Genomic DNA, 130,681 nt, shown 5'->3' with positions numbered 1-130,681 from the left:
CACGGCCAGCTCGTTCCCGGGAGGACGACCGGCCGCCTCGCCTCACAGAGGGGGACGAGGCGCGGCGCTCGGGGACCGCAGACGAGGAAAACGCCAGACGTATTGATCGGTGACACGGAAGGTCGCGTCTGAATTCCCGCGCGGGTGCTCCGGCGACAGTGCGGACGCACTTCCTCCTCGCTCAGGCGGGCTGGCGCCTGCGAGAGGGAAGGACGCGCCCGGTGCGGGACTCCTGGCCCGCGGGAGCCGGGGACAGACGGGCGCCCGGGGGACAGGGCGTGGCACATCGCAGGACCGGAGTCCGCGCCCACACGGCGCGCGCTGAAGGGGAAATAGCGCGGGTTTCCACTGTCCCCAAAGGATCTGCAGAGTCAGTGCTTTCCCACAGGCGTCCACTCATGAAAATCTGGAAGTTCTGAGATGTACATGGACACGTAATGACTTAGAATGTGGGAGACTTACTCGAAAGCCGCGGTTATTAAGATAGCCTGGCAGAAGAGGGAATCCAGAAATAGACCTATGCATCATGCATACTTGTCAATTGGTTTCAATAAATATGCCAAAGTGACTCAGTGGAGAAAGTGCAATATTTTGAAGAAAGGGTGTTAGACAACTGAATATCCATATGCAAAAATTAACTCAGAATCCGTGTTCGACCCACATATAAGACCTGAAACCCCAGTGCCCAGATCCTGGTCTCTAACGGCATTCTCCACTAGCAGGAACCGGGATTCCTTCAAGAATTGGTCGAACCCGTGTTTGGAGCAGGAAGGGTACAGGCTGCCCTGGGACATTTGTGTTCCCAGAGGCAAGAAACCTTGCAAAGATTAATGTCAGAACATAATAGAGACTTAGGAATTGGCCTACAGTGAGGAGATTCACTTGAGGTATCTGGCCAAATGCTTTGCTCTTAAGTGACCTCAGTTTAGTGGTATGTGTCTTTTAAGAATTCATTATATAAAGGTTTAAGATAATAACGAGCTGGTAATATTTACTCTTTGAGAAATTCTGTCTCAGGGACAACTTTGTGACTATTAAAAATAAACTGATTTAGGCAGTATTTTAAAATGAAAACTTCCTCGCCGGGCGCGGTGGCTCACGCCTGTAATCCTAGCACTCTGGGAGGCTGAGGCGGGTGGATTGCTCGAGGTCAGGAGTTCAAAACCAGCCTGAGCAAGAGCGAGACCCCGTCTCTACTATAAATAGAAAGAAATTAATTGGCCAACTAATATATATAGAAAAAATTAGCCTGGCATGGTGGCGCATGCCTGTAGTTTCAGCTACTCGGGAGGCTGAGGCAGGAGGATGGCTTGAGCCCAGGAGTTTGAGGTTGCTGTGAGCTAGGCTGCCGCCACGGCACTCACTCTAGCCTGGGCAACAAAGCGAGACTCTGTGTCAAAAAAATAAAATAAATAAATAAATAAAAAATAAAATATAATATAATAAAATATAATAAAATAAAATATACAAAATGAAAATAAAATAAAATATAAAAATATAAAATATAAAAAATAAAATATAAAATAAAATAAACTTCCTAATTTCTTGCATACTTTTAGAATATCTAAGAAAACTTTAAAATCACTTTAAAATCACTTTAAAAACTTTAAAATCATATTTATAGGATTTATTTACTATTTGGGCAAGTTTTATTAAGTTAGAGCAGTTGAAATAACAAGAAGTCAAATATGGTATATTTATAAGTGCAGTTTTAAAATGCTGTGAAAATATTTAATGACCTTAGTAAATTCAAATGCCCTTTGAAAGTAATTGTTAAAATTTTTGATGTACTTTGAAAAAGAAACATAAGATTTTTTTCCAGTGACCTTTGAAATCTAAGAGAGATTTGATATTATAACTTTAATTTATTGAATATTAATCATTTAAATAAAAAAACCTCCTGAATCATATTTTCTGTATGCTAAAACAAGCCCAAAATCCTATCAATGGTGGAAAACTAGGATACTTCCAGAACATGGAGCCTCAAGCCCTGACACTGCCTTTGAGATAAAGATATAAATAGCTATAAACCTCCTTGATCACAATGTGCTGGAAGTAAAAGGAAGGGCGGCTTGCAGCCCAGCCCCCGCCTGAAGGAAGCAGAGCTGAGCAGAGAAGGCCAAGTCAGAGTCAGGACCTTATAGGCAGGTGCAGACCTGGACTGGAGTCCAGGCTGCCTCCCCACCTTCAGGCAGTCAGGGTGAGGTCCATGGGCCCAGCATCATCCAGCCTCAGAACCCCGAACCTGGGATTGGAGCCCAAGAGGAAGAGCTGAAGAAATTAGCTACCAACTGTGCCCTCCAAGGCACTGTTGGTGGTGAGGACAAAGGCCTGGGTACAGTGGAGTTCCAGGTGAAATGAACTGTTACCGAAGCCATTGGTCTGGCTCTGCGTGAGTCTGGGCCTGGTCCTCCGACTGGGTCTGCAGCCTGTACGAGCCTCTGTCTGTGAATAACTTGCATAGGCTTTTGCAAGGTGTCAAGAAGGCTTGTGTGAGGGGCCCTGAGGTGTGGGGTGGGGCCACCCAGGACTCAGCTTTGTCACCATGCTCCCTCCCTGACTCCTCCTCTGGCAGGCAGAAGCTGACAGAAGGGTATTCGTGGGGCGGAGGGCCACACGCAGCTGAGCTTTGTGCCACATAACGAAACTTGAACAAGGGGGAACTTGGGGAGGGGAATGTGCCTTCCAGTTGGTGCAAGCGGGCATTGCTTTGGGCCCGGAGGGCTTCTGGGGATCATGAACGCTTTGATATTGGTGGAACTTTTTTTTTTTTTTTTTTTGAGACAGAGTCTTGCTTTGTTGTCCAGGCTAGAGTGAGTGCCGTGGCGGCAGCCTAGCTCACAGCAACCTCAAACTCCTGGGCTCAAGCGATCCTTCTGCCTCAGCCTCCCGAGTAGCTGGGACTACAGGCATGCGCCACCATGCCCGGCTAATTTTTTATATATATATCAGTTGGCCAATTAATTTCTTTCTATTTATAGTAGAGACGGGGTCTCGCTCTTGCTCAGGCTGGTTTTGAACTCCTGACCTTGAGCAATCCGCCCGCCTCCGCCTCCCAGAGAGCTAGGATTACAGGCGTGAGCCACCGCGCCGGGCCTGGTGGAACTTTTTGACCTGCAGATTTATTTTTTACAATTGCGAATTTGCATACTTTTAGAGACAGATCCATCGGCTGGTTATCAACACTGTCAAACTAGTATGTGGCAGGAGGGGACAGTAAGGGGCTCTCTCACACCCCCAAGGGGCAGACAGACGTCAAGGAGGGGTTTCAGAAGAGAAGCCAGGTGTCTTACTGTGGGTCACGGCAAGAGCCAGTGAAACTTGAGTCCTTCCTATTCACAGTCACATTTGTACCCGCAGTTCCATGAGGCTCAGGGAAGCTTGAATTACAATAATAATTCACACCAGAGTCATGCTTCTACTGTAGGAAGTAATTTCGCCTCACTAACTCTTTAATTCGCAGGATCTTTTGTTGTTTTCATTTTACAGATGGGAAAACAGGAGGCTCAAAGAGGGCAATTGAACAACTTTCATCTATTTAGCACGCAGCCATTAAATATTTTGGGGGCACTTCTTATGTTCCAGTCACTATTCTAAGTCGGCCCCGTCCAAGAGAACTTTCTGCAGTAGTGGAAATGTTCGACATGGGAACAGGCCAATATGGTAGCCACCAGCCACATATGGTTATTGGCTCTTGAAATACAGCTGAAGTGGCTGAGGAAATCAACTTTTACTCTATTTAACTAATTGGAATTCTAATAGCCACACGTATCTAATGGCTACCCTTTTAGATAGCTCAGTTCTAGGCATTGGGATACAACCTCTGGTCTCATGAAAATTACACTCTAGTGCAAGACAGAAACTAAATAAATGGCATAGTATGTAAGGAAATAGAAATTCAGGTCATGACGAGTGTTATATAGAAAATAACGCAGGTCACAGGGGTTGAGGCCTCCCCTAGCCGAGGTTTTGAATGCTCAAATAGCTGTGCACGCCAATACAGCAAAGCCAAATCCTATGTCCTCCTCACCACTAATCATCTAAAACTTCCTCTTCCTTTAAATAGCCCAGCCCCACTTCCTCTCTGAAGCTGTGACTACTCCCCCCTTGAGGGCTGCTTTCTTCTCTGAGCTCCTCATGCACTTGCTGTCAGTGCCGCAGCACTCAAATTCCCTTATTCATTCACTCAGGTTTCTTTTTTCTTTTTTTATTGTGCCAGTCACTATGTTAAGAAATGCTTAATGTTTAGTCTTTAAGAAAATTGTAAACTTCTTAAGGTTAAGGCCCATGCCTCCTTTTCCCTTACCAAGCACATAACGGATATACTCTTTAGATTGATGATACTTCTGAAAGCCGTCTTCTGCCGATTTCCAAAAACAAGGGAAGGAACACATCATTCTCCTAGTTTCTTTTGTTTAATTTTTCAGTTTTTTATTGATGCTGTGCAGTACAGGACCTGGATTCCAACTTCGGCTGAAGGTGTTAGGTTGATTTACCATCCCCCCTCCACCATAGAGGGCAAAACTAAACCAAAGAACCCCAGAGTAGAATATGGAACAGAAAGATGGAATGCAGAAAAAGAGTTATATTCCAAAAAAGTTGAGGCAAAATCAGATTCAAAGTAATGAACAAGAACTTATCTTTCAGGGCTCTGCCTAAACATGAAGAACAAAACTCCTTCTGAGTAACAGTCTTGTAGCAGCGATGAGTCACCTGAAAAGGGATATGGACAATAAAAGAGGCTATTTATACCATTTTAATGCATCACAGCATTATAAAAATGATTAGAAAAAAGGAATTGTTTATACTGGCTAAAATTTAGATGTGGGGCATGTTATTATAAAAACGTTTCAAGCTTTGTGTAATAACTATCTCATAACAACAAAAATTTTTATTTAAGTAAACTGTAGCACTCATAGAAATGAACAGCTAAACGTGATATAAAGAACTCTGTACAGCATACATAAGGTATATTGAAGGAGAACAACTCATGTGATGTAATCAAAACCACTTTATTTTTGTCTCCCTCTCCCCAGTTAAAAATTGATCAGTGGAGGAAGTGCCTCCCCTGTCCTTAAAGCAAGCTCAGGCCGCCCCTGATTTTTCTGGCCACCTCAGGGGAATAAAAGCCTAAGGATAATTAAGTTGCAAATACAGCCTTAATTAGGTAGTTAAATCTCCCCTCAGGGCAGCTAGGACCAACTTGGGGTGGAAAGGGGTATGGGGGACTTTGAAGGTGAAATCCCAACTCTCCATCCTTTATCAGGATACTAGTCAGGGATCAAAAAGTTCTAAAACATTCTTGACCACCTACTTTGAAAAAATGCACGTTGCTCTGGAAATTCATGTTTACATCTGATATCTGTTGTCTTGGGGTCTCGGCCATAACCCCCAACTTAACATCTTCCTGCATAGGTGATAACAAGCCAGTATCAGAAAGGCACAACAGCAGAGCGGTAGAAAATGTGAGCTCTGGAGTCAGGCTGCCAGGGTGGGAATCCCAAATCCTCCTTTCACTAGTTGTATGATCTTAAGACAAGTTAATTCCTCAAAACTCAGTTCCTTCAATGGGCATACAACAGTTCCCTCTTAATGTGTTATTGTAAGTACTAATGGATGTAAACCATTTAAAAATGTTCCAGGAACTGAATTTTTAATATAATTTAACCTGGATTAATTTAATTTTAAATAGCGTTCTGTGGCTAGTGGCTACCATGTTAGGTGTCATAGCTTGTATATTATATGCTCTTTTGCCAGGAATGCCTTCTTTCTGCCTTCTCCATTTGTGAAGCTCCCACAAATGAATGAATGGATGAATGAATGAGTGAACATATTACTGTAAGCCTGGTATAAAGCTGACATGGATCAAAGATAATTAATGCTAAAAAGTATAATGCATTTAATTTCACTGTTTCTTGTCGTCAAATATCTTTGTACAATGTTCGTTTGGTGATATGAATGTTCTTGTTTTTAGTGATTTGGGGTTGGAAAGGACTTACTGGTTTCTTTTCAAATCACACTCTTCACTGATCCTACTCTCAAGTTGAAAAGCTAAATTCACATCTGTTATATGAGGGAATACGGCTTTTTATAAACCAGCTCTTCTGAAAGCAGCAAAAGGAAAGCCAAAGTGATGGAAACTTACTCTGCACACACAGCGCACAACTGCCCTTTCAGACATCGGCTTTGGCGCAGCACGAAAGCCTTGGCTGCAACAACAGTGCAGTGTGTGAGGTTTATGAAAGAGCCAACGTGTGCTGCTTTTGGAAGAAACCTTTCACATGGGCCTGCTCTGCTCCCAGCACAACAGGTCACGTGGGCTACAATTAGAGCATACCAAAGCCAGCTTTTACTATTTTCCTTCCACAAAAGTGGTTTGAATGTTTGTTGGAGTATTTTTCTACCTTTATTTTTGCCCGCTGCCCTATTCCCCTCTGTAACCAGTGATCTTTGAATACAGATTTGTTACCTTAAATCTACAGCACTCTACTGATTCTTAAAAGTGAGAGATTTGTGTGAAGAGGAATCTGGCTTTTGCACCTGAACTAAAACATCAATAAATGCTAGGGAAATCTCCCTTATATAGTTAAGATCCCTTTCATTGTGAACCTGGGTCAAATCAGGAATAAAGGGCTGGGGTAGAGCACTTGTCCTGACAAAGGAATGAAGCTGGAGGAGGCCAAAGACTCACAAGCAGGCAAAGCTGGGAAAAGCCACGCCCAGCCCCCCCTTCGCAGGTGGCAAGACACAGTCCTAGAGAAGAAAGGAACTTGCCCAAAGTCACAGGATGATTCAGGAGCAATCCTGGAGGGAGAACCCAGGGTCCCTGACTCTTGCAAAGGGAAGGTCTCCTGGGCCAGTGTTTCCTACCTCAGGACCCCTACGGCGGGGCAGGAGGAACGCATTTCCCACCTTGGGTCAGGAGGAGACCCCTCCAAACTTAACATTCCACTGATAAAAGGTTTTTTCAGTCTTTTCATGATTGATAAAGCTAAGACCAGAGAGAAGATTTATTCTACAGGTCCATGGAGGATGCCAAGAAATATGAGGCACAAGCTTGTCTCCAGAAGTGACGACGATGATGAACATGATGATGTCTTCTGAGAGGCGGGAGGCAATGCAGACTCGATTTCTCCTAAAATGACTGTATGGGTCCCAGCATCTGGAACCAGCGAGGACAACCGAGGTGCCAGTGTACCGACACGAGCACTTCACGTGCACAGAGAAGACGCCTGTGGCACGACGCTTACACAGGGCTGCCCCTCAGCCTAGAATGCCCAGAAGCCACAGACAGGGCTTCCCCCAGAGCTGACCCTCTGCTTTGGATCAGGTTCTTTGCTTGATAGGCAACCTTTTCTCATCTTTGCTCCCAGAGTCTTTATTTCTCCTTAACAGAGGAAAATAAGATTAGCAAGGCAGGGGTTCAGTATATGGAGAGCTTTGAATGCAGGTGGAGTAAACACCTGCGAGATCTTGACAAAACTGATAGGAATAGAAACTGAAGTTCGCTTATACCTAGAAAGTGGTAGACTCAAGTGTTAGAAATCCCTCTGAAATATCCAGCTAATGGAGGCATTTTTTTACTTAAAAATTATCATTTTGGGATGGGAAATTAAAAAGAAATAGAAGAGTTATATTAATATGTAGATAATTCTAGATGGTAACACAAATCAACTCAATTATCAGGCTCTTCTTTGTTGCAGACATTAAGAATTTTGGGTGGTAACAAGGCTAAAAGCATGATTGTGGCATTTTAGACTGAAGTGGAAAGAATGATCCAGGACAGAAACCAAGATGAAACGAAGAAAGAAGAGGCACAGGCAGCTGACTGCTTTGTGCTGACGGCGTGACTAGCATCCGGGGCTGACTTGTAATCAATGTCAAGTTTATTTCTGTAAGTACCTTTGACTTGGGTTACTTTATCAAGGGCAGGAGTTTGCCCTTTCATCCTTTAAGTCATGAATGGTGCTAAGTCCTTATCTAGCTTGCCTAATTCCTCTTGGACAAGCAATAGGCTATAAAATTAATGGTTGTACTTCAGTGAGTGCACCCTCCTTTTAAAATGGAATTTCTTAGATAAAACTGTGCTTTAACTGATACCTTTGAGGCCTGCAATAGTATGGGTACAACTTGGCATACCTCATGCTTTCTTGTGTACTGCATATTAATTCCAATGTATTAATGGCTGTGGTTTTTATGGTGTGAAAATGGACATAGGACCCTTTTATTAGGGTAATTTATAATCCAATGTCCCTTTATTTTAGAACAGATTGAAATTATTGGCAGGCTAAAGTTAATTTGTAACTTACAAGTAAGAAATCTGGCAAGACTGAGCTCAAAGTATGATACTTTGGGTTAAAGTGTGAGTACACTATTCGCAATTTAGGATCTAAAGATCCCGTCCAAAGGCCATGAAGATGATTTCCCTGGACTTGATTGGTGCCAGTCAGAAAAACAGTGTTTTTCATGTTAAGGAATATGGATCTCAGTTAGGTGGCTGTGGAGGTAGAGGGTACAGTACATTCGATATAGAATATGCAAAGTTGATCCTACTTACTCTTGCTTACACATTTCAATATGAAGAGAGCTCCTGGTAAAACACCCAGGTAGTGAGTACAGGTTGCTGCTGTGTCAGACAAACAGTAAAAGAAAAAAAGGGTTAGAACTTCAGTGACTGTATTTCCACATTGAATGATGATTATCCTTTTAATAAGTATAAAAAAGCTTATAAGGTTTACTGGTCATGTCATTAGCCCTCAAGAAAGTACTGATCTCAGTTATTTGGAAGAGGAAAATAAATATTTCACTCTGCATTATCTGGCTAATTTGCTTTTAGCTTTTATGTTAAAAAGTATTATGATAATTTTAGATATTTAACAGGCATCACTGCATTTCATGATAATTTTACTGATAGAATAAATGAAAGGTTTTCACAGTGCCTAATAAATTACTTATTAGATAAACCCAGGCTTTTGCCAGTCAAGGTGTTGGAAATTCAGTGATGAGCAGCAGCTGACAGTCTACTTTGGTAAACTTTAATGAATAAATAGTAACTACAAAACTGTGTTACATGCTATGACAGTGGAAGTTCAACATGCTGTAGGAATGCACAGGACCTAACAAATCAGGGGATGTGGACTGACTTGTGACCCCCCTCCCCATTCATATGTTGAAGCCCTAAACCCTGGAACCTCAGAATGTGACTGTCTTTAGAGACAGGGTCTTTAAAGAGTAACAAGATGAAGCCCCTAGGTTGGGTCCTAATCCAATCTGACTGGTGTCTTTATAAGAAGAAGAGATTAGAACACAGACACCAGGGACACCATGTACAGAGAACTGACCACGTGAAGAGGCAGCGAGAGGGTGGCCATCTGCAAGCCAAGGCAAGATGCCTTGGCAGAAACCAAACCTGCTAACTACTCGGTCTTTGACTTCTGGCCACCATGTCCAAGAGAAGATAAATTTATTGTTTAAGCCACCCAGTCTGTGGTATTTCTTATGGAACCTAATGTGCCATGGACTAGGGAAGGCTTCCTAGAAAAAGGGATGACCAAGCTAAGAGGACTGCAGGAGAGACCACTCTAGGACAAGGGGCTGGTGTGTGCGAAGGCCTAGAGGTAAGAGAGGCCATGCTACCCTCCAGTGACTTGAAGGCATTGAGTGCAGCCAGGGCACTGTGTGCAAGTCCAGAGGCGTCATGGACAATTGCCATTTTTGGCTGCCCGACATCTGAACACCCTGCCATCTTACAAGAATCCCTACATAGTTGGGAGGAAGGTTGAGGGGAATAGACACCACCTGTTTGAGCTCCTTGCAGCTACGACTTGGCACATTGACCTAAACGCAGCCAGCTCCCACTCCCATCTGGGACTTTGACTTGGGAGGGAGGGAGACAAAGGGCAGAGTGGTTAGAAGGAGCTCATGATGCTGATGGAAGACCCCAACAGCCAGTGGTAAGGCAGAACCCACTGGAGGCAATAGAATACATTTGTGTGGCAACAAGCGTCCAACACCAAGATGGCAGGTGTCCAGAGCAGCAGACTAAGTGGGGTGACCAGTTGTCTGGAGCGAACTGGGAGGCTTGGCCTCTCTATTGGGAGCAGATGGTTCCTGTGATAGGATTTTGGCTGTGCCCTGCCTCCCTGAGCTACTGTTTTCCAAGCCTCCCTGACAGTTCCATGAGTTACTTGCTATCTTTCCAAAAAGACTTCTTTTCTGCTTAACAAGAATTGGCTTTTCTTGGCTGCCACAAAGAATCCTGAATAACACCACAGGGGGCAGTAATACTGTGAAAGGCCTTTGAAGCCACATCATTGCAGTTTATAGACTTTGTCCAGAAATCAAGGCATGATGCGGAGAGAGGACACCAAAAGGTTTTGGGCATGAAATAATGTGATCAGATTTTCACCTAAGGATGGTCACTCTCGCGACAGTGTGGAGAACAGAATGAATAAGAGCCAGCTGGAGGATGGAAGAGCAGACACGCAGCAGCAAGGAAAGTCAGGAAGCTACGGTAACAGGACAGGCAAGAGAAGAGGCCGCCTAGGCCCTCCAGGTTGTAGGGGAAGGAGGTGGAATGACTGGATAGGAAGGTAGCTGGTTAGATAGAATTATTAATGAATGACAGACAGCCAAGACCTTTAAGAACACTGACCTTAAAACCATAAATGCGGCAGGGCACGGTGGCTCACACCTGTAATCCTAACATTCTGGGAGGCCGAGGCGGGCGGATGACTCAAGGTCAGGAGTTCGAAACCAGTCTAAGCAAGAGTGAGACCCCCGTCTCTACTGAAAATAGAAAAATTAATTTGGCCAACTAAAAATATATAGAAAAAGTTAGCCGGGCATGGTGGCACATGCCTGTAGTCCCAGCTACTCAGGAGGCTGAGGCAGAAGGATCGCTTGAGCCCAGGAGTTTGAGGTTGCTGTGAGTTAGGATGACGCCACGGCACTCTAGCCTGGGCAACAGAGTGAGACTCAAAAAAAAAACCCAACCAAACAAACAACAAAAAAAAAAACCATAAAAGCATTAACCTCGCATAGAAAACCAGACAGAACATGCCCATCCTCCACCACCTTCTGAATAAGTGTCACAGGCTGGTGCTGCCTTGTTCCTGGCTGCCAGAAACCGAAGATGACCTGCAGCTGCATCACTGTCGTCTGACTGTGAATAAAGGAAATGCCACGCCTCTTGCCAGAGCCGCTGAGCCTCCCTTCCAGGCCACAGCAGAGTTCAGTTAGAACTCTATGTCATGTCTAAATGAACCTCCTCTCAAATCTCTGGAGGCTGGCAAACTTGTGGCCTTGCAGCCATGTGTGGCCTCCTGGATCCTTGAGTGAGGCCTTTTGCCTGAATCCAAGTACTACAGAACAAATCCTTTTAATAAAGGGATTTGTTCTGTGAAGTTTGGATTCAGAGGAGGGGACCTGGAGGGCCACATGTGGCCTTGAGGCCACAGGTTCCCAACCCCTTTGACTAATCCCAACATTCTTCCCACCTCTCTGCCATCACAGAAAACCTCCCGTTCTCCCAGGACACTGCTTCCTTTAAAACCTCCTCAGGTGAAGGTTATTTATTCTCTCGAAGCTCAGGAATTTCTGAGTCAGAAGGTGGGATTGGTAGTTTCTCCCTGAGCTTCCCACCCTCTTGTGAATCTTCTGCAGCTGTGAACCTTGGGCCATCTGGTATACCCTTTTTGCAAACCTCTTCCTACTTCCTCCTTGCTCTACCCTCAGTCTTTGCCACCTGCTCACTGTGTACCTCTCCACTTATTCCAGTGGCTTCAAACCCTGGAATCCTCATGCCAAATGGAGACCACACCCATCATCAAACCCTGAACCTTGTTACCACCTCAAAACTATGCCACTTCCATTATCACTAACTCAGAAATCACCAGTTCTCCAGTCTGCTGAAGTCACCCTATCACAACTGTTCTTCTGACCTCATTACTTCCAATCTGACCCTTCCACTTTCTTCCTATTCATTAGCCATACTCATTTCAGTTCCTTTATTATTTTATAAATTTCATATCTACTATTATAACTCCCTATCCCCTCTGTCCTGTCTTTGCAACCACCCAACAAATTTCAACCCCAGATAAATTCCATCATCTGCCATTTCCTTGTTTGTACCTAAAGAAGGTCCAGTGGAAAAAAAATGGGGCCACAAGCATACCAGGTAACCGGGGAGACGAGCATCACTATAAATTCATGATTGTGAATAATGACTGAGTATCTAAACTTAGTAAGCAAGGTTACTGTGCTTCTCTAGTTACTGTCTGTCTTCCTCTCTGCTTACTCAACACCTCCACTTTTCTGAAACCTCGGAACCTCCTCCATTCCCCTCACACCCACCTCTCTTGCATTCTCCACCTCTTTCTACTGGGTTATTTCCATTGTAATTAAAACATGCTTGAATATCTTCCATCTTAAAACACAAACCAACAAAAACTCTCCTTAGGCTCCCTTGCCATCTACCACTGCCCCATCTCTTTCTTCCCGTTCACACGGGCTTCCAGAGTCCCAACATGCAGTCACCACTGCATCAGCAGTCGCCAGTCCACGCAGCGCAGTCAGGACTCTACACCGCCGTTTCACTAAAGAGCTCTTGCCGTCGCGACAGACAGTGAAATGCTTCGGTTCAACTTCCTTGACCTCTCATCAGCATTCAATAGTCATCATTCCCTCCATTTCCACAGGTTTCCTTCCTTCCCCTTTTCATTATTTTCACTTTGCTGGATTTGCCTCGCAACCCCCCGCCCCCCGCGCTTCCGGCCCCGCCCGCTCCGCGCGGGGGACTGTGGGAGCGGCTTCCTTGGATGCGCGCTTGGCAACGGCAACGGCTGCGGCGTCGCGCTCGGGCCTACGGAGGCTCCGGGCAGATTCCGTCAAACGCCGCGTCTTCCCCCGGGGCGACTCGTGGTCGCCCCGCTCCCCTCAGCGCGAGGTAGAAGGGGCCGGGGCTGGTCCCTTCCGACCGTCACCCGCCCGCCGCCTGTGTCGGCGGGTCGCGAGGGGACCTGCCCGCCGCCCCGTCCCCGGCTCCTGTGGCTGGACGCGAACTGGAGGGGCCCGGGCCGGTCCGCTCCGGGAGGCGGGCGTCGTCTCTCGCTCGGCGGTCTCCCGGCCGGCGGGCTGTTCTTGCGCTCGGGGCGCGGGTGCGCGTTGCTGCTCCCCTGGCCTGGCTGTCCCGAATCACAGCCCTCGGCGGGACCTCCAGACCCAGTCAGACCTTCGCAACGGCTCTCGAGGGTCGCCGCAGATGGGGTGCGCGTTGCTCTTTCGGTTTTGTTAGGTGAAGCACTTGAAAGTGCCGGACAAAAGGCGGAATCAGAAAGTGATGGTAAAAGTACACAGCGGAATGCATAAAGCACGGACGTACTTAGCCGCACAAAGATGGAAAAATACAAAGACATGAAGTACTCTTCTCCCAAGATTCTTTCTAAGCCTCAAATTACCTGTGTTCTTTTGCCAGTCTGATTTTCTGATCGTGAACTTTTCAGAAACTATAATAGACATTTTGAAAGTAGAGTACATCATAGACAGCAGTAGAAGAATAAAAAAAAGTAACTTTGGCATTTAAAAAAAGTTTACTGACATTTATATTAAATATAGGTGGCATCCGCAAATTATTTCAACATGAGATGCTTGTTATGCATAGAAGCTGCTTTTCCAATATTAATAGCTTAGAGAATCCAGAAACCCTGGGTCGTACGTAACATTTGTTTTGCCACCCACCCATAGCTGTTAGCCATGGGTGAGTCCCTTCACCTTTCTTGGCTTCACTTTCCACACCTTTAAAATTTTGTATGTTCCATCAGATTTCTGTTCAGCTAAAAGTCTCTTCCAGGTAAAACCTTTTTAAAATCTGTTTACAACCCAGCTGAAAGGATCTCTAGTTCTAAAAGTTGCATGTTTTTATTACTTATGTATAAGCTAAACTGAATTAAATAGGACTCACAATCAAGAAGTTCTTGCGTAGCATAGTGGTTCTCAAAGTGTGGTCCCCAGGCCGGGCGCGGTGGCTCACGCCTGTAATCCTAGCTCTCTGGGAGGCCGAGGCGGGCGGATTGCTCAAGGTCAGGAGTTCAAAACCAGCCTGAGCAAGAGCAAGACCCCGTCTCTACTATAAATAGAAAGAAATTAATTGGCCAACTAATATATATATATATATACATATATATATATATATAAATTAGCCGGGCATAGTGGCGCATGCCTGTAGTCCCAGCTACTCAGGAGGCTGAGACAGAAGGATCGCTGGAGCCCAGGAGTTTGAGGTTGCTGTGAGCTAGGCTGACGCCACGGCACTCACTCTAGCCTGGGCAACAAAGCGAGACTCTGTCTCAAAAAAAAAAAAAAAAAAAAAGTGTGGTCCCCACACCAGCAACATCAGCATCATCTGGGAACTTGTTAGAAATCCACTCTAGCCTGGTGTGGTAGCTCAGGGCTGTGATCCCAGTGACAAGGGAGACTGAGGTGGGAGGATTACTTGAGCCCAGGAGTTAGAGACCAGCATGGGCAACATAGTGACACCCCATCTCTAAAAAAATAAGAAAAAAAACTAACCAGGTATGGTGGGATGCATCTTGAGTCCCAACTATAGGGGAGGCTGAGGTAAGAGGACTGCTTGAGGGCAGGAGTTTGAGGTTGCAGGGAGCTATGATCGCGCTACTGCACTCCAGCCTGGGCAACAGAGTGAGACTCTGTCTCTAAAAAAGGAAATAAATAAAAATAGAATTTTTAAAAATGTAAGAGAAATTTCTAAATTTAATGTTTTATTTGGGAAGAAAGGATTATAATTCAGGGCACACACAGTCTGGATTGTCTTCAGTATGTCCAAAGAACAAAGGGGAGATTGGAGATTTTATCAAAAGGAGAAATGTTATAGTGCTCTTTGTGAAAGTTCATTGGCACCAGTAGTTTCTGGGAAGCAGGCAAATTCTGATTGGTGAGCAGTGGAGGTGGGTTAAACTAGAGTTGCAGCGAGTTAGCTGCAGCTATAGATAAAACTGGTCTCAGATTACAATAGGCAGTGTTAGCAGCTTGACTTGCAGAGGATTCCATTCTTGGAGCAATGTTATATGTCTTGAGTGCTGTTTCCCCCTGGCTTCTTGACTCTGTTTAGTTGGGTATGACAAGAATGACCCAATTCATATGTTCAACTTTCACACTTCTATTTTACTTTGCTTTGACATCTATTTTATTCTGTCTTGCATTTTTTCTCAACATTTTGTTACAAAAATTTTCAAGCGTTGCAGCAAAGTTTAAAGAATTTTACAATGAACATTATACCTGCTGCTGGATTCCACCATTAATATTTTTGTGTACTTTATCACATATCTGTCCATTTGCCCATCTCTCTATTAATCTGTCATATTTTACATATTTCAAGCTAAATTAAAGATATTAAGCTTTCCCTTAAGTGCTTCAGCATGCATATTAATTATAGTCAAATTTTTAATAGTTTTTTCTTTTGAGATAAAATTTACAAAGCAGAAATCTCAAGTACACATTTGCTAAGTTTTCACAAGTGCATACACCTGTGTGACCCGAAGTCCTGCCAAAATACAGTAATCATCACCCCAGAAAAAATTCTCTCATGCCCTTTTCCATTCAATCTCTGACTCCCACCCCTAAGAAGCAACCACTGTTCTGTTTTCTATCCTAGATTAGCTTTGCCTGTTCTAGAACTTCATATAAATGCAACAGTGCATACATAATGTTTATGTAAAGCTTGTTTCACTTGGCATAACTGAGATTCTTCTATCTTATTACATATGTCATTGGCGCATTCTTTTTTATTGCTGAATAGTGCTCCATTGCACAGATATGGCACATTTTGCTTATCCATTTTATTGATGGGCACCTGGTCTGTTTCTTATTTTTAGCTACTGTGAATAAGGAAGGCTATGAGAAAGAAAAGAAACTTTTTATCTAAGGAACGAGAGCCTCCTCTAAATTATCAGGCTCGGAGAGGTGTGGGAATGAGACAGCAGTCACATCGCACTTCCCTTCTGGGGCTAAGTAATCATCTCTTAAAACTGCTTGCTATGGCCACAAGTATCTATAAGTTAACGTAACCATGCTGCAGGCTGGATGCTGTAACCCTTACAGTGTACAGCCAGTCATATTCCATGTTATTTCTGGAAACGAACAAGACTTCCTGACCAACAACTTTGTATCGTCCCACTCATTGCCCCCTTTTTTGCCTTTAAAAACCTGCTTTTAACAAAAGCTGAATTGGAGCTCACATCCAAGGTTACTTGGGTCTGAGTCTTCCAGGCAGCTGTCCTTATCTTGGCTCAAGTAATCTCTTTAAAATTATAATTTGTACCTCACTTTCTTTAGTTTGACAGCTGCTGTGAACATTTTTATACATATCTTTTTGTAACATGTGTTTTCATTTATCTTGGGTAAATACTTTTGAGTGGAATTGCTGGGTCATAAAAGGTTAATTTTATGAAACTTCAGACCTTTTTCCAAAATTGTATCAGTTTACATTTTACAGACAATGTATAAGTACCCTGGTTGCTCCACATGTTGCTGATAGGATGTGTGGTTGGTCTTTTTAATTTCAACCATTCCAATGAGTGTGTGTGGTTTCTGCCTTGCATTTTAATTGACTATTGCATATCTTTCATCTGCATTTGATACTAAGCTCCATGAAAATCAGGACAGCCAACTGTACCCCCTCTAGTGCCTGTCACTGTTCCTTCAGTGTTGTAGGTGTGGAATAAATGTGAAACCAGAGTAATGAGTGTTTTGACACTTAGTTTTGGGAATTTGATGGGATAAAAAATTCAAGGCATAAAGATATGTATAGATAGATTTGACCATAAAGGTTTTTGAATGGTTATAGTTGATTTGACCATAAAGGTTATCAATGGTTATATTTTATTTGAATTAAGAATTAATTCAAATAATTATAATAATAATTTCTCATACCAAGAACATGCTTATACTGCCAATTTTCCATAGGCGAAAATGATGCAAAATGTGCACCTGGTTCCAGAGACAGACAAGGATGATCTTTATTCTGGTTCTAATGACTACAGTGCAACCTATGATACTGAGGTAAAAAAAAAAAAAATCTAGTTTTTTTCCTTTTACATTGGTCTTTTTGTTAAATTGGTTATGAAGACTTTGGATTTGAGAGTTCTGCTTTATTATGATTTAGATTAATTAAGCTGATTAATAAACCTAAAAAATGCTATTAGTGAAGATTCTTCTAACTTACACGAAAAAATAAATAAATAATTGCAGCAGAGAGGAAGATCACTAGATAGGTTATGGCAATGAATTAAAATGACTTATATACTTTTCTTCTTCAGCCCTCACTATCTAAATATGTAAAAGACTTAGATCACCTGAAGTTACCTAAAATCAGTTTTTTTAATGCTTTAAATGAGAAATGTCATGTAGCTTTTTCTTTTAAGTTATATAACTATTTTATTTAAAAATAGGATATAGAGATAAATATAAAGAAAAATTAAAATAATAGAAACTGTCACCACCAGTCACCCAAAGATAGCAATTACCTAATAGTCAAATTACCTAATCGCCAAATATTTTCCTGTGCAAATATATGTATATTTCTATGCTTTTGGATAAAGTGGGATCATATTTTGTATACTATTTTATAATGTGCTTTTTTGTATTTCATGAATATTTATTTCAATAGATCTATATCTGCATAATATTTAATGATGTCATAATTTAAAAGGTGAAATTCTTACTAAGACAAATTTGGATGTTGTAAGTCTGTTTACGTGTCTTGTGAGTGTTATAGTTTCCAAGTTGTTAACACACACACACACACACACACACACACAAATTCTTTATAAAGTTGGCTTAAACTAGTGTGGGAAAAAAGTAAGGATGAAAACTGATTGTTAATTTACTTGCAGGTATCTAAGAACCAAATACAGTTGGCCCTCCCTCCATATCTATGGGTTCTGCATCCATGGATTTAATCAACTTTGGAAAAAAAATTCCACAAAGTTTCAAAAAACCTTGAACTTGTCATGCTGATACTATGCTGAACGCACAATGTATTAGATATTATAAGTATTATAAATATTAGCGTGATGTTGTATTAGGTATTATAAGTAATCTAGAGATGATTTAATGTATAAGAGAGGATATACATAGGTTATGTGCAAATACTAAATCATGTTATATCAGAAATTTGAGCATTGGTGAATTTTGGTGGGGCGGGGGCTCCTGGAACCAATCCCCCCCATGAATACCACAGGACAACTATTTAGGAAATCTCCTTCTATTCTACAGTTTTTCTTACAGCTTTTAGTAATTTTTAAAGTGTTGTGGGTTTTTTTTACCCCTTTGGAGTAAAATGATGGTCTGTGAATTTGAGACCTAAAAAGAAAATAAGAAAGACAATAGAAACCATTCACTTTTTCTATATAAAATAAAAATCTAGGTGAAAACCAGGTACACCTGTAGTTCCAGCTACTTGGGAGGCTGAGTCGGGAGGATTGCGTCTCATATGTGTACCATGATCCCATGCCTATGAATAGCTACTGCACTGCAGCCTGGGCAACATAGCAAGACTACGTCTCTTAGAAAAAATAAATAAAAGGAAAAATGTAGGTAATACTGATCATTATGGAAAATTTGAAAAGTATAGAGAATTGGAGAAAAAAGAAATGACATAAATCCTGTCACCCAGAGATCACCTACGTTGGCTGTACTACCTGATGTTTTGCTGTATTTCCTTGTCCTTTAATATACAGATGTTTCCCTCCCAGTATACAAACACACACACACACAGATGATTATATAGTCTCCTTTTTAAAATTTGCATTGTAACATAGGTATTTTCTGAAGTTAGTATAAATCATGAAAACCATTGAAACCTCCCCATTCTCCCAATTATGAAAGTAAGACATGCTTCTTGTTGAATACAGAGTTATCAGTAATCAATCTTATCACTCAGAAATAACTACTGTAACTTTTTTTGCTTTGTCTTTCCTTCATGTATACATACATAGTTTTCTTTTAGTGTGCTTGGGATTAAACAAACATTTACTTTTCTGTTTCTTTTTTTTACATTCAACTACATCATAAGCAATGTCTTTAGACAAAGTATTAAATAAATATGATTTTAATGGTTGCATAATGCTGAAAATATATAGGTGATTAGAAGTATTTTCCCATGTTAAAATTTTTTTCCAGTTTTCTGCTGTTGTAAATAACATTGTGATGAACAATTATATATAATACATAAATAAATGGTGTAAAATTTACTATGTTTTGATGAAACATTTCCTAGACTAGAGTCCCAGAGGTGGAATTAATGGATTGTGAAGATGATCATTTTTTTAGTTTGTCACAGTGTAGCTCCATGATTTAATCTGGAGCAAGTACTCAAAATATCTTACCCCAAAATAAATTATACAGTGAATTAAAAATGTTTGGTTTAAAAATGATTTTCTTTAATCTTAATTAACTAATAACAAGTTCAGTATATAACTGAATTACTTGAAACAATTTCTTAAGATGTTGATAGAATATGCGATTTGTTAAGTCACAAAGGAAAAATTACAAAAGTTGCATTAGTTTGGTGTTTGTAATTGGAGCATTTGTTAACTGTTCTTTCTAGTTTGTCCTTTAGTTAGAATTTATTGATTAATCAAATTTTACTAATAATTTAGGAATATTAGTAGATATCCTTTTACCAAAATATTTGCCAAAGTGGAAGTATAATTATTAATAATTATGCTGAAGTATACCTTTGGCTTTTCAGTTTCTATGGCTAACTGAGAATTGTATACTTACTATATTTTATGTAGTTAATATGAAAGGTTATAAAGATAATTTAAAGTACAAATTTAGGAAGAATGATTCTATTTAATAAAATTGTGTTTTAAAATGTGTTGTGGTTGGGCATGGTGGCTCATGCCTGTAATTCCAGCACTTTGGAGGCCAAGGTGGGAGAATTGCTTGAGACAAGGAGTTCTAGACCAGCCTGGGCAACATAGCAAGATCTCATCTCTACAAAAAATTTAAAAAAATAGCAGAGTATGGTGGCACACACCTGTGGTCACAGCTACTTAGGAGGCTGAGGTGAAAGAATCACTTGAGCCCAGAAGATCGAGTTATAGTGAGCTATGATCATGACATTGCATTTTAGCCTGGGTAGCAGAGCAAGACCCTGTCTCTTAAAATAAAATGAAATAAAATAGTGTGTTATGTTAGCATTCTGGTTATATAAACATTTTATTTTGATTATCTGCAAATTTTTAAAAACTTAATTGACAGTGACTCTATTTTTATATATTATATATATTTATTTTTAAATAATTGACATGCATATTTTTGTATGATTGAAGTAGTAGATTGAAGAAGTAGATTGAAATGAATCAGAGGCAAGTATGAGAATTGTGCATAAAGTATGTCTGAAGGGTTAGAGCCAGAGTGTGTGTTGGAGAAGTAGGAAATAAAGGCTCCTTAGAAGGTTGGTGGATGGGAAGACTGGGTGCTTTTGGGAGACTATAAAAAATGGCATTTTGTCCAGGAAAGCCCGGATCACTTTTATCCTGCCCTTGACTAATGTTCTTTTCGTCAAATTCCCAGAAGGGGACTACAAGTACAGGTCAGGAATCAGCAAAGCAATATAACATTTTATTTCGACTGAGACATCGATTCCAAATGGCAATGGAGGGCAGGGTGGATATGGTGGAGCCCTCTGTTTGCCTAGAATAGCTCCAGTCTGAGTCTCAGACTTTACCTCTCCAGTGACAAAAGGTCATTTGGGCAAATGGAAATGGAACAAGAGATAGTGTCCCACTGCTTGTAGAGAATATAGCCTTTTCTGTCCTGAGGCTTTCTCAGGTAGGGTTCTAGCGTGGTCCCAGCATATGGGAGAAGAAGAGAGGCAAGGACAGAGAGGGAGGGAGGGGTGGGAGAAGAGAGAGGGAGAGAGAGATGTGAACCTCAGTTCTTACTGCTCTGGCCACTAGGAATAAAGAAACAGAAGGGCTGTTTTCATTTGAGGTGTCAGTCTCACGGTTTTTGGTATTTTTTTCTTTAATTCAGGATATTATGGGGGTACAAACATTTCGGTTACATGTAATGTGTTTGCCTCATCCACGCCAGGGCTACAAGCATGTCCTTCTCCCAAACATATTAAAATTTTCTTGTTATCTTTGTGTTACTGATTTCTAGCTTTATTCTTAGAGAACATAATATGTATGTTTTCAATTCTCTGAAATTTATTAATATTCCAAGCGCATTTTTAAAGAATATATGTTTTGCAGTTGGTGGGTACAATATATGTCAGTTAGGTCAAGTGTGTCCACTGCATCCTTCTCTCACTGTTTCACTTGTGTCTTCTGGCCCAGAGCCATTCCATTGCTCGGTCAGGCTCTAAAGCTTAGATGGAAGTATGAAAGGAAACTCTGTGGAGGTCCTGGGAGGGAGGAAGGGGCAGGATATGTCCCAGGGTAGGGATCTTAAAGACAATGAAAATATCTCAGATATCCCCATATCCACGTGATTGGACCACCCAATAACCTAGCCTCTTAATCAATAGACCTTCTCATCACAGAGCTCAACTCCATTCCAACTCATCTATGGATACTCCTAGATACTTATTACCTGGAACAACTCTGTCTTCTGAAATAGTAGTCTGGCATTCCATCTTTTGATCTCAATCCTTAGTCCTTCCAGTCTATCAGGGTCTTCAACCTGTCAATCTTACCACTTACATCCTGCCCATCAGCAGCAGCCTCTTGTCTTCATTTTCCCTGCCTCTGTAGATTTCATGGCCTGTCATTTAACCCACATCTTAAATATCTCTACCCCATTCCCTTCTAGTCATTTCTGTCTGGCAAAATACCAACTCTGCCTCTTCCAGACCTACCCCTTGGGAAATGGTACAGCTTTATTTGATCGAACCACACGCATGAGGATACTGATGCTACCATAAACAAATTCTTGGTCACGAGTAAAGATCAGCTCCCCAACCATGTGCAAATCACTTTTTCATTTACTTCATTCATTCATATGTATTAAGTGCCTGCCATGTGTTAGGCACTGCACTTAGACAAAACGCAGAAAGCTTCCTGCCATGTGGAGCTCACATCATGGTCTTAGCCAGCCTTCTCATTGATCCTACTCGAGCCTATTTCGAACCTTCTCCACGCTCCTCAAACTTTTGCCCCACACCCCCATCAGACGGGCTAGAGTGCCACTTCCCAGAGGAACCAGAAGCCACCAGATGGGAACTTTTCTCATCAAACCTTCAGTGAGCCTTGTATCCTCCCTTCTTTCCTGCCTTTTACTTTGAAAGGAGTGTCCATCTGGGAGACCTTCCTTATCCCTCCCTCCCAGCAGTCTGCCCACTGTGTGACTTTCAGTTTGGTGATCTGTCATCCCTGAGGGCAGGGACCTTGTCAGTCCCCAGCTGTGCCCCCGAGATCTCTGGGAGGAGGCCCCGCCCAGCGCGCCTTGGGGGCGGGGCCAACGCCAGGGGCGGGGCCCAACGGGAGCAGTCTTCCGGCGCCATGGTGGCGGTTTCTGCAGACTTCGTCTGAGGAAACGGAATCTCCCCTCAGAAGTCGGAGACATAACGTCCCAGATGTGGGTCAGGCGGGATTTGTGGATGTGCGAGGGTCCTTTCAGCCTGCACGGCATGAGAGCCTTTCCCCGCTGCCCGGTCGTTCCTGGGAGGGCCCGCCAGGCCCAGCAGTGGCCTCGGACCCTCGCGGGGCCCGATGCCACCGGCGTCAGAGGAGCCCCGAGGGTGTTGGAACTCCCTGCTGGGCCTCCGCGGTGACAGTGATAATAAGATATTAATAATATTGACTACTGTTTGTTGAACCTCCACTAGGTACTGGCTGTCAGGGCTTGGGCGAGCGACAGAACCCAAGGCCCAGAGTTCCTCTATTTCGTGGAGATCCATTAATACCTACCTAATAGATTTGTGATGAGACAGAGAATGAACAAGAAAGGCACGCGAGTGCCAGAATTGGGGATTTGGCCTGTGACTCCGCTGCAGTTGCCACAGGGATTCGGTGAACAGCTTATCCATCCTAAGAGCCCCAGTGCCTTGGAAACTCAGAGGCACGGTAGGTCCTCAAGGTACCAGCCCCTGCTACTCCCCCAAGATTGAGGGGTTAGTATCCCAAACTCTCTCTGCAGGGCCCATATCCAGAATGTGGAGGAGACCCATAGTCCTGCTGAGACTTGCTTCCGGAAGAGTGGAACCCAGCCATAAAATTCCCTGGTGCCTTTGGTGAGGCAAACAGGAAAAGCACGTGGGAACCTAGGTTAAAGGCCAGAGGCAAGCCTGCCACTGAGGGGCAGATGCAGGATCACTTGCCATGTCATGTAGATTCCAAGAGTGCATCTCCTGAGGCCATGGTGACACCTCCAGCAGATAGGACTGGAGGGCAAGCTGTGTCCTCGGGCAAAAAATCAGAGGTCATGGCCTTGAAAAACTGAGGTACTGATACATTCTGCATTTGAGGGCCTACCATGTGTCAGACACAATGTTAGATAGGAACTGTAGCCATGTTTTCTCTCCTAGAGATGAAAGGAAATGAAGGTTTTTACAAAAGCTTTATTGAAATATATTTCATGTACTATTCAAGTCTCCATTTTAAAGGATACAATTCAAGGGATTTTAGTTACATTTACAGAGTTGTGCAGCTATCACTCTATAAATGTATAGATCACCACACTCTAAGTTCAGGACTTTCTCATCACCCCAAAAAGAAATGCTATACTCCTTACTAGTCATTCCCTAATTCTCCTCACCTTCCACCTGAGGCATAAACATCCACTAATTTACTTTCTGCCTCCATGGATATGCCCATTTTGGACATTTCATATAAATGGAATCCAACAATTTGTCATCATTTATACATGGCTTCTTTCATGTAGCATGATGTTTTCAGAGTTTATCCAACTTGTCAATACTTCATTCCCTTTTATTGCCACATAATATTCCATTGTATTGATGTACCATATTTTTAAGTTTTAAAAATTTTACTTACGTATTGTTTTATTGATATATAATATTTGTACATATTTATGTGGTATGTGTGAAATTTTGTTATATGTATAGAATGTGTAATGGTCAAGTCAGAGTATTTAGGGTATCCATCACCTTGAGTATTTATCATTTCTATGTGTTGGGAATATTTCAAGTTCTCTCTTCTGGCTATTCTGAAATATACAATACATTGTTGTTAACTATATTCACTCCAATATCAAACATTAGAATTTATTTCTTCCATCTAACCATATGTTCATACCCATTAATGAAGCTTTCTTCATCCCTTCCCTGCCCAGGCACACCCTGCCCAGCCTCTGGTATCTATCATTCTACTCTCCACCTCCATGAGATCAACATATGAGTGAGTACATCAGATTTTTGTCTTTCTGTGCCTGGCCTACTTCACTTAATGACGTCCAGTTCCACCCATGTTGCTGCAAATGACAGGATTTCATTCTTTTATGGGCAGAAGTATTCCATTGTGTATATATATACCACATTTTCTTTATCCATTTGTCTGTTGATGGACACTTAGGTTGATTCAGTATCTTTGCTGTTGTGAATAGTGCTGTAGTAAAAATGGGGTGCAGATATCCCTTTGATGTACTGATTTCCTTTCCTTTGAATAAATATCCAGTAGTGGGTTTGCCAGATTGTACGGTAGTTCTATTTTTAGTTTTTGAGAAATATCCATAATCTTTTCCTTAGTGGCAGTACCAATTTACATTCCTACCAACAGTGTAAAAGAGTTCCTTTTTCTCCACATCTTTGCCAACATCTGTTATTTTTTCCCTCTTTTTAATAATAGCTGTTCTAACTTGGGTAAAATGATATCTCATTGTGGTTTTGATATGCATCTCCCTGATGATTAGTTATGTTGCACATTTTTTCATATATGTGTTGGTCATTTGTGTGGGTTGTTTTTTTTTGTTTGTTTGTTTGTTTGTTTTTTGAGAACTATCTATTTATGTCCTATGCCTACTTTTTCATGGGATTATTTGGTTTTTTTACTGTTGAGTTGTCTGAGTTCCTTGTATATTCTGGATAGTAGTCCATTGTTGGATGAATAGTTTGCATATATTTTCTCCCATTCAACAGGTTGTCTCTTTACTCTGTTGAATGTTTCCTTTGCTGTTCAAAAGCTCTTTAGTTTAATATAGTCCCATTTGTATACTTTTATTTTTGTTGCTTATGCTTTTGTGGTCTTAGCCTAGACCAATGTCCTGAAGTGTTTCCCTATGTTTTCTTCCAGTAGTTTGATAGTTTTGGTCCTATGTTTAAGTCTTTAATATATCTTGAGTTGATTTTTGTATATGGTGAAAGATAGGGGTCTAGGCCGGGCATGGTGGCTCACGCCTGTAATCCTAGCACTCTGGGAGGCTGAGGCGGGCGGATTGCTCAAGGTCAGGAGTTCAAAACCAGCCTGAGCAAGAGCGAGACCCCATCTCTACTATAAATAGAAAGAAATTAATTTGCCAACTAATATATATAGAAAAAATTAGCCGGGCATGGTGGCACATGCCTGTAGTCCCAGCTACTCGGGAGGCTGAGGCAGTAGGATTGCTTGAGCCCAGGAGTTTGAGGTTGCTGTGAGCTAGGCTGATGCCACGGCACTCACTCTAGCCTGGGCAACAAAGTGAGACTCTGTCTCAAAAAAAAAAAAAAAAAAAAAAAAGATAGGGGTCTAGTTGCATTCTTCTGCATATGAATATCCAGGTTTTTCAGCACCATTTATTGAAGAAGGTGTCCTTTCCCCAATGTATATTCTTGGTATTTTTGTCAAAAATCAGTTGGCTGTAAATACATAGATTTATTTCTGAGTTCTCTATTCTGTTCAATTGTTCTATGCACCTGTTTTTATACTAATACTATGTTGTTTTGTTTATTATAGCCTTGTAATATATTTTGAAGTCAGGTAGTGTAATGCCTCTAGCTTCGTTATTTTTGCTCAGGATTGCTTTGGCTATTCAAACCCTTTTTGGTTTCATACAAATTTTAGAAGTTTTTTTAATCTACCATGCTGATGGACTGGAAGAATCAATATTGTTAAAATGTCTGTACTTGGCCAGGCACGGTGGCTCATGCCTATAATCCTAGCACTTTGGGAGGCTGAGGCAGGAGGATCACTCAAGGTCAGGAGTTCAAGACCAGCCTTAGCAAGAGCAAGACCCCATCTATACTAAAGAAAATAGAAAGAAATTAGCCAGACAACTAAAATATACATATAGAAAAAGTTAGCTGGGCATGGTGGTGCATGCCTATAGTCCCAGCTAATTTGGGAGGCTAAGGCAGAAGGATCACTTGAGCCCAGAAGTTTAAGGTTGTTGTGAGCTAGGCTGATGCCATGGCACTGTAGCCCAGGCAACAGAGTGAGACTCTGTCTCAAAAAAAAATGTACTGCCTAAAATGATCTACAGAATTAATGGAATCCCTATCAAAGTATCATCATCATTCTTTACAGATCTAGAAAAAATAATTCCATGTTTTGTATGGAACCAGAGAAGACCTCGTATAGTTAAAGCAATCTTAACCAAAAAGAACAAATTGGGAGGCATCAGTCTTTCAGACTTCAAGCTTTACTACAAGGCTATAGTAACCCAAACAGCATAGTATTGGCACAAGAACAGAGATATAAACCTTTGAAACAGTACTTAGCACCCAGATATAAAACCATCCTCATATTGTTATCTAATCTTTGACAAAGCAGACAAAAATATACATTGGGGAAAAAAATCTCTATTCAATTAATGGTGCTGGGAAAACTAGATAGCCACATGCAAAAGATTGAAACTGAATCCCCACCTCTCACCTTTCACAAAAATCAACTCACATTGTATAACAGATTTAAACCTAAGGCATGAAACCTTAAGTGAGGTATCACAAGGATGGAAAAACAAGCACCACATGTACTTGCCATTAAATTGGTACTAAGTGGTCAACACCAAGGTGCTCACATGGCAATAATACTCATTGGGTGCCGGTCAGGTGGCAGGGTGGGAGGGTAAGCTCACAATGTACAGAGGCAGAGTGCACCATATAGGGGACGGGCACACTTGTAGCCCTGCTTTGGGCACGGCAAAGGCATTACATGTGACCAAAATGTTTGTACCCCTATAATATTCTGAAATTTAAAAAAATTGGATAACATTTATGTGCTAATATGGGAGTAACATTCATTTGGTATCCAGCAGGTGGGAGGGGGGAGGAGGGATGAGCAAATTAACACTTAATGGGTGCAGTGCGCACTTTCTGGGGGATGGGCATGCTTATAGCTCTGATGTTGGAGGTGCAAAGGCAGTATATGTAACCAAAGTGTTTGTATGCCTGTATTATTCTGAAATAAAAAAATAAAACCTTCTAGGCAACATAAGAGTAAAAACCAAAATGCCAAAGGTAAGTTTTATAAAATTAATTTGTCTATAAGTATTGAGCTACTGTGGATACTTATTTTTAACTGTGGATTTTATAACTTCAGATGTTTTTGTTTTATACATTATTATCCTTTTCTTTCATTTTGAAGTCCTCTCTTTAACATTTTTTATAAGGCAGATTTGGTTGCCATGAATTCCCTCAGCTTTTGTTTTCTGGGAATGTCTTTATATCTCCTTCCTGTCTGAAGATATGGCCAGGTGCAGTGGCTCATTCCTGTAATCCTAGCACTTTGGGAGGCTAAGGTGGGAGAATAGCTTGAGGTCAGGAGTTTGAGATGAAGATAGTTTTGCTGGGTAAGGTATTCTTGGTTGGAAGCTGTTTTCATTTAGCACTTTGAATATATCACTTCACTTTCTCCTGGCCTATACGGTTTCGGCTGAAAAGTCTCCTGTCAGGTGTATTAGAATTTTCTTATGTATTAGTTGCTGCCTTTCTTTTGCTGCTTTCAGGATTCACTCTTTGTCTTTCACCTTTGAGAGTTTCATTATATGTCGTGGGGTTGTCTTATTTGGATTGAATCTGATTGGTAACCTTTGACATTTCTGTACTTAGTTATTTGTATCTTTATCCAGGTTTGTAAAGTTTTCGTTATTATTTTTTAAAATAAACTTTTTACTCCTTTTTTTATTCTCCAGTCCTTCTTGAACACCAATAATATGTAAATTTACTCTTTTGATGGTGTCCCATAGATCCTGTAAGTTTTCTTTGTTTCTTCTCATTCTTTTTCTACTCTGAACCTTGTCTTTTCAAATAGCCTGTTTTCAAGCTCACTGATTCTTTCTTCTGCTTGATCAACTGTGTTGTTGATGCCCTTTATTGCATTTTTATTTCATTTATTGTACTCTTCAGCTCTAAGATTTCTGTTTGATTTTTTTAAATTATGCCAATTTCTCTGATACATTTATGAATTTTTTCTCTGTGTTTTTTAAAGTTCCTGAGTTTTCTTATAACAGCTATTTTGAATTCTTTGTTTTCCAGATTTGTGTCTTTTGGATTAGGCACTGGCACCTTATTTCATCCATTTGGTGAGGCCTTCTTTTCTAGGCTATTCTTTTTTTTTTTTTTTTTTTTTTTTTTGTATTTTTTTAAATTGATATTTCGTAGTTGTACATATTTTTGAGATACTAGGCTGGCCACTCTTATTTCATGTACATGTGCAAGTCTTGCTACTCATTGACAAATTAGGTATTTATTCTAGTCTTCACAGTCTGGGGTTGTGACTGTTCTATTTCAGTGGGCTTGTTTAAAAATTCTAGGCTGCTGACTGTTGTATTCCATTTCAGCACTAGAGAATGCCTTAAGTCCAGGTTACATGTGAGTCTCATGATAGCTCCACCTTTGCTGCAACTTTGCTCCACCTTTGTCTGAACTGAATGGAGGTGGTAGATTCACAGAGGGCACCCAGGCCGTGTGGGAGAGCTAGTCAGGCTCTCCAGTCTAGTTGATCTGTAGACCATATTTTCATAGCATGGCATGCATAACAGCGTCTCTGGTGTGGTATTGCTTTTGGCAGGGATGGCGAACCACTACTAAGTTTCACATGCTGGTTGCCACTAACCCCAACCCCTGTCTTTGTCCCTAGCTGGTTTCAGATGGTTCAACTCTGTTGGTACTTTGGTGGTCACCATGGGCTGAGACAGTAGTGAGTCTCCACAGAGGGACCAAGATAGTGAGGGATGCCAGATGTCTGCCTCTAGCTCACTTTTTCCAATGAAGAAACCCTGTGTGTGGTAGAAGACTTTCTGTGTGTGGTACCAGAATGTCTTGGGGGGTGGGGCATCACAGTCCCAGAAAACCAATTCCCTTACCGTTCTGTGTTTTTACTTGTCTTTGCAGTCCAAAGATGCTTCACAACCTCACTCATGTGTTTAGGTTTCCTTAGCTCTTTCGAAGGTAATTTTGCATGTGGATAGTTGTTCAAATTGGTGTTTCTGCAGGGCTACAATCACTGTAGAGCCCTACTCTCCCGTCTTGCTCTGTCCTTTTTCTAGATTAATCTTATTATCAAATTTTGAGAGTTCTTTATATAATATGGATAAAAGTCACTTATTGAATATATGCTTTGCCATGATTTTCTCCCAATCTGTGGATTGTCTTCTCATTCTCTTAACAGTGTGTTTTGGAGAGAAGTTTTAAAATTTGATGAAGTCCAATTGGTCAATTTGTTCTTTTAAGGTTTGTGTCTTTGGGGTTGTAACTAAGAGAACTTTGCCTAACTCAAGGTCACTACAGTTTTCTCCTAGAAATTTGATCAGATTTAGGTTGTACATTTAGTTCTACAAGGCATTTTGAGTTAGAGTATGGTATGAATTATGGATTAATTTTCCAATTGATCCATCACCATTTGTTGAAAAGGTATCCTGAATGGCTGAATTGCCTTTCCACCTTTGTTGTTCATATATGTGTGAGTCTATTTCTTCGATTCCTTATTCTTTTGTATTGATCTATTTATTTATTTTATGTCAATCCACAATTTTGTTCACTCTAGCTTTATAATGTCTTAAAAATCAAATAATGTTAGCCCCTCAATGTTGTTGTTCTTTTTTGAAAGTTGTTTTGTCTATTCTAGTTTTTTAGATTTCCCTAAGAATTTTAGAATTAACTTGTCAATTTCTACCAAACAGATTTTTTTTTTTTTTTTTTTTTTGAGACAGAGTCTCGCTTTCTTGCCTAGGTTAGAGTGAGTGCCATGGCGTCAGCCTAGCTCACAGCAACCTCAAACTCCTGGGCTTAAGCAATCCTACTGCCTCAGCCTCCCGAGTTGCTGGGACTACAGCACGAGCCACCATGCCCGGCTAATTTATATATATATATTAGTTGGCCAATTAATTTCTTTCTATTTTTTATAGTAGAGACGGGGTCTCGCTCAGGCTGGTTTTGAACTCCTGACCTTGAGCAATCCGCCCGCCTCGGCCTCCCAGAGTGCTAGGATTACAAGCGTGAGCCACCGCGCCCGGCCATACCAAACAGATTTTTAAAGCCTACTGGGAGTTTTGATTGGGATTGCATGGAAACTATAGATTGTTTAGGGGATATTTGACATCTTAACACTGTTGAGTCTTTCAAGTCATGAACCCATATAGTTATCTATTTATTTAAGTTTTCTTTAATTTCTCTTATTACAAAAAATCTTTCACACTTATAGAACATTCCATTCAACAGCAGCAGAATACAGACTCTTCAAATGCACGTGGAATATTTGCCAAGATAGACTACATACTGGATCATAAAACAAATCTCAATAAATTTAAAATGATTCCAGTCATACAAAGTATGTTCTGTGGTCACCATGGAATTAAATGAGAAATCAATAACAAAAAAATCTCTGGAAAATTCCCAAACATTTGGAAAGAAAATCAAATACTTATAATTAATATAAGAATAAAAGATGAAATCAAAAGGACATTAGAAAGTATTTTGATCTGAGTAAAAATGAAAACAGAACATGTCAGAATTTGTGGGATAAAATTTTAAGAAAATATTATAGTACCATTTATAATAGCATCCAAAAGTCTGAAATACTTAGGGATAAATCTGACACAGCTATTGTCAAACTGTAGCTGATGGAGTACACAGGGTTTAAATACTTTGCCTATACTCTGTCTCATCCTGTGACCTCCTATCAGGGCCTCCCATTGGCTGAACCCAAGTGTAGAAGAGAGGGCAAAGGACATTGTTGATAAAATTTATAAAGGTTATCTTCCCCAGACATAGTGGAAATGTATGGAAAATGGGTTCAGAGCAACAAATAGAGACAATCTAGAACAATGATGAAGCTCTAAATTGTGGACCCCACAGCACTGTTAGCTAAACCCTGCACATAACTTGGATCCACATTGGTCACAAGTGAACAAAGTACCCAGTATATGTGAAGATGGAGATTTGGGGCCTCCACTGTGAGCTGTAGCACTCACTGGTTGCACCAGTTAGTGTTGTACAAGAAGAAACTTTGTCCAGCTCAAAGTGCTCAGGTGAAGGCGACATTATCATAAGTGTTTTTCTTTAGCACTGTAACACATCCCATTGAACATGTCATACAGAGGATCTCAATAAATACTACTTCAAAAACTCAGCAGCTACTTTGTATGTGCCACAGCAATTGACTTTATTCCTTAATACTCTACCAGCCCCAAACTACTCATTATTTGTTCCTCAATAGCTTATCACCCTTTGGGAAAGCAACCACCACCCAAAAGCTGCTCTCCATGTCTTCAGATCTGGTCTTAAAGGCATCACCCTGACATTGAAGTCAGTGAGCATGTTATATTCATTTTTGAATCTTGCAAAGTGCTTTACAGAAATACTAAATAAAAATGAGTTTAATCTTTTTTCTGTGTCTTCAACTGTGACCATTTACTTGGCATCAGATATACTAACACATACTGGCAAACTGATCTTTCTCTACTTACTCCTCTTTTTGTAGTAATTTTTATATTGTAATTTCCATATTGAAATTTCTAATGCTTCATCTACATTTTAAAGGCTTTCTTTTCTTTGTTTGGCATTTGTTTCTACTTTTCATGTTTACTCAACCAAGAATATGGATATATTTTAAATTTGTAACTATTTGATTGTTTTCTTCCAATCCTATGACATTATAGCTTGAGTAAATGAAAAATTTCCCCCAAGTCCTGACTATTGATTTTGTTTATTTTAGTAAAATTTAATATTGGCCAGAAAATATTCAGCCCTCTGGTCATTCTCTACAACCCACAAAGGCAGCCAAATGCCCAATATAATCTTCTTCATCAGAATAAATAAGAATAATCCCTCCATTACATACAAAAGAAAAAATAACTGGGGAGATAGTCTCTGCTCTGAGATTATTAGCCCATGGTCTTTGATCTTGGTACAACCTTTCCACAAACCCCCACCTCAATCTTTAAGGAGAATAGTGTCTACTTTAATCTCTTCAGTCTTGGACCAAGTTCATTCTATTCCTCACTGTGTAATAATCTCAAGACCATCAGGATTCTGCTTGGGTTACCATAGACACAGAGTTCTTATTCCAGTACTGGCTTGCTCTCATTACCAGGTAGGACCTAGGGGTCAGGGTCTCTGAGCAAGGGAGTCCTATCCCATCCTCTGTCCTCTATTTCAGCTAATGTTACTCTCTCATCCTCACCAAAAAAATTAAAAGAATGTAAGTTTAAAAGGAATGGGAGTATGAGGGGGTAAGGGGTGAATGGAGGTTTCTGGGGCCCATAGATAGAAAGATTTGCCTGTGCCCAGGTGGGAGGAGCACTGATTAACATCCTTCTCCCCTTCCAGGGATTTCCCAGAGGTCCCTCATCAAGAGTAGGGGACAACTTGTGGATATAGGGCCAAGTAGCAGTCACTTTGTTGCTGGCCAGGAATTGGATGAAGATTTGACTTAAGCTTGGTTTGGGGAAATTAAAAATAAAAAAGTATTTTTAAAAGGGAAAAGCTGTTATCCTAAAAGGCAGCAGGAGACAAAATTGCTAACAGGATCTTGAGTAAAATTCATCCCCTCTTAGAGAAAGTCGTACCCAAGTCACAAGACCTGAGACCATCTTTATCCCACCACCATGCTGCCCTCAGCTCCTTTGCAGCTGCAGTGGCCCCAGCAAAAGTAGTCCTGCCTACAGATAAGCAGGTCTAGGGCTTGCAGGCAGGAGGGACTCCCAGAAATCTGGCTCTGCCTTGGGACTGCCCTGGTTCACATCCAAAGATGTGCCTGGGCCACATCTCTGGAGCATGAGACAGTAGTCTGAGAGCTTTGGGATTTCCACCCCACTGCACATGAGCTACTACCCCTCAAAGTGATAGACTTTACTGGTGTCTACCCTTGGCCCAGGACTCAAAGTCAATATTTATGACCAAATCAGTCTATTTATATATATATATTTTAAAGAGAAGTATTTTTTTATTTGTTTTCATTTTTCTTTCCTTGCCAGGAGTTTAGGGGCTTGTGGCACATTTGTGACTGCTTCAGTGTAGATATCATGTTATTACTTATTAACTTGGCAATGTACTTAGCAGTGTCTTTTTGTTTTCCATTGACTTCTAATTTTCTTGCATGACATAAATCCACTCTGTCAAATGTTGAGGGGCACATCTCTTCTTTCTCACTCCTTTGATTTATTCTACAGAATATTTCAGTATAGAAATATTATAAATTACTATGATGACATAAAAATGGCTTGAAATGGATTTTGTTTCACTTTCTGGGTCCTTTGTAGCAAGTGGACACACTTTAAAGTGTCTTATACTTGAGCTAAACTTAAATTTTATTGAACATTCAAAAAAATGTATTCCTGTATTTCCTTTGTTTCTGGAACTAAGATACCAAGGCCAAATATAGGATGTATGTGTCATAGGATTGATAAAATTGCACAATATTATAGATTTGTAGAGTCAAGACTTTAGAAATGTGATCTATTCTTAATAATTTCTATGTATGACTTTCTTTCTAATTTGAATGTAAAATTCACATGTGCTTTCCCTTTTCTTAGATTAATTGTGGGTTGAATTCAACCACAAAGGCAATATGCAAAGTTTAAAGAAGAATCGTTTATATCTCTTTTTGACATGCTGCATGAGAAATAAGTAAGTCATATGACCCAAATGTACTGAATTGTTTTTTCCAAAATATTATGGGGGTACAAACGTTTTGGCTACATGAATTGTACTGACTTTAAACATAATTCTTAGCCTTGGTTAATGGAATATGGAATACTGGTGTACCTTCTTTCATAATAACTGTTAACTGTATGCAGGTGAAATTTGGCAAACTCATAATTGAAAAACCCGTTCTATGCCTGTTTTTTCCTTAAAAATACTACTTTGTAGGCAGTGTGATGATAGTATGCATATGCTAGTCACTTTAAGCTTTCCCTATAGAGGCAGCTGGTTGCCCTAATGGTCGCTGCTCTGTTCAATGATGGTGAGCTAGTGTTCTACTTAGGAAGTCAGTCCACTGAGATGGTCTCCATAAGGGCTTCAGTTGCCCCATCTTGATTAACACCTAAAACATTGTTAATTACCGCAGTGAAGGTAACCCCATAATCATTCAATAAGGCTATGTCAGAAACTCCAATTTTTACCTTTTTGGTGGTATGAATATTTTCCCTGGCATAATTTATTAGTGCATAGTCAATCCAGTTGATCTTCCTGTTGAAAAGCAGCAGATACTATAAATGCCTTTCTTTTTGTAAAAGGTACTTTTTTTTTTTTTTGAGACAGAGTCTCACTTTGTTGCCCAGGCTAGAGTGAGTGCCGTGGGATCAGCCTAGCTCACAGCAACCTCAAACTCCTGGGCTCAAGCATTGCTGCTGCCTCAGCCTCCCAAGTAGTTGGGACTACAGGCATGCGCCACCAACCCGGCTAATTTTTTCTATATATATTAGTTGGTCAATTAATTTATTTCTCTTTATAGTAGAGACGGGGTCTCGCTCTTGCTCAGGCTGATTTCGAACTCCTGACCTGGAGCAATCCGCCCGCCTCGGCCTCCCAGAGTGCTAGGATTACAGGCGTGAGCCACGGCACCCGGCCTAAAAGGTACTTTTTTCCCTAAGTCCTAGATGGACTTCCATGAGCCATCCTTCAAGGATATCAGAACTCCCACCTAGAACTTGAAAGGTTCCTTTTCATGGATCCTCAGCTGAGGCCAAGGGGCTTTGATAATGTCAACTCCAGCCCTTCTTTACAAAGAAACTGAAAGAATAACATAATATTAATGTCTATCTGTGCTTAGAGTTTTGAGCTATTGATCAAAGTCCAAAACTGGCTTATGGAGGAGAACTTATACTTAAAGACATAAAGAAATACCATTTAATACATGTTTCCAAAATGTGTTTCTCACACATTTCCACTGTGAGAAAGAGGTTCTGTGGTCAAATAAGTTTAGAAACCTCAGCATAACCTCCACTTATCAGCAGCAAAGAGAGTCCCTGTGCTAGAGAGTCCCTGCGCTTATCAGCAGCAAAGAAATGTGTTCAATCAATTTCTGAAATTTACTAAAATATTTGAAAAGTTAGGAAAGTGTTATGGTAACATCATAGATTCTTTAGTCAGATAGATTCAAATGAGGTCTGACTCATCCCAGGCTGGTGACAGTGGGCAAGTTACTCACTCTGTCTGACTCGTTTCTCTCATCTGTGAGATGGAGATAATAATACCATAGACCTCATAGGATTATTGTGAGAGTTAGTGAATTATTATATGTAAAACATTTAGAATAGCCCCTAGCTCATATGTGCTATTATTATTGTTGATTCCTGCTAATATCTCCCAAACCAGTGTTCTATTATATATACCTTAGGAATTGCTGGCTTAATGAAACATTTATTTGTTGCTTTCCTACCAATGACAACCAGAAAATAGCCCGTGATATTGTAATATTCATTGTTCTCAAATTTTCTTTCTTTTTTCTGTATCCTTTCAGAACTCAGTACCTGCACCCAACTCCCCATCCCTGCACTCTCAGGTCTTGCTCGCATTTTCAAAATTGATTCCAGAGTGGCCTGAATGGTAAACAAAATGAGGAAGAAGAAAGGGGGTGTAATCATAAATATGTTCCTTCCTTCCTTTCTTCCTTGTCTTTCAAGTGAATGCACATAAAAACACACTCACACACACAGCTCAGAGGCTGTCACAGAAGTCCCAGTGCTGCACCCTGAAACTGTTTCTATGGTTCCCATCACAATTCCATATGATTTTACATTTTATGTCATGGAATGCTGTCAGGAAGAAAATCCTGATTGACTTCCAAAATACCTAACATTTATTTTAGGGTATATGATTGTTACTCTTTAGCAGAGTTATGGATGCTTTAACAGCCTCTAAAATAAACTTCAGCAACAATGACAACAGGTTAGTTGACTTGACTGAAATGAGTGGTAAAAGGTATTGACAGCATCAATAGCAGTACCAGGTTTCCATAACACGCTATAAGAGTCTCTAGGTAACTTACTTTCTTTTTGTATTTAAGTGGAAAAAATAAGAATAGATCAGAAGAGGGACACTTCTTACTCACAGACTGTTTGTGACCCTTATTCAGTAGCAGCCCAAACCCTTAGGAAACTATCAGAATGCCTATGTCTGAGATTCTATCAAGAATGAGCCAAGATAGGAGGAGCACTTGAGCTCAGGAGTTCGAGATAGCCTGAGCAAGAGTGAGACCTCATTTCTACTTAAAATAGAAAAATTAGCTGGGCACAGTTGCCTGCACTTGTCCCAGCTACTTAGGAGACTAAGGCAGGAGGATTGCTGTAGTCCAGGAGTTTGAAGTTGCATTGAGCTATGATGATGCCACTGGATTCTAGCCCAGGGTGATAAAAGCAAGATTCTGTCTGACCAAAAAAAAAAAAAAAAGAATGAACCAAGAGAGGAGAGAATCTTACTTGGAAGCAAGGAGGCAGCAGCAGTGAACAACAAGCAGAGGAGCCCTCCATGCAAAGAAAGGAACTAATATACCCTTTATCTGTCCCTCACCCTCTAGAGTTCTCTGCCACCATGTGAGGCTGGTGCCCCAAACCCAAACCCACCATCACGTTGGATGGAGCTCCTGCCTCAAGTGTGCAGTTGATCCTATTTGAGGGGCCAGAAAGATATCTATGATTGATGAAGAGCACAAAGGTGACGGAGGGACTTGAGAATCAGTCTGAATTCGAATTGGAGCAAAATTTAAGCTCAACATGCTGTAAACATGATGATTAGGTTCAGAAATAAAAAACTATTTAAATCTTGATCATTAAACTTTTTGGACAGGCTTAAAAATTTTCATTCAAACATATAAAGAAAGACTTCTTTCTAGGGAAAAATGAAATATTAGGTTCCAAATAACTGATTTACATGAGAATTGCTTTAGGGCCAACAAATGTGTAATTTGTAGAATAATTATAGCCAATTTGAGCCAAAATAAGTAAGTATATGAATTTGTGTTGTTACTTACTATGTGCATTTCTATCCTTTAGCATTCATCCGGCTAATTTGATGTCAGAAAGCTTTGATGGAACCTATAATGAAAGGTGATGCCTTTTAATATACATACACACACCCCCCCCCACACACACACACACACACGTGTGTGTATATATATATATATAGGTATGGAAAGAGAGAGAGAAAGAGATGCGGGGGCAATTAAGGTTCATGAAATTCAGTCTCAGAATTTTTCATGAGAAAATAGTTTTCAGGACACTGATTCTGAAATTTTATCTAAAAATTTACATCTTCCAGTGAGCTAAGTCATGTTTACTATATCTTTTAGATTCAAAGAATTTTGCTGTTCAAATAAACTAGCCACATCATGGCTCGAAGTGGCAAATCTCTAATTATATATTTCTCTATTTGTTGATATTTAAAGTAAAATAGAACTCCCCAGGCTCGATGGTGTTGATGAAGACATTGACTATCTTGCTTCCTCAGAGTAAGTCAGTTTGAAGTTTAGAGGGAGAGATCCATTGATGGATCTTTAGGAAGACAGAGATAGTACTGAGGCAAGAAGGAAAAAGGAAACTGGAAAGATATCAAAATGTATGAGAGGGAGAGTACATAATAATGATTCTAATTGAATTTGCAGACAAGTGCCATATTTGAAAAAAAATTCCATTTATATGGAAATAAATGTTCTTTTAGCTTTAAAATGTGACAACCTTAGAAGAGAGTAACTTTACTGAAAGTTTCTTAACAGAGGAATACAGAATGCTACTTATTCTTCAATGTAGTTCTTTCTCATTATCCCTGAATATTCCCTGTTTTGTAGACTTTGTCTATGAGCAAGTGAGACTAATAAAAGCAAACATGTTTTGCTGACCAAAGGCCTCTTCATGGTCACTGAAATTTTATTAATTTTGATTTGCTTATAAGTAATCTCACCTGTAGTACTTTCTATTGCACTGATCTGAATGCATTTTACCATGGACTCATTGTAATGAAACGATACATTCTTAAAATTGCTTGTATCTAAACTGCAGAAATATTCTGGAGATTTTTTTCTTCTGCCTCTATCACACACAGTTATATAACCATTGCCCAGCATTGTCAATGTTGGGGAAAGAGTACTACCAAAGAGGAAATTAACTGGTTACTCTTGCAATTTGTTGATGTCTGAGCAAAGATTACATGGGAAACAAAGGAGGCAACTGATGAATACAAACAGTTCTTCAAATTGCCCTGAATTTCCATTTTCTAGAATTTCTTTGATCATGGGCCATCAGTGAAGAGTTCACTCTGCCACTTAACCAAATAGTATGTCTGCATATTACTTGTACATTTTCTGCAATGGGGCTGCCAAGGGCTGGGGCAAAATTTGGATAATTTGGGCAAGGCAAGCATTTCCTTCTTACCACACTCTGAACAAAAGAAAGGTTTTTCTTTGGAGGATAAGCAGTAGTTCCCTGTAACAAACACCAGTATTTCAGACCATGGGATAGTCTTGGATTTGGAGTAAAAGCTATAATCAGTGCTTGGCTTTGACATCTCATATTCACTTGACACTCAGCAAGTCTCTAAACATCTTTCAACTTTAGATTATTCATCTGTAACTGGTAATAATAATGCTGTTTGAGGTATCTATGTACTGAGTATTATATAAAAATTAATAAAAGTAAAATAATATATGTGAAAGTGCTTTGAAAACTAAGGCTCTATAAATATGTTTAATGCTAAAACCCAAAATAACACAAAAAACTTGATTATAGGAAAATAGGAATTCATTATTTGCAAGCTAGATTTACTCATTTAAAATTGGAATATTTAACTTTGTCATTGGATTGAAAAATGACTCAATAAGTATATCAGTCCTTTTTATATCTTATGTAGTATAAGTAATTTTCCCCAGGTTGTCTTGCTTTTCATTATATAGAAATTTATAAGCTTCATGTAGTCAAATATAGTTGGTAGTTTTCTTTATGAGTAATGCCTTTTGGGTTGTACTCAGAAAGTTCTCTTATCTTAAGATCATAAATATACTCACTAAAATATCTTCTCCTGTATTTTGAATTCATTTTCTACATTTAAATAAAGCATAGTAAATGGCATTATTATTACTATTCCCTATTAATATCTTCCCAAACTAGTGTTCCATTAAATACACTTTAGGAAATGCTAGTTCAATGATACCTTTGATATGACCCAAGGATGCTGCAAGAACAAATGCTGATATGTTTGTGACATGTCATGTCAAAGGGTTTCTTGTGAAGTTTGTCTATTCATTCATCACTTGTAGTTTTGTAGGCATGTGTCATGTGTAAAAGTTCATTTTAAGAATAATTTTCAGTGCAAAAAATATTTAAAAGTGAGATATATGATGATGATACAAAAGTGGGATCTCCAAACATTTCAATTATCACTAGGAGGACCTAATAGAATGTCTGACACTTACTTTAGAGATATCTAAAGTGCGAGAGAGATGATTTAGTTAACAGAAAGTAAATGTGAAATTAAAATGTCTATTTGCTCTAAAAATCTCAGAATTCATTTTCTTACTTATTGTCACAACTAGTTATGAGACTCTTTTTAAAGACAAGCTAAATGCAAACTCTTAATATATTATGAAATCTTTTATATGAGATGATGGAAAGTAATTTCATGCCTTTTTAAAGGTTAGATGAGGAATTTGAATTCCATTTTCAGATCAAGTATCTCTTCTATTAAATATTACACTATTTCATGGTTGAAGTCTCCGTTACATACATAATGAGTGTGATGCACACCATCTGGGGAATGGACACGCTTGAACCTCTGAGGGGGGGAAGGGGAGGGACAAGGCAACATATGTAACCTAAACATTTGTACCCCCATAATATGCTGAAATAATAATAAAAAGAAAGAAAAAAATTTTTGAAATCTTGATTCATTAAGGCTTCTTTTACAGGCTTAATAATTACCATATAATGCCTCACTTCTAGAGAAAAATGAAATACTAGTTTCTTTTTTTTTTTTTTTTTTTTTTTTTGAGACTTTGTTGCCCAGGCTAGAGTTAGTGGCGTGGCATCAACCTAGCTCACAGCAACCTCAAACTCCTGGGCTCAAGCAATCCTACTGCCTCAGCCTCCCTAGTAGCTGGGACTACAGGCATGCGCCACTATGCCCGGCTAATTTTTTCTATATATATATATATTAGTTGGCCAATTAATTTCTTTCTATTTATAGTAGAAACGGGATCTCGCTCAGGCTGGTTTTGAACTCCTGACCTCGAGCAATCCGCCCGCCTTGGCCTCCCAGAGTGCTAGGATTTCTGCTGGGCGTGGTGGCCTCCCACCACGCCCAGCCGAAATACTAGTTTCTAAATAGCCAAATTACATGTGAATTTCTTAGAGTTTAATCACTTTGTTAGTTGTATAGATGTATAGTCAATTTGAATGAAAATGTAAGACTATGAGTACACCTAGTGTTTGATTATGTAAAATTTAATTCTTTAGCTCTGACCCAAATTAATGAATATCACTAATGTATGATGCTATTATATATATATATATATATGTGTGTGTGTGTGTGTGTGTGTCTGTGTGTGTCTGTGTTTGTGTAGCACTTTCTAAAATATAAATATACATATAACTATATAAAAATATACACTGATATTAAGGATAGACTCTCTTGGACACTGTTTCTAAACTATTGGCAGTGTCAGATTCTGTGTGTAGCGCTCCTTCCTTTCTGGATGTAGTCAGAGAAAAGAGATCAAAACAGGTCAGAAGGACACAGACCACTGCCTTCTACCAAAGAGACTAACAGCCAAAACTTTTAGAAAACTATCAGATTGCCTGTGTAAGAGACTCCACTGTAGTGCTTTATAGGGCTGCATTAACAAAGTGTCAGAAACTGAGCAGCTTAAACAGCAGAACTTTATTATCTCGCAGTCCTAGATGCTGGAAGTTTGAAATGAAGATGTCAGCCAGGTTGGCTTTTATGAGGGCTGTACGGGGAAGAAGAATCTGTTCTATGCCTCTGCTAACTTTTGCTGATTGCTGGCAATCTTTGGCATTTCTTTGCATGTAGACTCTTCTTCCAGATCTCTACCTCCATCTCCCCATAAAATTTTTCCTGTGTGTGCATCTGTGTTTAAATTTTCTCCCTATATGAGGACACCAGTCATATTGGATTAAAGGCCCACCTTACCTGAGTAGGACCTCCATCTTACCTACACATGTTTGCAATTACTCTATTTCAGAATGAGATCACACCATGAGTTACAGGGATGAGAACTTAAGTAATTGAAGTGTGTTGGTACTATATTCAACCTTTAACAAGGAACAAGTGAGGAGAAATCCTATCTGGCATCAAGGAAGAGATGTATTGGAAATGGAGGATTAGGGCCCTAAGTAGGAAAGACAAAGCTAATAGACTTTGGATGTTTTCCTCACCCTCAAGAGCTCTGTGACTGTGTAAGGCTGGTGTCCCAAATCACACGCCACTACTTTATTGGATGGAGCCCCTGTCTCTGGAGGAGAAGCTGTAACACATTGAAGCTAATATAATAATAAAGAGCGTGAATTAAATCTGGAAGCATTACTATTTCACAGGCGTAAGATATTTATTACCAGCACACAAAGCCTCATGGTTTCTATTAAAAAATGACCTTCTAGATTCGATTAGTGCTACACACATGCATATTTAAAAATCACCCATTTCATGCCTATAGTAACTAGCTGTAACTATCCCAAAAAGTAAATTTACAAAGATGTCTTGATTCTGACCTTATTCCTTTGTAATCTTGTAGTACAAAAACGAACACAGTGACAGAAGAAACCTCTGATTTATGCTGCCAACAAACGTGAGTTCAACAAGATAGAGATATATGCATGTATGTACATATATGCATATGCACATACATAAATAAATGCACATACTTATGCACATACATAAATAAATATACTTATGCACATACATAAATACATATGCACATACATAAATAAATATACATACAGACATACTCCTATCAACACACATACACAAACATGCACACACAACAGAAATAGTAGACAATTAAATAAATACATTGACATTTGTGAGATTTACCCTCGGGAGCATCCATAGCCATATAGAGTGTTTTTTTTACCTTGTGTCTATTTTTTGACATTGTTTCTAAATATTCTCACTGTAGCATTTGGAAGTAATTTTTTATCTTTCCTTGAGAGTTGGTTCTTCCCATTAGTGTATTTGTCACCCTTCGTTATTAGCAGGCAATTCCTTAGGAAACAATCAGATTCCCTGTGTTTGAGAGTCTACATTCTGGTGCGCCCTCTTTTACTAGAATGGGCCATGAGGAGAAAATCCTGTTTGAAGCCTGGAGAAGGTTGCAATGGACAGGGAAGAGGGAAGCACTCAGCAAAAAGAACAGAGCTAATGGAACCTGGATTGGTTTCTCATCCTCCAGAGCTCTGTCAATGTGTAAGGTTGGTGCCTAAACTGAACCTCACTATCACATTAGATGGAGCCCTTGTCTTCTTAGCCTGCAGCCACTTGATCGTATCTCCTGGGCAGGAAGACCAGCATGCTGCAGGAAATTAGAGGTGATGAGGGACATAGGAAGGAGGACATGAGATTGAAATACAAAGCTGACTACTTACAAACTGAAGTTGGATTTAAAAGTACAGCCAGCAAATAAGACCGTTACACATTGGGATGAGGTTCAGCAGTGAAAAAAACTTTCAAAATCTTGATTCATTAAGGCTTCTTGGAACAAGCTTAATTTCATTACTACCGTGTAATGCTGTACTTCCAGGGAAAAATGAAATACCAGTTTCTAAATAGCCACATTACATGTGAATTTCTTAGACTTTAATCAGTTTATTAGTTGTATGGATATTGTTGCTAATGTGAATGAAAAACTAAGTCTATGAGTACACAAGTGTTTGTGTAAAATTTAATTCTTTAGCTTTGACCTAAATGAACTGATATCCCTAATCTATGATGGAATCATATATATATATGTATATATATATATCCTTCATATATAAATATACATATAAATATATAAAAATATACACAGATATTAAAGATACACTTTCTTGGACACTGTTTCTAAAGTATTGGCAGTGTCAGCTTCTGTATGTAACTCCCTTTCCTTTGTGTATCTAGTCGGATAAAAGAGGTCAGAACAGGTCAGAAGGAAGCAGACCACTGCTGCCTACCCAGGTGACTGGCAGCCAGAACTTTTAGAAAACTGTCAGATTGCCTATGTATGAGACTCTGCTAGCCAGGGCTATAGTCATTTTTAGAGCTGCATTAACGAAGTGTCAGTAACTGAGTGGCTGAAGCACCAGCAGTTCATTATCTCACAGTCCTTGTGACTAGAAGTCCGAAATGAAGGTGTCAGCAGGGTTGGCTTTTATGAGGGCTGTGGGACAGAATCTGTTATATGCCTCTTTGCTAGCTTTTGCTGGTTGCTGGCAATCTTTTCATTCCTTGGCATGTACTCATCGCTCAGATCTCTGCCTTTATCTTTTTTTTTTAATTTTTAAAAATTTTTTCTTACTTTTATTCTTTTTTTTTCTTTTATACTTCTGGAAGGCCTGCAACAAGCAGATGCCTTTATCTTGCCATGAAATTTTCCCCATGTGCACATCCATGTCCAAATTTTCCACTTTTATGAGGATGCCAATCATATTGGATTAGAGATCCACGTCACACCAGTATGACCTCCATCTTAACTACACCTTTGCAGTTAGTCTATTTCAGAATAAAGTCACATCAGGGGTTATAGGAATGAGAACTTCAGTAATTGAATTTGAGGGTATTATATTCAACTTTTAAGAAGGAACAAATGAGGAGAAATTCTATTTGAGATCAAGGAAGAGGTATAGTGGAAATGGAGCAGTTGGGCCCTGAGCAGAAAAGATACAGCTAGTAGACTTTGGATGTGTTCCTCACCCTCAAGAGCTCTGTTACCATGAAAGGCTGGTGTCATCAACTCCAACCCACTCTGATATTGGATAGAGTCCCTGACCCAAAGGGAGAGTCTACAACACATTGGGACTAAGGTAATAATAAAAGGTTTTAGTTAAATCTGGAAGCATTACTATTTTCAGAGGTGTAAGATATTTATTATCGGGACATAAAGCCTCATTTGTAATAAACCCTGACCTTCTACATTAAGTTAGTGTATGCATGAATATTGAAAAATCACCCAGTTTATGCCTAGAGGAACTATAACTATCTCAAAAAAGTAAGTTTAGAATTGTGCCTCGTATTTGATTGTATTCTTTTATAATCTCTTAGTACACAACAGGATGACTTGACAGAAGTAATATCTGAGGTACCCCTCCATGAATGGTGAGTTATAAATAGATAAATAATATGTGTATGTATTTATATATTATATATATACACAAACTTTTGCACATAAATAAGTAAATACACATACAGAGATAGTGCTATCAACATACATCTATATACAAACATGCATACACAATAGAAATATAAAATAGTTATAGAGACAGATTGACATTGGTGAAATTTATCAGGAATATCCATGGCCATACACAGTGGTTTTTTGACATTTGTTTCCAAATCTTCTCACTTTAGCATTTGAAGATATCTTTCCATGTTTTTTAGATTGCAGTGGGTAAAGTTGAGCTGGTCACAGGAAAGTTGCTTCTTCCTGTTAGTGTATTTGTCACCCTTAGTTATTAGTAGGCAGTTCCTTAGGAAACAATCAGATTTTCTGTGTAGGGGACTCTACATTCTTGTGTACCCTCTCCTACTAGAATGGGTCAAGAGAGGAGAAAATCCTGTTTGGAGCAAGGAAGAGGAATAGGGAAGCAATGCGCAAGGAATAGGGAAGCACTCAGCAAAAAGAACAGAGCTAATAGAACCTGGATTGGTTTCTCATTCTCCAGAGCTCTGTCAACACGTGAGGTTGGTGCCTAAACTGAACCTCACTATCACATTAGATGGAGTCCTTGTCTTCTTAGCCTGCAGCTGCTTGAGCGTATCTCCTGGGCAGGAAGGCAAGCATGATGCATGAAAGTAGAGAGGTGATGGAGGGATATAGTAAGGAAGACATGAGATTGAAATACAAAGCTGACTACCTACAAACTGAAGTTGAATTTAAAATTAATTCCCCCACAAAAGACTTTTACACTTTGGCTTATGTTGAGTACTAAAGAAAAATAGTTCAACCTTTTCTTTTGTGAGGCAGAGTCTCACTCTATTGCCTGGGCTAGCGTGCCGTGACATCAGCCTAGCTCACAGCAACTTCAGACTCCTGGGCTTAAGCAGTCCTTCTGTCTCAGCCTCCTGAATTCATTCTTGATTTGGTATTTTTTTGACAGTTCTAAAACATGTGTTACAATCACATAAGTTATCATAACTAGGGAAAATGTCATATCAAATTCCAAATAAGTAAATACACACATGAATTTTTTAACGGTTAACCAAGTTATATGTTGAAAAGTAATTGTAACTAATTTAAACTAAAAAGTAGGCATGAGAAATGACATGGTATCTTACTATTTACCTTTTTAATTCTTTAGCACTGTCCTGTATGAATCGAATGAGTATGTTCTGGCAGACTCGGTAATGCAATATGTGATATAAATGAATGAATACATAATATGCATATATGTACACACATATATGCTTTTGTATATACAGCATACAGAGAGATACAGATTTGGGTTATTATTGTCAGGAGCACCCATAGGAATAAAAAGTTTCCTTGAAACTATTTCTGAAGTCCTCTCCTGGTAACCTTTTTTACAAAATATTTTTTTTTCTTTCGAATTGAGATAGAAAGATTGGAAGCTCATAGGGAAGACTTCTTATTTGTGGTGTTTGTCACATCTAGTTACTGTGGAAATGAGATCATGCTAGTGTGGACCAAGGGTGGAAAGAATCCTATTTGGAGCAAGGAGGAGGTAGCAGTGGGCAGGGAGCAAATGATTCCTCAGCAGAAAAGAATGGAGCTAATAGCCCTGAAAGTGTTCCTCACCTTCCAGGGCTCTGCTATTCTCTGAGGCTGGTGCCCCCAACCCAAACCCGCCATCACATTGGATGGAGCCCCTGCCTCAGGCCTGCAGCTATCTCGTAGGCAAGAAAGACATCTATGATAGGTGAAAAATAAGCAGGTGGTGATGGTAATTAAGAATTGGGAATTTCAATGGGATAAAAAAGATAGGGGCATACAAACTAAAGTTGAAAGAAATGTCATCTCAAGACTTTTACATATAGGATTAAGATATAGTTACTTAATCTGGACACATTACTATTTTCACAGCCTAAGATATTCATTGCCAGCTTATAAAACTGCATTTCTAATTTTTAAAAAATGGCATACCAGCTCAAATTAGCGATATATAGGCAGTCCCTGAGTTATGGACGACCCAACTTACAGTGTTCTGTACTTACAAACAGGCTTCCGATAAGGATAACTTATAATTAAATAATTAAATTAATAATTGGGGAACTAGTTTCTTCCACGCATGTAAACAAACCTGCATGGCTAAGCGTTTCATTGGCACAGCATCTCTACACTAGCTGCTGGTGTCATACATAGAGAAGCAGCTGAATAGAACACAGGAGCACAAAGAATCAGAAGATCCAGAGCCAAGAAAGTTTATGAAAAAAGAATTAGCTGAAGCCTTTCATCTCATTGAAGCATGATATGCTAAGCTTGAGGAGCAAGATCCTAACATTGAGTAGTTTACAAAAGTTTACTGTGCAGTTATTGAGAAAATTAGCAGCTACAAGGCCATTTATGAAGACAAAAAGAAAAAGGCTGTGCAAACAACTCTAGATACCTTTTTCAAGAAACCAACTTCAGTGGTAAGCTCCCCTCCTCAAGCAACAGAATCAAATCCTGATTCTCCAGTGCCCACTCCATCCTCTCCAGCACCATCACCATCATCATCTTCTGATTAATGTTAGCTGCCTTCTTGCCTCAAAAATGCTTATTCCTATAATAAGACATTGATGCAACATTAAGTGAGTATTAACCTTTAATGTTATTTTTTGAAATTTCTCCTACCTCATCTAAACTTTTTATATGAGTTTGTTTTTATATTCTGTTTGTTTGAATTAAAAGTGAGCACAGTAGTTTCTGTAACTTACAGTACAGGGGCAGTGGTATTATTATTACAGTATTACACTGTATTACTATTACCACCTATGAGCCGTTATAGTATTGTTGTTATTATTATCTATACACTCTTCATCAGGAATCTGAGTTACATACAAATCCAACCTAAAGACCTTTTCAGGAATGTATCTCCTCCATAACCCAGGGACCGCCTGTACATACACATGAATATTTAAAGATTAACCAGGTCATCACTTGTAGAGTTAATTGTAGCTATTTGATGTAAAAAGCAAATTTAGAATCATACATCATGTCTAACTATGACCATTTTTCTCTACTAGCCCAAGTCAAAGTGAATTGACAGAAGGAACTAGTGGATACAGCAGTAAAATGTGAGTTATAAAAGATTAAGTTAAAATACACACATACACACAGATGTATACTGCTATCAACATGCATGCACACACACATAAAACTCATAAAACAATGACAGATAGAGATTTGTGAGATTTACTGTCAGGAGCATCTGTGGCAATACAGTGTGGTTTTTTTTTCTTTTTATTCTCATTCTCGGAAACACAGCATGACTTTGGCATTGTTTCTAAATCTTCTCACTGTAGCATCTATAGTTGACTTTTCACCTTTTTAAGATTGTGTTGGATAAAAGAGAAACAGATGATAGACAGATGCTTCTTCTTACTACCATGTTTCCCCGAAATTAAGACAGATAAAGAAATAAAAGACAAATAAATATAAGACAAATAAATAAATAAATAAAAATATTTATTTTTCCTCAAGAAGACACCCTAGGGCTTATTTTCAGGGGATGTATTATTATTTTTTAAGTATGGTACAACAATCTACATTTATTCAAATATAGTTAAGTCATCTTCTTCTGGAACATCATCATAACTCTCCAAACGCTGAATTCCATCCTGAATTTCTTGTGACTCTATTTCCTTTAGAACCACTGGCCTTAATCTCTCATGTCGAGCAATAGAGCTCTCATTAAATGAGCAGCTCTTATTTTTTTTTTTTTTTTGAGACAAAGTCTCACTTTGTTGCCCAGGCTAGAGTGAGTGCCATGGCATCAGCCTAGCTCACAGCAACCTCTAACTCCTGGGCTCAAGTGATCCTTCTGCCTCAGCCTCCTGAGTAGCTGGGACTACAGGCATGCACCACCATGCCTGGCTAATTTTTTCTATATATATTTTTAGTTGGCCAATTAATTTCTTTCTATTTTTAGTAGAGATGGGGTATCACTCTTGCTCAGGCTGGTTTCGAACTCCTGAACTCAAACGATCCGCCGGCCTCGGCCTCCCAGAGAGCTAGGATTATAGGCATGAGCCACCATGCCCGGCCAAATGAGCAGCTCTTATCCATGTACCCTGCTCGGAGTGCAGGGTCCAATCTGCACAGTGGAGCAGAAATGATCTCTCTGGGCTCAGTTGGAGACTGCTTGCTGAAGCTTTTCCCCTATCGCCTGGTGTTTGTGGGGGGTGAGAGAGGCCCGCAGTGCTGAGTAAAATGGCAGCCACAGCTTTCCTTCTTCCCTCTGGGGACACACAATACCTAAAGCAGAGCGTCCTGCTCCTCACTTCACTGAGGAGACCTTCCCCTCAAAGCCTCAGCTTGCAGCACACACAGGATGGCCGGGACCTGACAGGGGGAGCTGACCTTGTTGGTGAGGCTGCCTGCGCTTTTCCGGTCACCTCTGGGATAGTAGCTGTCACGATGGGATAGTAGCTGTCACGATGGGACAGATGAAAAGGGCTGCTCATCTTCTTTACCGCTCCTTGACAAAATGCATGGGTTGTATAGATACGCTGCGTAGCCACGCCCATCACTAGTTCTTATTTTCAGGGCAGGGCTTATATTGCGCAAATGCTTAGAAATCCTGCTAGGGCTTATTTTATGGGTAGGTCTTATTTTCGGGAAAACAGTAGTGTACTGCCACCCTTAGTTACTAGCAGGCAAATGCTTAAGAACTCAGATTTTCTGTGTATGAGACTCTGCTATCCAAGGGAGGATAGAATTCTATTTGGAGCAAGAAGGAGGTAGCAGTGGGCAGGAAGCAGAGAAGTCCTCAGCAGAAAAAAAAAAAAAGAAATGGTGCTAATAGCCCTGGAAGTGTTCCTTATTCTCCAGAGCTCTTCCACCATGCGAAATTAGTGCTCCCAACCCAAACTCCCCATCACATTGGATGGAGCCTTTGCCTCAAGCCTGCAGTTTCTTGACCCTGCATGAGAGCATAGAAGACATCTATGATGATAAAAATAAGCCATCAATGGAGGGACTTGAGAATCAGGAAATTAGATTGGGTAAAGGGGATTTGTGCCTACAAACTGCAGTTGAATTTGAAATAAATCACAAAATGTGTTCACATTGTGGTTAGCTTTAATAAGAAGAACCTGAACTTAAATCTTTAGTCATAAAATGTTTTCACAGGCCTGAGATACAAATATGTAAAGATACATTTCTATGGAGAAGGACATATAAGTTTCCAAATAACTGATAGCATGTGAATTAAGGGTAAACAACTTTATGAGCTGTGTAGAAATTTATGCTAATTTGAACCTTAAAGTTATGTCTGAGGAATAACATGGTGTCTTGCTATGTACTTTTTAATTCTTTAGCACCAAGCCAAGTGAACTGAATAGAGTATCCTGGGCTGTCACCACTACCACGTAAGATATAAATGAATAAATATATAATATGTACATATACATATATGTATACACACACATATTCATACATGCATGCATACACATACACACAACCTACAGAGAAATTTTGATTTGGGATATTCACTCTTAGGAGCATTCATGGGAATACAGTGTTCCTTTGGTTCGTGTTTCTAAAGTTCTCTCATGGTAAGCTTCTGCATGGAATATTATTTGTGTTTTGAATAGAGATAGGAAGAGGAAGAACAAGTCATAGAGGAAAAAGTCCTTTATGCCTAGTGTTTGTCACCCTAGGTTACTGTGTATGAGGACTGTAACAGTGTGAGCCAAAGAAAGAATCTTACCTGAAGCAAGGAGGAGGTAGCAGTGGACAGTGAGCAAAGGAGCCCTCAGCAGACAAGAAAGGACCCGATAGACCCTAGAACTGTTCCTTACCCTCCAGAGCTCTGCCACCATGTGAGACTGGTACCCTAAACTCACACCAGCATCACATTGGATGGAGTCCCTGCCTCATGCCTGCACTTGACTCATGCCAGTTACTTGACTGTATGTGAAAGCAGGGAAGCCATTCACGATTGTGAAAGTAAGGAATTGATGGAGAGACTTGAGAATCAGGAAATTAAATGGGGGCAAAAGAGGATTTTTACCTAGAAACTGTGCTTAGCTTTTTTAAATTGAATTTTTAAAGGCCAACCAGATTATAAGTTAAAAAGTAATTGTAGCTGATTTGAACCAAAAATCAAATATAGGAAATCATGGAGTGTCTATGTACCTTTTACTCCGTTAACACTACTTTCAGTGAAATGTCAACAGGAACTCATGAAGGAACTACTCATGTGAGGTGAGATCTAAATAAACAGTATAGTTATTAACAGATATAAATACATATATCTTTGTAAATACATACATACACATGCATGCGCACAAGCATACACAAACACACAAAAAAGAGATTCAGATTTGGGAAGTTCATTTTCAGGAGCATCCATGACAATAGAGTGTCTTAGACACTGTTTTCTAAAGTCTTCTTTTTTCCTGTAGTATCTGTAGGTACCTTTCTATCTTTTTTGGATCTAGTTGGATAAAAAAGGAACAGGTCATAAGAAGAATGCTTCTTATTTATAATTTGTTGGTCACCATTAGTTATCAGCAGCCAATAACCTTGGGAAAGTATGAGTGTATGACAAACTAATAGCCAAGAGAGGAGAGAGTCCTATTTGTAGCAAGGAGGAGGTAGCAGTAGACAGGGAGCAGAGGAGCCCCCAGCAGAAAAGAATGGAGCTCGGAGACTCTAGAACTGTCTCTTTGCCACCATGAGAAGCTGCTGCCCCAGAGGCAAACCCACCATCACATTAGATGGACCCTCTGTCTCAGGTCTGCAGTTACTTGATCCAATCTGAGGGACAGGATCAGTCCTTCATCCCTGGTGAAGAACTGATTATTAGTAGGTGGTGTTGGGACTGGAGAAGGCAGAAAATTACAAGGGCAAGATGAGTACCTACAAACTGAAGTTGAATTAGATGTAAATTTTATCACAAATGGTGTTACACTAGAGGATTAGGATCAGGAACAAAGAAATGTATATAAACCCAAATCATTACGTTTTTTCCGCAGGCCTAAGATTTCAAATGAACATATAAAGCTTCATTTCTAAGGGAAAATTAAATGCCAGGTTTAAGTAACTAATTTTAATTTTTAGGGCAACTAGATTATAAATTATAGTAGTTATAGCTACTTTTTATTAGAAAAATAAGTCTAGGAAGACATGTAGAGTTTACTATGTTCATTTTTAATCCTTTAGCGGTGACCCAATTGAATTAAAAAGAATAATCTGGCCGGGCGCAGTGGCTCACGCCTGTAATCCTAGCACTCTAAGAGGCCAAGGAGGGCGGATTGCTTGAGGTCAGGAGTTCGAAACCAGCCTGAGCAAGTGCGAGACCCCGTCTCTACTAAAAACAGAAAGAAATTAATTTGGCCAACTAAAAATATATAGAAAATATTAGCCAGGCATGGTGGCGCATGCCTGTAGTCCCAGTTACTCAGGAGGCTGAGGCAGAAGGATCACTTGAGCCCAGGAGTTTGAGGTTGCTGTGAGCTAGGCTAATGCCATAGCACTCACTCTGGCCTGGGCAACAAAGTGAGACTATGTCTCAAAAAAAAGAATAATCTGTGGTAGAATCATCAGTGAAGGGTGAGACATAAATATACTAATATATATATATAGAGAGAGAGAGGAAGGGAAGATACTGAGATTTGTAAAATTTATTCACAAATGAAGTGTTAATTAATTGCAGTAATAAAGAAAATGCGATTTAATTTTTATTCAGTAGGCTCTTTTGTAAGGCCCAAGAGCATCTTTACATCATATAAGGTAACTTTAGGTAAAAATGATATACCAAGTTCCAAATAATTAACTAACATATGTTTTTAGAGTTTAACCAGTTTATAAATTGTAATTTCAACCCAATTTCAACCAAAAAAGTAAGTCTTCAAAGTCGATTGGCTCTGACATGTGCATTTTTTTTTTTTTTTTTTGAGTCTTGTGCTGTTGCCCTGCCTAGAGTGCAGTGGCATCACCATAGCTCTCTGCAGCCTCTAACTCCTGGTCTCAAGTGACCCTCCTGTCTCAGCTTCCTGAGTAGCTAGAACTTTAGGCATGGGCCATCATGCTCAGCTAGTTGTTTGTTTTTTTTTGTAGAGACTATGTCTCACTGTGTTGTTCAGGCTGGTCTGGAACTCCTGGCCTCAAGTAATCCTTCTACCTTGGCCTCCCAAAGTCCTAGGATTATAGATATAAGCCACTGTGCCTGGCCTGACATGTACTTTTTTTGTGGTGTTTTTTTTTTTAGTTTCTGTCTGAAAGGAGGTGATGAGATGTACATGCTCAATCCTTAGCACTGACCTGAGTAAAATGACATTAATGGTCTTTGACTACTTTGATATATCTCACCTTTCAGTGACAGTGTTATGAAAGACTACTTGGCCGGGCTCAGGGGCTCACGCCTGTAATCCTAGCACTCTGGGAGGCTGAGGCGGGCGGATTGCTCAAGGTCAGGAGTTCAGAACCAGCTGAGAAAGAGCGAGACCCTGTCTCTACTATAAATACAAAGAAATTAATTGGCCAACTAAAAATATATATAGAAAAAATTAGCTAGGCATGGTGGCACCTGCCTGTAGCCCCAGCTACTCGGGAGGCTGAGGCAAGAGGATCGCTTGGGCCCAGGAGTTTGAGGTTGCTGTGAGCAAAGCAACACCATGACACTGACACCATGGCACTCACTCCAGCCTGGGCAACAAAGTGAGACTCTGTCTCAAAAAAAAAAAAAAAAAAAAAAAGACTACTGATGCCATTTATTTGGGTCAGTGCTACAGCATATCTATAGATGATATATAAAAGGATATATAGAGATAGAGAGGAAATATTAGAGGATATATAGACATGCATACCTCTGTTTTTTGCTCTTCAGTTTATTTCACTTTGCAGATATTACAGTTTTTACAAATTGAAACTTTTTGGCAACCCTGTGTCAAACAAGTCCCTTGGTGCCATTTTTCCAACAGCATGTACTCACTTGGTGTCCCTTTGTTACATTTTGGTAATTCTCACAATATTTCAAACTTTATTATTATTTATCTATTATGGTGATCTGTGATCAGTGATCTTTGGTATTACTATTAATATTATAATTGTTTTGGAGCACCATGAATCATGGCCATAGAAGATGGTAAACATAATCGATTCATGTTGTATGTATTCTTACTGTTCCACTCACTGGCTATTCCCCTGGCTCTCTACCTCTCCTTGGGCTTCCCTATTCTCTGAGGCACAACAATATTGAAATTAGGCCATTTAATAAGCCTACAGTGGCCTCTAAATGTTCAAGTGAAAAGAAGAGTCACATGTCTCTGACTTTAAACCAAAAGCTAGAAGTGATTGTGAGGAAGGCATGTCTAAAGCCAAGATAAGCCAACAGCTAAGCCTCTTGAACCAGCCAGCCAATTTGTGAATGCAGAAGAAAAGTTCTTCAAGGAAATTAAAAGTGATACTCTAGTGAATACATGAATGACAAGAAAGCAAAACAGTCTTGTTGTTGATGTGAAGAAAGTTTTAGTGGTCTGGATAGAAGATCAAATGAGCTACAACTTTTCCTTAAGCCAAAATTTAATCCCAGACAAAGCCCTAACTCTCCCCAATTCTATTAAGGCTGAAAGAGGTGAGGAAACTTCAGAAGAAAAGCTTGAAGCTAGCAGAGGTTGGGCCGTGAGGTTTAAGGGGAGAAGCTATGTCTATGACATAAAAGTACAAAGTGAAACAGCAAGTGCTGATATAGAAGTGACAGTAAGTTATCCAGAAAATCTAGCTAAAATAATTGATGGAGGTGGCTACACTAAACAACAGATTTCCAATGTAAATGAAACAGCCTTCTATTGGAAGAAGATGCCATCTGTTATAGGACTTTCATAGCTAGAGAGAAGTCAATGTCTGGGTTCAGTGCTTCAGAGGGCAGGCTAACTCTTTTTGTTAGGGCCTAATGCAGCTGGTGACTTTAAGTTGAAGCCAGTGCTTATTGACCATTCTGAAAATCCTAGTGTCCTTAAGAATTATGCTAAATATATTCTGCTTGTACTAAGTGGCAAAACAACACCTGTGTGACAGCAAATTTGTTTATATTATGGTTTACTGAACATGTTAAGCCCACTGTTGAAATTTACTGCTCAGGGAAAAAAAAGCTTCCTTTCAAAATATTACTCCTCCTTAACAATGCACCCTGGTCACCCAAAAACTCTGATGGAGATGTACAAGGAGACTAACATTGTTTTCATGCCTACTAACACAACATCCATTCTGTAGCCCATGGATCAAGAAATAATTTTAACTTTCAAGTTTTGTTACTATTTTTAAGAAATACATTTTGTGGGCTATAGCTACCATAGGTAGTGATTCCTCTGATGGATCTGAGCAAAGTAAATTAAAAATTTACTTTGAGGTTTTTTCAATTTATTCCATTTGAAAACTGAAAATTCTTTCTCCAATTCACCATTGTAGATCCCATTAATAACATTTGTGATTCATGGGAGAAGATCAAAATATCAACATTAACAGGAGTTTAAAAGAAGTTGATTCCAAATCTCATGGATGACTCTGAAGGATTCAAGGTTTTAGTGGAGGAAGTCACTGCAGATGTGGTGAAAATAGCAAGAAAACTGAATTAGAAGTGGAGCCTGACGATGTGACTGAATTGCTGCACTTTCATGATAAAAGTTGACCACATGAGGAATTACTTCTTATGGATGAACAAAGAAAGTGGTTTCTTGAGACAGAATCTACTCTTGGTGAAGGTGCTATGAACATTTTGAAATGACAACAAAGGATTTAGAATAGTCCATAAATTTTGTTGATATAGCATCAACAGAGTTTGAGAGGATTAAGTCCAATTTTGAAAGAAGTTCTAGTGTGGGTAAAATGCTATCAAAACAGCATCACATGCTACAGAGAAATCTTTTGTGAAAGGAAGAGTCGACTGGTGCAGCATACTTCGTGTGTCTTATCCAACCTTCAGCAACCACGAGATCAGCAGCCCCACCAGCAAAAAGATTATGACTCACTGAAGGGTCAGATGATCATTAGCATTTCTGAGCAATAAAATATTTTATATTAGGGTATATACATTCTTTTCTTGGAATAATCCTATTGTACTCTTAATAAATTACTATATTGTATAAATATAACTTTTATATGCACAGGGAAACAAAAAAAATTTGTGTGACTCTCTTAATGCAATATTTGCTTTATTGCAGTGGTCTGGAACTGAACCTGCAATATCTTTGAGATATGCCTGTGTATATATCCTTTATATATTCTATATATATCCTTTTAAATTATACACAGAGAGAGACAGAGACAGAAGAAGAGAGAAATATGCAAATTCAGTGTTGAAAGTATCCATGAAGAAAGAATTTTCTGGTCAATGATTCTAAAATTCTTTCTAAAAGTTAGATCTTCCAGAGAGCTACGTTATATTTCCTATATTCTTTAGATTCTCAGAATTCTTATTGTTCAAATAAACTGGTCACATCACTGTTTCATATAGCAAACACTTAATAATATATTTTTCATTCGTTGGTGGTTAAAGCGTTTCAGAACTACTTACCGAAAATGAGAATGGTGATGAAGATAACTCTGACTTGATCTACTCAGATAGGTAAGTCAGTTCCAAGTGTGGAAGTAGGGAGCCTTTGATGGATCTCTTTGGGAAAACAGGGTTTGTGCTAAGGCAAGAAGGAAAAAGGAAAGCTATGGGAAGATATGAAAATGTACGTGAGGGAAAGCATACAATATTTACTCCAATTAAATTGGCAGACAAAAAGAATTCCATCTATTCAGAAGTAAATGTTCTTCTAGCTTGAAAATGTGAAAAAAAAAATCCATAGAAGATAGTAAGTAATTTTATTAAAAGTTTCTTTCTTAACAGAGGAATGCAGAATCCTACTTACCCTTAAATTGTAGTCCTTTCTCATTTTTGCTGGATGCCATTCAATTTCTGGTATTATAGATTTTGCTCTGAGTGGGACTGATAGGAAAGGTGAACGTGTTTTGCTAACTAAAGGCCTCTCCATGCTCACTGGGATTTTATTAATTTTGATTTGTTTCCCAGTAATCTCACTTAGAGTACTTGCTATTGCATTGATCTGAAGGCATTTTACTATGTGCCCACTGTAATGAAACAATACATTCTTAAAATTGGTCGTGGCTGAACTGCAGAAACATTCAGGAGAGTTTTCTTCTGTCTCTCTCCTGCTCAGTTATACAACCATTCGCCAGCTTTGTCAACACTGGAGAGAGAGTACTGCCAAGGAGGAAATTATTTGGTCACTGTTGCAATTTGTTAGTGTCAAAGCAAAGATTGTGTGGGAAACAAAGGGGGTATCTAATGAATACAAACAGCTCTTCAAATTACCCTGAATTTCCATTTTCTAGAACTTTTTTCATTATGGACCATCAATGAATAGTTCATTCTGCTACTTAATTAAATTGTATATCTGGGCCAAGTGTGGTGGTTCACACCTGTAATCCTAGGCACTCTGGAAGGCCAACTCGGGAGGATCACTCAAGGTCAGGATTTCGAAACCATCTTGAGCAAGAGTGAGACCCCATCTCTACTAAAAATAGAAAGAAATTAATTAGCCAACTAAAATATATATATAGAAAAAATTAGCCGGGCATGGTGGCGCATACCTGTAGTCCCAGCTACTCGGAAGGCTGAGACAGAAGGATTGCTTGAGCCCAGGAGTTTGAGGTGGCTGTGAGCTAGGCTGATGCCATGACACTCTAGCCCGGGCAACAGAGTGAGACTCTGTTTCAAAAAAAAAAAAAATTGTATAGCTGAATATTAGCCATACATTTCTGTAATGGAGCTGCCCAGGGATAGCACAAAATTTAGACAGATGGAGAAAGGGAAACATTTCTTTCCTCTTTCCCCACTCCAAACAAAATAAAGTGAGTTTTTTTGGTTTGGTTTTTTTGTTTGTTTTTAAATGACAAAAGCTCATTGCATAGATATAGGAAGGATTTGCATGTAGTCCCTGTGAGAAATGATGGTGTTTCAGACCAGGGGGATGATCTTAGAATTGAAGTAAAAGCTGGAACTGATGTTTGGCTTTGGCATCTAATATTCACTTGACACTCAGCAAGTCAATTTTAAACTTCTTTAAACTTTAGATTATTCAAATGTAAACTGGTAATAATGATATCTATGATATCTGTTTATTGGGTGTTGTATTATAAACATTAATAATAAAAGTTAAATAACATATATAAGTAAAGTGCTTTGAAAATTATTCAAAGTTTAGTGTTCTACTCACATATATTCTAGATAGGAAAGTGAAAAAACTCATGAAACAGAAAGGTGAAAATTTTACTTATTAGTAAAAAGCATTTTTAAATACACTTCTGAAGAATTTTGTTTTAAAATTATATTTACAAAGCCTTTGTGTTTTGGTTAAATTCATAATGTATTTTGCAGGAAATCTGTGATTAATTTTATTTTTATTTCTTTTTGCAGAGGGAAAATTAATAAAATTTTGCATTCAGTTCTGTCATCCTTTGCATGTGGGTATGTACGACAATAGAAAAGGACATATATTAAATAAATATGACATTTAATATCAATATTCTTAATGAGAAAGAATCTAAAAAAAATAAAGCAAAAAGCATTTCCACTATCAATATGTTGTCAATGGCCCATGTGCCCCATTTAATGTAATCTAATTTATCTTGGAATTTTGGTTTAAGCAAGACATTAAGACTTGCATAGAAATGGCATTTGCCTAAGACTGATAGTCACATACTTATATGTTTTTTCCTTCTGTAAAAGTAAAAATAATGAAGCATGCCTATTAAAATTCCAGAAGTAAAGTGTTTTATTAAATACCACATATATATGGAATTAATTCTGGAAACATTTTACTTAGGCTTCTTTTGTACATGAGAGCAAGATTTCTTACTGTGTAAAGATTTACATAATATAATTGCTTCCTTTTGAATTAATAATATTTCAATTGCAATTATAAAAAAGGTACTTTGAAGACTAATTCGTCGTCATAGATTCTGCAAATAGTATAATCAATTTATGAGGCATATGTATAAACTATATGAGAGAAAGGCTCAGGAGGTACTTTAGAGTTCAATAATGTAAATATTATGGCATTGAATTCCTTCTTATGTGTCCACCACGGTGCTAGAAGCACCCATGAATGTGTAGTCATGTACTTGTTGAAAATCTCACTGTTAAAAAATCTTACTGGTAAAGATGTTTTTTTTTAAGGGTTTATGGTAGTCATGCTTTCGTTTGTTTCTTATTGCTAAATTCTCAAGCATTATCTAGATTAATGAGGTTTTATTTATTATGAGAAAGTGTGGTATAAACTCCTTCTGAAATTCTCAAATCTTAAGAGTTTACAAACAGACACATGTAATTTTAATTCAAATTTCCTGTTCTATCTTGGAGTGTTAGTCTGATGTGTTTACTATAAAAGAGCATGACAACATATTTTGAAGTGGTTTGGTGGGAATTTTGTTTGCTAACATCTGCTTCTATTGGATGAAAACTGAGTAAGTTTTCTGAGATTCTAAGGCAATGCAGTTTTTCCTGCCACTGGACTGTTTAACACTAAATAATGATATTTTGGTGTCTTATCTTGGCCTAAATATAGTGTAACTATAGGAACAAAAACTTCTCTATCTTTATCATCATTCTTTATTTCTCTATTTATCATAGAATTTTTGGACTCTTGCTGATATTCCTGGATATATCACTTGTCATAATAGACCTAGTTTTCACTGATAAAATTTATATTCCTTTGGGATATCGGTCAGTTTCCCTAGCTATTGCTTTATTCTTTTTCCTGGAACTTCTTCTTCGAGTATGTGTAGAAGGGTAAGTTTGATTATTTTTTAATGCATAAAGCTATCTTGTACTTTTATTAAAAGCATCTCAAAATATTTAGCAGGTCAACTCAACCAAATGTGTCCTTCTTTATCCAAATAATTCTCCTTGAAGGCATGGTCCACAGAGAAACAGCAATCCCAACCCCAGTTTTTCATAGATTGGACTTTTTTTTTTTTTTTTTTTGAGACAGAGTCTCACTTTGTTGCCCAGGCTAGAGTGAGTGCCATGGCATCAGCCTAGCTCACAGCAACCTCAAACTCCTGGGCTGAAGCAATCCTCCTGCCTCAGCCTCCCAAGTAGCTGGGACTACAGGCATGCACCACCATGCCCAGCTAATTTTTTCTGTATATATTAGTTGGCCAATTAATTTATTTCTATTTATAGTAGAGACGGGGTCTTGCTCTTGTTCAGGCTGGTTTCAAACTCCTGACCTCAAGCAATCCGCCCACCTCGGCCTCCCAGAGTGCTAGGATTACAGGCGTGAGCCACTGCGCCCGCCCGGGCTAGATTGGGCTTTAATAGTATATTTGTTGCGACTGGCACTCCAGTCTCCAACAATGTATTCTAGATGGTTTCTTCAATACAGAAAGCTTAAAGGGATTTCAAGAAGGAGCCAGGCTGCTGATGTGTCTACATGTATATTAATAAGAGGAATATATATGTGAAATAAAAATATTAATACATTCATTAAGAGTTGAATCCTAGTTAACAGTTGATAGTATATTAAACACTATGTAATAGATGGTGAATAATCCCCTATCTCAGTTAAAATTAAAACTTTTGTTAAGAAGCAGAGGAAATCTGAGGCATGTCTTAAGTCCATCAGGGAGACTTGAATGTGAGGCAGCAGTTGATTTCCTCTACTTGCTTACTTTTTGAGGTGGGTGGGGTGAGGCAGACCTTGGGGCTAGACTGTTGTGGGACTCAGGGACTAAGTTCCCCAGCCTCACTTCTTCCAGAGCATCTCAGAAGGCAGTTTGTCTCTTTTCCTGCTGATTTTCTGTCTTCATGCCATTGAGCTAAGGACAGTTGCCCACTGTCAGTTTACTCAGAGCCTGAAAGGGGATGCCCTAGATTTGGAAGCAGCATTTCCTGGAAGACTAGTGCCTATGTTGAAGGAGTCAGTGTTGGGAGGAAGGTGTGGTGAATAGAAGTCCACCTTTGCCCAGAGGAGGCCATATCAGCCCATCAGAATGCCAGTGTGGGTGCAAAGCCAGAACATGAGTTTGCAGGCCAAAACAGTGGACTTTTTTCTCTCTTATAAGCTCCTTGGAACACTTTTTATATCCCAGTTTCTCTAAGGTTCTGACATTCTCAGCTTCCATTGTCCAGTAGTACTGCCCAGCATCCCACTTTTCTTCTCCCATCTATGTGAAGGTAATGCTGCCTCTTGCTCAATGGTTTGGGTATATCTCTTACTATACTTAAATTTCCATGTGGATGCTTTTGTCATATATATATAACTTTCCATTAATGTTATGTTATTTCTCTTAGTCTAGTCTAGAAAATACATTTTTAAATTATCTATTAAAGTAGAATTCTTAATAGGCATGAGTCAATTTGTGGTCTTAAAATATTTCTATCTTTTTTTGGAGGGAGATAAACTTATATTTTTTGTTTTATATTACAGGAGATGGCATTATTTTTCTGATATACTTAATATCTTAGATGCTATCATTATTGTAGTGATTCTGCTATTTGACATCATTTACATTTTTAATAACACTCAGTTTGTTGGAGATATCCCCAGGTATGAAACATATGACTTACCTCTCAAAATTTCTTATTTTTACATTTTCCATGGCTTTTATTTTTATGGCTTTTTAACTTCGAATGTTCTGATTCTATTCCATATAAACTGCTTAAGAATGAAATGTTTAGATATATTTCCACATACTTTGAAACTAAAAGATTGTGGTGTTTAAGGACCAGTGGAAGGTTTATACACTAATTACGATTAGTTGAATAGAGAAGAAGATGGAGTATATAAAGAAGAAACTTGGCACTTGACTTCTTGTACTAACTTTAACTTTTCTACATTTGGAAATTTCCACTAAATTCCCATGTGTGCTTCAATCACAAATTCCATACATATGAGGTTCTATCTATCTGAGTGTTTTCCTATAGCCAAGAGAATATTGATTTGAGCATATACAAAATTTGAGTGATTCAATCTTGATTTTCTAAAAAATAGCAAACAGAATCCAGGAGGTGACATGGATAGCAATGTAGCAGTAGAGTTTTGCAATATAGTTGTGGTAAAAATGAAGAAAGCCAAGGCAAAGTTAGACCTGTTAGGGATCAGGAAACTGAAAGGCATACGGGGGACTGATGGCTCTCTTTTCTTTCCCCTTCTTTTTTACTATGGCAATGAGGAAAATTGAAGGGAAAGTATATACTGTGATAAAAATGTTCAGTGGCTCACTAAGCTAATTCATGAGTCAAATAGCCAGCTTCTTTCTGTATCCTAGATTCCTATAATTCAGGCCCCAACTTTTTAACCTCAGCATTACTTGAAAGCTTGCTAAAAATGTAAGAAGAAAAACACCTCAGGCTCGACCCTAGACTCACTGAATCAGTATTTCTGGGACCTAGCAATTTAAAGTTAACAAGATTTTCCAGATGACTCTTACTTATGCATGCTCAAGTTAGAGAAGCACTACTCTAGCCCATCAGTTCTCTGCTATGGTGTTTATGATGATAGGAGAGACACCAGCTAGCACCCTTGGGAAGTATCTCAATCTGCTGCCTGTCTGATATGCATTAGTACTGTAGTGAACCTGTCACTGATGGTAGTAACAAAGGTGAACAAGAGCCCTCAGTTTATTTTGATGGGGAAAAATTATAAATTCTGATCTTAAACCACAAAAGTTAAATTCATAAATTCTGAGAGCCTATTGTATTACTATTTCTCTAGACCAGAATTTCTCAGCTTCAGCGTATTGACATTTTAGGCCAGATAATTCTTTGTTATAAATTAACATGTTGGGCAGCAGGTCTGTTCACTGTAGGTTGTTTAGCAGTATTTATGACCTCCATCCACCAGATATAGGGAGCACTGCCCCCCACCCCCAAACACACAGACAACAATTGTGACAACCCCCAAACACACAGACAACAATTGTGACAACCAAAAATGCCTCCAGACATTGCCGAATAGCTCCTAGGTGGATGGCAAAGGAAAAGGGGAGCACTGCCCCTCGTGAACAACCACTGCTCTAGACTTAGTCCTTACTGACAAAATCCTCTGTTTCTAAAGCTAAAATGGATCTTTTAAATTTATCGTTAGATTGGCAGTTTTTTTCCGACCTCTACGACTTATCATTTTCATGAGACTTTGTCTTCTGGCTCGTCAAAAACGTCTTGAACAGCTGACCAGAAGGATGGTAAGTAGGCAAAATATGTTTATGATTCAGAAAAATGTTTTATGTTTTGTGACATATTGTCAAGGGTTGATATCTATGCTATATAATGTTCTTTATTTTTATGTTGATTTATATTTTATAAATTAATAATTGTTTTAAACTCTCAGGTTTCAGGAAACAAAAGGCGATACACAAGAGGAGGATTTGATCTGGATCTCACTTATGTTACTGGTTTGTGAAGCTTAACTTGATTTATTTATATTGGCTTCATATTTTTCTTGTAATTAAATTTTTATTTTGTTTTTGCCTTGTCTAAGCCATGTCCTTTCAAAGTATTCTTTATCCATGAAGACATATGCCACTGTGGTAGTCTGACATATTTGTAGTTTAACCCTGACAATTGAAAATCTCCATGTCATCTCAAATCAGGGCTATTTGGTCACAGCACAGGAAGCTGAATGGATTTTTAGCTGATTTCTTTTGAGTTTCGTTTAGAATTTATTAAGTTCTGGTAGTTATCCTGAGTCCCAAGGATCCCAGAAAGACCTCTTCTCTTCCTAGAGCCCCAGAGAATGAGGTCACTGCTTTGTAGATCTCAGGTTCTCTGAGTCAGGAGGTCTGGGAAGCCCCCCGGAAGTTCCCACCAGTACTTGTGCCCAAAACTCTTGGATAGTGTGTGGTATTTAAGATAAGAAATAAATTCCAACCACAGGAAGAGCTTTGTACTAATGCCAACACAATTATGTGGCATATGGCTAGAACCAATTGACTCTTGGGAACACCATACCAGTTTTATGATCACTATATTAGACAATTTAATATGTTATCTTGATTAACCTGAGTGCGTATTAACTGTGGTTTCTGTAAACTTCAATCTTAAAAGTTTTTTTATATGAAAAAGGAGACTGATTTTATGTAAATTTAATTTTTACATATTTTTTTACTTCTCATGACATTTGTAACAGTAATAATTTTGACTTTCAGAGCATATTATTGCTATGTCATTTCCATCTTCTGGAAAGCAATCTTGGTACAGGAATCCAATTACGGTAAGGGTATTTATCTAACAAATATTTATTTCTCAGTGAACGCAGACTATGTAGTTATAAGTTTTATTTTTAGACAGAGGCTCATTCTGTTGCCTAGGCTTGAGTGCAGTGACGTCATCATAGCTCACTGCAACCTCAAACTCCTGGGCTCATGTAATCCTCCTGCCTCAGCCTTCTAAGTAGCTGGACTACAGATACGTGCCACCATGCCTGGCCAACTTTTTAAAAAATAAATTTTTCTGTAGAGACTGAGTCTTGCTGTGTTATCCAGTTTGCTGTTCTCAAACTCCTGGCCTCAAGCAATCCTCCCACTTTGGCCATAAGTTTAATATTGACTCAGAGAGGGTAATATTCTTTCAAAAACTTATTATTTCAGGTAGAAAATCATAATGGATTGATACCAGTTAGCTTTTGCTATGTTACAAACCACCCCAAAACTTATTGGCTTGTAACAGTAACCATTTATTTAGCTCATGATATTATGATTTGTGGGTTTGAGTTGGGCTAAACTGAATAGTTCTGATAATTAGAGGCAGGATTGGCTATCTCAGCTGGGGTTACAAATGCATCTGTGGGAAGCTAGTAGGCCATTTGAGGACTGGCTAGTCTAAAATGGCTTGACTGCCCTCAACTGGTAGAGCCACTGCATGCTACTCATACCCTAGCCTGCCATTGACCCCACCCTTTGACCAGTGAAGTTGCCACATGCCACACATACTTCTCAGGACCTGATAACTGGCCTGTCTTATTCTCACTTTGCCAGTGTTACCGTAACCCTATGACTAGTAGAGCCATGACATTCAGTATGTGCCCCCTCTCCAGAGCCTGAGAGCCAGACCACATGGTGTCCCCAACCCCCCATACCACTGCCTCTATAAATATTTGCAGTCTAGGACACTGAGATACTTGCAGAAACTGGTAATGTTAATTATAGCTGAAAAAATCACATGGAGACTACACTACTGCATCCTCCAAGAACCAAAGCAAAAGCACACTACCCAACTGACACTACAGGATAAAACTAAAGGAAAAAGTCTTTCTCTATGAAAGCTACTCCATAAAATTGGAAGAGGTAACTGTTCCACCAAATGTATAAAAATCAATGTAAAGACATAAGAAACATTAGACCTAACAAAATAATTCCACAGTGAAAGACTCAGATTGAAAAGCTATAAATTTCCTGAGAAATAATTCAAAATAATGACCTTAAGGAAACTCAGATACAAGAGAATACAGATAGATAATATAATAAAAGTGGGAAATAATTCATGATATGAATGAGAAATTCAACAAAGATATATTATTTAAAAAGAACCAAACACAAAGCTTGACATTGAAGAATTCAAGGAATGAAATAACAAATACAGTCAAGAGCTTCAACAACAGACTAGACCAAGCAGAAAAAAGGATTTCTCAACTTTCTGAAATTTCTGACAAGTTTTTGAAATAACCCAGTCAGACAAAAACAAAAAAGGATAGGAAAGAATGAAGAAAGCCCATGGGAATTACAGGACACAATTAGATGACAAATATTTGCATTATGAGAATTTCAGAAGGAGAATAAAATGAGAAAAGGCATAGAAAATCTCTTTAATAACATAATAGCTGAAAACATCCCAAGTCTTGGGAGAGATATCTACATCCAGATCCAGGATATAAAAAGGTTCCCAAATAGATATAACCCCAAAAAGTCCTTTCTGAGGCACATGGTAGTCAAACTGTCAAAAGTCAATGACAAAGACAGAATTCTAAACACAACAAGATAAAAGTGTGAAGTCACATATAAGGGAATCCCTTTTGGACTAACAGTAGATTTCTCAGCAGAAACCTTGCAGGGCAGGAGAGAATAGGATGATACAGTCAAAGTACTGACAACAAAAAATAAATAAAAACTTCCAGCAAAACTATCAGTCAAAAATACTATACCCAGCAAAGCTATCCTCCAGAAATGAAGAAATAATGTCTTTCCCAGGAAGGAAAAACTGAGGGAATTCATCACCACTAGACTGGCCTAACAAGCAATGTTTAAGAGTGTCCTACATCTGGAAACAAAAGAATGATTACCACCATGAAAACATGCAAAGGTATAAAATTCATTAATAGAGCAGATATAGAAATGAGAAAAAGAAAGGAATCAAACTTTATCACTACAGAAACCCACCAAACTGCAAAGATAAACAATAATAATTGAAGAAAGGAACAAAGGAAATACAAAGCAACCAGAAAACAGTTAATAAAATGACAGGAGTAAGTCTTCACCTATCAATAATAGCCTCAAATGTAAACAGACTAAATCCCCAATTAAATGACAGAGTTGGTTGAATGGATTTTTAAAAGACCCAACCATATGCTGCCTACAAGAAACTCACTTCACGTATAAAGACACACATAGATGGAAAGTGAAGGGACAGAAAAAGATATTCTAGGCAAACAGAAACCAAAAGTAAGCAGGAATAGCCATACTTATATAAGATAAAATGGACTTTAAGTAAAAAACTATAAAAAGGGACAAAGAAGGTCATTATATAATACTAAGGAGATCAATTTAGCAATAAATTATAATATAAATATATATGCACCCAACACTAGAGCACCTAGATATATAAAGCAAATATTATTAGATGAAAGGGATAGATATATTCCAATAGTTGGGACCTATAACACCCCACTCTCAGCATTGGATAGATTATCTATACAGACAGTCAAGAAACAGACATCAGATTTAATTGCACTGTAGACCAAATGGACCTAACAGACATTTACAGAACATTTCATCCAACAACTACAGAATACATCTTCTCATTATCACATGGAACATTCTCCAGGGTAGACCATATGTTAGGCCATACAACAAGTCTCAACAATTTTAAAAATCAGAATCATATCCATTATCTTTTCTGACTATAATGAAATAAAACCAGAAATAACAAGAGGAACTTTTGAAACTGTACAAATATATAAAAATTAAACAATATGCTCCTGAATGACTAATGGATCAATGAAGAAATTAAGAAAGAAATTAAAAAATTTCATGAGGCCAGGCACGGTGGCTCATGCCTGTAATCCTAGCACTCTGGGAGACCGATGCAAGTGGATCACTCAACGTCAAGAGTTTGAAACCAGCCTGAGCAAGAGCAAGACCCCATCTCTACTAAAAATAGAAATAAATTAATTGGCCAACTAAAAATATATAGAAAAAATTAGCCAGGCATGGTGGTGCATGCCTATAGTCACAACTATTCAGGAGGCCGAGGCAGAAGGATTGCTTGAGCCCAGGAGTTTGAGGTTGCTGTGAGCTAGGCTGATGCCATGGCACTCTAGCCCCGGCAACAGAGTGAGACTCTGTCTCAAAAAAAAAAAAAAAACAACAACAAAAATTTCTTGAAACATGAAAATAGAAACACAATATACCAAACCTATGGACACAGCAAACGCTAAACTAAGAGGGAAGTTTATAGCACTAAACACCTACATCAAAGAATTAGAAAGATCAAATAAACAATCTAACAATGCACCTTGAGGAACTGAAAAGCAAGAACAAACCAAACATAAAATTAATGGAGGAAATAAATAGTAAAGATCAGAGCAAAAATAAGTGAAATTGAGACTAAAAAAAATATAAAAGATAAACAAAATGAAAAGTTGGTTTTTTGAAAAGATAAACAAAATTAACAAACCATTAGTTAGGCTAACAAATAAAAAAGAAGACCCAAATAAATAAAATCAGAAACAAATAAGGAGACATTACAGCTGGTAACACAGAAATACAAAGGATCACTAGAGACTATTACGAACAACTACAGGCCAAAAAATTGGAAAACCTAGAGGAAATGGATAAATTCTTGGACACATATAACGTACCAAGATTGAACCAGGAAAAAACAGAAAATCTGAACAGACCAATAATGAGTAACAAGGTTGAATTAAAAATAAACAGTTTCCCCAATAAAGAAAAGCCCAGGGGGGAGGATCTAGATGGCGGACAAGAACACTGCCAGACAGAGTGTCTCTGCAGAAAAGACAGATTCTAGCAGAAATTAGAAAAAAGAACCAAGAAGACGAGCATACAGCAGACGAGGGCCGGAAGGAGGGGTACCTGAGACCACGGGAGACTCCACGGGAGGAGGTTGCGGAGGAGAACTGGAAGCTGAGACCACCAGAGCAGCCCGGAGACCAGCGGGAAGGGTAGGTGGATCAGTCACCTTTCCCCTCCCCTGCATCGGGAACTGCTGGTGGGCTCGCCAGCGGGTGGAGAGACCTGCAAACACCAGCCCAGAGACAGCCGCCACCAGCAAGCGGTGAGCCTGTAGTGGATGTGGCACCAGGCTCCCAAATCCCTCGGGGCACCTCCGCGTGCACAGACCCGAGCTATGCGGCAGGCGCCATATTGCCTCCTCCCCTCTGCCGACCCTACCCGCGGCTGCCCAAAGAGACACTGTAGCCACCAGCACCCGAGGCACCTCCAGGGAGCGGGACCTTCCCTTTTGGGACCCTACAGCTGACTAAGGGGAACTCAGACTGTGAGCTCCCTACCCGCCAGCCCTCCCAGGTGCTGCTGGCATGGTGATCCCAGGAGAACGGTGCAGACCCTGAGGCTGAGAGACATAGACCCAGCTTGGGCTCCCTGTGGGCGAATTGGGACTGGCACTCCTCTCCCTGGTGGGGATATAGTTTGACCTCTGGGACCCAGAGGTCAGACCTGCAGACCAGATCCCATGCACTGAGGACTCGCATTGCCCAGCACACAGAAGGGATATATGTGAACAGCCTACTGAGGTGTGTGTGCCTACAGGGGCAGATCAGCATCCTAGAGGGCAACCCTCCTCCCAAAAGGAGGCCTTACGCCCAGCCCAGGTGGCGTTCCTACACAGGGAACCTTCCCACCGGAATCACAGTCCAGGGAGGACTGGTGGCATGTGGTCTGGCCTGCTGGCAGAGGCTCAGGAGTAGCTGCGGAGTTGGGGAGGGTGGAAAGAAATGAGACCCGCTCCAGACTGCGGGTCTCAGACAGCCCTACCCCCACACACAGATTCTCTGAGCGGGGCCATTCCAACCCCTCCCTGACAGCTTTTCCCCAAAGCAGAGAACAGAACTTTGACCCCTGCTAACGGCATTGGTGGTGCCTGAGGGCAGGCTTACCAAACCCAGCTCCGCCCAGGCTCTCTCCTAGACCAGCCCTCACTGAGGGGGAGAAAAGGACACATCTGGAAGTCCCAGGGCCCCACCCACGACCTGAGGCACTAGAGTGTCTCTCTACAGGAACAAGAGCTGATAACAGGACACAAAAACAACAGCGTTGCCTGTTCCTCCAAGCAAGCGCCACCTACTGACAGGGAAGACATCCTGCACAGCCTTTTCACGGCACCTACTGACTCATTATACAGGGAGTGGTCAAATCTCACCCACAGACACCACCTACTGGCTCAGAAACTAAACAAGGCATGTGAATACCCAAACAAAAACCTAAAGAAAAGAAACAACAACTGAGACAGATGGGAAGAAATCAGCGAAGGAACTCAGGAAATATGAAGAACCAAACGGAAAACACACCCCCAAAGAGGAGCACCAGCCCCCTAGAAACGGACACCAAACCAAATCAAGCAACCAAAATGACAGAAGAGGAATTTCGTATGTGGATCATAAGAACACTCACCGACCTGCAAGAACAACTCAATAACCAACACAAAGAAACCACAAAAAGCCTCCAGGACCTAGAACAAAAGTTCACTAAAGAAATAGACACAATGAAGAAAAGTTTAACCAAACTCCTGGAAATGAATAATCAAATCAGGGAACTACAAAATACAGTGGAAAGTCTCAAGAACAGGGTAGATCAAACAGAAGAAAGAATCTCAGAGAGTGAAGATAACACCCTCCAACTAAATAAAACAGTAACAGAGATAGAGCAGAGAAACAAGAGAAAAGAGCAAAGCCTACAAGAGATGTGGGATTATGTGAAGAAACCTAATGTGAGGGTCATAGGGTTACCAGAAGGGGAAGAAGACAACACTCAAGAGTTGGACAAGCTATTTGAAGATATAATATAGGAAAATTTCCCAGGCCTTGCTCAAAATCTCGATATACAAGTTCAAGAAGCTCAGAGGACCCCTGGGAGATTCAATGCAAACAGGAAGACGTCACGACATGCAGTCCTCAGACTGACCAAAATATCAACTAAAGAGGCCCTTCTATGAGCTGTAAGACGAAAGAAGCAAGTAACATACAAGGGAAAGCCAATTCGAATAACACCAGACTTCTCTAATGAGACTTTACAAGTCTCATTGAGAATGGGGCCCCATTCTCACTCTTCAGATCACAGTGGAATAAAAGTAGAAATCAACCCTAACAGAAACTCACATTTCTACACAAAAACGTGGAAATTAAACAACCTCCTACTAAATGATTACTTCATAAATAAAATTAAAAAATTCTATGAAGAAAACGACAATGGAGAGACAAGTTATCAACTCCTCTGGGACACAGCTAAAGCAGTTCTGAGAGGAAAGTTTATCTCCATAAATGCCTATAACCAAAAGACAAGAAGATCACAAATAGACAATCTAATGAAATGACTCAAAGAGCTGGAAAAAGAAGAACAGACCAACCCCAAACCCAGCAGAAGAAGTGAAATCAACAAGATCAAATCAGAACTAAATGAAATTGAAAACAGGGAAGCTATTCAGGAGATTAATAAAACAAAAAGTTGGTTCTTTGAAAAAATAAAATTGACACACCATTGGCTAAGCTAACAAAAAGCAGAAAAGAGAAATCTCTAATAAGCTCCATCAGGAACAAAAAAGGAGATATCACAACTGATCCCAAAGAGATACAAGATATAATTTATGAATACTACAAAAATCTTTATGCACACAAACTGGAAAATGTGGAGGAAATGGACAAATTTCTAGAAACACACAGCCTCCCTAGGCTCAACCAGGAAGAAATAGATTCCCTGAACAGACCAATCTCAAGAGCTGAAATAGAAACAGCAATTAAAAATCTCCCTAAAAAGAAAAGTCCCGGTCCAGATGGCTTCACACCCGAATTTTACCACACTTACAAAGAAGAACTAGAGCCTATCTTGCAGAAAGTATTCCACAACATCGAGAAGAATGGAAACCTCCCCGACACCTTTTATGAAGCGAATATTACTCTGATACCAAAACCAGGAAAGGATGCAACAAAAAAACAAAACTACAGACCAATTTCCCTAATGAATATACATGCAAAAATTTTCAACAAAATTTTAGCTAACCGAATACAGATGCTTATCAAAAAAATAATCCATCACGACCAAGTGGGCTTCATCCCAGGGATGCAGGGATGGTTCAACATACGTAAATCTATAAATGCAATTCACATAAACAGAAGCAAAAACAAAGACCACATGATTCTTTCAATAGATGCAGAAAAAGCTTTTGACAAAATTCAACACCCTTTCATGATATGAACACTTAAGAAAATAGGCATAAAAGGGACATACCTAAAAATGATACAAGCCATATATGACAGACCCATAGCCAACATCATACTGAATGGGGAAAAATTGAAAGCATTCCCACTTAGAACTGGAACCAGACAAGACTGCCCACTATCTCCACTTCTATTCAACATAGTGCTGGAAGTCCTGGCTACAGCAATCAGACAGGAAAATGGAATTAAAGGTATCCAAATAGGGGCAGAAGAGATCAAACTTTCACTATTTGCTGATGATATGATATTATACCTAGAAAACCCCAAAGATTCAACCAAGAAACTCCTGGAACTGATCAATGAATTCAGTAAAGTCTCAGGATACAAAATCAATACACAGAAATCAGAGGCATTCATATACATCAACAACAATCTAATTGAGAACCAAATCAAAGATTCAATTCCCTTCACAATAGCAACAAAGAAATTAAAGTACCTAGGAATATACTTAACCAAGGAGGTAAAAGACCTCTACAGGGAGAACTATAAAACACTGAATAAGGAAATAGCAGAGGATGTAAACAGATGGAAATCCATACCATGCTCATGGATCGGCAGACTCAACATCATTAAAATGTCTATACTACCCAAACTGATCTACAGATTCAATGCAATACCTATTAAAATCCCATCAGCATTCTTCACAGATATAGAAAAAATAATTTTATGCTTCATATGGAACCAAAGAAGACCCCGAATATCAAAAGCAATTCTAGGCAACAAAAACAAAATGGAAGGCATTAATATGCCAGATATCAAACTATACTACAAAGCTGTAGTAATTAAATCAATATGGTATTAGCACAAAAACAGGAATATTGACCAGTGGAACAGATGTGAGAATCCTGATATAAAACCATCCTCATATAGCCATCTAATCTTTGACAAAGCAGACAAAAACATACACTGGGGAAAAGAATCCCTTTTCAATAAATGGTGCTGGGAAAACTGGATAGCCACCTGTAGAAGGCTAAAGCAGGACCCACACCTTTCACCTCTCACAAAAATCAATGCACGTTGGATAACAGAGTTAAACCTAAGGTATGAAACTATTAGAATTCTAGAGGAAAAAGTTGGAAACACTCTTCTAGACATCGGCCTAGGCAAAGAGTTTATGAAGAAGTCCCCAAAGGCAATCACAGCAGCAACAAAAGTAAATAAATGGGACATGATCAAACTACAAAGCTTCTGCACAGCCAAAGAAATAGTCATGAAAATAAACAGACAACCTACAGAATGGGAAAAAAATCTTTGCATCCTACGCATCCGATAAGGGGCTGATAACTAGAATATACTTAGAACTCATGAAAATCAGCAAGAAAAACTCAAATAACCCTATTAAAAAGTGGGCAAAGGACTTGAAGAGAAACTTTTCTAAAGAAGACAGAAGAATGGCCAACAAACATATGAAAAAATGCTCAACATCTCTAATCATCAGGGAAATGCAAATCAAAACGACAATGAGATATCACTTAACTCCAGTGAGAATGGCCTTTATCAAAAAGTCTCCAAACAATAAATGCTGGCATGGATGTGGAGAGAGAGGAACACTCCTACACTGCTGGTGGGACTGCAAACTGGTACGGCCTCTGTGGAAAGCAATATGGAGATACCTTAAAGCGATACAAGTAGATCTACCATTTGATCCAGCAATCCCATTGCTGGGCATCTACCCAAAAGATCCAATGACACTCTACAAAAAAGACACCTGCACTCGAATGTTTATAGCAGCACAATTCATAATTGCAAGGCTGTGGAAACAGCCCAAATGCCCATCAATCCAAGAATGGATTAATAAAATGTGGTATATGTATATCATGAAGTACTATTCAGCTCTAAGAAACAATGGTGATATAGCACATCTTATATTTTCCTGGTTAGAGCTGGAACCCATACTATTAAGTGAAGTTTCCCAAGAATGGAAAAACAAGCACCACATATACTCACCAGCACATTGGTATTAACTGAGCAGCACCTAAGTGAACACATAGGTACTACTTAATAGGGTATTGGGCAGGGGGGAGGGGGAGGGGGCGGGTATATACATATATAATGAGTGAGATATGCACCATCTGGGGGATGGTCATGCTGGAGACTCAGACTTGTGGGGGGAGGGGGGAATGGGCATTTATTGAAACTTTAAAATCTGTACCCCCATAATATGCCGAAATATATATATGAGAGAGAGAGAGAGAAAGCACATTGGTTAAGAAAAGAAAAAAGAAAAGCCCAGGACTGAATGGCTTCACTGCTGAATCTACCAAACTTTTAAAGAAGAACTAGCACCAGTTCTTCTAAAAGTATACCAAGAAAAAAATCGAAGGGCAGATAATTCTTCCAAACTCATCTACAAGGTCAGCATTACCCTGATTCTAAAATCAGCCAAGGATACAGCAAAAAAAACTACAGGCCAATATCTCTGATGAACATAGATGCGGTAATTCTCAATAAAATACTAGCAGACCAAATCCAACAGCATATCAAAAAGATTATACATAATGATCAAATGGAATTTATCCCAAGGCTACAAGGGCAGTTCAATATATGCAAGTCAATAAATGTGATATATCACATCATCAGAATGAAGAACAAACACCATATGATCATCTCAATAGATGCAGAAATGGCATTAGGTAAAATTCAACATCCCTGCATGATAAAGGCTCTCAACAAATTAGGTATAGAAGGAACATACCTTGATACAATAAAACCCATATATGACAAACCCACAACTAGCATCATACTGAATGGAGAACAGTTGAAAGCTTTTTCCTCTGAGACCTGGAACAAGACAATGATGCCCATTTTCTTTCTTTTTTTTTTTTCTATATATTTGATGCCCACTTTCTCTACTGTTATTCAGCATAGTACTGGAAGGTCTATCCAGAAAAATTAGGCAAGAGAATTAAATAAAGGACATCCAAGTTGGAGATAAAATTGTCTGTTTGCAGATGACATTATCTTCTATATAGAAAAACCCAAAGACTCCACAAAGAAACCTCTTATAACTGATGAATTCAGTAAAGCTACAGGGTATAAAATCAATATACAAAAATCAGTAGCATTTCTAAGCACCAAAAATGAACTAGCTGAAAAAAAAATCAATCCCATTTAAATAGCTACAAAAATAAAGTAAAATACCTAGGAAAAAATTTAACCAAGGAGGTCAAATATCTTTCCAGTGAAATAGAAGAAACAATCCCAAAATTCATATGGAACTACAAAAGACCCTGAATAGTCAAAGTAATCCTGAGTAAAAAAGAACAAAGCTGGAGTATACTTAATTTGAGGGCTGTTATCATGAAGGTATGTTGAATTTTACCAAATGCCATTTCTGCATCTGTTGAGATGATCATATGGTATTTGTCCTTCATTCTGTTGATATGATGTATCACCCTTATTGACTTGCATGTGTTGAACACTGATTAAAGAAATTGAAGAGGACACAAAAAAGTGGAAAGACATCCCATGCTCATGGATTAGAAGAATTAATATTGTTAAAATGATAATACTCCCCAAAGTGATCTACAGATTTAATGAATTTCCTATTAAAATACCAATGACATTCTTCACAGAACTAGAAGAAATGATCCTAAAATTCATATGGAACCACAAAAGACTCCAAATAACCAAAGTAATCCTGAGCAAAAAAAACAAAGCTGGAGGCATCACAGCATCTGACCTCAAAAATATTACAAAACTATAGTAACCAAAACAACATAGTACCGACATAAAAGAGACACAGAGACCAATGGAACACAATAGAGAACTTAGAAATAAATCACATATTTACAACCAACTGACCTTCAACAAAGGTGCCAAGAACATAATTCAATAAATGATACTGGGAGCTGTGAGGTTCACCCCACTGCTGCCCCATGCCGAGCACGGCTGGGCACCTCTGGCACCCCACTCCACTGTGCACTCCAGTCCCACCGCCACATTTCCCCCCAGCCGGTCCATGGCTGCAGAGCTGTTTCATCTGCCCCCAGATCAGAATCCAGCCGCTCAGCACCCCCGAGAGAGCAAGTAGGCTGGAAAGATGTGGAAGGGGCCAGTTCTGCTCTTCATTTTGGGAAGTGCACTGCTCTGGGTCCTGGCAGGAGGCGCTAGCATGAGCCAGCCAGAAGATGACATTGAGACTCCTGGTGTAGAAAATGGCTTTATAATGCCAAGTGCAGAAGATGTGGCAACCCCAGGAGCTACTGAAGAGCCCTCTAAGCCTGCTGGCCCAACAACCCTGGTGGCAACAAGTGCAAAGAACACAACGAACCCTGACATTGAGGATCTGCCAACCCTGGAAAGCACAGTCCATGCCAAAGAAGAGAGCCAGAGCACCACAGTCCCAAATGTGATGGCCAGCCACTCCACAGACACAGTGAGTGGAGAGACGTGGATAACAATTGAAAAAGATTGTTTGACGACAGTGACCCTGGTTGGAATCATAGTTGGGGTCTTACTAGCCATTGGCTTCCTTGGTGGGATCATCATTGTGGTTATGAGAAAAATGTCAGGAAGGTACTCACCCTAAGAGGTGAAGGATCATGCTCCACTATCAACACACATTAAAAAGAGAATTTCTGACTTCCCCTCACCTCTGTCCCTGAGCTTGTGGGAGAAGATGACCCATGGAATGCCTGCCCACCCCATTCAAAATCCATAGCAATCCCTCCCCTTGCCACACGTAACTGAAGGAAAGACAGTTCACCGAAGGAAAAGCTTAGGCTCCTCTAAGCATTTGCCTTTTGACAATTTTCTTGAATATAAATTTTATAAAAGATGATTTAAAAGACAAACTGCCTAGAAAACAGAGCAGAACTATGTGAACTGACTTACGACTAAGACATTATCACTATTGATGTTAGAAACTGTAATCACATGTCTTTGTTCTGACCATTCTGTTGTTAAAATGCAAAAGGATCTGGAAATATTTATATCAACGGAGTCCTTGGATCAAGTGCTACATCAGTAAATGGCACCAACATTTTGCAATTGCCAATCTGTTGAAATGTACACATTCTACTCTAGTTTGGTCTGTTTTATGTTTTAAAGCCAGATCTGGTGTGAATAATCAGGCAGAAAAATCTAAACTTGGGTAATAGGCAATGAGCAACTGCCTTTTAGCTGGTCCAGATACATCATTTCAAAGACATCAATTAGATGGTAAACAGGAAGTGTATACTTTGGAGAAGACACTTTGTTTCTCATAAGACCCCCAGGCCACCGCCTCTAGCCTTGCTTTACCTAAAACATTCTCCATGATGACTTGATGACTCAAAGGTTTGCTCCCGGCTGCCCCTGCTGCTTCACTCAGAAGACGGGTTGCCAGAGTTAAGGGGGGCAGCCTTCTCTTTTCCCTATGACACAGATCCTCTGGAATGACCACTTTGCTCTGGAACATGGAGATCTCAGGGCCCCAAATGCCAAGGAAGCTCTGGGTGTCTAGTGGCACTGGAGACTCAAGTGTTCTAGAAACCAATAACCATGTTCGCCCCCAAACAGAAAGAAACCCTACGTTGACCTTCAGCATGGGAGACAGCCAGTTTTCTAACATTTGCTCTCTGCCTCAGAGGAAATATGTGGGGAGAAAAAAATCATCTTGTACAACATTAATATTTTAGAAGTAGCTAGACTTAAAGCCTTGATATAAAAATATATGTCTCCAGTCTTCGGGATGTAACCACAAATTTCTATGGGTCGTCCTGTTGAGAAGATCAAAAGAAAGGAGCACAGGAGGCCATTCATTCTGTCTCGGCCCTTCTCGTCCTGAAGATCCATTGAATTCTTTTTCCTAAACAAAAAACTTTTAGACTGAGCAGATGCTCTGTCATGATTGCAGTTGTGCAATTCTGATATCCTCTACACTTGTGAGAGTTCATAAAACAGGAAAGAGTAGACCGTCATTTGGAAGCACAGCCCATTCCTCCCATATTTCACAGTACTGTGTGGATGTTATTTTAAACAGTGTGTCTTTGTGTTCCCCAAATCCATCTGTGTGCTCCCCGCCGGCCCAGGTTCCATATTTGAACATCAGTTGATTGAGAGAAGGGAAGTTAGATGAGCTGTTTGAGGTTTGAATAACTCAGTTTTGTTGTTTGGATTCCTGAACAGGAGTTAGGAATAATATCATTTCTTCTTTCCTATCCTCTTCCCTCACGCCCCCTGTGAATAATAGCAGTCGACCTCAAGTCATACACTGGACCTGGTGCCTGCTGGGACACGACTTGTTTCTTTTCCACACCTGTGTTGGTGCTCAATGCAGTGTAGACATGTTTTCAAATAAAACATGATTGTGTACAAAAAATAAATACTGGGAAAACTGGATATACATATGCATAAGAATGAAACTAGACCCCTATCTCTCACCGTATACAAAAGTCAAATCAAATGTATTAAAAAAACCTTAACTGTAAGACCCAAAACTATGAAACTACTAGAAGAAACTGTAGGGGAAATATTCTAGACATTGGCTGTGCAAAGATTTTATGTATAAGATCTCAAAAGCACAGGCAACAAAAATAAAAACAGGCAAATGGGATTACATCAAACCAAAAAGCTTTGCACAGCAAACAATCAATAGAATAAAGAGACAACCTGGAGGAAGGAAATAGCAGAAGACATAAACAGGTGGAAGACCATACCATGATCATGGGTCAGCAGAATCAACATTGTTAAAATGTCTATACTACCCAAAGTGATCTACAGAGTCAATGCAATCCCTATTAAAATACCATCATCATTTCTCACAGATATATAAAAACTAATTTTATGCTTCATATGGAACCAGAGAAGACCCCATTTGGCAAAAGCAATGCTAGGAAATAAAAAAAAGGGAGATATCAATCTACTAGACTTCAACTATACTACAAAGCTATAGCTATACTACAAGGCTATAGTAATTAAAACAACTTGGTATTGGCATAAGAACAGAGACAGTGACCAGTGGAACAGAACAGAGAACCCAGATATAAAAACCATCCTTATATAGCCATCTAATCTTTGACAAAGCAGACAAAAACATACGTTGGGGAAAAGAATCCTTATTCAATAAATGGTGCTGGGAAACCTGGATAGACACATGTAGCAGACTGAAACAGGATCCACACCTTTCACCACTCACAAAAATCAACTCATGCTGGGTAACAGACTTAAACCTAAGGTAAGAAACTATTAGAATTCTAGAGGAAAACATTGGAAATACTCTTCTAGACATTGGCCTAGGCAACGAATTTATGAAGAAGACCCCAAAGGCAATCACAGCAACAATAAAAATAAATAAATGGGACCTGATCAAATTAAAAAGCTTCTGCACAGCCAATGAAACTGTGACAAGAGCAAACAGACAACCTATAGAACAGGAGAAAATTTTCACAAGCTACACATCCAATAAAGTGCTGATAAATAGAATCTACTTAGAACTCAGGAATATCAGCAAGGAAAAATCAAACAACTCTATCAAAAAGTGGATAAAGGACATGAACAGAAACTTTCCAAAAGAAGACAGAATAATGGCCAACAAACATGAAGAAATGCTTCTTCATAAATTCTTTGCCTTTCCTTGTAAAATCTCATGTCCCTTAATTTCCGCAGCATCTTCATCTGGACTTTTTATAGGGCTCACTTAGAAACCTTCTGATTCCAGATGTTGGAAAGTCACTGTGATTTTGCTGGAAGTTTGTCTCTTGGCTGTCTCTGCTCTCACACCAACTATTGTTGTCATGGGGGCTGTCATCATTTGATTTAAACTATTGAGATTGTTTTTCTCTGAAGGATAAATTTAGCTAACAACTATCACATTCTTTTCTGCTCCCCTGAGAAATGTGTCTCTTCCTGTACAGTTTCTCCTTGACTCTGTTAGCAATTCACATAGTGGCCAATAGTAAAAAGAATACGAAAACCCTGTAACTTCAGTTCAGAGAGCAGCTGTAATTCATCTTCTCCCATTAAATACACTGACAAGTTTCAGTATTCTTTCCTTCATTTCATCAAAGGGCATATATTTGACATTAGAGTTGGGAGGACTTCTTGGTTCAGGAGCTGAAGTTCTGAAATCATTCATTACTTTCTCCAGTTTGAAAATAAAATACTTTTAAATTGAGACCATTGAATCATTACTCCAGTCTTGGCTACACAACAAAGAAACTGATCCAGAACAGGACTTTCCTTTTTCCTTCTCCTCTCACAATCTTTTAGGGCTTCCGGCAGTCTGTCCAGGTCTGTGGCTTCCCGTAGTCCCTGCAGCCTCTGCCTCCCTGGGCTGGTCTCCCCAAAACCTGAACTGAACCTAAGCCAAACCCCAGGGCCTCTCCAAATGCCTGCCCCCACGTGCTCCCCCTCCCTTGAATACACTCCAGGCAAGCAGACTACGGGGAAGTGAGCTTAAATCCACCAGCCCTCCAACGTGGAGCTCTGCAAGTAGTTAGCTTTTACTGCTAAATAGATTGCATTGCTTGAATATTCTATAATTCATTTATTAATTTCACTATTTTTAAACATTTGGATTACTTCCATTCTTGGGCTATTATGAAGTTGCTGAAGATCTTTACACATGTCTTTTTGTAGATATATGCAATTAGGTATCCTCTTTTGGAAAATGCCTAATTAAATTAAGTATTTTGTCCATTTTAAAATTGAGTTGTTTGTTTCTTACTGATTTGTAATAATTCATATATTCTGGAAACAAGTCCTTTGTTCAATGTTTGCATTGTAAATATTTTCTCCTGGTCTATGGCTTGCCTTTAAACCCTCTTACAGGTTATTTTCATGAGAAAAATGCTTCATTTTAATGAAGTCCAATTTACCAATTTTTTAATGGTTAGTGATTTTGTGTTCTATTTAAGAAATCTTTATCTGACCCCAAGATTATGAAAACATTCCACCATCTTGTCTTCTAAAGCTTTATCATTTTACCTTTCACATTTAAGTCTATGACTGATCTCCAATTAATTATTGTAAAGATACAAAGAAAGTGGCAATATTCCTGTTTTTCATATAGCTATCAAATGCTCCTGTAAAGAGCATCATTTCTCCCACTGAATTGTAAATCAAGTGAACAAAGTGCATTTGTTGTAAGTCAAATGAACATAAATATGTATGGGTCTGTTTCTGGGCTCTCTCTCCTTTCCATTATTGATTGTTTATACTTGAGCCCAAATCACAATTTTAATTACTATGACTTTATAGTAAGTCTTGAAAACTTATATATAAGTCCTCTAACTTTGTACTTCTTTCAAACTATCTTGGCTCGCCAAGATTTTTTTGAATTTCCATATAAATTTTAGAATTGTCGTGTCAATTTACACACATACACACACCCTACACATACCCTGCTGGCACTTTAACTTGGAAGGCATTAACTATATAGCTTAATTTGGGTAGAAATTGATGTCTAAAAATATTGAGACTTCCAGCCCATAAAGATAGTGTATCTCTCCATTTACTTAGGTCATCTTTGATTATTTTTAGCAGTATTTTCAGTGTACATGTTTTACCTATCTTTTATTAGTTTTATTAGGCATTTACTAAGTTTTTGTGCTATTTTAAATGAAATTTTACATAGTTTATTTTCTAATTATTTGCTATTGGTATATAGAAATATAATTGATTTTTGTATATTGACTTATATCCAGCATCCTTCATAAATTCACACATTCATTTTAATAATTGATTTGTAGATTCCTTGGGATTTTTATATATACACTCATATAAAGTTACTACTTTCTCTTCACTTTTTATACTTTTTATTTATTTTTTCTTTCTTTATTGAATTGTCTGGGACTTCCACTCTAATATTGAATAGAAGTGATAAGAGGAGGCAGCTTTGCCATGTTCTCAAACTTAGGTAGAAAGAATTTTATATTTCACTATTAGAAACGACATTATCTACAGGCTTTGTAGCTATCTTTTACCAGATTAAGATAGTTCCATTTTATTTCTAGTTTACTAAAAGTTTTAAATCATGAATTGGGGTTGAATTTATCAGATACTTTTTCTTCATCTATCAAGATAATCAAAATGTTTTTCTGTGTTATTCCATTAATAAGATTTTCAAATGTGAAACCAATCTTTTTGTTTTTATTCCTAGAATAAACTCCCTTTGGTCTTAATATATTATCATTTCCATATATCATTAGATTCTATTTGCTAATATTTTATTTAGAACTTTTTATTTATGTTCATAAGAGATATTTAGTTTTCCTTTCTTTAAGTGTCTTTATGAGCTGGTCTACAATGATCTTAGCTGGGGTCTCTTGGGTAACCCATATCTGCTTGACTCATCTTCATTCTCCATCAGGATACCCTGGACATGTTTCAAGGTGATGGCAAAAGGCAAGATCTAGACTAGAATCTTACAAGTGCTTTTGCAACCTCTGCTTTATGTTTTCACATTGACCAAATCAACTCACATGATGGAACCCAAAATTAGAGTGAGAGGGCAAAACAAGGCGAAGAGCAAGCATATGGATACAGGGAAAGATGAAGAATTGAGACCACTGATGGAATCCTTCTACCTTACTCTCAGGAAAGGAAAGATTTCTATACATGCAAAAACTTTACAAACAATAACTAATATATAGACAGTGACTTAAAACTTGAGCAGTTGTATAAAAATGCATTTGTACTTTGACCAAGGTCCATTGGATGGATCACGCCACTTCAGGGTAGCCATCCCAAAATTGCCAGAATCCATCTTTCATAGGTTAAGTGTTCTTGGATTGCTAATATTGCTTTTTAGTAGATTGAACTGATAACTATGAGTTAATTACATCCCAATCTAAATTGGGCCAATTTTCTTTTCGTAGGTTTGGTGGTGACAAATGTAAATTTAGTAACACTTAACATTAGCTGAGGTATATTTTTTAAAAGCCAAAAATGTCATTTAGCATGTATATCAAAACAAAGACATTCATATTTGCATCTGGGATGATCTCTAGACTATTGGTTTCTATCAGTTATTAAATTTATCTCTTTGGGGTATTGACCAAATTCTAATAAGTCATTGATTGATCTCTTTGCTACTTTTAGAATTTCCAAAGAGCAGATAATAAATCATCCATTTTCATAAAATCCACAAATCATAAACTACCCAAAAAGTATATCTACTGTCCATATTAATATTTATTCTTCTATCTTTGCCGGAGTGTAGCCTCAAATCTAACATACTAGTTCAGCTTCCTGGGCAGACTGGGAATTAACACCATGGAGCTGCTTCAGTGGTTGCATGTTCAATGATAACAGCATATCCTGCACAGGGATGTAGTTTTTAAGATAAGGACCATCTACAAAGTATTTTAAATCAAGATTGACTAAAGGGTGCAAGATTCAGATCCAGGCATACTTAACTCCTGAAAGGATGCTACACAGTTATGTGGTTCCCCTTTATTCTTAAAAGGGAATAAAGTTTCAGGGTTATGTTTGAACAACATACAATATACAAAGAAGACAATAAATTTCACAAGTGCTAAATTTGCTAACAGAGAAATGTCAAATGCTGCCTTGAAGTAGCTAAAACTGTACAGATGTAGGACCCATAGAGTTAGTGGAGAAACAAGTACTATGGTAGAAGCATCAACAAGTTTGGCCACTGCTGCCACCTCCTGCAAGAGAGGGCATGTGTACCTTTGCCTCCAAATCAAGAAATGAGCTAAGTCTTCGTGTGTCTGTCTGTCTCTCTCTCTCTCTCTCCCCCTCTCTCCCTCTCTCCCTCCCCCTCCTCCTCCCCCCTCCCCCTCCTCCTCCCCCTCCCCCTCCTCCTCCCCCCTCCCCCTCCTCCTCCCCCCTCCCCCTCCTCCTCTCAGCCTGCGCCTGCCGGGCTGGCCGCTGGCAGCTGGCAGCGTGAGGACGCGGGTGTCTTCCTGACGCCCGCTGCGGAGCCTGCTGCCGAGCTGAGGGGACGGCAGGCGCCTGCGGCCCGCGCCGCCTTTGCACTGCAGTGCTTGCACGGGCACTTCCGAACCCTGCTGGGGGAGGGGACTGCAGGCCTGGGCTTATCTGTATGAACAACCGTTGCGGAATAGTTTGTGATGTCTGCCTGACGCCACTGCTTGGGACTGACCTAGGTCAGGTTGGGGAACTCAGCTGGAGTTGCTCCGACCTCTGCTGACTCATTGGTTTCTTCCCAAGCTTCCGATCCTCGATCCTCGCAGCACCATAATGGAGTTTGTCCTTGAATGAAGAATGAGAGTCTGGAAGCCCAGCTGGAGCAGTGCCCATTCACAGATTCTACACTAACTTGTTGGCCAAAGACGTAAAGTTTGGAGCCTACTCCTTTGGGGACTTGCTTTTGGGAAGGCTGTGATGCCCAGATGATGGTTCCTAATGCTTGACCTGCAGGCTGTGCTGAGTGGAGAGCCATGCCCTTTCCCCCGTTTGCTGTGGATTTCGCTGATACAAAGGATGTCCTCTAGTTGGTGTTGAGCAGATCCTAGGAACTTCTTTCCTGTATTAACCTGTGTGAACAGCTATAATCTTATTGGAGAAAAAATTACTTGGAAATTTGGGGGCACTTACCTGTCAAGTAAATAGCTTTCACTTGCATTTGCTTTGTCTTGTGCAACAATCTGGTTTTATCTGAAAGACTCCAATAAAATATATTAAACCAAAAAAAAAAAAAAGAAAAGAAAAGAAATGAGCTAAGATAGGCAGAGAGAAGAGTTTGGCAGATTTAGGAAAACCCAAAGGTGGAGGTTGTTGCAAGATGACTTTCAAAGTGTAGACAGCATTTTCTACTTTTGCATCACAAGGAAGAGTTCCAGGGCTTATAAACTTAGTAAGCCAATACAAAGGCTGAGATATTGAGAAAAATCAGACATATATTACCTACAGTCCTAAAATCTGAGCCATCTTTTAATTTTTAGCCTTGGTACAATTGAATACTCCAAGAGCAATTGTATTATTTATTGTATTAGCAATAAATCAAAGGTTTTATTTTCATGCCATATTTGCCAGCATTGAAATGCCAGCATTTTCTCATTAGAAGTGGCTAATTTCATGTGTGAAAATGGCATGTCCCTGTTTTGACTTTCTTATTATTGGCAAGACTGAATATTTATCTATGTAGGTTGTTGGTTAGAACTTCACTTTTGTGGATTATTTATGTCCTTAGCCCATTTATCTGTGGGGTGAAGGGAGTACTGCTTAAGTTGTTGTTAGAGTTATTTTGTTTCTTATAGTAGGTATAGTCCCCATTCAGTTAATTTTACTGAAAAATCTTTTCCCCTGTTGGTTGTTTTTTGTGGCATTTTCTAAACAGAAATTCAAATTTTTATGAAGTCAAACCTAAACCAATTGAACCTATTGATTTTCCCTTGATTCAACACCTCTTCCTAATTCAAAGAACTGATTAATTTTCTCTTAAATTTCTTAGAGATATTTATAGTTTTTTATATTTGATTTGTGAATACATGTGGATTTTGTGTAAGAGATTCCATGAATTTTTGAACTGTATAAGACTTTTATCCTCTTCCCCCCCATGCTATGCAGGCTCAGAATGTTCATCTTTTTCATTTTCCTCTGGACAGGGATGGATAATCAATTTAACAAATCAATCACTTTGATACCTTAATTTTTTTCCTCAATATTAAGTCAGTAATCATTGCTCTAAGTTTCTGAATTTTCTGACAGTCATTTTTGTTGTGGCACAGGGATACAAGTACGTGTGTGTATGTGTGTGTGTGTTTCAGATGGATACATTTTCTGAAAATATTTTATGAGTATGGCAATATTTACTGTAGTTTCAATAATAACCACTATTTCTCATTTTAAAGATTATATTATAAATATATGCACAAATATATGTGTGTGTGTATATATACACATACATACATTCCTTTTAGAAAATAAGAAAACACAGATGAGCCAAAAAGACTGTCCATATTGATACCACTTATCTAAAATTTGATGTTTATGTTTTTCTATCATGCACACACACACACACACTCATACTATATTTTTTACATTTATTTATTTACATAGTGTTTAGGTAGACTGTAATATCCAGATTGTTAGCTATATAGATTTAGATTTAAATAAGAGCCACATGTTACTGTGAATTAAATATTTGGAATGAATTTACTTAAAATTATTAATAGTTGACCAGCTAATTTCCTTCTCTGGTAGCTTTAAACAATGTATATTTAGAGCAGAGGCTAGTCTAAGTACCCAAGCACACTTTGTGGGCTACTGGAAAACCACTGTGGGTTAGATGTGACTTGGAATGCACATACCCTCATATTCCCTGAATCTCCCCCAGGAGGTGCCACTGAGAGACAAATGAACAGAAAGTAATCATTTGAGGTTACTCCTAGGAAATGGGTTATGTTGTCACCATGTGGATATGTAAGATATTCATCTGTCTTTTTTAGGAAGTCGCACGGTTCCTAGACAGTAAACATCAGGGCCACTATCAAGTCTACAATCTATGCAGTATGTACCTGACTTGATATTTTGCTACTGTAGATAGAAAACAGATTAATGCATGTAAGAAGATGATTTTTTTCCATTGCATTTAATCATAAGTGTTTGGTGGTGTTGGGGAGTGATTTCAAAAATTCCCATATTGAATGGCCCCATTTGGTCAGAAGAGTTAGCCCAGCAGTACAAAGTACCCTTGAGGGACGCAGGCCTTGTGGGACCAAAAGGCTGGAATGAAGGTGAACCATTTTAGGGAAGATCTGCTCTAGTGTTATTATGATTAGGAAAATCTTTCTATTTTTCCTGTCAGATTGCTTTATGAGAACATAGACAATCTAACATATGTGTACTCTAACCCAGTAGGAGTGGACTGTGATGAGAAAGCAGGGCCCTAGATGGGAGAAAAAAAAGAAAAAACAAAAAGTCCTGTAGAAAACAGATTATACCCTAGTTTTCCACTCTGTCTCTTTTGATTGTTTTCCTCTAACTATATATTAAATAGACGTTTTCAGGGGCCAGCATTTTGGTCAGCTATATTTGCCCCTTTGCATGGTTTCTAACTACCCTACAATAATATTAATACAGTGAGTAGTATGCTTGAAAATTAAAAGTAAGTCCTATTAAACAAAAATAAGTTAGGCTTAGGTTACCTGAAATGGACAAACCATCACTATTCTTATGTTTTTGAGATCTTTAAATTTGTTTTAGAGCAGCAGGAACCACTCAGAAATCTCCTCTTGAAGGTAGATAAGGAATTTCTAATAGAAAATTTTCACTTATTGATAATTTCATCATTTACTATGTTATTAGGTATAGAGATATGACATAACATATGCATTATCTATTTTAGGTGAGAAAGAATATGATCCTAAGTACTTCCATTATAGGGTTAATAGAGTCATGATTGATGATCACAACGTCCCCACTCTGCAGTAAGTTTTATGCCAAGTTGACTGTGAGAAGAGGGCTAAATACATTGGGCCCGACTTTTTGGAAATATTTTAATTCAACTAAAAATCTTACCTTTGAAATCAGCGATATGGTGGAGTTCTCTAAAGATGTCGATAAATGGATGTCCAAAGATAAGGAAAACGTCGTAGTGATTCATTGCAAAGGAGGCAAAGGTAATAACATTTTTCTTTTTCCTTCCTTCTTTCTAAAGAGATTTAAGAGATATCTTAAAGTACAAGAACAAGATATATATTGCTATTAATAAATATTAATAGTTGTTAACATTTTTAAATATTGGCTTTAATACTAAAGGAAAGAGAAAGGAAAGAGAAGGAAGGAAAGAAGAAGGAAAGGAGGGAGAAAGGAAGAGCATAAGAAAGGAAAGAAAGTATTAATAGCAAAGAAAGAATTGAAGAAAGTTAAGCATATTTTCCCTTGTTTATCAACTGTTTGGGTTGCTTAATTATTGATTTGCCAGTTTATATTTGTCAAAATAAAAATGGCGTTTAACTTTAGAAGATCAGTGCACACTTATTTTATTTAAGGTTGTTTTTTATTTTTTAATTAACAAAAATTATATATTTATGGTATACAACATGATGTTTTGATGTATGTATATGTTATAGAATGGCTAAATCAAGCTAATTAACATATGAATTACCTCACATACTTATCATTTTTTGTATGTGATGAGAACATTTAAAATCTATTATCTTAGCAGTTTTCCAAATATATAATACATCAACTATGGTCACCATGTTGTACAATAAATTTCCTGAATGTATTCTTCCTGTATTCAATTCCATAATTGAAATTTTGTATCCTTTAACCAATATCTCCACAATTCTCCATTTTTCCCTCCCACCCCTAGTAACCACCATTCTGATCTCTGCTTCTATAAATTCTACTTTTTAAGATTCCACAAATAAGTGAGATCATGTAGTATTTGTTTTTCTGTGCCTAGTTTATTTCACTTAATGTAATATATCCCCCAGGTTCACCCATGTTGTCTCAAATGACAGGATTTCCTTCTCTAAGGCTGAATAATAATCCATTGTGTATATATACTACATTTTCTTTATCCAGTCATCTACTGATGGACACTTAGGTAGATTCCATATCTTAGCTATTGTGAGTAATGCTGCAGTGAACATGGGAGTGCAGACATCTCTTCAACATACTGATTTCATTTCCTTTGGATATACACCCAGAAGTAAAATTTCTGAATCATGTAGTAGTACTATTTTTAGTTTTTTGGGGAACCTCCATACTGTTTTCCATAATGACTATACTAATTTACATTCCCGCCAACGGTGTACAAGAGTTCCCTTTTCTCCACATCCTCACCAACACTTATCTTTTGTCTTTTTGGTAACAGCCATCCTAACAGGTGTGAGGTGATATCTCATTATGGTTTTAATTTGATTTTCCCTGATGATTAATGATATTGAACATTTTTGCATATACCTGTTGACCATTTGTATGTCTTCTTTTGAGAAATGTCTTTTCAGGTTCTTTGCCCATATTTTAAAGGGGTAGTTTGTTTTCTTGCTATTGTGGTGTTTGAGTTCATTATTTTATTTAATTTTAACCCCTTAGCAGATGTATGGCTCACAAATATTTTCTCCAGTTGTGTAGGCCATTTCTTCACTCTACTGATTGTTTCCTTTGCTGTGCAGAAGCTTTTTAGTTTGATGCAATCTCATTTGTCTGTTGTTTCTTTTGTTGCCTATGCTTTTCAGTCATATCCAAAAAAATCTTTGCCCAGGCCAATGTCAAGAAACTTTCCCCCAGTTGGGTGTAATGGCTCAATGCCTGTAATCCTAGCACTCTGGGAGGCTGAGGCAGGAGGATCACTTGAGCTCAGGAGTTTGAGACCAACCTAAGCAAGAGCAAGACCCCGTCTACAAAAAAATAGAAAAATTAGCCTGGTGTGGTCATGGGTGCCTGGAGTCCCAGCTACTCAGGAGGCTGAGGTAGGAGGATTGCTTGAGCCCAGGAATTTGGGTTGCAGTGAGCTACCATGATGCCAGTGAACTCCAGACTGGGCGACAGAGCAAGAATCTTGTCTCAAAAAAAAACAAAAGAAAGAAAGAAGCTTTCCTGCTATGTTTTCTTCTAGTAGTTTTCCAGTTTGAGGTTTTACATTGAAGTCTTTAATTCATTTTGAGTTGATTTTTTTTATCTAGGGTAAGGTAGGGTCCAATTTCATTCTTTCACATGTAGATATCCAGTTTTCTCAGTATCATTTATTGAAGACACTGTCGTTTTCCCATTGTGTGCTCTTGGCACCTTTGTCAAGGATCAGTTCACTATAAATGCATGGATTTATTTCTGGCCTTTCTATTCTGTTGCCATAGGTCTGTATGTCTATTTCTGTTCCAGTAATGTTTAAGGTTTTTCTTAAACTTCATGAGAATCTTTTAGGTTAAGTGAGCCAATGGGGGTGATATTTCAGAAATTATACTGGAATTTTTATAGTGTAGTGACTCAAATAAGTTGATTTTGATGGGAGTAAAATGAAAAAAAGAAGCTGTTTGTAAATCCAACCAATTTATGTTCAATTAGATTTTCTCTCATTCACCTTTAGGCTTTGAATAATCACCTAAGCATTATTTCACAATTTTCAACAGACATAAAAAATTACATTTTTTGTTGGGCTATAAAACAGTTTTTATATTGAATTCCAGGAAAACATAACACTGTAAAATTGCTTTATGTAATTCAGTAAATTCAAGTTTTAATCTTATTGAGAACTAATTTGAAGCCCATCAGTTAGTATACTGGCAGGTTTTGTGTTTAGTTCTACAGGTTAGAATATTCTGTATAAACTGACAGTTTACAATACCATGGCTAAATGAAAAATATAGAAGTTGAACCATATGAAATAGCCAGGTTGTTTTTTTGTTTTGTTTTTTAATCATTTTTTTGCTATAAAAATGGCCATTTTACCTTGCTCAACCTAAAATGTTATGATTCCGGTAGCTGGCTTTAGTTTTCTTTTAATTGATATTAATTCCCTGTTTAAAGGAAAATATTTGTTTCAAATTTAATTTTTTTCTTTTTTGCTGAGAAGGGGTTTACATTATTCTGTGTTCACATTCTTTTTTGTTGATTCTTGTTTAGCATTGTTTGGAGGGCTAATATTCAGCTGGTATGCACCAGAGCTGCCTCTTTTTTCAAGTGTTCATTCAGTTTGAGCTTGCTGACTTCTGGTTGGTTGCTGCCTGCATGTTACAAGTAGTATCATAACAGTCAAAATATTTTATTATTGATCTATAGTTTTTTAAAGAATCTGGATGCCAATTTTAATTAGTAGCGTATGTCATAAATATATTCTCACACTGCATTGTCTTTTAAATTGATTATGATTTTTTTTTTTTGGTATGGAAGTTTATAATTTTTTTTTTTTTTTTTTGAGACAGAGTCTCACTTTGATGCCCAGGCTAGAGTGAGTGCCATGGCGTCAGCCTAGCTCACAGCAACCTCAAACTCCTGGGCTCAAGCAATCCTGCTGCCTCAGCCTCCCAAGTAGCTGGGATTACAGGCATGCGCCACCATGCCCAGCTAATTTTTTCTATATATATTAGTTGGCCAATGAATTTCTTTCTATTTATAGTAGAGACAAGGTTTCGCTCTTGCTCAGGCTGGTTTCGAACTCCTGACCTCAAGCAATCCGCCTGCCTTGGCCTCCCAGAGAGCTAGGGAAGTTTATAATTTTGAATGTAGTGAAATTTACTAATCTTTGTGTATTTTGTACTTTTTTGTCATGTTTAAGAAATCCACTCCTACACTGAAATAATAAAGATATTCTACACTTCTTCACTTTTTATTTTTGGATCTTTTATTTAATTGGAGTTTGGAGGGATATAATTTTTCATATGGATAGCCAATTGTCTCAACACCATCTATTGCATGCTATTTATTCTCTATTGATTTGTAATCTCTTTCAGTCCTATGCAAAGTTTCCATAAATATTCAGAACTGTTTTGGAATTCTCTATACCATACTATTATAATTTTTATAGCTTGATAAAGGCAGAATTATCTTGCTCTTCTTGGAACTTTATTCTTACATTCAATTTTAGATATTTTCTCAAGCTCCATAATAAAATGTGTTTGGGATTTTTTATTGGAACTATATTGAATTTATAGATTAACTTGAGAGAACTGACAACTTTGAAATATTCAGTTGTACATGGGATATCTATTTATGTGAATCATCTTGTCTGTCCTTTAATAATAATTTATATTTTTCTTCATGATGTCCTTGCACATCTTTTATTAAATTCATTCTAAGACTTATTATTATGGCAAATAGAATCTTTTCTTCTATTGCATTTGGGTTGCTTCCAGTTTTTTCGGTTAGTTCCAATTTAGTAGTGATTGCATGTGGTGTTTGTTTTTCCATTCTTTAGATACTTCACTTAAGATAAAGATATCCAGTTCCATCCAAATTGTTACAAAAGGCCTTAATTCATGCTAGCTCATGACTGAGTAGTATTCCATAGTATACATATACCATGTTTTGTTAATCCACTCACGAATTGATGGGCACTTGGATTGATTCTACATCTTTGCAATTGTGAATTGTGCTGCAGTAAACATTTGATGTCTTTTTGATAAAATGACTTTTTTTTCCTTTGGGTAAATACCTAGTAGTGGAATTGCTGGATCAAATGGTAGGTCTACTTTTAGTTCTTTGAGGAATCTCCATGCTGTTTTCCATAGAGGTTGTACTAATTTGCTGTACCACCAACAGTATATAAACATTCCTTTCTCTCTGCATCCCTGCCAGCATCTATTGTTTTTGGACTTTTAAATAAAAGCCATTCTAACTGGGATAAGGTGGTATCTCATTGTGGTTTTAATTTGCATTTCCCTGATGATTAGTAACATTGAGCATTTTTTCATGTTTCCTGGCTATTTACCTTCTTTTGAAAAGCTTCTGTCCATGTCTTTTGTCTAATTTTTAATGGGGTTGTTTGTTTTTTTCTTGGTGATTTGCTTGAGTTCTTTGTAGATTCTGATTATTAGCCCTTTATCAGGTATATAGCTTGGGAATATTTTCTCCCATTCTGTAGGTTATCTATTTGCTCTGTTGATTATTTCCTTAGCTGTCCCGAAGCCTTTTAATTTAATCAAGTCCCATTTATTTGTTTTTGTTGTTGCTGTGATTGCCATTTGGGTCTTCTTCATAAATTCTTTGCCTAGGCCAATGACTAAAAGAGTTTTTCCAACATTTTCTTCTAGCATTCTATGGTTTCATGCCTTACATTTACATATTTTATCCATCTTGAATTAATTGTTGTGAGTGGGGAAAGATATGAATCCTGTTTCATTCTTCTGCATGTGGCTATCTGATTTTCCCAGCACCATTTATTGAATATGGCTTCTTTTCCCCAGTGTATATTATATGCTTTGTTAAAGATCCATTGGCTCTAGGTAAATGGTTTTATGTCTGTGTTCTCTCTTCTGTTCCATTGATCTATGCCTCTATATTTGTGCCAATACCATGTTGTTTTGCTTACTATAGCCTTGTAGTGTAATGTGAAGTATGGTAATGTGATGTTCCTTTTGCTTAAGATTGCTCTGGCTATTCAGGCTCTTTTTTGGTTCCAAATGAAGTGTAGAATTATTTTTTCTAGATCTGTGAAATATGACATTGGTATTTTGATGGGGATTGCATTGAATCTCTAAATCATTTTGGGTAGTTTGGACATTTTAACAAGGTTGATTCTACCAATCCATGAACATGGTATGTTTTTCCATTTGTTTGTGTCATCTACAATTTCTTTCCTCAGTGTTTCATAGTTCTCTTTGTAGAGATCTTTCACCTCCTTGGTTAAGTATATTCCTAGATATTTTATTTCTTGGTGAGTATTTTGAATAGTATTGAGGCTTTGATTTGACTCTCAGCTTGACTATTATTGGTGTATAAGTATGCTACTGATTTGTGTACATTGAATTTATAACCTGAGACTTTGCTGAATTTATTTATCAATTCTAGGAGTCTATTGGGATTATAGAATCTTTGGGGTTTCTTCATATAAGATCATATCAGTTTTTCTTTCCAATTCTTTCTTTTTTTCTACTTCTTAGCACTGGCTAGCACCTCCAATATGCAGCACTTGCACCTGGCTAGCTGCAAGCTCACCTCCTCTGAGCTTTTCTCAGAGGAAAAGCTATCAATGTCTCTCCAGCTGCTTTAGGGTTATGTGTGTGTGTGTGTGTGTGTGTGTGTGTGTGTGTGTGTGTGTTCACACACATATGCTACCCTTTTCTTTCAGTTTGCTGAGTTTTTAAAAAAAATATGAATGAGTGCTGAATGTTATAAAAAGATTTTTCTAAATTTTTGAGATGACAATATGATTTTTGTTCTTTATTATATTAATATAGTTAATTCCATTGATTGACTATTACATGGTATGCCAGCTCATATTTCTGGAATGAATTAATTTATTATATTTATTATTATTGTTTTATTTTTCATTATTATATATTATTATTATGTATTTTATTTTTAATAAATTGCTGGATTATGTTTGTTAATATTTTGTGTAGGATTTTTTATTTATGTCATGAGTGTCATTGGCTATCCTTTTCATTTCTCATAATTTTTTTTTTTTAAGACAGAGTCTCGCTCTGTTGCCTGGGCTAGAGTGCTGTGGTGTCAGCCTAGCTTACAGCAACCTCAAACTCCTGGACTCAAGTGATCCTTCTGCCTCAGCATCCCAGGTAGCTGGGACTACAGGCATGTACCACCATGCTCAGCTAATTTTTTCTATATATTTTTAGTTGTGCAGCTAATTTCTTTCTATTTTTAGTAGAGACAGGGTCTCGGTTTTGCTCAGGCTGGTCTCGAACTCCTGAGCTCAAATAGTCCTCCTGCCTCAACCTCCCAGATTGCTAGGATTACAGGCGTGAGCTACCACACCCGGCCAATTTCTCATAATTTTTTTTTTAATTTTGGCTTCATAAAATGAGTTATGTTGCTCTGTTTAATTCTCTGGGTGAGTTTGCATATGTCAGTTTTTTTCCCACATCTCATTTGTTTATTTTTACTTTGGTTGCCTGTGCCTTTGAGGTCTTAACTCATAAATTATTTTCCCAGACCAATATCCTGAAACATTTCTCCTATGTTTTTTTCAAGTAGTTTTATAGTTTCAGGTCTTACATTTAGGTCTTTGATCCATTTGGGGTTGATTTTTGTATAGGGTGTGAGGTGGGGGTTTAGTTTCATTCCTCTGCATATAGAGATTCAGTTTTCCCTGCACCATTTATTGAAGAAACTGTTCTTTTACCCAATGAGTATTCTTGGCACCTTTGTCAAAAATCTTTTTTTTTGGCTTTAGATACATGGATTTATTTCTTACTTCTTTATTTTGTTCCATTGGTCTATGTGTCTGTTTTTATGCTAGTACCATGCTGTTTTAGTTGCTGCTGCCTTGTTGTATATTTTGAATTCAGCATCTTAGTCCATTTGTGTTGCTATAAAGAAATACTTAAGGCTGGCCAATTTATACAGAAAAGAGGTTTCTTTGACTCATGGTTCTGCAGGCTGTACAAGAAGTATAGTGCTGGCATCTGCATGTGGTAAGGGCCTCAAGCTTCTTCCATTTATGGTAGAAGGGGAAAGGGAGCCAGCATGTGCAGACATCACATGGCAAGAAAGGGGGCAAGAGAGAGGGGGAAGGTGCCTGGCTCTTTTTAACAGCCAGTTCTCAGGGGAACCCTCGTGGGAACGAATAGAGCAAGATCTCAGTCAGTCCTCCCACCTCTTAATGAGGGTATTAATCTATTCATGAGAGATCCACCCTTATGACCCACATACCTCCCATGAAGCCCCACTTCCTACATTGGGGATCAAATTTCAACATAAAATTTGGAGGGAATGAACAAACCAGTATGACCTCTGTGGAAAACAGTATCTTTTAATGAGCCCACAAAGGGCAGTTTCCCTAGGCTCAGTTGCTTTCCACACAGAAAGCCAATTACTGAGACAACAAGAATTATAAGAAAGAGAAAAGGAAATTTACTGCAGAAGACTCGGAGGTAGGAGAAGTGGACTGCCTCAAATCTGCCTCCTCAACTGATAGGTTTAGGAATTTTTCTAGGGGTGAAATGAATAGTGCATGAAGTGAGTGAGCATTATGACATGTTTGGAATGGAGTGCAGCTTACACAATTCAGTGAGAAATCATCCTGACACATACATCACATGATCAAAAAATGGCAAATAAGTCCCTTCCTGGGCAGAGATTTTAGTAGTATAATGAGCTGAGGGTTAAAATCAGTCATTATTTTTGGCCTTGTGTGCAGGTGGGGTGCAGGGATAGGTTGCTCAGCAGGTCGTTGGGCAAGATCTGTGATGAGGTATTGCTTATCTGGTCTTCTCTGGATTAAGGCCTTATAGTTCTCTTGTGGCTGCAAGGAGGTTCCACCATTTCTGGAAGATAAAAACAACTCAAAGGGGAGTGGATTAGTGAAACGGAGTATTACAAATTTCTGGTTAGTAAATCCTACTGGCCTTGGAACTTGAAACATAAGAGAACTGCAAAAGGCATTTTTGTTCATGGAGCTGGTTTTGTGTATGGAGATTTCTTCAAAGAACAAAAAGTAGACCTATCATTCAATCCAGGAGTCCCACTACTGGGTGTCTCCTCAAAGGGAAAGAAGTCATTATTCAAAAAAAACACCTATAGCTGAATGTTTATCACAGCACAATTCACAGTTGCAAAAATGTGGAATCAACCTAAGTGCGCATCAGCTGATGAGTGCATAAAGAACATTTGGTATATATACACCATGTAGTACTGCTCAGCCATAAAAAGGAATGAAATAATGTCTTTTGCAGCAATGTGGATGGAACCATAATCCTAAGTGAAGTAACTCAGGAATGGAAAAATAAATACCACATGTTCTCACTTAGAAGCAGGAGTTAAACAATGGGTATATATAGTCATAAAGTGGTATAATGGACATTGGAAACTAAGAAGTGGGAGGGAAGCAGGAAACGAGGGATATAATGAGAGGTACGTGAGTGTACCTCTCAGGTACAATATGCACCATCCTGGTGATGGGTGCACTAAAAGCCCTGACTTCAGCATGATACAATTCATCCATGTAACAAAAAAACACTTGTATCCCTAAATCTATTGAAATAAAAAGTAAGTAAACAAAATTTTTTAAAATGAGAGATAAAAGCATACAAATTTATTTAATCCAAGTTTATGTGCTCTGGAAGTCCTTATAAGGAAATGAAAACCAAAGACACATGTAGAGATGAACACTTATATATTGAATTAGACAAAGAGTGGTAAATTATGGAAATGTGACAAGACAAAGGGACTTGGGCTAGAGTAGTTAATTAGATGAAGAAGTAACCAGAAGGATAAGGATTTCCCTTGGCCTCAACTTCCTGTCCTTGATGATAAAAATGATATTTCCTTTTGGTATAGGGAGGCCATCTTTCACATGAGAATTTCATCTCCTGCTTTTAAGAAAGCATGTCAGAAATAAGGTTGGAGTGATCTTGAACCTGCTGTTTTTCAAGTGCCTTTAGTTCAAAATAGTCAATATGCTAGAGTGGCATATTTTAAATTTCTTCACTTGCTTTAAGATATCTTGCCATTTTTAAGTATGTGAAAGTCTCTTAAACTTGCTGAAGCTCAGTTTTTTTCCTTGTACAAAGTTATTCACCTCACAGAGAGAGTTGTAAAGATTATATGAGACCTTTAAAGCATTACTCAAATGTTAGTCATTAATCATTATGAAGGCCAAGAATTATATTATATTTAGAGATACAAGACATTTCTGCTGACTTCAGGATAACAGAAACTGTCTTACTGATGTGTGTCTAACTAACTTGGTGGATTATCTAATATTCTCCATTCCCTTTATAAATACACTGATTGGTGTCCATGGGCATGTTGAAAATTTGCTGTTTGTATACTTTCCTTTTGTATGCCCATGTATTTCTGCTTCCACCAGTGTCTGCCAGTTCTACTTGTTATTATAATATGCTGTATAATCAAATATTATATAAATCTGTTAAATGTCAAAGTGAACAAAAAGACTTTTACAATTTTATGAAGAATAAGTTGAATGTTTGAATGAATTGAATGAGGAAAACTCAATGAAGTTGAGTGGCTACAAACAAAATTGCAGCTAAGTTAAATGCAAACAAGACTATAATAAAACACAGGGAGAAAAATTCTAGTAGTAAAATCTGGAAGGATTCTGCACTTAGATTTTTATAAACAAAACCAGAGCTGCTCCTGGTGGTGCTTGTGTGCTCATTCGGTGCAGATCTGGTACCTCTTTTGTGAAGCGGCAGCTGAGGAAACTCCGGCACTCGCCATGGCGGACGAAAAGCCTAAGGAAGGAGTCAAGACTGAAACAACAATCACATTAATTTGAAGGTGGCAGGACAGGATGGCTCTGTGGTGTATTTTAACATTAAGAGGCATACACCACTTAGTAAACTAATGAAAGCTTATTGTGAATGACAGGGTTTGTCAATGAGACAGATCAGATTCTGATTTCATGGGCAGCCAATCAATGAAACAGACACACCTGCACAGTTGGAAATGGAGGATGAAGATACAATTGATGTGTTCCAGCAGCAGACAGGAGGTGTCTACTAAAAAGGGAACCTGCTACTATGCTCCAGAACTCTGTTGTTACAGAACAAGATTACATTCTATTAGAAAACTGCAATTTGGATCCACCACATCCTATTACAGTATAGTTTTCTCTATTCTTTCATTTTCCCCTTCCCCATTCCTTTATTGTACATAAAGTAGATTGTATACATGCACAAGCATATTGCTTTTTTTTTTTTTAACTAAATGGCCAATGGTATGTTTTGGTTGATATCAAGTGGAGATGGGATGGGGGAAAATACTGGTTCTGTGAAAATACCTCCTTTCTCCATTAGTGGCATGCTCATTCAGCTCTTATCTTTATATTCTAGTAAGTTATTTTGCTCTGATTGTTTTAACAAAAAACAACAACATAGAAGTCCTTGCATACCTTGTTCAATTGGAGAATTTTAATGCTTTTCATTTATCATTGTAAAACCAAGGACAATTTTATAACTTTTTTGTGCATAGTTGTTACATGTAGGGAAATCTGTCTTTAAGTAAGGATAAATTACTCTAAAAAGTATCCTAGATAGTTTTCCCTTCAAGTCAAGCATCTTGTTGTTTAAATAAACTTCTTGTTTAAAATGAAAAAAAAAAAAAAAAAAGAAAGAAAACTAGAGATCATAGATGATTTAATGGTTTATAAAATTGGCCTGAGAAGGGCAGAGCAAGAATGAGAAACACCACCAGACAGGGTGTCTCTGCAGAAAAGACAGATTCTAGGAGAAATTAGAAGAAAGAAGTAAGCAGACAAGCATACATTGGACGAGGGTCGGAAGGAGGGGTACCTGAGACCACAGGAGACTCCATGAGAGGAGGTTGCAAAGGATAACTGGAAGTAGGGACCCCCCCCCAGTAGCCTGGAGACCAGCAGCAAGGGTAGGTGGAGCCATTAACTCTCCCCTCACATCTCAGACTGCTGGTGGGCTCCCCAGCAGGTGGAGAGACCTGCGGAGACTAGCCCAGAGACGGCCACCACCAGTGAGCGGTAAGCCTATAGTGGACATGGCACCAGGCTCCCAACTCCCTCGGGGCACCTCTGTGTGCACAGACTCGAGCTGCACGGCAGGCGCCATATTGCTTCATTCTCTCCTCCCCGTCCCTATCCGTGGCTGCCAAGAGAGATAATATAGCCACCAGCCGGAGGCATCTCCAGGGAATGGGACCTTCCCTTTTGGGGCCCTGCAGCTGACTGAGGGGTACTCAGCTAGTGAGCTCCCTACCCGCCAGTCCTCCCAGGTGCTGCTGGCCTGGTGATTCCAGGAGAATGGGGCAGACCCTGAGGCTGAGAGACATCAACCCAGCTTGGGCTCCCCGTGGGTGAATTAGAACTGGCACTCCTCTCCCTAGTGGGCCCAGAGGTCAGACCAACAGACCAGATCCCATGCACCCAGGTCTCACATTGCCTGGGGCACAGAAGGGATATACGTGAACAGCCTTCTGAGGTGTGTGTGCCTTCAGGGGCAGATCAGCATCCTTGAGGGCAACCCTCCTCCCAAAGGGGAACCGTGTGCCCAGCCCAGGAGGTGATCCTGCGCAGGAAACCTCCCAGCCGCATCACAGCCAGGGGCGGCCTGTCAGCATGAGGTCTGGCCTGCTGGCAGAGGCCCAGGAGTAGCCGGAGTTGGGGAGGGTGGAAAAGAGCGAGGCCCGCTCCAGACTGCTGGTCTCAGACAGCCCAACCCCCACACGCAGACTTTCTGACTGAGCGGGGCCATTCCAGCCCCTCCCTGACAGCACTTCCCAGAAGCAAAGAACAGAACTTTGACCCCTGCTAACAGCATTTGTGGTGCCTGAGGGCAGGCTTGCCCAACCCAGCTCCACCCAGACTCACTCCCAGACCAGCACTCACTGAGGTTGAGAATAAGGACATACCTGGAAGTCCCAGGGCCCCACCCACCACCTGAGGCACCAGAGTGCCTCTCCAGGGGAACAAGAACTTGATACAAGACTGAAAAACAACAGTGTAGCCTGTTCCTCTGAGCAAGCACCACCTACTGACAAGGGAGGACATTCTGCACACCCTTTTCACAGCACCTACTGACTCATCATACAGGGTGTGGTCAAATTTCACCCACAAACACCACCTACTGGCTCAGAGACTAAACAGGTCATGTCATTATCCAAACAAAAACCTAAAGGCAAGAAGCAACAACTGAGCCAGATGGGAAGAAATCAGCAAAGGAACTCTGTAAATATGAAGAACCAAACGGAAAGCACACCTCCAAAGAGGACACTAGCCCCTTAGAAATGGACACAAACCAAAATCAGACCACTAAAATGACAGAAGAATTTCGAACTTGGATCATAAGAAAATTCAACGACTTGCAAGAACAACTGGATAACCAACACAAAGAAAACGCAAAACGATTCCAGGACCTGGAACAAAAATTCACTAAAGAAATTGAAACAATGAAGAAAAGTCTAACCAAACTCCTGGAAGTGAAGAATCAATTCAGGGAACTACAAAACACAGTAGAAAGCCTCAAGAACAGGGTAGATCAAACAGAAGAAAGAATCTCAGAGATTGAAGATAACACCCTCCAATTAAATAAATCAGTCGCAGAAATAGAGCAGAGAAACAAGAGAAAAGAGCAAAGCCTACAAGAGATGTGGGATTATGTGAAGAAACCTAATGTGAGGGTCATAGGGTTACCAGAAGGGGAAGAAGACAACACTCAAGGATCGGACAAGCTATTTGAAGATATAATATAGGAAAATTTCCCAGCCCTTGCTCAATCTCCAGATACACGTTCAAGAAGCTCAGAGGACCCCTGGGAGATTCAATGCAAACAGGAAGGCATCACAATATTCAGTCATCAGACTGACCAAAATATCAACTAAAGAGGCCCTTCTATGAGCTGTAAGATGAAAGAAGCAAGTAACATACAAAGGAAAGCCAATCCAAATAACGCCAGATTTCTCTACTGAAACTTTACAAGCAAGGAAAGACCAGGGCCCCATTCTTACTCTTCTGAAACAGAATAATGCCCACCCTAGAATCTTATTCACTGCAAAACTAAGTTTTGTATATGAAGGAGAAATCAAGACATTCTCAGGTAAGCAAAGACTGAGGGAATTCACCAAGACAATACCAGCCCTTCAAGAAGTACTCAAAACAATGTTACCCATGGATCAGCACAATAAACACCCATGAATGTAAATCTACTCAGAGCTAAAGATCAAAGCCCAAATACCACAATAGCTTAAGAGAGAAAACAAAACAACAAAGTTCAAGCCAATTTAATGAACAGAAATCTGCCCCACCTATCAGTTATCTCAATAAATGTGAATAGCTTGAACTCCCCACTCAAGAGACACGGGCTGGCCTAATGGATAAAAAACACAAGCCAAGTATCTGCTGCTTTCAGGAAACACATCTAACCTGCAAGGATGCAGTTAGACTAAAGATAAAGGGGTGGAGGCCGGGCGCGGTGGCTCACGCCTGTAATCCTAGCTCTCTGGGAGGCCGAGGCGGGCGGATTGCTCGAGGTCAGGAGTTCGAAACCAGCCTGAGCAAGAGCGAGACCCCGTCTCTACTATAAATAGAAAGAAACTAATTGGCCAACTGATATATATATAAAAAATTAGCCGGGCATGGTGGCACATGCCTGTAGTCCCAGCTACTCGGGAGGCTGAGACAGAAGGATCGCTCGAGCCCAGGAGTTTGAGGTTGCTGTGAGCTAGGCTGACGCCACGGCACTCACACTAGCCTGGGCAACAAAGCGAGACTCTGTCTCAAAAAAAAAAAAAAAAAAAAAAAAGATAAAGGGGTGGAGAACAACATTTCAAGCAAACGGAAGCCTAAAGAAAGCTGGCATGGTAGTGCTGATTACAGATAACTTAGCTTTTAAATCAACAAAAGTAATAAAAGACAAAGAAGGTCACTATATAATGGTACAGTTCAACAAGACATAACAATTCTAAATATATATACATCCAACCTTGGTGCACCCAGATTCATAAAGCAAACTCTACTTGATCTAAACAAATAGATAAACAACAACACCATAATAGTCGGAGACTTTAACACCCCACTAACAGCACAGGACAAATCCTCCAAACAGAAAATCAACAAAGAAATAATAGACTTAAACAGAACTCTAGAACAAATGGGCCTGACTGACATTTACAGGACATTCTACCCCAATACCACTGAACATACATTCTTCTCATCAGCTCATGGGTCATTCTCTAAGATTGATCATATCCCAGGAAACAAAGCATGTCTCTAACAATTAAAAAAAATAGAAATTATATCATGTATCTTTTCAGACCACAATGGAATACATGTAGAAACCAATCCTAACAGGAGTTCTCATGTCTACACAAAGTGATGGAAACTAAACAACCTTCTGCTGAATGATCACTTCATAAACATGGAAATCAAAAGATTCTTTGAACTAAATGACAAAGGTGATACAAGTTACCAAAACCTGTGGGACACAGCTAAAGCAGTCCTGAGAGGAAAGTTTATTTCCATAAATGCCTATATCCAAAAGTTGAAAAGATCACAAATATACGACCTAATGAATTGTCTCAAAGAGCTGGAAAAAGAAGAACAGACTGATCCTAAACCCAGCAGAGGAAGTGAAATCATTAAGATCAAATAAGAACTAAACGAAATAGACAACAGGGAAACCATACGGAAGATTAATAAAACAAAAAGTTGGTTCTTTGAAAAAATAAAATTGACACACCTTTGGCTAGATTAATGAAAAGCAGAAAAGAAAAATCTCTAATAAGCTCCATCAGGAACAATAAAGGAGAAATTACAACTGATGCCCTGGAGATACAAGATATAATTTATGAATACTACAAAAATCTCTATGGAAAAATTTTTAGAAACACACAGCCTCCCTAGGCTCAACCAGGAAGAAATAGAACTCCTGAACAGACCAATATCACATGCTGAAATAGAAACAGCAATTAAAAACCTTCCTGAAAAGAAAAGTCCTGGACCAGATGGTTTCACACCCGAATTTTACCACACCTACAAAGAAGAACTGGTACCTATCCTGCAGAAATTATTCCACAACATCGAGAAGGATGGAATCCCCCCCAACACATTTTAGGATGCAACAACAACAAAAAAAACTACAGACCAATATCCCCTTATAAATATAGATGCAAAAACTCTCAATAAAATGACAGTCGAATCCTAGCCAGTCGAATCCAGGTGCTTGTCGAGAAAATAATCCATCACAACAAAGTGGGCTTCATCCCAGGGATGCTGGGATGGTTCAACTTACGCAAATCTATAAATGTAATTCACCATGTAAACATATGCAAAAACAAAGACCATATGATCTTCTCAATAGATGCAAAAAAAAAGGCATTTGACAAAATTCAACACCCTTTTATGATAAGAACTCTCAACAAAATAGGCATAGATCAGGCTTACCTAAAAATGATACAAGCCATATATGACAAACCCACAGCCAATATCATAATGAATAGGGAACAATTGAAAGCATTCCCACTTAGAACTGGAACAAGACAAGGTTGCCCACTATCTCCACTTCTATTCAACATAGTGCTGCAAGTCCTTGCTACAGCAGTCAGACAAGAGAGCAGAATTAAGGGTGTCCAAATGTGAGCAGAAGAGATCAAACTCTTACTCTTTGCTGATGACATGATATTATACCTAGAAAACCCCAAGGATTCAACCAAGAGACTCCTTGAACTGATAAATGAATTTGGTAAAGTCTCAGGATACAAAATCAATACACAGAAATCAGAGGCATTCATATACACCAACAACAGTACAAGTGAGAACCAAATCAAAGACTCAATTCCCTTCAAAATAGCAACAAAGAAAATAAAGTACCTAGGAATATATTTAACTAAGGAGGTAAAAGACCTCTACAGGGAGAACTATGAAACACTGAAGAAAGAAATAGCAGAGGATGTAAACAGGTAAAAGAATATATCATGTTCATGGGTCAACAGAATCAACATTGTTAAAATGTCTATACTACCCAAAGTGACCTACAGCGTCAATGCAATCTCTATTAAAATACCATCATCATTTTTCACAGATGTAGAAAAAATAGTTTTACACTTCATATGGAACCAGAGAAGACCCTGTATAGCAAAATCAATCTTAGGCAATAAAAACAAAATTGGAGGTATCAATTTACCAGACTTCAAACTATACTACACATCTATAGTAATCCACACAGCATGGTACTGGCAGAAGAACAGGGACATTGACCAGTGGAACAGAACAGAGATCCGAGATATAAAACCATCCTCATAGAGTCAACTAATCTTCGACAAAGCAGACAAAAACATAACAGGGGAAAAGAATCCTTATTCAATAAATGATGCTGAGAAACCTGGATAGCCACATGTAGCAGACTGAAATAGGACCCACACATTTCACCTCACACAAAAATCGACTCACACTGGGTAACAGACTTGAACATTAGGTGTGAAACTATTCGAATTCTAGAGGAAAATGTTGGAAATATTCTTCTAGACATTGGCCTAGGCAAAGAATTTATGAAGAAGACCCCAAAGGCAATCACAGCAACAATAAAAATAAATAAATGGGACCTGATCAAATTAAAAATCTTCTGCACAGCCAAAGAAACTGTCAAGAGAACAAACAGACAACCCACAAAATGGGAGAAAATTTTCGCAAGCTACACTAGATAACTAGAATTCATTTAGAACTCAGGAAAATCAGCAAGGAAATATCAAACAACCCTATCAAAAAGTGGACAAAGGACATGAACAGAAATTTTTCAAAAGAAGACAGAATAAAGGCCAACAAACATATGAAAAAATGTTCAACATCTCTAATCATCAGGGAAATGCAAATCAAAACTGCAATGAGATATCACTTATCTCCCGTAAGAATGACCTTTATCAAAAAGTCCACAAACAGTAACTATGTTGGCGGGGATGCGGAGAGATAGGAACACTCCTACACTGCTGGTGGGACTGCAAACTGGTACGGCCTCTGTGGAAAGCAATATGGAGATACCTTAAAGCGATACAAGTAGATCTACCATTTGATCCAGCAATTCCACTACTGGGCATCTACCCAAAAGATCAAATGACACTCTACAAATGGGACACCTGCACTCAATGTTTATAGCAGCACAGTTCACGATTGCAAAGGTGTGGAAACAACCCAAGTGCCCACCAATACATGAGTGGATTAATAAAATGCGATATATGTATACCATGGAGTACTATTTAGCTTTAAGAAACAATGGTGATATAGCACCTCTTGTATTTTCCTGGATAGAGCTGGAACCCATTCTACTAAGTGAAGTATCTCAATAATGGAAAAACAAGCACCACATGTATTCACCAGCAAATTGGTATTAATGGTTCAACACCTAAGTGGACATATAGGAAAAACATTTATCAGGTGTCGGGTGGGTGGGAGGGGAGAGGAGGAGATGGGTATATACAAACATAATGAGTGAGATGTGTAACGTTTAGGGGATGCTCACGCTTGAAGCTCTGACTCAACAGGGGGAGGGGGATGGGCAATATATGTAACCTTAACATTTGTACCCCCATAATATGCTGATATAAAAATAAATAAATAAATAAAATTGGCCTGGATTTTTCAAGAACTCCATTTGGAGAAACCCAAACTTAAAAAGTTAAAGCCTTTGTCCAATATCAGAAGTTCAGTGAATGAATGTATGTTTATATTTGAAGTTATAATAAAACATTTAAGGCATTTATATATCATTTTTATGATTTCCTGCTTTATCTGCTTGACTGGATGAGAAGGCGTCTACTATGTCTACAGTTGTAATTATCCACAGCAACAAGGACGTGAATCCACTTATGGTATGCCCGTAATTGGTAAAGTTTCTTTCAATGGGAAAATAGCAGAGTTACAGAGACCCAAAGAAGTCCTCCAAAATTGACATGTTAGCAGTCTAGGTAGCTGAGATCCAGGCTGTTAATGGTCAGGATTGTGAGATCCTCCCTTTAGCAAGAAGCATTTAACATAAGGGGTGGTATGAACTCCTCTTTGCAAGTACCTGGTTTGGAATAGTGCTTTTCAAACTGTGTGTTGCAAAATCAGTTTAGCGGTTCATTAAAAATTTTTTTAAAGGATAGAACGTAAAATTTTGTGCATTTTAGGTAAAAAGTATAAGTTTGGAATTACATAAAATGATTAAGTTGATTCAGTGTTTACTGGCTAAGACAAAAGCCACAGATCATTGTAGAAATAAAAGAGGCAACATATGTTTTTTAAAAAACCCAAATTTTGTGTAGCAGGGCAAAAATAAATTACAGTTAAAAATAGGACACTCTGAAGATGGAATGACAGGAAGCATGAAGTCAAGGGTTTCCTTTAAAATGCTACAACAGAAAAGAAAGAAAAAGGGAGAAGGAAGAAAGGAGGGAAGAGAAGAGAGAAATTAATCATGTAAAGCAAAATACTGATAAGTATAGAATCTGGGGAACAGGTATATGAGAGTTCATTATATTGTTCTCTACTTTCATATGTTTGAAAACTTTTGTAATACAATTGAAAACTCTGAAGTGGAAGAAATAATGGGTATTGAAAATGCTAGATGGTGTTTGCAGTTCTGACTCTGTTTATCTTCTATAGGTACTACTTTTATTTATGTTATTTAGCAAAATGGGGTGTGTAATTAGTTTTTAATAAGTAGTGATTTAGCTTTAGAGTCCTAGAGCAAAGCTGATTGCCTCTTCCTATTATTGCAATCACCCAGCATTAGAGATTCAAGAAAAATGTACACGTGCACGTGTATATCATGCCAACAGTTAAAACATCAAATTCCAAGTATGACCACGAAGCAGTGAAACATCTTTCACTATTTCTGAATTAAAATATTTTGGACAAGCACATTCAGGATGAAAAAAAATAAATCCAAAATGCACTCTGAATGTTTCTGAGTGTGTTTTTATACTAAGTACTACCATGAACGATGGTTCCTTGAACTAACTTCTTTTCTTTTCTAGGCCGAACAGGAACTATGGTTTGTGTCTGCCTTATTACCAGGGGAATCTTTTTAACTGCACAGGTATGAAAGATATTATTACAAACTTTGTCTTATGATGATTGAATTTGTTAGTTCTGAAACATCACCGATAGGATGTTAAGATGATTCTTTAAGTCATGGTAGTTAAGTGAAATTGTATTGGAAAAGCAGTTTTTTGAAAGTCTGGTTTTGATACTTCCTTGTTAACATGCAGTACTTAGTAACTGACTTAAGGACCTCTTATTTTGGGCCAGGACTAGGGTGAGATTAGTGAGGCACAAAATTTAAGGAATGCTAAAAATCATAGCCATTAGAATAAATAATATTTTAATGTAATATTTTAAAAATAAAACTTAATGAAAAAACTATGATGTATACAATATCAACATTTTAAATCAAGATAGGACCCAATAGGGCAGGATTAAGGTGAGATGAGTAAAGCCATGTTATGCAAGTGTTAAAAAAAACTTTAGTAATCATTTGCTTCATTCACCTCACCCTAGTCCTGGCCTGCCCTTAGTCCCACAAGTAACATGACTTTTTCCTTCTTCATGAGAATAATGCCATGATTAATTAGATAAGTTCTCCAAAGAACTTTGACCATCCTTATAATTGCTAGATAGATAGAAGGCACCATTTCCCAACTCAGAACAAAGTCTCTTCTAAACATAATTAGCTTTGCATAGTTAATAATGGGGGACCTGTGACCTCTGGAAATTTCTGAGAAGGCAGGGTGGGCTGTTTTCACTTCTTAGTTCTCAGTCCTTTTTCTGGATAATCTTGCTGAAAACTTACCACTTCCAGAACATACCGCTAGCAGCTCTTCTCAAATTGCTTGGCCTAATCTGGGGAAGAGAAGGAGTGGATTATGCACGATGCCCAGCACTCTAATTCCACCATTTCTGGCTTTTCTAATTTGAGACACAGAGGCCTTTAAATTGGGTGTTCTAAACAATTGACAGTGTTTTTCAAATATGGATCATGATCTATCAGTGAGTTGTAAAATCAACTTGCTAGGTTATGACTAACATTTTTAAAATAAAATGGAATACAGCAGAACAGAAAATATTAAAAGGTAAGTATTTGTATGTGTGTGTATGTATCTTCTAGGTTTATTAAATTGGATTGTAGCTGAGAAAACAAAGACTTTTGAAAGCCATTGACCCAGAGCCCTAGCTCCCTCTAACCAGCTGCAGCATCTCCATAACAGGTTGCTTGCTTGGTTTTCATTTGGTCTTAGTCTTTTCATTTGTAAAATGGAAAAATAGGAAGAAGACTTGGACCGGGTGATCTCTAGGTCTTTCTAGCTCTAAAATTTCATGTCTTTATGCATCTTTGAATGAGAGAAGTCCTTGATATACCTTAGTTTGTTATTTTGGGTAGCCTCTGCCCAAAGACCACTAACTTAAGGAAATAATGTGCATTTACAAACTTTAAGGATGGCTGATATAGGAAAGAAAAGTGTGCAGATAGACCATGGTTGAATTGTCTCCTTTCATTATAGCAGAGCCTTCGTTATTTTGGACAACGACGAACAAATAAAACCAGCAGCACTAAATTTCAGGGAGTAGAAACTCCTTCTCAGGTAAGTTTTCCTTTTAAAAAGGGAAGGTTTTTAGCAGAGCAGGTGAAGATTGGGACCTGTTACTTGGTTTTGTTTTAGATTCTTCACCTTTGGTGATAGCAGTATCACTTAGTAGGTGCCTTACCAACAGGCCTTGATCCTTCCCTAGTGCTGAGACCTGCACTTCAGGTGCTGCCCAAGCTTTGTGCTCTGGGTTCTCCTCAGAGCAACCCACTTTCCATTTTATCTTTGTTATTGTTAACAGAGTCCAGGAGTTGATTGCCTTGCCAAAGAAGGAAGATCCAATACCTAAGGCTCCAGCCCCCTAAAGATTATCTAAAGTCATTAGTCTTTGATTTCCCTGTAAAGAGGAACTGAGTCTTTCACAAACCCCTACTAGGACAATTCAATCCTTGCAGAACATTACAAGGACTGTTTTTGGATGACTCCCTTGTGTGTGTGGGGGGGGGAGGTGTATTTTGAAAAAGAAAGAAAAAAGGACATAAACACTTTTCAAAAACTGATTATAGGCTGGGCATGGTGGCTCACGCCTGTAATCCTAGCACTCTGAGAGGCCAAGGCGGGCGGATTGCTCGAGGTCAGGAGTTCAAAACCAGCCTGAGCAAGAGTGAGACCCCGTCTCTACTATAAATAGAAAGAAATTCATTGGCCAACTAATATATATAGAAAAACTTAGCCGAGCATGGTGGCACATGCCTGTAGTTTCAGCTACTTGGGAGGCTGAGGCAGCAGGATTGCTTGAGCCCAGGAGTTTGAGGTTGCTGTGAGCTAGGCTGACGCCACAGCACTCACTCTAGCCTAGGTAACAAAGCGAGACTCTGTCTCAAAAAAAAAAAAAAAAAATTGATTATATACCTTCTGAAGCTGTTTCCCCCAAAAGACTATTATATGCCAGATAATATTGCACTTTTGCATTATCTCATTTAATACTCATAACAGCTATGTGAAATGTATGCCATCACCCTATTTTTTCTTTTTTAAAACATTTTATTATAGAAATTTAAAAACATATACAAAAGTCAAAAGAATCATACAATAATTCCCTTTAGTCATCACACTGCTTTATTAGTCATTCTATCCTGCAGCCACTCATGTTTCATCCATTCCCTTCCCACTCTCCTGACCCCACCCAACCCTCCTCTCCACTCTTTCTTTCCCTAAACCTGGATTATTTTGAAGGACATTTCAGTCATCAGATCATTTCATCCCAAAAGTATTTTGCTATGATATCTAATATAAGTCCTCTTAAAAGAAACCAAAGCTTTACTAAATATTATGCCTTAAAAATACCTTAGTAATATCAAATTTCTAGTCCATTTCTAGCCAAATTTCTAAATCCATTAGAATTTAGTTTGTTCCAATCAGGATCCAAACAAGGTCCACACATTTCATTTGGTTACTATGTCTCTTAAGTCTCTTTTAGTTTATGGGTTTTCTACCTCTTTTGTATTCCTTGTGATTTGTTTATTGAAGGAAGCAGGACATTTATCCCATAGAGTTGACAACATTGTAGACTTTGTCAAATCATTCTAAGGGTTTTGTGTTCATTATCTCATTTGATTATTCTTAGCAACTCTATAAGCAGACTACTATTCTCATTTTACAAACTGGGAAATTGAGGTTCAGAGAAATTAACTTTTGAACCAAGGACTCAAATCTAGATCCATCAGACTCTGAAGTCCATTATTTCCCATGCTATGCACAGCTTCTCATCTATATTGCTCCTCAAACTGGAAGGAGAGCTGGTTAGGGATGCTTCAGTAGATTTGGATGTAGCTGTGAATTAGTTTGTCAATGAGTGAAGTGATAGGAGCTAAATAAGTCACTTGGCTCTTTTAGAATAACACTGTAATTACTGGCCCCAGATCTTTAATTTGGGCAAAAAAAACCCTCAGCCTTACCGACTGATGCTATTCTCCTACACCCAAGCCAAAAAGAAAACAAAGACAGCCATAGACCCTAAGCTAAAAGTATTGCATGAAGTTATGGAAGCTTAGCCCTAATCATGCCATTTCCGTGCTCAAAATCCATAATGTTCCCCCGACTACCAATGGCAACATACTCAGTGTTTCAACCTGGCATTCAAGACCTTCTACAATTTGATTTTTCCACCTTTTTCTTCCACTATGTGCATTGACAGACCCCACATCTAACACATTAGACTGTTTGCTATTTCCCAGCTTGTGGACACTTTACACCTCCTGCCATTGCTCACATGGGCCCTTTTCCTAGAGTCCCTGTCCCTTTCCAGCCTGAAATAGTCTCTCATTTTTTCAGTTCTTTTAGCCCTTTGTGTTTCTTTTAGGGACTAAGTCACCTTACATTATTCTCTAGCTATTTGAAGTGGTGACTTCTGTACCCTCTTTAAAGGCAAGGCCCATATCTATGCCTCTTTCTACCCTTTGCATCCCAAAGTGTCTTGCCGCTTTTCATAATATCATCTTTGTTTGTAGTGAGAGCTTACTATGTGTTGGTTGTAATTAATTTTTGTTACAAGTGCTTGTTTTTTAAGCTATAGAAGAAAGAAGCATGGGAGCAAAATCAGCGTGAGGGCCCTGGTAGGTTACAGCTTTTAGTGGAAGGTGAAGAATTTGGTGGCAGGCGCCAAGGGGATGTTAGGTGTAACTCACCTGGTACATCTCCCCTTCTCCATTTCTTCTGCAAATGTGCACAGTTTCCCTAACTTTAGTCCAGAACTGATATTCCATAGGCTGCAACTGGATCTCTTCTGATTCACTTAGAGAGCAATGCAAGGGCTCAGCTGCAGGTGTGAGAGCTGTGTTGGCAAGGCCCCAGGACAGAGTGCTCTCTGTGGCAGGTGGTAATTCTCAGTCGCATTTAAACCATGCATTGTGGGCTATTCTACCAATCACATTTTATCCACCCCTGAGTTAAGAACTTACATAAGCCTTCCTCATGACTGGCCCTTTCTAGTGGAAAGTCTGACAGTTAATTTTATTAACACTTCTCAATGGGTGTCTGTAAACTTTTGAGTCCAGTTGCTTCAGTACCAGAACTCTTTAACTACCTTAAGAAAGATTCAAGGAGAGCCATTGTTGACAGCTTGCCACAGGGGAAGGACAAAGCTAGGAGAATTCCATAGCTTCCTTATGAAAGCAGAACTGAGGAAATGGAAAGAAAGTCTAGCTGGCAGGAATAAGAGAAGAATGAAATGAAATCTACTACTGACCTATGAAGGTTTTCCTCTTGAGTTTTCAGATACACCATTCTCCCATGCCCAGAAGGCTACTGCCCACCAAACCACAAACCTTCTTCTATCTCAGCCACAACTACGCTTCTACCCCCATATTGATAATGTTGTAGCTGTTTTCTTGTCAATTCTGATTAGTTGCCCTCTCAATCATAAGTAGCCCATAAGCAAGACCTGGCTCTATCCTTTTTCACTTCCCCATAAGCAGTTAGTTCAATGTTTTTTTTCCCCACCAAGGCAGATATTCAGTTGTGAGGCAACATTCATAAAAATACTGACTTATATAATGGTACCCAGTAAATGTTTCCTAAACTACACTGCTTTTAATAAGCTCTATCAAAAAAAAATTAGGAATGGTGACTTGACTTTTCATCTCCACTTAAATTGAGGCTTGTGTTGCTTTGCAGAATAGATACGTTGGATATTTTGAAGAAGTGAAACATACCTACGATTGGAATCTTCCTCCAACAAAATTTCTCTTGTTAAAAAAATTCATTATTTATTCAATTCATGGTAAGTGCTTTATATATAATTGAAAAATTGGGCAGATGGGCCAATGTTTCCACTATTTGGAGAGTTTTGCTCATAGTTACATATACAGATGATCCTAACTCATAGCTGTTTTTTTACATATGCTCGCACAGCAATCCTTGGCCATATTGCTAACTCCTAGATGTCCTTCACCTTCCCTTTTCCATCACCAAATTTGGGAGTTTTATCCCCTTCCCTTCTGTCCTGTTCTCATTGCTCCTCTGGCCTCAGGCCACGATGGACTTTTCAGGGTAGAGCCTCTGATGGAGGAGAGAAGGACCCATGTACCCTTAAGACTGCTTGTTTCTCATAACCAACTCTAGTTTGGGTTCGTCTTGGTGGAGGTGTCCCTGTATCATTTTCTCACCTACTCCTTTCCTAGTTCCTTTTTTTTCATCACCCTGGGCTTCCCCTTTCCCCTCTCTCCTCCCTTTGTAACCCTCTCACTACCAGCAACTCCATCAAGATGTGTTAAATACCCAAACAGCAAATTAATTTTATTTTATTTGTTGCCACGTAACTACTGAATGCCTGCTCTTGGCCAGGCCTTGTGCTAGTGTTTCCCTGCCAGTAAGGAGTCCATGGGTCAGTAAAGAAAAGAACTAAGTACATAGATAAAAAGCCGACCACAGCACTGGGGTACACAGTGTTGGAGATATTGAGGAAAGCCTCCTAAGGGGCAGCACTTCCTCCTTGCCTGAATCTACATGAAAATGGAAAGGGTTGGGAAAACATGGGGCTCCGTGGAGGTGTGTCTCAGCCCCCTAGTGGTTACCAAGTATTACCAGTAGTAAAAATCCCTAAACTTCAAAAGAGCTGACTATGTGCCTGCTTCCAGACCGTTAGGAGAGAATAAAGCTATGGCTGGAATCCACCATTGCCCAGGGAGGCAAGAAAATTGGTCAGGTTATTCATCTGTGGGACTCAGGAAAGCAGAGAGAGAGAACTGTCCTCTATCACCTATCTCACTTCCGCCACACACATCCTACCCTCAGGGGAGGCGGGAAAGCAAAAGCAGGGATGTGTCAGTGTGGAGAGGTTGGGATCTCACCATCTCCCACTGCCAGAAGGCAGCAAGGGGGTTATGCTTCTGAACTTCTAAAGCAAACCTCTTGTAACAGGTGGATTGTGGATTGTGAGAAGGTACTAGTATACTGGTATCCACCTAGACATCCTAGTTCTTTTTAGCCTTCTAAGAAGGCATACAAAATAAGATCTGGATATATTTTCTTTAACATTTTGTCCAACTATTCAGAAATAAAAGAAGCCTTTAAAATATAAATTAAAACTGCATTATCACAAAAATGATACTTGTTCATTAAAATATAAAATGCTTTAAAAAATTATTTGCATATGTTTGTTTCCCCTACACATACCTCCACTACTTCTTGGTGGTGGTGAGAAGTGTTAATGGATTACCACAAACAGATTACATAGGTTTCTGACTTCTGAAAACAAACTTCAACCCAGTAGCATTGCTTCCGTGGGAAATTTTGGTCCAGATTTCCAAACAAGCAGCTGTGCAAGAAGACCCTTGAAACCCAGCCTGTTCTGGCGGGAGACTGCCTGAGTATATATAATGAGCAACTGTTTTTGAAAAGGCTTTGTAGACTGCAAAGTCCTCTACAAAGTCCATTATGACTGCTTCATGGGAGCTATGTGAATTAAGAGGGATAGGGTTGTGGTGGAGCCTAGTGACTGACCTCACTTGGAACCCTGACTGTTGTCAGAACCCCCAAGGATAGACGTGCCAGGCTTGTTCAGTAGGTGGCAGAAGGTAGGGGACAGCAGACCTTGCACTTCTTCCTTTCCACACTCAGCAGAGCCCAGCAAAAAGAGCTAGGTTGCTTTATTCTGCAGTGTGAGTGGCAACATAGTCTGCTGTTGGAGCAGTTTCTCCCACAAAGAAATTTAAACCCAACTATAAAACCAACTCAGTAGTGTGACAGCTTCTATTATAGCTGAGTGTATACTCTTCCTCAATTTCCTGTTGGTTAACAGTAGAAATGACAGTATCTAAACAAACCTTTGTGAGCATTAAACTATTCCATGCAGACAAACAGGCATTTAATCTAATGAAGTTTTAATGTGCTCCTATAATATGAATAGTGAGAATAGAATTAGTGTTTCAAAATTCTAAGCTTAAAAATGTGCTTAATATGCTATACAATTTCATATGTTGTCTCAGTCTGATACTATATCCTAAGACTGTGACTTTTCTCTTATTAATATTTTGAATTTTATTTAAACCCTATGGTGACATTGTTTAGTTAAAAATAATAAGGTGCAGATCTGAAGAACAGAGGAACTAACCCAAATTTATAAGCATTGCAGATGAAGTCTAGTGGAGAATTTCATGGGCTTGATTTCCTAGTCTCAGGCTAACATAAAACAGATAATTTTAAAAGTCCAATCTGAGATTCTTCATGAAGAGTTCCAGATAGAACACTGAGATGTGACCTTCGCTGTTCAATACTGTGTGGGTCTAGTCTCACAGAGTAGACTGAATGAAGCCTATATGGCAAGTTAAAATTCTTCCTGCACCTGTAAAAATAATCAGGCCAAACCTAATGGGATCACTCTTATTTTAAAATAAAAATAATCTTCCTTTGAGATTATTATCACAACAGAAAGGGGATGGATGTAAAGACCACCAGAAAAAAGTATGAGAAAGACTTAGAAATGGGTAATATCTTGTTTAGTGTACCCTTCTGGGTTTATCTCTGCCTTTCCTCCTTTTATTGTCTTTGAGCTATTTTACAATTTTGGAAGTTGTAGAAAACTGATATTAAGGCAGATACAGTAGTCCTCCATTATCTGTGGTTTCACTTTCTGCGTTTTCAGTTACTCATGGTCAACTGCAGTCCAAAAATAGGTGAGTACAGAACACTAAGATATTTTAAGAGTCAGACCACATTCACATAACTTTTATTACAATATATTGTTATAATTTTTCTATTCTATTATTGTTGTTAATCTCTTACTGTGCCTAATTTATAAACTTTATCATAGATATGGATGTGTAGCAAAAAGTATAGTATATATAGGGTTCAATACTGTACGCAGTTTCAGATGTACACTGGGTGTCTTAGAATGTATTCCCTGTGAATAAGGGGGGACTGCTGTAATTTTTGTCCATATAAATGCAAATTAGCTGTGTCCAGTGGAATGCAATTGGTTATAGACCCATTTTGGCAAATGTTAAATTGTTAAAAATGCAAGGTACAAGACAGTGCTATTGTATGCAACCATTTCTGTAAAACAAAAGGAGGAATAATATGTATTCATATTTGTGTGTATTTATATATATAAAACATCTTGGAGGATATATATTCATATTTGATTCTATATGCATAAAGGCAAGAAACTAATGGTAGCGGCTGTATATTCAGAGCTGAGGAACTAAACAGGTGGAGAACTGGTGAGATGGTGAAATTTTGCTTCATGTCTTTTTCAGTTTTTTATTTTTAAATTGTGTAAATAATATTTAAATTACTTTATTTTATTTTATTTATTTATTTATTTATTTTTGAGACAGAGTCTCACTCTGTTGCCTGGGCTAGAGTGCCATGGCATCAGCCTAACTCACAGCAACCTCAAACTCCTAGGCTCAAGCAATCCTACTGCCTCAGCCTCCCAAGTAGCTTAGACTACAGGCATGCATCACCATGCTCGGCTAATTTTTTCTATGTATTTTTAGTTGGCCAATTAATTTCTTTCTACTTTTAGTAGAGACGGGGGTCTCACTCTTGCTCAGGCTGGTTTCAAACTCCTGACCTCGAGCAATCCGCCCGCCTCAGCCTCCCAGACTGCTAGGATTATAGGCATGAGCCACCACGCCCGGCCAATTTAAATTATTTTAAATCTTTACATGTGTCGGAATTTAAGCTTATAAATCCATGCTCTTTTCTTGTCATGTGATTAAGTATTTGACTTAGTTTAGTTCTACATTTCACAGCTTTCTTGTAGACAGCAATAGAAAGTAGTTCTGTGCCTGGAATGGAACAGAGGGAACTGAGGCAAGAAACTGTAATTCCTAAAGACAGATTAACAGCCTAGAGTTAGTGAAAACAAAATTAAATAAAAACAAACAAAATATGAGACTAGCAATCAAGAATGATTAATATACTATTTTATTAGAATATTTTTTAAAATTCTCTACCTTTTGTTTTGTGCATATTTGCAGGGTTGAAATATGCAGGGTTGAAAGGAAAGCAATAAAAATTAATTGGAGGCTTGAGAAAGTAGTTCTTTCAGGAAATGCTAAAGAAAGTGGATCATTTGAATTGAAAAAAGGGGCAACAGACCATTTGTCTGTAAATATATACTAAACATCACAGGAATGTTTGAATTTAACTATTCTGTATTTTCATAGAGATTGCATTAGGAATTGTACTTAAAGTAGGGCAAGAATAATTTAAACTACAGTATTTATTAAAAGAATCATCATGGTTAGGCCAGGTGAGGTGGCTCATGCCTATAATCCTAGCATTTTCGGAGGCCAAAGCAGAAAATTTGCTTGAGGTCAGAAGTTTGAGACTAGCCTGAGCAAGAGCAAGACCCCATCTCTACAAAAAAAAAAAATAGAAAAAAAATTAGCAGGGCGTGGTGGCATGTGCCTATAGTCCCAGCTACTCAGGAGGCTGGGCCAGGAGATTTGCTTGAGCTCAGGAGTTTGAGGTTGCAGTGAGCTATGATGATGCCACCACACTCTAGCAGGGGGGACAAAAAGAAAAAAAAAGAAACTTCATGATTAGAAGTCTGAAGAAAGCAACATATTAATATTAGCAAAAAGGGTTGCAAGTCACCTTCCCTAAATTTTTTTTCTAGAAAGTTGAAGTGGTAAGATTCTAAGTCATGCAAGCAGAAGTATATGTCTTTTTTCTCTGTCTTTAGTCTTATAAATTCTGCTTTGGGAGACAGGATTGGGCTTTTGAAGCCCCATTTCTCAAAGACAAAATCTATGCAAGACCAAATGATTAAATATTGACACATTGATAGCTGGGATAATTTTTTTCTTTTTAATCCATAATGTTAATTGGTGAGACATTTTGATCTTTTCTCCGACCAGCCTAACTTTTTAATTTCATTTAGGACTCGGAAGTGGCAATGGATGTGATCTAACCATGCAAGTGATAATGAAGCAAAGTATTATTTATTCCTGTTCTTCATCCCAAAATGCTAAGGTAAGAGAAAACATATGAACTGAAAATTCTGGTGTTTGTTTTAAAGCTCAATGTCAAATCAGCATTTTGACCTTACCAAACCATAACTTATCATAATGAGATGCCATGTTGTTTTCTGGTTACCATCCAACTTGGTGTCACTGAAGGTTTGGATGCAAACCATTAATAAATTAACCACATTGTTCAAAATAGTTTTTTTCAGGATACTTTCCAGAATACATTTTAGTACAGAGTGTTGCTTTTCCTTTTATTTTCCCGCAAATGCTGAGCATGTTCCCAGGAATCTATCGAGGTTTTAAATTCACCTATCTGGTCATTTTAGGCATATTCTCTTCTTCTGGATCATTTTATCTTTTATTAAATGATTCTAAAATTTTAGTGTGCATGAAAACCACCTAGGAGCTTGTAAAGATAAGCATTCCTAGGTTGTACTAATGTCTGATTCAGGAAACTAGAATTGGGCCCAGGAACCTATAGACTTAGAAATGTCCCGAGTGATTCTAACTCAGAGGGTCTATGGGATGACACTATGAGAAACGATGCAAGAGTGGGAGGAATCTCTTTATCCAAAGTAATGTTTTTCTAAAATGAAGAAATGCCTCAAACTATAGGCCTTTTCTGAAACAATAAGAGAGCTTCCTTCATGGGTCTAAGAATCACAAACTTTTATAATTTCCCCCCAGGCTTTTGCCTCAAATTCTCCTATTACCAGCCCTATTCCTCTCCCCCTACTTTTTCTGGACTCTCCTAATTGAAGGCATTCGCCAAGGGCTGATCTTTGGCTTTCTATTCTTATTGCAGCAAATATTCTATTCTTGGTTATACTCACCCATTCTGCTTCTTTAAATTATTTGTTCTCTCATTTACTGAACAGATATTTATGAACACCCAATGAGTTGTAGATGTAGGAGCTACAACCTGGACAGTCTCCATTCCAGCAATTCAAACAAATTAGTCAATCCAAATTTATCAAATGAGCTTTTCCTCTGCTTCTGCAAATAGCACCAACATTCTACCACTCGGGCCTTAAAATTTCATAGTACCTTTGATTCTGTTTTTGCTTTGGCCCCCTAGTATGCAATTAGTCACCAGTTCCTGTTGATTATACGTTTGAAATTTTTCTACGCTCTCCCTACCTTTCTGTTCCCACTGCCACTACCTAGTCCGAGACCTCATTTGCTCATGCCTAGACTTCTAAAATAGTCTCCTTCACCCTTTCTTTCTCCTTATACAATGCAGTATATAGAGTCCCGAAATACGCATCCTGAAATATTGTTTTCATTGTGAAAAGCTGTAGGTAGAGCAAAAGACAGACTGTGTGCCCATGGTCAAAGTTACCGTCTGGCTCAGCATTTTATCTATAAAATAAACATCACATCACAAATGTTGTAGGAATTAAATTAGATAATATATATGAAGTTGCTTTGTGAACTATAAATCACTAAATAAATGTTATATATGATAATCATCAGGCCACTTTGTTATATAGAAAATGTCCCATTATATTCTTTAACAACTTCACTCTTATTTCCCTGGCTTTTGTGCTCTCAAGATATAATAGCCCTATCATACCTGAGCTTATTTCCTTCACACACCCAGTCTTGATCATATAGCTTGACAATTATATACCATTCTACTATCATTTCTTATGTGTATAGCTGAGTCTGCACCTTCTTTTGTAGTTTTCACAGGACCTAGCAGAGACCTTCATTATTGTGGGTGCCATTATTTTTGAGGGTGACTCAATAACAAAGAAGTACTTAGTATAGCTTCAAAGTCATCATTACAAAAACTTGACCTATCTTTGATCACTGGTCCAGCAGCCTGCAATGGATATGGCCTATGATCCCATCAACAAATGCAATATTCTTGATAAAACATGATGATTTATGCATTGCTTTTTGAATGTCAATGCCAGCTTTAAAATTGAGTTTCTTAATGTATTCTCAAAAGAGGCCTCAACATATAAAAATCAGATGACATTTACAATAACATTTAGCAATAATATTTAATTGACTAACCTCTAATAGAAAGTTGAATACTTTACTTTTCAAAAGAGCCCCACCATAACCCTCAAACATGTTGGCCTTTAAAAAATACAAACATATCTGGAGGCTCTGTTGGAATAAAAAAACAGAAAAGCAAAAATAAAAATATATGTATAAACAGTAGTATTTCAACTTTATAGAAAAGATTATTAATATTTATTTATACATGTAGTGATTGGGCTATGAGATCAGAAGTACTTGATAAATATTGGAAGCCTTGATAAGTGAAAATGAACTTCACTGTTTTCATGAGCTAGGTTTATAGTTCTGAATTCCTTGTGTCCATTCACAGATTTTTCATGACAGTGAATCAAACAGAGTAATAATACATATATTCAGCTGTCCACCTTTGTGCGATGATGTGAAAATGCAGTTTTTCCTTTGTTCCGTGAGTAAGCAAGAAACAGCCTCTTCCAATTGTCCTTGTCTGGTGTTTTAATTGATTTTGGCTTGGAGTTTCCTTTGCTACAGTTTCCAACAAGGGAAATAATGGATGTTAACTCTTTGCCAGGGAGGTGTAGGAAAACAACAAATCAGATCTATAACAAAGTTTTTAAAAATAAGAACATATATAATTTGAAAAATTTTTGCTCACTTGTTTTTTTCTAAATTCTATATAATTTACATATATTAATTTTCAAGTAAGAAAAAATACAAAAGTCAAGATGCTAAAGATATATTTTACTGCATAACAGTGATCACATTTTTGTTTTGCATCGTTAAAACACATTGCTCCCCATAATTCATAAAACACTTTAAAGTAAGAGAGATTTGACTTTTCTCTGAGTTGATATTATAAGGTTATAAATAGCATTTATTAATTCAGTATTTACTTTATTAAAAATGAGAATTTCTCCAATTGTCATTAATCTGAATATGATGAGTATATAATTTATATTAACCAGTCATAAAATGTATATCTGAATATTATTCTGTTTATAACAAATTTCTAAGCCTAATATTAGTTTTAATTCACTGTACTATTAAATTGTCAACCAGAACTGCCAACAAGTAAGTATGTCGATCAATTTAAAATTTATTTCCTGTACCCTCCTTCATCCCCTTTTACTACCTGTTGGAGGAGAATCTATTAAGTATGAAGTGGTAAATGTATTGAAGGAAGTGACCTGGATAGTTCCCATATCAGATGTCGCCCCTTGAAGAATGGAGTCACTGAATTCTTGCTCAAACAGTGGTCTCTAAGCAAAAGCATTGGTGTGAAGGTCACTGGCCCAGGGGACCTTGGGGAATAGTCAGCCTTTACGATTATCAAGAGCCATGAGATGAATGCACTTTAAAAAATGTTTAGATATTTCTGTCATCACCAATAATGAGGGTTAATTATTCAATATAGCTGCTCTTTGTAGAAATGGATAATAAGTGTTGTGTTTTCTCCTAATTTGGTCTTGAGCTCTCTCTCTGGAGAGCGACTATTAACTCTACGCCTGCTCAGATGGGGCTCCAGGTGAGGTGGTTGTGGATGTTTACAGTGTGCTTTTCACAGGATACTTCTTTATCCTAGTGGATGGCTTAATGCCTAAGTGTCTGACCCATAACCAGGTATCTCTCTCACAGAAAATTTGTTTATGGCAGACACCCTAGTGGCTCTTGTCTGGCCTGTATCCAGTTTATTCCTACCAAAATAGCCACTGACTGGGAGGAGAGTTAGAGTTAGGTGTGTTGGTCAGGTGAAATGGATGGCGAAAGCAGCACAACAAAACACATGAAATAACAGAGGCAGTTTTATTACTTACAGATTCCAGAGAAAAGAGGGCAGCACACCTCTCAGGGCCAACTTAGAAGGGTGGAGCCATCCTTAAGGCCTGAGCTTGACTAGTGGGGTGGGGAGCAACAGAGAGACAGGGACCTGAGAGTTGAAGCCTTTTGCAGGGTCCAAGGTGCTACCTGAGCAGGTTTCCTGGAGGGAGGTCTAATTGGCAGGTTTAATGCAAGCAGGCACAAGTTTCACGGAATTATGCTGTGACTGAGAGCGGGTCCCTATGACATATCCACACAATCCATATGGAGTATGGGGGTCTGTGGGGTGAGGCAAGTAGGCTATACTAGTTCTCCCACAGGGAAGTAGTCACCAGGAGGTGGCTGTATAAGGCACATATCTGGATCAATCACATTAAGGAATTGGGAGGAGGTGGAGAACTGGAAACTGTGTCAAGGGCGACTGAGCCTTGCTCTGGTGTAAGAAAGTCCAACATATTTAAAATGGATGCTGAGGCTACATAAAATCATAAAAATTCACTATAATATGTTTGGGTATACACACACACACACACATATAGATAGAGAGAGAGAGAGAGAGAGACATCGGCCCTTTGTAGATTCTGTTTAGCACTATCTGAATAAAATGAGTTTAAAGTGTTTAAATTTATAAATATCTATCATGGAAAAATACATTTCCTTGAAAATTTTGATATAAACAGAAAGAGAAAGCAACAGCATTCTCATAAAGCCTCCTTCTTTGTGTGTTGAGTGTACTGTTAGACTATAGAGTGCTGCATATTTAATGACTATAATTGATAAATATATAAAGGAATAAAGGAAGTAATTTAAATCCTTTTGGAATGATTAGTTCCCAGCATCAATTTTACTATGAAAATAACCTTTCTTTTAACCATATCTTTTTAGGGTGTTCCTAAATACTATACCAAGTGCCAATTTTTCTTTTGGTTTCATACATCTTTTATAAGGAATAACAGGTATGGATATAATATAATCCATTAGACACAGTCTAATCTTCAATATCTGTGTGTAAGGTGTAATGACAAGTCTTTCGCCAGTTGTCATAAGCTCAATTTATAGAAACCGTAAAATCTTTGAGTCACCCTTCTTCATTGCCTTACTCCTCTTAATCTGGTTATTTTAAAAATACAATTGTTCTTGAAACCCACTGTTGCATTATCCTCAAGATCCATGCCATAGAACTGTGTTATAAATTAAAAACTACTATAATCAGAACTTGAGCATGATAATAAATTCCTCCCATGGGAGTTTAATGAATCTGCTCAGTGCCTTGAATATGGCAGGTCCTCAAGTAGCTGTTGAGTTACTCATAACTGACCACTACCAAATTATATGCTAAGTAAGGTGGGATATCTAGGGAGGCTTCAGCTAGCTGAAAAGCTGATTGATACACATATCTGGAGCAGAAGTTACATGACACAATAAATATTAAGAAGATAGCTGGAAAATCATTAATTGATAGTCTTCCACTTAAACATGACTTTCTTATAACTAAATGGGGAAACTTTTTTTTAAAAAAAGTAATTACCTGCTGGGTGCAGTGGCTCAAGCCTATAATCTCAGCACTTTCGGAGGCTGAGGCAGGAGGATTGCTTGAGGCTAGAAGTTGGAGACCAGCTTGGCAACATAGTGAGACCCTGTCTCTACAGAATATAAAAAACATTGGCCAGGCATGGTGGTGCACGCCTGTAGTCCCAGCTACTTGGGAGGCGGAGGTGGGAGGATTGCCTGAGCCCAGGTGTTTGAGGTGGCGGTGAGGTATGATGATGCCACTGCACTCCAGCAGCCTGGGCAACAGAGCAAGACCCTGTCTCTAAAACAAACAAAAAAAGGTAATTAATAATTGGATTTGAAGATTTTTATTCCAAAGAACTTTCTACCATATCTGGAAACTCATTCCTGAGTCTAGAAGTTCTCTTTAAGGACTGTTTGTTCTGTGGTGGTGAAAAATTGAGATTTTTTGGTATCACCATACTATCTGATACAAATGGAAAAAATATATTTTAAAAATCATTGAAGCCAGAGTTGAAGAAGTGGTTGTGATTATATGTGGCATGAGTTAATAGTTATTGTTATATCTAAACCTAGTCTTTTAAGTCTGAACTTGACCTAATAACCCCTCAAGTCCATTAAGGCAACCTGGTCTACATACTTGTAATACACACATATTTAATGGACTTTTATAGAGTAAACTTTAGATTTGATGGAATATTTTTACTGATTTTTTTCCTGGATGTATACAAACAATGAACTTTGACTCATAACATGAGCAAAGTTCCTCAAACAGTGAGATCTGGAGCTTCATTTGGTGCTACTCCTCAGAAGTGCTTCCTTTTAAGGAATGCATTTTTTTTCTTTAAAACACCCTGTTCATGGTTACGGGTTCAGTGGCTTACCCCTGTAATCCCAGCACTGTGGGAGGCTGAGTGGAAGGCTTGCTTGAGCCCAGGAATTTGAGGTTGCAGTGAGCTATGGTGACACCACTATACTCTAAAAGCAAACAAACAAAACATCATATTCATACTGGAGAAGCAACAAGTTAGATCACTTATATATAAGTTTCTAGAGATTTCTATAACATTTAAATTTATATACTACTTGGTAAAGCTGTATTTATTAGTCATGAGATCGTTGTTTAACCAAAAATGCCAATTTCCATCATTTAAAAGAGACACAGTATTTTCCTGGGTTTTAATACACACCTAGTCTCTGAATGATTTCTGTCACATATAGAAATGTAGATATTTTATTAAGCCTGGATCTCATGATTCCATAAAAAGCAATGTTAAAAGAATCAGCAGCATGTGTCACTGAAGATTAGATACTTTACATCTCACCAGAAAGGTGGAAGGAAACAACTGAGACACAGAAAAAGGGGCTAGGGCTCTAATCATGGTGAGCAAGTCCTTTTCTTAAAAAGCTCTACCAAGGTTGCCCCCCTGCATGGCTTTTCAGTTAGCCCTAAAATAAAATATAATAATTTTTTTCTATTCTTAGGCTTTATCTACCAAGAAATGAATTGGACAAACTCCATAAACCAAAAGCATGGAAAATTTACCAGCCAGACTTTGCAGTAGAAATTTATTTTGAGGAGATAATAATCTAGAGTTGGTATCTGGTTACTGAATTATTGTCCTCCCAATCCCCTTCACATTTATGTCTTCTAAGCCTATTTTCTTACTATAAATATATTCTTGAGAAATACATTAAATATATATAAATAAAACATCAATGGCTTATTTTTTTCTTTTTTGAAAGAACATACTTCACACAAAGTTTCTGTCTTATATTTAGATTAATTTGGGACACAATACACAGGAACATTAGGTATCATTTTGAAGAACTTTGAAATAGAACTCTCATATCAAAATAATTGAGATATTAAAAAATTGTGATCCCTAATACCCATTTACTTATATATTTTTGGACATTTATTTTCTGCTTTGTTTCACATTTGTAGTTTCATTTTCTATTTTCTTGTAGTTTCTATTTTCTTCCTCTACTTGATTTACAAACTGTTAACAAAGAGATTTGCAGTGAAGACTAGGTTTTAAACCCAGGGTAGAGAAATGTTTCACACAAGCAGTCCCCCACCCCCACCAAACACAAACACACTTTTCTCTTGTTCCAAGCACTATCCAGGTAACTTACTTGACAAGCTTCCTTTAATTACACCCAAACATAGAGAGGAGGTTAAGAGGACAAAGAACCTTCAGTAACTTCTGCTTTTGTTTAACATCGTAAGTGAAGTCAAAGAAATACGTGTTCTTAATCTAGATTTATTATTTTGAATTTCACCACCTCTGCTCACAACCAGCTTCACCTAGGCTTGGGGAAACACTATGAAGGAAGGTCCCCTTTTCATTATAAACTCTGATCAGTCCTGTCTCCACAGGAAATCATAATCATTTTCTTTTTGGTATTGGGCGCTCCTTTATTCAAAGTACCTTTACTGCCACTCTATCTTCAGGCCATGATTGTCCTTGAAAAGAGTTCCATTTTGGCTTTATTGAAAGTATCCTTATTTGAATGATTTTCCTTTTATTAACAAGGCTCTCAACAATTCTAGACCAAGGTGAATTCATCAGGAAATGAAAGGCAGCAACGAACAAAACAAGTATCTCTGTTAAAACACAGTATGCTCATTCCTGAAAAACCTTGTACTCTACAGAAAAATAAATGCTTTGTGGCTCCAAAGCAACTTTGTATCCAGCGCATTAAGCATTTGGACCACCCAGCTCAGCAGCTTGGAAGTCTGGAGGTTTCCACAGAAGTTTTTTTTTTTTTTCAAATAAAGAAATACAATAATACTTTAGAGAAGGACTGAGTGTGCCAAAGTGGCACAGACAGGAGTAGAGCTCCAAGCCATGGTGGTGGGCACAGAAGGTGTCAACCTGCCAGGAGCCAAAGAGCTCTGTAAGGCTGGCGGGTGGCCTGGCTGCAGGTGCTTTTTATTTTTTTCTAAATATCCTAAAACAGTCACAACTGCCAGCGCAGCAGCCCAACTAAAGGCTTTTTCCTTTACGTCCCCTAATCTGGCTACTATTGGTGGAAAAGATCACAGAACATGCTTTCAATTTCCATGGTATTAATAATTTCCATGGTATTAATAATATTTTGTTAATATATTGATTATATATTAATATTAATAATTAACATATTACATTATTGATTGTATTAATATTATTGTCTGTCATTGGTGTTACAGAAATGTGTGAGCAAAATGTAGATTGTACTATTTTATTTAAAATTCAAGCAGCAGTAATCTACAGAGGACAGAGTACATGGTGGGCTTAGGTGAACAGGGGGAAACATAGCTGGCTCAGTGAAGAGTAATATATGTCTCTTCTTTTTTTCATGAAAGAAGTCATCTTGCATTATTTTATTTTTTCTTTGTTTTATGTAGAGTTGGTTTTTTAGTGAAATACAAATGGTTAATAAATTACTAAATTGTCCCTAATTCTTTTTTTTCTTTTCTTTTTTAATTTTAATAGATTAAGGGGTACAAGTGTTTTTTTTGTTACATGGATGAATTGTATAGTGGTGAAGTCAGGGCTTTTAGTGTACCCATACTCCAAATAGCATACATTGTACCTGATAGGTAGTTTTTTGATCCCTTAACCTCTTCCCACTCTCCCCACTTCCAAGACTCTAAAGTCCCTTATATCTGTGTGACCATGTATACTTATCTTTCAGCTCCCAGTTATAAATGAGTATACATGCAGTGTTTGTTTTGCCATTCCTGAAATACTTCAAATAGGGTTATGGCTTCTAGCTCCATCCAAGTTGGTGCAGAAGATACTTTTCCATTCTTTTTTATGGCTAAGCCACCACACCTTCCAGGCTCTTTTTTTATTCCATATGAAATTTAGAATTATTTTTTCTAATTCTGTGAAAAATGACATTGGTATTTTGATAGGAATTGCATTGAATTCGTAAAGCACTTTGTGCAGTATGAACATTTTAACAATGCTTATTCTCCCAATCTATGAGTATGAGACATTTTTCCATTTGTTTTTGTCATCAACGGTTTCTTTTTTCAGTGTTTTGTAGTTCTCCTTTCACCTCCTTGGTTAAGTAGATCTTTCACCTCAGTTAAGTAGATTCCTAGGTATTTTATTGTCTTTGCAGCTATTATAATGGTATTGAGTTATTGATTTAACTTAAACCTAGACTATTATTAATGTATAGAAATGCTACTAATATTCCTGGATACTATGTGTATTTGACATTTCATGAGAAAAGGGAAATATTTACCTTCTTCATTTTATTAACAATAAGTTATTCAATGTGAAAATGATCTCTACCACACAAATTTATAACACACAACTATTAACTAATTACGTCATGGTTCTTGTCCATATGTGCAGAGAAGAAAACACTACTGATTTTTAGGGTTATCCTAGTTTTGCAATTTGAAAAAAAATATCTGTAATTCAAGAATTCACTCAAATCTAATAAATTTAGCTTTAAAAACAATCAGAGATACTGATGAAATAAATCAAGACAAAAAAGATGTTTCTTTTTTATTTAATCTCACCTATTCATTTTGGTGCCAAAGAAATCGTGGCCCAAAGAGGTTAGACTCGCCCAGGACTCCAGGCTGTCAGAAGCTCGACCCACTAACCCCAGTCTCTTCCTCCTAGGGCACAGTTAACAGGATCCACTCTTCCTTACTAACTTCCTGCCAAAACACACTGTCTCTCGTTAAAAATAAAAATCTTGTCTGACGGGATTTACTTACAGGACCAACTGGCACAATTTATCGGCTTAAAATCTGAAGATTCGGGGCACCCAACAGAGCAAAGAGGACAGGAGGCGCTTGCACCCACTCCTCCCGAGTGCTAACCCGCTCCCCAGCCTGTGGGCCTGCGCTTGGACTACGCGGCTCCGCTGTCCCTTCAGGGCCCCAGTGAACCTGGAAACCCCTCTCCCCTTTCAGGACCTCGCGACCAACAGGCGTGCCACGCCGGGTCGCCGAGCCAACGCCGGGCTTCACAGGCTGCACCCAGGACGGGAAGCTGAGCAGAGGCGGCGTCCAGGGCTGGCCAGCGCCCGGCTGCAGAACAGCCCCAGGGGGGCTGCGCCTCGTGGCGACTGGGCGGACCGAGATGAAGACCGCACGGTGCGGGGCTGGGCGCGGGGGGCAGGAGCAGCAAAACGCAGGGCTTCGCCGAAGGACCTGCTGGGAGTTGCCAGGGCTGCCGTCCGGCCGCCAGAGGCTCGGGTGTCCCCGGACGACGTCCGTTTCCGCGACAGAGCCGAAGCTGCGGACGGCTCGCGGTCCTCCCCGCCTGGCCCCGCCATCCGCCCTGCTCGAGGGGGAGGCGGAGCGCGTCCGCCTTGCTCCGAGCTTGCGCAGGCGCGTGTGTCCCCTCGTCCTCCGCCTTTTCTCCAGAAACACCGAGTGGGACCAGATGACCGACGGCACGCGAGGTCCCTCGCGCCTCCGGGGATGCCGCCGTGCAGCCGCAGAGAAGGTCCCGGAGAGCCACAGCCGCCGGCCCCCGCGTCCCACTCGGGACGAGCAATCCGCAGAAGCCTCAAGGTCCTCCCTGCCCGGCAGGACTCGCGCGGGGTACAGAGTCAGCCTTGGACTCGGGGAGCGCCGTCGCCGCCCGCGTCCGGGGGACCCGGGACGGGCCGCGGAGCTCCAGACGGCTCGGCGCCCTCCTCGGGCCCAGCACTCCTGCTGGCCGCGCTCTGCCCCAGTTAGGCCGGTCCCACTGTTCTGATGATCTGGGAAGCGGTTCTCCCTCGGCTTTGTGGAAGACGTACGTAAACACCCAGAAAACCCAGGACTATCTACCGGGACACTCAAAACCGCGCCCGCTCCCGTGTCGCTGCGCCGCACCGACGGCCAACCGCCGCTAGAGGGCGCCGCGAGCGGCCGCGCCGCGCCGCTCTACCTCTAGAGGGCAGTCTAACACTAAGACCCAGACTAGGCCGGCGCGGTGGCTCCCGCCTGTGATCCTAGCACTCTGGGAGGCCGAGGCGGGAGCGTCGTTTGAGCTCAGGAGTTCTAGACCAGCCTGAGCAAAAGCAAGACCGCATCTCTACTAAAAAAATAGAAAGAAATTAATTGGACAACTCAAAACAAAACAAACAATATATATATATATATATATATATATATATATACATATAAAATTACCAGGCATGGTGGTGCATGCCTGTAGTCGCAGCTACTCCAGAGGCTGAGGCAGGAGGATCGCTGGAGCCCAGGAGTTTGGAGGTTGCTGTGAGCTAGGCTGACGACAGGGCACTGTAGCCGGGCAACAGAGTGAGACTCTGTCAAAAAAAAAAAAAAGAGACTCTGAATATTTGCATCCTAGATTCAGCTAAGTTAAATTTTTATTTAAAATTGGAGAATAGAAAATGTTAACCATTCAAACTGTAGGGTAGGATATGGGTGATTTTTACTTTATATTTTTGTTCTTGAAATTTATGCAAAAGGAGTTATTTATTTAGAAAGAAAAATAGTGGAGAAATTGGAAGCCTTGTGCACCAATAGTGGGAATGTGAAATCGTGCAGCTGCTATGGAAAATAATATGGTGGCAACTTAAAAAATTCAAAATAGAACTACCATATGATCCGGCTACCCCACTTCTGGGTCTATATCCAAAGAAACTGAAAGCGGGATCTCAAAGAGATCGCTGCACACCCACGTCCATAGCAGCTTGTTCACAATAGAGCAAAGGTGGAAGCATCCCAGATGTTCACTGACAGACAGATGGATAAACAAAATGCGGTACAAGCAATGAAATATTATTCAGCCTTAAAAGGAAAGGAAATCTTGTCATAGGTTACAACATGGATGAAACTTTCACTTCATTTATGCTAAGTGAAATAAGCCAGGCACAAAAGGACAAATCCTGTGATTCCACTTACATGAGATACCCCGAGTGTCAAAATCGTAGATACAGAAAGCAGAATGGTGGTTCTCAGGGGTTGGCAGAGGGGAAGGAGGAGTGGGGAGTCATTATTTAATTGGCCCAGAGTTTTAGTCTAACATATGAAAAGTTCTGGAGATTGGTTGCACAAGCAGGTAAATGTACTTTATACTAAACTGTACACTTAAAATGGTAAAGATGGTCAAACTCCACATAAACTAGAATTCAGAAGCAAATTGATTTAGGGAATAAGCAGCTAGTATATTTTATAGAATGAGTTAGAAAATGATTTTTGCTAGTATATTCCAATTGATTCATGTAATGATCTAGACCTTGGACTTTGAATTACACGTAGTAAATAAAGCACATATTTATCTCTGCTCCCTCCAGAAAGAGACTAAAGGAATCTTTTTTTAAAAAGTACAGGCCCACAAGGTATTTTTTAAAAGTATGTCAGGAGACAGACTGGGCGTGGTGGCTCACGCCTGTAATCTTAGCACTCTGGGAGGCCGAGGCGAGCGGAATGCTCGAGGTCAGGAGTTCGAAACCAGCCTGAGCAAGAGCGAGACCCCATCTCTTATAAATAGAAAGAAATTAATTGGCCAACTAATATATATATATATGGAAAAAATTAGCCGGGCATGGTGGCACATGCCTGTAGTCCCAGCTACTCGGGAGGCCGAGGCAGCAGGATTGCTTGAGCCCAGGAGTTTGAGGTTGCTGTGAGCTAGGCTGACGCCACGGCACTCACTCTAGCCTGGGCAACAAAGCGAGACTCTGTCTCAAAAAAATAAAATTAAAATAAAATTAAAAAATAAAAGTATGTCAGGAGACAAAGGGACAGAAGACGTTAATTTTTGGAAGATGTAAAACTGATAAAATAAACTATTGAATGAAGTGGAGAGAGCTGAAAGTTAAGCACAGAGAAAGGGAAATGCCAATGAAAAGCAAGTCTCAGGGCCCCCCCCATAAACCTGGAAAAGATGAGGATTTGCAGGTACCAAACATGACAGCGTGAGTGAGGAGTAGGAGCTGAAGGGAGTTCATGGAAAGTGGTACAGCTTGGAAGCTAATCAGTTTCCAGCCCTCCCGCTCCTAAAGAAACTCAACGAGAACTGCCCAGACATGGCAGAGGACAGGGATGGGACACTGTGGAAACCGGGACCTTCAGATAAAGTGTACTGAAAGGTGAGCGCCACATGCACACACAACCCACACGCACACCTATACCACACCCAATACACGCCCCACACCCTCACCATACCCAATGCACACCCCACCCCACACCCACCTCACACACCCATGCGCCCCACACACCCATGCACCCCAAACACACCCATACACACACACACACGCCACACCACACCCATTTACACATGCCGCACCACAACACATACTGCATACACCCACATATACACACACCCACATACACACACACCCACACTATGTGCACACATACACACCACACACATCACATACACACAGGACACACTGCAACACACAC

The 130,681-nt window shown here is 38.9% G+C and overlaps 2 protein-coding genes and 2 pseudogenes across 2 annotated transcripts; 3 read left to right on the top strand and 1 right to left on the bottom strand.

Annotated features, from left to right (window-relative positions):
* Positions 1 to 22,516: 22,516 nt before the first annotated feature.
* TPTE2 (transmembrane phosphoinositide 3-phosphatase and tensin homolog 2) lies at positions 22,517 to 123,976 on the top strand. The gene is made up of 26 exons (XM_076009565.1): positions 22,517 to 22,605; positions 22,856 to 23,093; positions 24,322 to 24,386; positions 33,934 to 34,027; positions 37,396 to 37,449; positions 42,144 to 42,197; positions 44,645 to 44,698; positions 47,786 to 47,836; positions 50,081 to 50,131; positions 56,263 to 56,331; positions 58,192 to 58,242; positions 59,407 to 59,565; positions 61,208 to 61,327; positions 62,867 to 62,963; positions 63,110 to 63,173; positions 63,927 to 63,991; positions 85,828 to 85,888; positions 86,727 to 86,808; positions 86,912 to 87,000; positions 106,445 to 106,506; positions 107,969 to 108,049; positions 111,668 to 111,777; positions 116,896 to 116,977; positions 119,318 to 119,413; positions 121,669 to 121,739; positions 123,781 to 123,976. Exons 4-26 carry the CDS (start codon positions 33,969 to 33,971, stop codon positions 123,887 to 123,889), a joined length of 1,791 nt encoding a protein of 596 aa, XP_075865680.1. The 5' UTR covers positions 22,517 to 22,605; positions 22,856 to 23,093; positions 24,322 to 24,386; positions 33,934 to 33,968; the 3' UTR covers positions 123,890 to 123,976.
* LOC105878860 (podoplanin-like) lies at positions 75,507 to 76,001 on the top strand. Its single transcript, XM_012778673.2, has one exon. It carries the CDS (start codon positions 75,507 to 75,509, stop codon positions 75,993 to 75,995), a length of 489 nt encoding a protein of 162 aa, XP_012634127.1. The 3' UTR covers positions 75,996 to 76,001.
* Positions 79,002 to 79,523, bottom strand: LOC109731374 (serine/threonine-protein phosphatase 4 regulatory subunit 2 pseudogene; annotated as a pseudogene).
* LOC142874984 (small ubiquitin-related modifier 2-like) lies at positions 96,773 to 97,480 on the top strand (annotated as a pseudogene).
* Positions 123,977 to 130,681: the final 6,705 nt, after the last annotated feature.

Source organism: Microcebus murinus, chromosome 13, assembly GCF_040939455.1.
Source record: "Microcebus murinus isolate Inina chromosome 13, M.murinus_Inina_mat1.0, whole genome shotgun sequence".
Lineage (NCBI taxonomy): Eukaryota > Metazoa > Chordata > Mammalia > Primates > Cheirogaleidae > Microcebus > Microcebus murinus.
This window is presented reverse-complemented; position numbering and strand designations above follow the sequence as displayed.

Excerpts from the sequence above, each read along its gene's own strand:
- TPTE2 (XM_076009565.1), top strand. The coding sequence starts at position 33,969 with ATGCAAAGTTTAAAGAAGAATCGTTTATATCTCTTTTTGACATGCTGC. Across the intron at positions 34,028-37,395 it reads ACATGCTGCATGAGAAATAA|CATTCATCCGGCTAATTTGA; the intron begins GTAAGTCATATG and ends TCTATCCTTTAG. Across the intron at positions 111,778-116,895 it reads ATTTATTCAATTCATGGTAA|TGGCAATGGATGTGATCTAA; the intron begins GTGCTTTATATA and ends AGGACTCGGAAG.
- LOC105878860 (XM_012778673.2), top strand. The coding sequence starts at position 75,507 with ATGTGGAAGGGGCCAGTTCTGCTCTTCATTTTGGGAAGTGCACTGCTC.